A 144,179-nucleotide genomic window follows, 5' to 3' on the forward strand; every position below is an offset into this window, starting at 1 on the left:
TCTTTCTCCTAGTACCTGTGAACCATACCATTCCCTAAACCATTTAGGCCCTTCTCCTAGTACCAGTGAACCAACCATTCCCTAACCCATTTCGTCCCTTCTACTAGTACCATTCCCTAACCCTTTTCGTCCCTTTCCTAGTACCAGTGAACCAAACCATTCCCTAACCCATTTTGTCTCTTCTCCTATTACAAGCAAACCAAACCATTCCTTAACCCTTTCTTCCCTTCTTCTAGTACCAGTGAACAAAACCATTCCATAACCCATTTCATCCCTTCTCCTAGTACCAGTGAACTAAACCATTCCATAACGCATTGCGTCCCTACTCGAATACCAGTGAACCAAACCATTCCCTAACCCATTGCGTCCTTTCTGCTGGTTCCAGTGAACCAAACCATTCCCCTAACCCATTTCGTCCTTTCTCCTAGTGCCAGTGAACCACACCATTCCCTAACCCATTTTGTCCCTTCTCCTAGTACCAGTGAACCAAACCATTCCTTAACCCATTTCTTCCCTTCTCTTAGTACCAGTGAACCAAACCATTCCCTAACCCATTGCGTCCCTTCTCCTAGTACCAGTGAACCAAACCATTCCCTAACCCATTTCAGTCCTTTCTCCTAGTGCCAGTGAACCACACCATTCCCTAACCCATTTTGTCCCTTCTCCTAGTACCAGTGAACCAAACCATTCCTTAACCCATTTCTTCCCTTCTCATAGTACCAGTGAACCAAACCATTCCCAAACCCATTTCGTCCTTTCTCCTAGTACCATTGAACCAAACCATTCCGTAACCCATTTCGTCCCTTCTCCTAGTACCAGTTCACAAAACTATTCCCATTTCGTCCCTTCTTCTAGTACCAGTGAACCAAACAGTTCCCTAACCCATTTCTTCCCTTCTCCTAGTACCAGTGACCCATACCATTACCTAACCCATTTCGTCCTTTCTCCTAGCACCAGTGTACCAAACCGTTCCCTAACCCATTTATTCCCTTCTCCTAGTACCAGTGAACCAAACCGATCCCTAACCCATTGCGTCCCTTCTAGTACCAGTGAACCATACCATTACCTAACACATTTCATCCCTTCTCCTAGTACCAGTGAACCAAACAATTTATGTAACCCACTGCGTCCCTTCTCCTAGTATCAGTGAACCAAACCATTCCCTAACCCATTTCATCCTTTCTCCTAGTACCAGTGAACAAAAACCATTCCCTAACCCATTTCGTTCCTTCTCCTAGTATCAGTGAACCAACCACTCCGTAACCCATTTCGTCCCTTCTCCTAGTACCAGTGAAACATACCATTCTCTAACCCATTTTGGCCCTTCTCCTTGTACCAGTGAACCAAACCATTCATTAAGCCATTGGGTCCCTTCTCCTAGTACGAGTGAACCAACCATTCCCTAACCCATTTCGTCCCTTCTCCTAGTACCATTCCCTAACCCCTTTTTGTCCCTTTCCTAGTACCAGTGAACCAAACCATTCCCTAACCCATTTCATCCCTTCTCCTAGTACCAGTGAACCAAACCATTCCTTAACCCAAATGCGTCCCTTCTCTTAGTACCAGTGAGCCAACCATTCCCTAACACATTGCGTCCTTTCTGCTGGTTCCAGTGAACCAAACCATTCCCTAACCCATTTTGTCCTTTCTCCTAGTGCCAGTGAACCACACCATTCCCTAACCCATTTTGTCCCTTCTCCTAGTACCAGTGAACCAAACCATTCCTTAATCCATTTCATCCCTTCTCCTAGTACCAGTGAACCAAACCATTCTTTAACCCAAATGTGTCCCTTCTTTTAGTACCAGTGAGCCAACCATTCCCTAACACATCTCTTCCCTTCTCCTAGTACCAGTGAACAAAACCATTCCATTACCCATTTCGGCCCTTCTCCTAGTACCAGTGAACCAAACCATTCCTTAACCCATTGGGTCCCTTCCCTAGAACCAGTGAACCAACCATTCCCCTAACCCATTTCGGCCCTTCTCCTAGTACAAGTGAACCAAACCATTCCCTAAACCTTTTCGTCCCTTTCCTAGTACCAGTGACCAAAACATTCCCTAACCCATTGCGTCCCTACTCCTAGTATCAGTGAACCAAACCATACCCTAACCCATTTCATCCCTTCTCCTATTATCAGTGAACCAAACCATTCCCTAACCCATTTTGTCACTTCTCCTAGTACCAGTGAACCAAACCGTTCCCCTAAACCATTACGTCCCTTCTCCTAGTACCAGTGAACCAAACCATTCCCTAACCCATTTCTTCCTTTCTCCTAGTACCAGTGAACATAACCATTCCCTAACACATTTCTTCCCTTCTCCTAGTACCAGTGAACAAAACCATTCCATAACCCATTTCTTCCCTTCTCCTAGTACCAGTGAACAAAACCATTCCATAACCCATTGCGTCCCTTCTCCTAGTACCAGTGAACCAAACCATTCCCTAACCCATTTCGTCCCTTCTCCTAGTACCAGTGAACCAAACCATTCCCTAACCCATTTCGTCCCTTCTCCTAGTACCAGTGAACAAAACCATTCCCTAACCCATTTCGGTCCCTTCTCCTAGTACCAGTGAAACAAACTGGTTCCCCTAACCCATTTCGTCCCTTCTCCTAGTACCAGTGAACAAAACCATACCCTAACCCATTGTGTACCTTCTCCTAGTACCAGTGAACCAAACCGTTCCTTAACCCATTTCTTCCCTTCTCCTAGTATCAGTGAACCAACCCATTCCCTAACCCATTTCATTCTTTCTCCTAGTACCAGTGAACAAAACCATTCCCTAACACATTTTGTCCCTTCTCCTAGTACCTGTGAACCATACAATTCCCTAACACATTTTGGCCCTTCTCCTAGTACCAGTGAACCAAACCATTCCCTAACCCATTAAGTCCTTTCTCCTAGTACAAGTGAACCAAACCATTCCCTAACCCATTTTCGTCCCTTCTCCTAGTACAAGTGAACCAACCCATTCCCTAACCCTTTTCGTCCCTTTCCTAGTACCAGTGAACCAAACCATTCCCTAACCCATTTCGTCCCTACTCCTAGTATCAGTGAACCAAACCTTACCCTAACCCATTTCATCCCTTCTCCTAGTACCAGTGAACCAACCATTCCCTAACCCATTTCGTCCTTCTACTAGTACCATTCCCTAACCCTTTTCGTCCCTTTCCTAGTACCAGTGAACCAAACCATTCCCTAACCCATTTTGTCTCTTCTCCTATTACAAGCAAACCAAACCATTCCTTAACCCATTTCTTCCCTTCTCCTAGTACCAGTGAACAAAACCATTCCATAACCCATTTCATCCCTTCTCCTAGTACCAGTGAACCAAACCATTCCATAACGCATTGCGTCCCTACTCCGAATACCAGTGAACCAAACCATTCCCTAACCCATTGCGTCCTTTCTGCTGGTTCCAGTGAACCAAACCATTCCCTAACCCATTTCGTCCTTTCTCCTAGTGCCAGTGAACCACACCATTCCCTAACCCATTTTGTCCCTTCTCCTAGAATAATAGTGAAGACATCAAAACTATGAAATAACACATATGGAATCATGTAGTAACCAAAAAACAAATCAAAATATGTTTTATATTTGAGATTCTTCAAAGTAGCCACCCTTTGCCTTGATGACAGCTTTGCACACTCTTGCCATTCTCTCAACCAGCTTCATGAGGAATGCTTTTCCAACAGTCTTGAAGGAGTTTCTACATATGCTGAGCACTTGTTGGCTGCTTTTCCTTCACTCTGCGGTCCAACTCATCCCAAACTATCTCAATTGGGTTAGGTTGGGTGATTGTGGAGGCCAGGTCATCTGATGCAGCACTCCATCATCCTTCTTGGTCAAATAGCCCTTATACAGCCTAGAGGTGTGTTTCGGGTCATTGTCCTGTTGAAAAACAAATGATAGTCCCACTAAGCACAAACCAGATGGGATGGCGTATCGCTGCAGAATGCTGTGGTAGCCATGCTGGTTTAGTGTGCCTTGAATTCTAAATAAATCACAGATAGTGTCACCAGCAAAGCACCCCCACACCATCACACCTCCTCCACCTTGCTTGATGGTGGGAACCACACATGCGGCGATGATCCGTTCACCTACTCTGCGTCTCACAAAGACGAGGGAAACTGCCGACCCCTCACGCCCCCCAGGGGGTGCGCCCCACAGTTTGGGAACCACTGCTATACTGAAACAGAGCAGCGTCCGTCCACTGTAATACAAGGGAGCCTTGAACGATAGAACAAGGAGGGAGGGAGGGAAGGAGGGGAGAGAGCAGAACAAAACCTTTATCCCTCGCTTCTAGCTCCCTCCGTTCTCAGCATTCCTCTCTTTACGCCCTTTTGTGCCTTGGTGGAGCAGTGGCATAAGTATTAGCAGCACTACTCCCTCCATCCTTCTGGTCCTCTGCTGCTGCTGCTGTGTGTTTGTGTGTGTGTTATTCTCACACCTCTCTCTCTATGCCCCTCCCCCCTCCCTTCCTGCGGCTGCTCCAGGTTCAGGTTGATTCTCAAGGTCTGTCGTAGCTAGCATGGTTCTGTTTGTGGGACTCAATAATTAGCTTGTTTATTTCGTTTGGAGGAAAAAAAACTGGGTTTTCATTGCATTGATAGCGGATTTATTCTTCCCCTCATTATCACAATTTGTAACATAAGGTTGGCGTGCTGCTGATGTCGTAATGTAAAGGGGAAACATTTCTCTGTCTTGTTAGAAACAAAGCATAATGAAACGCTGACTACATTTAACTGATCTTGACATAAAATGTGTGTGTGTGTGCGCCAGATTGTCTATTTCAGTTGGATTAGGTAGCAAAAACAACATCATATACTATACATTAAACAAGACGTTCATATATTTGATGTGTTTCGGTTAATTATTTGAGCTCTTTTCCTCTGTAATACTGACATAAAGAAGACACATTAAAGATCAAGAGTATGGTGCCTAACTGAAATGTAGAGCGGGTGATTTTCATTTCCTTTTTAGAGTTTAATTGCTTTGAATAATAGAAGAAGAAAAATTCTAAAGTCATCTCACAAAAGGATGAGTGGCAGCACTGAAAATATTTTAAATTAAGGAGAAAAAAGCACTTATTTAAAAAAAAGCACATTTTCACTTTAACAGAAAGAGTGAACCAAACCATTCCCTAACCCATTTGTCCCTTCTCCTAGTAACAGTGAACCAAACCATTCCCTTACCCAATTGTCCCTTCTCCTAGTACCAGTGAACCAAACCATTCCCTAACCCATTTCGTCCCTTCTCCTAGTACCAGTGAACCAAACCAATCCCTAACCCATTTGTCCCTTCTCATAGTACCAGTGAACCAAACCATTCCCTAACCCATTTCGTCCCTTCTCCTAGTACCAGTGAACCAAACCATTCCTTAACCCATTTCTTCCCTTCTCCTAGTACCATTAACCAAACCATTCCCTAACCCATTTCGTCCCTTCTCCTAGTACCAGTGAACCAAACCATTCCTTAACCCATTTTGTCCCTTCTCCTAGTACCAGTGAACCAAACCATTCCCTAACCCATTTTGTCCCTTCTCCTAGTACCAGTGAACCAAACCATTCCTTAACCCATTTTGTCCCTTCTCCTAGTACCAGTGAACCAAACCATTCCCTAACCCATTTCGTCCCTTCTCCTAGTACCAGTGAACAAAACCATACCCTAACCCATTGTCTCCCTTCTCCTACTATCAGTGAACAAAATCATTCCCTAACCCATTTCTTCCCTTCTCCTAGTACCAGTGACCCATACCATTACCTAACCCATTTCGTCCCTTCTCCTAGTACCAGTGAACCAAACCGTTCCCTAAACCATTTCTTCCCTTCTCCTAGTACCAGTGAACCATACCATTACCTAACCCATTTTGTCCCTTCTCCTAGTACCAGTGAACAAAACTGTTCCCTAACCCATTGCGTCCCTTCTCCTAGTACCAGTGAACCATACCATTACCTAACCCATTTTGTCCCTTCTCCTAGTACCAGTGAACAAAACGATTCCTTAACCCATTTTGTCCCTTCTCCTAGTACCAGTGAACCAAACCATTCCCTAACCCATTTCGTCCCTACTCCTAGTATCAGTGAACCAAACCTTACCCTAACCCATTTCATCCCTTCTCCTAGTACCAGTGAACCAACCATTCCCTAACCCATTTCGTCCCTTCTACTAGTACCATTCCCTAACCCTTTTCGTCCCTTTCCTAGTACCAGTGAACCAAACCATTCCCTAACCCATTTTGTCTCTTCTCCTATTACAAGCAAACCAAACCATTCCTTAACCCATTTCTTCCCTTCTCCTAGTACCAGTGAACAAAACCATTCCATAACCCATTTCATCCCTTCTCCTAGTACCAGTGAACCAAACCATTACATAACGCATTGCGTCCCTACTCCGAATACCAGTGAACCAAACCATTCCCTAACCCATTGCGTCCTTTCTGCTGGTTCCAGTGAACCAAACCATTCCCTAACCCATTTCGTCCTTTCTCCTAGTGCCAGTGAACCACACCATTCCCTAACCCATTTTGTCCCTTCTCCTAGAATAATAGTGAAGACATCAAAACTATGAAATAACACATATGGAATCATGTAGTAACCAAAAAACAAATCAAAATATGTTTTATATTTGAGATTCTTCAAAGTAGCCACCCTTTGCCTTGATGACAGCTTTGCACACTCTTGCCATTCTCTCAACCAGCTTCATGAGGAATGCTTTTCCAACAGTCTTGAAGGAGTTTCTACATATGCTGAGCACTTGTTGGCTGCTTTTCCTTCACTCTGCGGTCCAACTCATCCCAAACTATCTCAATTGGGTTAGGTTGGGTGATTGTGGAGGCCAGGTCATCTGATGCAGCACTCCATCATCCTTCTTGGTCAAATAGCCCTTATACAGCCTAGAGGTGTGTTTCGGGTCATTGTCCTGTTGAAAAACAAATGATAGTCCCACTAAGCACAAACCAGATGGGATGGCGTATCGCTGCAGAATGCTGTGGTAGCCATGCTGGTTTAGTGTGCCTTGAATTCTAAATAAATCACAGACAGTGTCACCAGCAAAGCACCCCCACACCATCACACCTCCTCCACCTTGCTTGATGGTGGGAACCACACATGCGGCGATGATCCGTTTCACCTACTCTGCGTCTCACAAAGACGAGGGAAACTGCCGACCCCTCACGCCCCCAGGGTGCGCCCCTACAGTTTGGGAACCACTGCTATACTGAAACAGAGCAGCGTCCGTCCACTGTAATACAAGGGAGCCTTGAACGATAGAACAAGGAGGGAGGGAGGGAAGGAGGGGAGAGAGCAGAACAAAACCTTTATCCTCGCTTCTAGCTCCCTCCGTTCTCAGCATTCCTCTCTTTACGCCCTTTTGTGCCTTGGTGGAGCAGTGGCATAAGTATTAGCAGCACTACTCCCTCCATCCTTCTGGTCCTCTGCTGCTGCTGCTGTGTGTTTGTGTGTGTGTTATTCTCACACTCTCTCTCTATGCCCCTCCCCCTCCCTTCCTGCGGCTGCTCCAGGTTCAGGTTGATTCTCAAGGTCTGTCGTAGCTAGCATGGTTCTGTTTGTGGGACTCAATAATTAGCTTGTTTATTTCGTTTGGAGGAAAAAAAACTGGGTTTTCATTGCATTGATAGCGGATTTATTCTTCCCCTCATTATCACAATTTGTAACATAAGGTTGGCGTGCTGCTGATGTCGTAATGTAAAGGGGAAACATTTCTCTGTCTTGTTAGAAACAAAGCATAATGAAACGCTGACTACATTTAACTGATCTTGACATAAAATGTGTGTGTGTGTGCGCCAGATTGTCTATTTCAGTTGGATTAGGTAGCAAAAACAACATCATATACTATACATTAAACAAGACGTTCATATATTTGATGTGTTTCGGTTAATTATTTGAGCTCTTTTCCTCTGTAATACTGACATAAAGAAGACACATTAAAGATCAAGAGTATGGTGCCTAACTGAAATGTAGAGCGGGTGATTTTCATTTCCTTTTTAGAGTTTAATTGCTTTGAATAATAGAAGAAGAAAAATTCTAAAGTCAACTCACAAAAGGATGAGTGGCAGCACTGAAAATATTTTAAATTAAGGAGAAAAAAGCACTTATTTAAAAAAAAGCACGTTTTCACTTTAACAGAAAGAGTGAACCAAACCATTCCCTAACCCATTTGTCCCTTCTCCTAGTAACAGTGAACCAAACCATTCCCTTACCCAATTGTCCCTTCTCCTAGTACCAGTGAACCAAACCATTCCCTAACCCATTTCGTCCCTTCTCCTAGTACCAGTGAACCAAACCATTCCCTAACCCATTTGTCCCTTCTCATAGTACCAGTGAACCAAACCATTCCCTAACCCATTTCGTCCCTTCTCCTAGTACAGTGAACCAAACCATTCCCTAACCCATTTCGTCCCTTCTCCTAGTACCAGTGAACCAAACCATTCCTTAACCCATTTCTTCCCTTCTCCTAGTACCATTAACCAAACCATTCCCTAACCCATTTCGTCCCTTCTCCTAGTACCAGTGAACCAAACCATTCCCTAACCCATTTTGTCCCTTCTCCTAGTACCAGTGAACCAAACCATTCCCTAACCCATTTTGTCCCTTCTCCTAGTACCAGTGAACCAAACCATTCCTTAACCCATTTTGTCCCTTCTCCTAGTACCAGTGAACCAAACCATTCCCTAACCCATTTCGTCCCTTCTCCTAGTACCAGTGAACAAAACCATACCCTAACCCATTGTCTCCCTTCTCCTACTATCAGTGAACAAAATCATTCCCTAACCCATTTCTTCCCTTCTCCTAGTACCAGTGACCCATACCATTACCTAACCCATTTCGTTCCTTCTCCTAGTACCAGTGAACCAAACCGTTCCCTAAACCATTTCTTCCCTTCTCCTAGTACCAGTGAACCATACCATTACCTAACCCATTTTGTCCCTTCTCCTAGTACCAGTGAACAAAACTGTTCCCTAACCCATTGCGTCCCTTCTCCTAGTACCAGTGAACCATACCATTACCTAACCCATTTTGTCCCTTCTCCTAGTACCAGTGAACAAAACGATTCCTTAACCCATTTTGTCCCTTCTCCTAGTACCAGTGAACCAAACCATTCCCTAACCCATTTCGTCCCTTCTCCTAGTACCAGTGAACAAAACCATACCCTAACCCATTGTGTCCCTTCTCCTAGTATCAGTGAACCAAATCATTCCCTAACCCATTTCTTCCCTTATCCTAGTAACAGTGACCCATACCATTACCTAACCCATTTTGTCCCTTCTCCTAGTACCAGTGAACCAAACTGTTCCCTAACCCATTGCGTCCCTTCTCCTAGTAACAGTGAACCAAACTGTTCCCTAACCCATTGCGTCCCTTCTCCTAGTACCAGTGAACCATACCATTACCTAACCCACTGCGTCCCTTCTCCTAGTATCAGTGAACCAAACCATTCCCTAACCAATTTCATCCTTTCTCCTAGTACCAGTGAACCAAACAGTTCCCTAACCCATTGTGTCCCTTCTCCTAGTACCAGTGAACCAAACAATTCCCTAACCCATTTCATCCTTTCTCCTAGTACCAGTGAACCAAACTGTTCCCTAACCCATTGCGTCCCTTCTCCTAGTACCAGTGAACCAAACCATTCCCTAACCCATTTCGTCCCTTCTCCTAAAATCAGTGAACCATACCATTCCCTAACCCATTTTGGCCCTTCTCCTAGTACCAGTGAACCAAACCATTCCTTAACCCATTGGGTCCCTTATCCTAGTACCAGTGAACCAACCATTCCCTAACCCATTTCGTCCCTTCTCCTAGTACCATTCCCTAATCCTTTTCGTCCCTTCTCCTAGTACCAGTGAACCAACCATTCCCTAACCCATTTCGTCCCTTCTCCTAGTACCAGTGAACCAAACCGTTCCCTAACCCATTTCGTTCCTTCTCCTAGTACCATTCCCTAACCCTTTTCGTCACTCTCCTAGTAGCAGTGAACCAAACCATTCCCTAACCCATGTCGTCCCTTCTCCTAGTACCAGTGAACAAAACCATTCCCTAACCCATTTCAACCGTTCTCTTAGTACCAGTGAACCAAACCTTTCCCTAACCCATTTCGTTCCTTCTCCTAGTACCATTCCCTAACCCTTTTCGTCACTTTCCTAGTACCAGTGAGCCAAACCATTCCCTAACCCATGTCGTCCCTTCTCCTAGTACCAGTGAACCAAACAATTCCCTAACCCATTTCGTCCCTTCTCCTAGTACCAGTGAACCAAACCGTTCCCTAACCCATTTCGTTCCTTCACCTAGTACCATTCCCTAACCCTTTTCGTCCCGTCTCCTAGTACCAGTGAACCAAACCATTCCCTAACACATTTCTTCCCTTCTCCTAGTACCAGTGAACAAAACCATTAAATAACCCATTGCGTCCCTTCTCCTAGTACCAGTGAACCAAACCATTCCCTAACCCATTTCGTCCCTTCTCCTAGTACCAGTGAACCAAACCATTCCCTAACCCATTTCGTCCCTTCTCCTAGTACCAGTGAACCAAACCATTCCCTAACCCATTTCGTCCCTTCTCCTAGTACCAGTGAACCAAACCATTCCTTAACCCATTTCGTCCCTTCTCCTAGTACCAGTGAAACAAACCATTACCTAACCCATTTCGTCCCTTCTCCTAGTACCAGTGAACAAAACCATTCCATAACCCATTGTGTCCCTTCTCCTAGTACCAGTGAACCAAACCGTTCCCTAACACATTGCGTCCCTTCTCCTAGTACCAGTGAACAAAACCATTCCCTAACACATTGCGTCCCTTCTCCTAGTACCAGTGAACAAAACCATTCCCTAACCCATTTCAACCCTTCTCCTAGTACCAGTGAACAAAACCATACCCTAACCCATTGTGTACCTTCTCCTAGTACCAGTGAACCAAACCGTTCCTTAACCCATTTCTTCCCTTCTCCTAGTACCAGTGAACCAAACCGTTCCCTAACCCATTTCGTTCCTTCTCCTAGTACCATTCCCTAACCCTTTTCGTCACTTTCCTAGTACCAGTGAACCAAACCATTCCCTAACCCATGTCGTCCCTTCTCCTAGTACCAGTGAACAAAACCATTCCCTAACCCATTTCAACCCTTCTCTTAGTACCAGTGAACCAAACCGTTCCCTAACCCATTTCGTTCCTTCTCCTAGTACCATTCCCTAACCCTTTTTGTCACTTTCCTAGTACCAGTGAGCCAAACCATTCCCTAACCCATGTCGTCCCTTCTGCTAGTACCAGTGAACCAAACCATTCCCTAACCCATTTCGTCCCTTCTCCTAGTACCAGTGAACCAAACCGTTCCCTAACCCATTTAGTTCCTTCTCCTAGTACCATTCCCTAACCCTTTTCGTCCCTTCTCCTAGTACCAGTGAACCAAACCATTCTGTAACACATTTCTTCCCTTCTCCTAGTACCAGTGAACAAAACCATTCCATAACCCATTGCGTCCCTTCTCCTAGTACCAGTGAACCAAACCATTCCCTAACCCATTTCGTCCCTTCTCCTAGTACCAGTGAACCAAACCATTCCCTAACCCATTTCGTCCCTTCTCCTAGTACCAGTGAACAAAACCATTCCCTAACCCATTTCGTCCCTTCTCCTAGTACCAGTGAAACAAACCATTACCTAACCCATTTCGTCCCTTCTCCTAGTACCAGTGAACAAAACCATTCCATAACCCATTGTGTCCCTTCTCCTAGTACCAGTGAACCAAACCATTCCCTAATGCACTGCGTCCCTTCTCCTAGTATCAGTGAACCAACCCATTCCCTAACCCATTTCATTCTTTCTCCTAGTACCAGTGAACAAAAACCATTCCCTAACACATTTTGGCCCTTCTCCTAGTACCAGTGAACCAAACCATTCCTTAACCTATTAGGTCCCTTCTCCAAGTACCATTGAACCAAACCATTCCCTAACCAATTTCGTCCCTTCTACTAGTACCATTCCCTAACCCTTTTCGTCCCTTTCCTGGTACCAGTGAACCAAACCATTCCTTAACCAATTTTGTCTCTTCTCCTATTACAAGCAAACCAAACCATTCCTTAACCAATTTCTTCCCTTCTCCTAGTACCAGTGAACAAAACCATTCCATAACCCATTTCATCCCTTCTCCTAGTACCAGTGAACCAATCCATTCCATAACGCATTGCGTCCCTACTCCGAATACCAGTGAACCAAACCATTCCCTAACCCATTGCGTCCTTTCTGCTGGTTCCAGTGAACCAAACCATTTCCTAACCCATTTCGTCCTTTCTCCTAGTGCCAGTGAACCACACCATTCCCTAACCCATTTTGTCCCTTCTCCTAGTACCAGTGAACCAAACCATTCCTTAACCCATTTCTTCCCTTCTCTTAGTACCAGTGAACCAAACCATTCCCTAACCCATTGCGTCCCTTCTCCTAGTACCAGTGAACCAAACCATTCCCTAACCCATTTCGTCCTTTCTCCTAGTGCCAGTGAACCACACCATTCCCTAACCCATTTTGTCCCTTCTCCTAGTACCAGTGAACCAAACCATTCCTCAACCCATTTCTTCCCTTCTCATAGTACCAGTGAACCAAACCATTCCCAAACCCATTTCGTCCTTTCTCCTAGTACCATTGAACCAAACCATTCCGTAACCCATTTCGTCCCTTCTCCTAGTACCAGTTCACCAAACTATTCCCATTTCGTCCCTTCTTCTAGTACCAGTGAACCAAACAGTTCCCTAACCCATTTCTTCTCTTCTTCTAGTACCAGTGACCCATACCATTACCTAACCCATTTCGTCCTTTCTCCTAGCACCAGTGTACCAAACCGTTCCCTAACCCATTTATTCCCTTCTCCTAGTACCAGTGAACCAAACCGATCCCTAACCCATTGCGTCCCTTCTAGTACCAGTGAACCATACCATTACCTAACCCATTTCATCCCTTCTCCTAGTACCAGTGAACCAAACAATTTCTGTAACCCACTGCGTCCCTTCTCCTAGTATCAGTGAACCAAACCATTCCCTAACCCGTTTCATCCTTTCTCCTAGTACCAGTGAACAAAAACCATTCCCTAACCAATTTCGTTCCTTCTCCTAGTATCAGTGAACCAACCACTCCGTAACCCATTTCGTCCCTTCTCCTAGTACCAGTGAAACATACCATTCCCTAACCCATTTTGGCCCTTCTCCTTGTACCAGTGAACCAAACCATTCCTTAAGCCATTGGGTCCCTTCTCCTAGTACCAGTGAACCAACCATTCCCTAACCCATTTCGTCCCTTCTCCTAGTACCATTCCCTAACCCTTTTCGTCCCTTTCCTAGTACCAGTGAACCAAACCATTCCCTAACCCATTTCATCCCTTCTCCTAGTACCAGTGAACCAAACCATTCCTTAACCCAAATACGTCCCTTCTCTTAGTACCAGTGAGCCAACCATTCCCTAACACATTGCGTCCTTTCTGCTGGTTCCAGTGAACCAAACCATTCCCTAACCCATTTCGTCCTTTCTCCTAGTGCCAGTGAACCACACCATTCCCTAACCCATTTTGTCCCTTCTCCTAGTACCAATGAACCAAACCATTCTTTAACCCAAATGCATCCCTTCTTTTACTACCAGTGAGCCAACCATTCCCTAACACATCTCTTCCCTTCTCCTAGTACCAGTGAACAAAACCATTCCATAACCCATTTCGGCCCTTCTCCTAGTACCAGTGAACCAAACCATTCCTTAACCCATTCGGTCCCTTCCCCTAGAACCAGTGAACCAACCATTCCCTAACCCATTTCGGCCCTTCTCCCAGTACAAGTGAACCAAACCATTCCCTAAACCTTTTCGTCCCTTTCCTAGTACCAGTGACCAAAACATTCCCTAACCCATTGCGTCCCTACTCCTAGTATCAGTGAACCAAACCATACCCTAACCCATTTCATCCCTTCTCCTATTATCAGTGAACCAAACCATTCCCTAACCCATTTCGTCACTTCTCCTAGTACCAGTGAACCAAACCGTTCCCTAAACCATTGCGTCCCTTTTCCTAGTACCAGTGAACCAAACCATTCCCTAACCCATTTCTTCCGTTCTCCTAGTACCAGTGAACCAAACCATTCCCTAACCCATTTCTTCCCTTCTCCCAGTAAGAGTGAACCAAACCATTCCCTAACCCATTGTGTCCATTCTCCTAGTACCAGTGAACAAAACCATTCCCTAACCCATTTTCTCTCTTCTCCTATTACAAGCAAACCAAACCATTCCTTAACCCATTTCTTTCCTTCTCCTAGTACCAGTGAACAAAACCATTCCATAACCCATTTCATCCCTTCTCCTAGTACCAGTGAACCAAACCATTCCATAACACATTGCGTCCCTGCTCCGAATACCAGTGAACCAAACCATTCCCTAACCCATTGCGTCCTTTCTGCTGGTTCCAGTGAACCAAACCATTCCCTAACCCATTTCGTCCTTTCTCCTAGTGCCAGTGAACCACACCATTCCCTAACCCATTTTGTCCCTTCTCCTAGTACCAATGAACCAAACCATTCCCTAACCCATTTCTTCCCTTCTCTTAATACCAGTGAACCAAACCATTCCCTAACCCATTGCGTCCCTTCTCCTAGTGCAAGTGAACCAAACCATTCCGTAACCCATTTCGTCCCTTCTCCTAGTACCAGTTCACCAAACTATTCCCATTTCGTCCCTTCTCCTAGTACCAGTGATCCAAACCGTTCCCTAACCCATTTCTTCCCTTCTCCTAGTACCAGTGACCCATACCATTACCTAACCCATTTCGTCCTTTCTCCTAGCACCAGTGTACCAAACCATTCCCTAACCCATTTCGTCCCTTCTCCTAGTACCAGTGAACCAAACCGATCCCTAACCCATTGCGTCCCATCTAGTACCAGTGAACCATACCATTACCTAACCCATTTCGTCCCTTCTCCTAGTACCAGTGAACCAAACAATTTCTGTAACCCACTGCGTCCCTTCTCCTAGTATCAGTGAACCAAACCATTCCCTAACCCATTTCATCCTTTCTCCTAGTACCAGTGAACAAAAACCATTCCCTAACCCATTTCGTTCCTTCTCCTAGTATCAGTGAACCAACCACTCCGTAACCCATTTCGTCCCTTCTCCTAGTACCAGTGAAACATACCATTCCCTAACCCATTTTGGCCCTTCTCCTTGTACCAGTGACCCAAACCATTCCTTAAGCCATTGAGTCCCTTCTCCTAGTACCAGTGAACCAACCATTCCCTAACCCATTTCGTCCCTTCTCCTAGTACCATTCCCTAACCCTTTTCGTCCCTTTCCTAGTACCAGTGAACCAAACCATTCCCTAACCCATTTCATCCCTTCTCCTAGTACCAGTGAACCAAACCATTCCTTAACCCAAATGCGTCCCTTCTCTTAGTACCAGTGAGCCAACCATTCCCTAACACATTTCTTCCCTTCTCCTAGTACCAGTGAACAAAACCACTCTATAACCCATTGGGTCCCTTCTCCTAGAACCAGTGAACCAACCATTCCCTAACCCATTTCGTCCCTTCTCCTAGTACAAGTGAACAAAACCATTCCCTAACCCTTTTCGTCCCTTTCCTAGTACCAGTGAACCAAACCATTCCCTAACCCATTTCGTCCCTACTCCTAGTATCAGTGAACCAAACCTTACCCTAACCCATTTCATCCCTTCTCCTATTATCAGTGAACCAAACCATTCCCTAACCCATTTCGTCCCTTCTCCTAGTACCAGTGAACCAAACCGTTCCCTAAACCATTGCGTCCCTTCTCCTAGTACCAGTGAACCAAACCATTCCCTAACCCATTTCTTCTGTTCTACTAGTGCCAGTGAACAAAACCATTCCCTAACCCATTTTGTCCCTTCTCCTATTACAAGCAAACCAAACCATTCCTTAACCCATTTCTTCCCTTCTCCTAGTACCAGTGAACAAAAATAATCCATAACCCATTTCATCCATTCTCCTAGTACCAGTGAACCAAACCATTCCATAACCCATTGCGTCCCTACTCCGAATACCAGTGAACCAAACCATTCCCTAACCCATTGCGTCCTTTCTGCTTGTACCTGTGAACCAAACCATTCCCTAACCCATTTCGTCCTTTCTCCTAGTGCCAGTGAACCATACCATTCCCTAACCCATTTTGTCCCTTCTCCTAGTACCAGTGAACCAAACCATTCCCTAACCCATTAAGTCCTTTCTGCTGGTACCAGTGAACCAAACCATTCCCTAACCCATTTAGTCCTTTCTCCTAGTGCCTGTGAACCATGCCATTCCCTAACCCATTTCGTCCCTTCTCCTAGTACCAGTGAACCAAACCATTCCCTAACCCATTTTGTCCCTTCTCCTAGTACCAGTGAACCAAACCATTCCTTAACCCATTTCTTCCCTTCTCTTACTACCAGTGAACCAAACCATTCCCAAACCCATTTCGTCCCTTCTCCTAGTACCAGTTAACCAAACTATTCCCATTTTGTCCCTTCTCCTAGTACCAGTGAAACAAACCGTTCCCTAACCCATTTCTTCCCTTCTCCTAGTACCAGTGACCCATACCATTACCTAACCCATTTCGTCCTTTCTCCTAGCACCAGTGTACCAAACCGTTCCCTAACCCATTTATTCCATTCTCCTAGTACCAGTGAACCATACCATTACCTAACCCATTTCGTTTCTTCTCCTAGTACCAGTGAACCAAACCGATCCCTAACCCATTGCGTCCCTTCTAGTACCAGTGAACCATACCATTACCTAACCCATTTCGTCCCTTCTCCTAGTACCAGTGAACCAAACAATTTCTGTAACCCACTGCGTCCCTTCTCCTAGTATCAGTGAACCAAACCGTTCCCTAACCCATTTATTCCATTCTCCTAGTACCAGTGAACCATACCATTACCTAACCCATTTCGTTCATTCTCCTAGTATCAGTGACCCAACCACTCCGTAACCCATTTCATCCCTTCTCCTAGTACCAGTGAACCAAACCATTCTTTAACCCAAATGCGTCCCTTCTTTTACTACCAGTGAGCCAACCATTCCCTAACACATCTCTTCCCTTCTCCTAGTACCAGTGAACAAAACCATTCCATAACCCATTTCGGCCCTTCTCCTAGTACCAGTGAACCAAACCATTCCTTAACCCATTGGGTCCCTTCCCCTAGAACCAGTGAACCAACCATTCCCTAACCCATTTCGGCCCTTCTCCTAGTACAAGTGAACCAAACCATTCCCTAAACCTTTTCGTCCCTTTCCTAGTACCAGTGACCAAAACATTCCCTAACCCATTGCATCCCTACTCCTAGTATCAGTGAACCAAACCATACCCTAACCCATTTCATCCCTTCTCCTAGTACCAGTGACCCATACCATTACCTAACCCATTTCGTCCTTTCTCCTAGCACCAGTGTACCAAACCGTTCCCTAACCCATTTCGTCCCTTCTCCTAGTACCAGTGAACCAAACCATTCCCTAACCCATTTCTTCCCTTCTCCTAGTAGCAGTGAACCAAACCATTCCCCAACCCATTGTGTCCCTTCTCCTAGTACCAGTGAACAAAACCATTCCCTAACCCATTTTGTCTCTTCTCCTATTACAAGCAAACCAAACCATTCCTTAACCCATTTCTTCCCTTCTCCTAGTACCAGTGAACAAAACCATTCCCTAACCCATTTCATCCCTTCTCCTAGTACCAGTGAACCAAACCATTCCATAACGCATTGCGTCCCTGCTCCGAATACCAGTGAACCAAACCATTCCCTAACACATTGCGTCCTTTCTGCTGGTTCCAGTGAACCAAACCATTCCCTAACCCATTTCGTCCTTTCTCCTTGTGCCAGTGAACCACACCATTCCGTAACCCATTTCGTCCCTTCTCCTAGTACCAGTTCACCAAACTATTCCCATTTCGTCCCTTCTCCTAGTACCAGTGAACCAAACCGTTCCCTAACCGATTCTTCCCTTCTCCGAATACCAGTGACCCATACCATTACCTAACCCATTTCGTCCTTTCTCCTAGCACCAGTGTACCAAACCGTTCCCTAACCCATTTCGTCCCTTCTCCTAGTACCAGTGAACCAAACCGATCCCTAACCCATTGCGTCCCATCTAGTACCAGTGAACCATACCATTACCTAACCCATTTCGTCCCTTCTCCTAGTACCAGTGAACCAAACAATTTATATAACCCATTGGGTCCCGTCTCCTAGAACCAGTGAACCAACCATTCCCTTACCCATTTCGTCCCTTCTCCTAGTACAAGTGAACCAAACCATTCCCTAACCCTTTTCGTCCCTTTCCTAGTACCAGTGAACCAAACCATTCCCTAACCCATTTCGTCCCTACTCCTAGTATCAGTGAACCAAACCTTACCCTAACCCATTTCATCCCTTCTCCTATTATCAGTGAACCAAACCATTCCCTAACCCATTTCGTCCCTTCTCCTAGTACCAGTGAACCAAACCGTTCCCTAAACCATTGCGTCCCTTCTCCTAGTACCAGTGAACCAAACCATTCCCTAACCCATTTCGTCCCTTCTCCTAGTACCAGTGAACCAAACCATTCCCTAACCCATTTTGTCCCTTCTCCTATTACAAGCAAACCAAACCATTCCTTAACCCATTTCTTCCCTTCTCCTAGTACCAGTGAACAAAAATATTCCATAACCCATTTCATCCATTCTCCTAGTACCAGTGAACCAAACCATTCCATAACCCATTGCGTCCCTACTCCGAATACCAGTAAACCAAACCATTCCCTAACCCATTGCGTCCTTTCTGCTTGTACCTGTGAACCAAACCATTCCCTAACCCATTTCGTCCTTTCTCCTAGTGCCAGTGAACCATACCATTCCCTAACCCATTTTGTCCCTTCTCCTAGTACCAGTGAACCAAACCATTCCCTAACCCATTAAGTCCTTTCTGCTGGTACCAGTGCACCTAACCATTCCCTAACCCATTTTTTCCCTTCTCTTTGTACCAGTGAACCATACCATTACCTAACCCATTTCGTCCCTTCTCCTAGTACCAGTGAACCAAACCTTTCCTTAACCCATTTCTTACCTTCTCTTAGTACCAGTGAACCAAACCATTCCCTAACCCATTGCATCCCTTCTCCTAGTACAAGTGAACCAAACCATTCCTTAACCCATTTCTTCCCTTCTCTTAGTACCAGTGAACCAAACCATTCCTTAATCCATTGTATCCTTTCTCTAGTACTGTGAACCAACCATTCCCAAACCCATTTCGTCTCTTCTCCTAGTACCAGTGAACCAAACCGTTCCCTAACTCATTGCATCCCTTCTCCTAGTACCAGTGAACCAAACCATTCCCTAACCCATTGTTTCCCTTCTCCTAGTATCAGTGAACCCAACCATTCCCTAACCCATTACATCCCCTCTCCTAGTACCAGTGAACCAATCCATTCCTTAACCCATTGCGTTTATTCTCTTAGTACCAGTGAACCAACCATTCCCTAACCAATTTCGTCCCTTCTCCTAGTACCAGTGAACCAAACCATTCCCTAACTCATTGCATCCCTTCTCCTAGTACCAGTGAATCAAACCATTCCCTAACCCATTGTGTCCCTTCTCCTAGTATCAGTGAACCAAACCATTCCCTAACCTATTTTTTCCCTTCTCCTAGTACCAGTGAACCATACCATTACCTAACCCATTTTGTCCCTTCACCTAGTACCAGTGAACCAAACCGTTCCCTAACCAATTTCTTCCCTTCTCCTAAAACCAGTGAATCATTCCATTACCTAACCCATTTCGTCCCATCTCCTAGTACCAGTGAACCAAACCGTTCCCTAACCCATTGCATCCCTTCTCCTAGTACCAGTGAACCAATCCATTCCTTAACCCACTGCGTTTATTCTCTTAGTACCAGTGAACCAACCATTCCTTAACCCATTTCGTCCCTTCTCCTAGTACTAGTGAACCGAACCGTTCCCTAACCCATTTCGTCCCTTCTCCTAGTACCAGTGAACCAACGATTCCCTAACCCATTTCTTCCCTTCTCCTAGTACCAGTGAACAAAACCATTCCCTAACCCATTTCGTCCCTTCTCCTAGTACCAGTGAACCAAACCGATCCCTAACCCATTGCGTCCCATCTAGTACCAGTGAACCATACCATTACCTAACCCATTTCGTCCCTTCTCCTAGTACCAGTGAACCAAACAATTTCTGTAACCCACTCATCCCTTCTCCTAGTACCAGTGAACCAAACCATTCCCTAACCCATTTCATCCTTTCTCCTAGTACCAGTGAACAAAAACCATTCCCTAACCCATTTCGTTCCTTCTCCTAGTATCAGTGAACCAACCACTCCGTAACCCATTTCGTCCCTTCTCCTAGTACCAGTGAAACATACCATTCCCTAACCCATTTTGGCCCTTCTCCTTGTACCAGTGACCCGAACCATTCCTTAAGCCATTGAGTCCCTTCTCCTAGTACCAGTGAACCAAACAATTTCTGTAACCCACTGCGTCCCTTCTCCTAGTATCAGTGAACCAAACCATTCCCTAACCCATTTCATCCTTTCTCCTAGTACCAGTGAACAAAAACCATTCCCTAACCCATTTCGTTCCTTCTCCTAGTATCAGTGAACCAACCACTCCGTAACCCATTTCGTCCCTTCTCCTAGTACCAGTGAAACATACCATTCCCTAACCCATTTTGGCCCTTCTCCTTGTACCAGTGACCCAAACCATTCCCTAACCCATTTCGTCCCTTCTCCTAGTACCATTCCCTAACCCTTTTCGTCCCTTTCCTAGTACCAGTGAACCAAACCATTCCCTAACCCATTTCATCCCTTCTCCTAGTACCAGTGAACCAAACCATTCCTTAACCCAAATGCGTCCCTTCTCTTAGTACCAGTGAGCCAACCATTCCCTAACCCATTTCTTCCCTTCTCCTAGTACCAGTGAACAAAACCACTCTCTAACCCATTGGTCCCTTCTCCTAGAACCAGTGAACCAACCATTCCCTAACCCATTTCGTCCCTTCTCCTAGTACAAGTGAACAAAACCGTTCCCTAACCCATTTCGTCCCTTCTCCTAGTACCAGTGAACCAAACCGTTCCCTAACCCATTTCGTCCCTTCTCCTAGTACCAGTGAACCAAACCATTCCCTAACCCATTTCGTCCCTTCTCCTAGTACCAGTGAACAAAACCATTCCCTAACCCATTCTCGTCCCTTCTCCTAGTACCAGTGAACCAAACCGTTCCCTTAACCCATTGCGTCCCTTCTCCTAGTACCAGTGAACCAAACCATTCCCTAACCCATTTCTTCTGTTCTACTAGTGCCAGTGAACAAACCATTCCCTAACCCATTTCGTCCCTTCTCCTATTACAAGCAAACCAAACCATTCCTTAACCCATTTCTTCCCTTCTCCTAGTACCAGTGAACAAAAATAATCCATAACCCATTTCATCCATTCTCCTAGTACCAGTGAACCAAACCATTCCATAACCCATTTCGTCCCTTCTCCTAATACCAGTGAACCAAACCATTCCCTAACCCATTTCGTCCCTTTCTGCTTGTACCAGTGAACCAAACCATTCCCTAACCCATTTCGTCCCTTCTCCTAGTGCCAGTGAACCAAACCATTCCCTAACCCATTTTGTCCCTTCTCCTAGTACCAGTGAACCAAATCATTCCCTAACCCATTAAGTCCCTTCTGCTGGTACCAGTGAACCAAACCGTTCCCTAACCCATTTCGTCCCTTCTCCTAGTACCAGTGAACCAACCATTCCCTAACCCATTTCGTCCCTTCTCCTAGTACCAGTGAACCAAACCATTCCCTAACCCATTTTGTCCCTTCTCCTAGTACCAGTGAACCAAACCATTCCCTAACCCATTTCTTCCCTTCTCTTACTACCAGTGAACCAAACCGTTCCCTAACCCATTTCGTCCCTTCTCCTAGTACCAGTGAACCAAACCATTCCCTAACCCATTTCGTCCCTTCTCCTAGTACCAGTGAACCAAACCGTTCCCTAACCCATTTCGTCCCTTCTCCTAGTACCAGTGAACCAAACCATTCCCTAACCCATTTCGTCCCTTCTCCTAGTACCAGTGTACCAAACCGTTCCCTAACCCATTTCTTCCATTCTCCTAGTACCAGTGAACCAAACCATTCCTAACCCATTTCGTTCCTTCTCCTAGTACCAGTGAACCAAACCGATTCCCTAACCCATTGCGTCCCTTCTAGTACCAGTGAACCAAACCATTCCCTAACCCATTTCGTCCCTTCTCCTAGTACCAGTGAACCAAACAATTTCCGTAACCCATTCGTCCCTTCTCCTAGTACCAGTGAACCAAACCGTTCCCCTAACCCATTTCGTCCATTCTCCTAGTACCAGTGAACCAAACGATTCCCTAACCCATTTCGTCCTTCTCCTAGTATCAGTGAACCAAACCACTCCCTAACCCGTTTCGTCCCTTCTCCTAGTACCAGTGAACCAAACCGTTCCCTAACCCATTTCGTCCCTTCTCCTAGTACCAGTGAACCAACGATTCCCTAACCCATTTCTTCCCTTCTCCTAGTACCAGTGAACAAAACCGTTCCCTAACCCATTTCGTCCCTTCTCCTAGTACCAGTGAACCAACGATTCCCTAACCCATTTCTTCCCTTCTCCTAGTACCAGTGAACCAAACCATTCCCTAACCCATTTTGTCCCTTCTCCTAGTACCAGTGAACCAATCCATTCCTTAACCCATTGCGTTTATTCTCTTAGTACCAGTGAACCAACCATTCCTTAACCCTTTTCGTCCCTTCTCCTAGTACCAGTGAACCAAACCATTCCCTAACTCATTTCATCCCTTCTCCTAGTACCAGTGAACCAAACCATTCCCTAACTCATTTTGTCCCTTCTTCTAGTACCAGTGAACCAAACCATTCCCTAACCCATTTCATCCCTTCTCCTAGTACCATTAACCAAACCATTCCCTAACCCATTTCTTCCCTTCTCCTAGTACCAGTGAACCAAACCATTCCCTAACCCATTTATTTCCTTATCCTAGTACCAGTGAACCAAACCATTCCCTAACCCATTTCTTCCCTTTCTTCTCTTTCACTTTTCAGCTATACCAGTGAACTAAACCGCTCCCTTCACGTCCTTGAAATGTTATAATGTCACTTAGGCTACTCAATACTGCAATTCTTTAAAAAAAAACTTTTGTCTATTTTTAAAAGTGTGTGAGATTCAATGTCAGTGATTTTGAATGTTTCTATATAGATTGCGTCATCTGTGTGCTGCACAATGAATTTCCTAATTAGAGGATTCGTTTTCTAATCAAATAATTGTCTCTCCCCTTACAGAGTACCAGGGTGACTACTACGGAGGTGGAAACTACGAATTCTTCCCCCATGGCCCTCCCTCCTCTCAGGCTCAGTCTCCAGCAGAATCCCCCTACATCCATGGAGGGGCCATGGAGGGCTCTGTGTCAGCCCACCACCCCTCTGACGACAATAGGTTCACGGACATGATCTCCCACGCAGACACCCCCAGCCCAGAGCCCGGCCTGCCCAGCTCCCTGCAGCCTGTCCCTGGGGAGGCATACGGAGGGGGGCCCAGCCCACCCTTCTCCCTGGCTAGTAACTCCAGCTACAGTGCCCCCATGTCCCACCCCGGACAAGAGATGGGAGAGACCACCGTCTGGTAGACTAGAGGGGGGATGTCTGGGTCTGGGAATGGGATGAGGGTTTCGTTGGGAGGGAGGGTGAACTTCCCATTTTCGATTCAATCAACTCGGGAGATGAATTTGAAGACGTTATGTATCAGTAGTTCTGAATTAAAAATGCTGTTTATGTATTTGTTAATGGGGATTTTTCTATTCACGGATTGGGATTTTGAATTCACTTGCTGAATTGATGGAGTTGAAATGGAATTGTTCCCCCTAACTCTTATCCTTCACATACGTGATGGACTGAGGATGGAAGATGGGGCGGCTTTGCTGGAAAAATATCAACTTTGTTATACTATTCGCCGCCCTATTCAGCCCCGTCAGTAGAAATACACTCCCACCCACCTCTGGAAACAATGAACTGGGATTGGAAAAAGATAGACGCTTCGGCGGTTCCTCTTGCCCCCATATCCCCCCCACCCGAGAAGAGATCAAGGTATCCATTGATGGAGATTAAGGACACTTGATATTGCGGAGAGAGATAAAGAAAGAATACAAGCCAAAAGGGATGATTTATGTATTTTATTTTTTGGTTTCAAAACTGTCTTGTTTTTTTATTCTAGTCTACTGTTTCTTAAAGGCATAATGTTGTAGGCCTAACTGGTCAGTTCCTCTTCTGCATAACATATGTTTTACTGGTACACCAGTCTCCTATTGTAATATTGCTTCCAATACAATGCTCTAATACAGACAAATGCACTCGTTCAGTGTTTTAACTGTTTCTAAGCACAACCACCTTTGCTTTTAGCTTCAACACCAACAAGATAAACCATTCAGGGGCCTGTAGTGTAGAGCAGATATCTGCTTGACGACAGAGATGACAACAGTCAGTTAATGTGAAAGCAGGAGAGTCATTTGGGGTAGCCAGGTAAACATGTTAGATGTCAAAGACATTGTCATTGACAACATTTATGTGATCCCTTTGATAGCCTTTGAACAACTTTACTGCAGCTTTCATAAAGACCCATAATTACATACATTAATTATTCTGGAATTCTACACAATATACATGCACATACATTCCTTACCATTTTCATCATCAGTTCTAGTGAGGTGTTCCTGATAGATGGTCTCGCTGTTCTCGTATGGGATCTCTATATGGTTATTCAGAACACACACATACATAAGCCATGCATACACACACACCCACACCTACCCCTCTCTAATCAAGGCCCCCTCCATGCACATATCCCTCACGCCCATCCAGGCACCCCTGTCAGTCCCTCTCTTTTCCTCTCCTCTCCTTCTCCACTTCTCCTGATCTTCCCTTTGTTAGTGTCCCTTTTTTGAAAAGCATGTTTTAATGGAAATTATTTTCAAAAGAACATTGAAGCCATAATGGAGAACGTCCTTCAGCAGCTGAGGTCTCCTTCTTCAATAGACAGAGAACTGTAGGAGGAGCCAGACAACATCTGTGACTTGCTACCCATCTGTCTACCTGGCAGCCTGGCAACCATCCCCACCTAGTGGTCAGATAGGACAACTACAGAGAGGGGTTTCCATCAGCCGTGTGTCAAATAAAATAAAATATAATCTTATTTGTCACATGTGCCGAATACAACCTTACCGTGAAATGCTTACTTACAAGCCCTTAACCAACAATGCAGTTTTAAGAAAATAGAGTTAAGAAAATATTTACTAAATAAATTAAAGTAAAAAAATATTAAAAAATAAAGTAACACAATACAATAACAATAATGAGGCTATATAGAGGGGGTACCAGTACTGAGTCAATGTGCGGGGGTACAAGTTTGTCGAGGAGTGTGTGTGTGCGCGTGTGTGATGTGTGTGTGATTGTGTGTGTGTGTGTGCCTTAGGACTCGTCTTCAGGGACACATATGTAGGCATGCAGGCACACACACAGACACATACACACACAGACACACACACACAAACACACACACACACACACAGACACACACACAGCCAAAATGAAGGACGACCAATTAGCCACAAAATGACAAGTACACTGTCTGGGCAAACGACGAAGTAAATACCAACCACATACACACTGTTTGGATTTCAAACAATGTAATGCATACTATCTGTTATTACTTCTATCCTATTATTGCTCTCCATATTTATTGCGGTACAGTATATCTCCACAATGAGAGAGAGAGAGTATGTGTGTGTGTGGGTGTGTGTGTGTGTGCGTATTTACATGTGTAAGTGTGTGTGTGTGTGTGTGTGTGTGTGTGTGTGTGTGTGTGTGTGTGTGTGTGTGTGTGTGTGTGTGTGTTTGCGTGTGTAAGTTTGTGTGTGCGTGCATACGGTTAGAGGAAAATGGGTGGGGGGTATTGTTTCAATGTAAATAGTACTGATAATAATAAAACATCTCCTCTTGCACTACATTGGCGCTTGGTTTCTCAAACCTCTGTTTGATACAAAGAATGGAGTCACCCAACCCTTACTAACTGGTAGGAGAGGATTCTATGCTATTTGGGCAAGCAATAATAGCAGCTCAACCTTTTCCTTTATTACTAACACCTAGCCTATCATTTCGGATCAACACAAGTGCCTAGAGGGTAGGGGCTAGGGGGTAGTTTGTGGACGGGGCCATTGTCTTACCAGATTTATCATCAACCTACTTCTCTTCCACCTGCTCAGGGTAGAATTTGTCCCTAAGGTACAAGTCTAGGATCAGCTTACCCTCACCTGAACCATTATGGGGAAAACAACAAACTTGACTTCAGACCAGCATATAGAGGCTATTCCATCCCACTCCTAGTGAGGCTCCAGCCTTATCCCCCTCCCTCTTTTACACCTCTTTATCCCATCCTCCGGCTGCATCCCTCTCTCCATGGGCCCAGGTGGACTCAGGGTTGCTTAGGTCTGCAGTAATTTTCCCCCCGACTGGTTTTAATGTAAGGGGTAATGTGAGAGGAGACAGGCTCCGCACACACACGCACACCTCCCCCTGTGGGAGTCTGGAGCAAGCCGTGGTCTGCACGCACACACAAACGCACACACACACCACAGCGGTGGACGTGGTCCTCACCCACCACTGGTTCATCACCAGCATCCCTCTGATCCCTTGATTTATTCCTCCTTCTCTCCTGTTTACTCCCCTGAGCCTCTCCTCTCCTCTGCCCAAAACAGAGGCCTGTATCACTCCATCTCTCAGAGAGAGTGAGGGAGAGAAAGAGAGAGAGAGAGCAAGAGAGTAATAGAGAAGAGAGAGAGAGAGAGAGAGAGAGAGAGAGAGAGAGAGAGAGAGAGAGAGAGAGAGAGAGAGAGAGAGAAGAGAAGGAACCAGCTGATTCTATAGGAGCACCAACACAAACAGTGCTGTATATAAACACACACACACAGGCCAGGGGCTCAGAGGCTGACCTGCTACTGCCTGGAAACAAACACCTCGAATGACTTTCACCTTCTTTTCATCCAAACATCCCTTGTTTATCATGCACGCACGCACACAAACACACACACTCACACACACACACACGGCCGTTAACACATTGGTTATTTTGTAATTAATTTACTTGCTCTGCTGTTATGGGAAAGAGCAGAGGAGAGGAGGAGGCCTTGTGGAACTGCTATAAATCACCTGCTTGTTCCCCTCCCCAACTTTCCATCCCACCTATCCCCATTCCAGTGGAGGCTGGTGGGAGGAGCTATAGGAGGACGGGCTCATTGTAATGGCTGAAATGGAATAATGGAATAAATGGAACGGGTCAAACGTGTTTTCCATATGTTTGATGTGTTTGATACTGTTCCATTCCAGCCATTACAATGAGCCATTTCCTTTCCCTCTTCAGCCCCCCATGAGCACAGCTACACTGGGTTCCCAGTCCATAACCCCCCTCCCTTCATCACACACTGATGGATGTACTCCTATCCTACTCCCCCTCTTGTCATTGCTGCCTGGGGCGGGGAATTCATATTACCCTATGAAGAGGACACATCATTAAGAGTCTAAGCCTGGTGGGGGGTATTTGATTTGGAATTTTAAGACCCCTTTAGGTATAAAAACATATATATATATATATATAAATTATTTGATAAAACATTGAATTTGGCCTTACTGCTATTAGCCCATAGAAACGCATTGAATAACAGATTCATACATGGACAGGCCTCGTGTAGCTCAGTTGGAAGAGCATGGCGCTTGCAACGCCAGGGTTGTGGGTTCGATTCCCACGGGGGGCCAGTATGAAAAATAATTTTAAAATGTATGCACTAACTGTAAAGTCTCTCTGGATAAGAGCGTCTGCTAAATGACTGAAATGGAAAAACAAATGGTCAAAAAATAAATCAAAAGGAAGTTTGTTTTGATGTGTGTGTCCTATATCTGAGAGATATAAGAAAGATCAGGAAATATTGTTTGTTTTTTTTAACCAATATTTAACACTTTTTGGGGGCACTAAACTACTTCCATATTTACTTCAATTCATTTTTTAAACTGGTACCTGCTACCTTCAGATGCTGCAACCTGGTCTCAGAGCATTTCGTATTATTCTGTACGTAGCATAAATATGAGATACACTCCATAGAGCCCCACAGTGGAGGTGCCATAATACCCATAAAACCTAGCGGTCAAACAGGGAAATGGTTCCAATAGTTCTTCTACAATTAATTTTTCCCATAGGGGATTTTTAGAAACACTTAAAATATGTCTGTGTTTCGTATAAGCTTAGCCTGGTGTGACGTTTTGGAAAATATATTGATAAAAGTCACCTTGTCCGAAAGAGATTTACACGGTTATCAAAACGTCACAACAGGGTAAGCCTACACAAAACACAGCCCTTATTTTAAGTGTTTCTAAAATCCCCTATGGGAAAAATTAATGGTGGAAAAAAGATTGGAACCATTTCCCTGTTTGATCTCTAGGTTTTATGGGTATTATGTGGTACTCGATTTAGTATGATATGTTACCATACCAAATGTAACATGTCAATCTAATTTCATATCCCGGAATTACGTTTCCTATGTTACATCTAGTCTATGATACCAGGCTGTCAGAAGAGGCTTGTGGGCGTCCTAGAGCAAAACTGACATTTACGTGTTCGTGAGAGTCTTATCTTTCCACTGCGGGGTCATAATTGTTTGTAGGCTAAACGGTTCGGACAATACAGACGTTTTCGTGAGAAGACCGATTTTCCGGATGTCTCCTGGTCTGACAAACACCGCTGTAGCTCTTCCACTCGCTGCAGATGCGGAAGGCTGACATCGGTGCACGCGGTGGACTAACACCAGATAATTGTTTATTATGATAATTAGATTTCCGCAGGTGCGCGAACGTCGACTCTAGGGGTGTTACTCAGACACACACACACGAACGTGCACACAAGTGTCCCTGAAACACAAATACGTGTAAACAAACAAACACTACTTCCTTATACACAGACAAAATGTAGTGCCTTCAGTTCCTCCTGGAGGCCAAAGAAAACAGAGACACATCTCAGTAAACGTTTGAGTCTGTCCCTGAGAGAGAAGACAATACACTGGATTCCATTGTCATATCACACCAGCCATTCAGGGAGAGGCCATAAGGTCACCACATACCTTACAGGCTCAACTCAATTAACAGAATGTTGCACTGGCAAAAAGTATTTATTAGAGTCAAATAGTCGACTATGAACAGTAAACATTTCAAACAGTAATATTATTTGTCTTTTATACAAGATTCACTGGAGAATGTCAGAAGAACCATGAACCTGAATGGATATACTGCATATAACATACACTGCTCAAAAAAATAAAGGGAACACTTAAACAACACAATGTAACTCCAAGTCTATCACACTTCTGTAAAATCAAACTGTCCACTTAGGAAGCAACACTGATTGACAATACATTTCACATGCTGTTGTGCAAATGGAATAGACAACAGGTGGAAATTATAGGCAATTAGCAAGACACCCCCAATAAAGGACTGGTTTTGCAGGTGGTGACCACAGACCACTTCTCAGTTCCTATGCTTCCTGGCTGATGTTTTGGTCACTTTTGAATGCTGGCGGTGCTTTCACTCTAGTGGTAGCATGAGACGGAGTCTACAACCCACACAAGTGGCTCAGGTAGTGCAGCTCATCCAGGATGGCACATCAATGCGAGCTGTGGCAAGAAGGTTTGCTGTGTCTGTCAGCGTAGTGTCCAGAGCATGGAGGCGCTACCAGGAGACAGGCCAGTACATCAGAAGACGTGGAGGAGGCCGTAGGAGGGCAACAACCCAGCAGCAGGACTGCTACCTCCGCCTTTGTGCAAGGAGGAGCAGGAGGAGCACTGCCAGAGCCTTGCAAAATGACCTCCAGCAGGCCACAAATGTGCATGTGTCTGCTCAAACGGTCAGAAACAGACTCCATGAGGGTGGTATGAGGGCCCGACGTCCACAGGTGGGGGTTGTGCTTACAGCCCAACACCGTGCAGGACGTTTGGCATTTGCCAGAGAACACCAAGATTGGCAAATTCGCCACTGTCGCCCTGTGCTCTTCACAGATGAAAGCAGGTTCACACTGAGCACATGTGACAGACGTGACAGAGTCTGGAGACGCCGTGGAGAACGTTCTGCTGCCTGCAACATCCTCCAGCATGACCGGTTTGGCGGTGGGTCAGTCATGGTGTGGGGTGGCATTTCTTTGGGGGGCCGCACAGCCCTCCATGTGCTCGCCAGAGGTAGCCTGACTGCCATTAGGTACCGAGATGAGAACCTCAGACCCCTTGTGAGACCATATGCTGGTGCGGTTGGCCCTGGGTTCCTCCCAATGCAAGACAATGCTAGATCTCATGTGGCTGGAGTGTGTCAGCAGTTCCTGCAAGAGGAAGGCATTGATGCTATGGACTGGCCCGCCCATTCCCCAGACCTGAATCCAATTGAGCACATCTGGGACATCATGTCTCGCTCCATCCACCAACGCCACGTTGCACCACAGACTGTCCAGGAGTTGGCGGATGCTTTAGTCCAGGTCTGGGAGGAGATGCCTCAGGAGACCATCCGCCACCTCATCAGGAGCATGCCCAGGCGTTGTAGGGAGGTCATACAGGCACGTGGAGGCCACACACACTACTGAGCCTCATTTTGACTTGTTTTAAGGACATTACATCAAAGTTGGATCAGCCTGTAGTGTGGTTTTCCACTTTAATTTTGAGGGTGACTCCAAATCCAGACCTCCATGGGTTGATAAATTTGATTTCCATTGATAATTTGTGTGATTTTGTTGTCAGCACATTCAACTATGTAAAGAAAAAAAGTATTTAATAAGATTATTTCATTCATTCAGATCTAGGATGTGTTATTTTAGTGTTCCCTTTATTTTTTTGAGCGGTGTATATATTCAGTATTTACAGACAGGGAGATAGAAAGGAAGAGGACACCTTTAGAATACCAGTGGTATCAATAACAGAATGTATGAATTGAGCCAATGCTATACAATGAGACATTGTTAAGTCCCAGAGAAGTGACCTGTGCGGTGCTTTGCTCTGTCTCTTCCCAGCTGTAGCATCACAGTAGACAGAACATCTCAAAGCCCACCACTCCACCATATTTTACTCACCATCTCCTAGGTATACGCATGACACAGTAGACTGTATTGTGTTGGGTTTCATTATGGTGGACAGAGAAAATAACACACAGCAGCTTGTAGAGTTCTAGTGTTCTTTTTTATTTTGACAACATTTTGGGACAAGCATGTGCAGCATTAACTTCTGCCTCTTTCACACTCTTTCTCCTCATGGGTATCAGGCAGAATACAACAGCAGTCTATATTGTGTTGGACAGGAGAGGCAACAGAATTGGCTGTACTCTAGTAACTCTCGCTAAGCCAAAGGAAATGACAACAAAAGACCCAGTATTGTGTTGGATTTCAGCATGGTAGACAAAGAAGACAACCAACACACCTTGTATAGAGGTCCCAAAAGTGTTCTTTTTTTATTGTGACAAGATAGTATGAAAATGTTTGGTTCCACAAGTGCTGTAATGGTGAGCAATTCAGACAACTCCTCTATGCATGTTCATGGTATAAAAACAACAATCACAAAACATAAGTATAAAATAGTATTTGCAGATGGCACCCCTTTTATAAGACAGAATGGTTTAAATCCTATCTAAAGTATGAGCCCATGGTACTGATCTAGGAACAGTTTCTGTCGACCCATATCCTCAACCCAACCATTATACGCCAACATATCCCAACGGACTATGGACCAGTTCTAAGAGGCACTTCTCCCAGCCTTTTGGCAGGCCAAAAATCGACACTAGTGACCATGAGGTAAGCATTAGTGGTCACACTGATTCTGAATCTCAATACTGTATCTTGAACAAGGTTCCTCCTCTACTCATCTGACGTGGAAGCATAGGAGAGGTGAAAGCAACATGGTGGACTAGGTACATACTTTCACTAAAACAACTCTCTTATATTAATTTACCTTAATTCAACCGAGGAGGAGGAGAGGAGATGAATTAGCCGTTAATGTAGATGAAGGAAAGAAGACGAGGAGAGGAAACATCTTAAGACTTGTGAGGTGCCCCATCAGTCAGCCCTCCTTTCTGTGGGGTCTAGTTGGTGGTAGTTGGGGTGATCTGTGAGGAGGAGCTGCTGCTTCCAGAACTCTTGGTCGTCTTCTGCCCCCTGGTGGCGCTGGGCTGGCGTGGCACCCTCTGGCTGGAACCCTCTCTGCTCTTCTCCCCGTGGCCCGCACCCGCTTTACTACGCACTGCAAACACAAAGAGAAGGGTGAGAAGGATGGTTGGCAGTGTGTGTGTAGCTGTCATGCAAGGCGAAGTGGCTGTGTTTGGGGCAGGATAAGAACATGCAGATGAGCATGTTCAGATGAGAGACCAATGAGACACTTATGAGAGCATGACGGACAGCGATGAAGATGGAACACTTTATTCAGTCTAGACTTAGTTACCTCTTCCTAATTCGCCCTATGGGGAAAATCCCTCCCCCTCAACCTGGTGAATCAAATTGAAAACCATGCAATCACAAAAGTTTTTGTCAAATATAGGGCTACAGTTTACATGAGCTGAGAAAACACAAAAACACAAAAAAAGCAAGACGAGGTTAACGAACAAACGCACATACACTCAGAGTCCAGTTTATTAGGTACACCTATCTAGTACCAGGTCGGACCCCCCTTTGCCTCCAGAACAGCCTGAATTTCTCGGGGCATGGAAAAGTTGCTGAATTGGTATCAAGGGACCTAACGTGTGCCAGGAAAACATTCCCCACACCATTACACCACCAGCCTGTACCGTTGACACCAGGCAGGACGGGGCCATGGACTCATGCTGCTTACGCCAAATCCTGACTCTGCCATTAGCATGACACAACAGGAACCGGGATTCGTCAGACCAGGCAATGTTTTTCCACTCCTCAGTTGTCTGGTGTTGGTGATCACGTGCCCACTGTAGCTGCTTCTTCTTGTTTTTAGCTGATAGGAGTGGAGCCCGGTGTGGTCGTCTGCTGCAATAGCCCATCCGTGAAAGGGCAGACAAGTTGTGCGTTCCAAGATGCCGTTCTGCACACCACTGTTGTACTGCGCCATTATTTGCCTATTTTGGCCCGCCTGTTAGCTTTCACAATTCTTGCCATTCTCCTTCGACCTCTCATCAACTATCTGTTTTCGCCCACAAGACTGCCATTGACTGAATGTTTTTTGTTTGTCGCACCATTCTCGGTAAACCCTAGACACTGTCGTGTGTGAAATGCCCAGGAGGCCGGCCTGGCACCGACGATCATACCACGCTCAAAGTTGCTTAAGTCACTTGTTTTAGCCATTCTAACATTCAAATCAAACAGTAACTGAATGCCTCGATGCCTGTCTGCCTGCTTTATATAGCATGCCACGGCCACGTGACTCACTGTATGCAGGAACGAACCATTTATGTGAACGGGGTTGGTGTACCTAATAAACTGTCCCACTGAGTATACCTGAGTCCACACGCAAACAAACTGTGAAGCTCCTACACACTCTACAAGTAAACTCAGTGCACAAGGTGAAGACATTGAAGTACTGGAGCCAGACAGGCAAACAAACAGAGAAGTTGAAGAGTTTCTGAAGAGAGATGGAGGGATAGAGTGAAGAAAAGGAGGAGTGAGTGAAAAAGGGACCTTGAGAGTGAGGAGAGCAGGTGTCGTAGACCATCTTAGAGTTGACCCTGGTGGGCCTGGGGTCAGCAGAGGAGGAGGTGGAGGAGGAGGTGGGGGGAGGCGCAGGGGGCTTAGAGCTCTTAGGGCCAGACACAACAGAGTCCTCTTCTTCAGCAGAGAGATACATACGCACACAGAGGGTTTGTGCGTACACACCAGTAACACATGTACAGAAGAATAGGAGGAGTTAGAGCGCAAACTGAAATACACAGGTAACATTGTAAAGTTTGTGTTTGACTGGAGGCCAATGTATGCTATTCTCTTCTCCATTAATTTCAATTCAGCTGGCTGGCCAAGGCCACAATGGAGTGAAGTGTATTAGTTAGTGAGGGGTGTAGGAGACATTGGAAGATTAGGTGTAGAGGCTCAGTTGGGGAAGTGAAAGGGGGGAATATCTTGTCTGAGCAGGATACAGGGGTTTAAGCAGAAGGCTGCAAAGCAAGCAAAGCAGACAGAAAGAGATCAATATATTATATTCCACCTAAATAATACAAACAATCATTCTCTGTCTGTCCTTACCCAACAGACAGACATACAGGTAGTGTTATGGTAGAGAGTCTCACGTGGCTATCCTTCCAAATCTTGTCTTGTTGACTAAACTAGTGGAAGTCTGGAGAACTTTAGTATTGGTTTTTGCTGGCATTCAATGCTCACATTTGATTGGCTTTGAGTAGAAATGACATTTCCCCTCAGGAGAGGTATTTCGTTTGTTTTGTTTGTGTCTCGCTTTTCCTACTGTGTCGGACAACATTTTAGTAGGCTATACGGCGTTAGTTTTGTTGAAGCACCACCCATGCTAAATATTGAATTGGTTTGATAAGTGACACTAGTTTCCATCTTGACTCCACCACTTTCCACCCTTTTTTATCGTCTTCATAAAGGGAACTTCCCAAGGCTTTCTAACAGAACGTGAGAAGCCTGCACTTCCAAGGCTATAGAAACATTAACCCTCTTCTCTGTCTGTCCCTAACCGAGAGACATACTGTTATGGTAGAGGAAACAATGAGCTGTATACTCTGGCTGGGCTACCAGTGAGAAAGCAGTATTGTTGTGGAACAGGAAACCACAACCCCTCTTCTCTAGCTCTCTCACCCCCTGATCCAGACCCTACTGACCTCTGGGTTCTGTAGGAGCTGAGGAGGCTGTGGTGGTAGTGGTGGTGTTGGGGTAGGAGGCTGTGGAGGAGTCTCCCATGGAGGTTTCAGCTATCCTCTGGCCAGCACACATGGCCTTCAGTGTCTGGAACACAGCCAGTGGAGCCACGTTCATCTTCAACAGGTCCACAATGATCCTACAGGAGGAGAGGACAGGGATTAAACTAAGAGTACAGTGTACACTCGCGCTCTCACAGGCACGCACGCACACACACACACACACACACACACACACACACACACACACACACACACACACACAGTCTGTCTGTCTGTCAGTCAGTCAGTGTATTGGCCTGATCAATGCATTAGCCAGAGTATAGGTCTGTAGTATAAGATGGGTTAAAAATACCAGCTCAGAATAATGTTGTTGGCCAGACAGAAAGACGGGATTGTGATGAGGAAAGGAAGCCAAGTTAGACTATTGAGATGCTCCCTCTCAGACGTACTTGAAGACCTCCTGGTCCATGGCAATGCCTGCGGCCTGCGTCAGCTCAAATAGCTCACTCTCCTCGGCGTTGAGGATCTTCTTCTTTTTCATGGCATACTTGGTGACGTTGCCGCTGACCGTCACGCCCATGGCGGGGGAGTCTGGGGCCGTGGGGAGGGGCCCGGGGGCAGACTGCTGCTGAGAGTAAGACATGATGGGTCACAGTCACCTGGAGCTCTGGAGGACAGGAGAACAGTATGAGGGAATCTCATTAGCTATTCAATCAGAAAATGTGAATGTAATAAATTTGCTCCATTGTTTACATTTTCTTGATGGGCCCACTCATTGGTGGTATGCACGTCTCTAGTATCATACAACATTTCAATGTAATTTTAGCAACTTTAGCTAGCTAGCAATCTGTTTGTTTGGCAAGAATTGTGAATGTGGCTACGAAACGTAGCTAAAGTAGCTATCTAACATAGGGCGCCGAGCATCCACTCATAGGAATGAGAATGCGCGGTGTCCGCTTGCCAAGTATCTCAACTTTGATAACACTATTGCACATGAAAAGCTTCTTACCTCGACGCTATGTGGGGTAGACGTTATTGAATGAATGTGGTACTTATTTAGTGGGAATACTCAGGCTGTTTGCTTTGGCGGTTGTCATTCGTGTTGTTCAAAACATAGGCGCGGAATATCAACGTCACGGTTATATTAAAAAAGGAAAGTGCGTAAGTGTTGCAGCAAAAACGCAAGATGGCGCTAAAATCTAAAAACCGTGGAAACGATGCAAACTGACTCTTCCATGTCCATATAAGGGGTCATGAATAGTCGCCAGTTTCATTGTAGTTCTTTTTATATAACCGAAACGTATTTTCTATTTCTTATCGATCCAACACAAGATAAGCACCAAAGTTACATTTTATAGTTCTATTTTGTTGGTGGTCTACAGATATTCCGCATATGCATTTTCGACTCCACGCTTTAGCCGTGTGAATGGTTTAGTCCTAGTTCTAGGATGGCTGCTGCTGTGGGTGTAAACAAGCAGGGGACCGCAGCAACGATGGACGTCTGTGTCCGGCACGGCAGAGGGGCCACAAGTAGCACAGTGAAGGTTGGTTGAATATTTCAACGTCTAAATAAGCATATAAACAACGTTTGGAGGGGATAGGTCGTTTGCTCAAACTACCGACAAGGGCGCTCGGATCGGGGGAACTCTCAATTCTGCCTTTTTGTCTTCGCCGAATTCGGATGCTGCTGTTTTGCGGCCGGGGCGTCAACGCAGTGTCAAACGATCGGCCTGCATTTTTTGTTTGTCTGCGTAGACAATAGACATGCAATCCAAAAAACCCAGATGGTGATTCTGTCTGTAATCAAGTGCCATGATCACAGCTTTTTGTATCAACCATGTAACTGCTTGGGCTTGGATGCATATTAGCAGCATAGCGTGCTAACGTTAACGCGCTAGCTATAGTATAGCTAATTACTGTTGATGCCCAGTCTAACGTTTGTTAACTTGCTACTGGCTTGGTACTTCTTTGTGTAGAACATTCTGAGTGTGCAATCGGAACAGTCAGTAGTTAGGTACTGTTGATTCAGGAATCACCCTCGTAAAAGGACATTTAACACCGTCATAAAATTGTGCCGTTTTGCACGACAACGTCAATGCAATTGAGATTTCGCACGCAGGCTAGTGTTGGCGCACTAGCTAACTACGCACTTTAATAACAAACCCTTATGTGTAACCGGTGTGTCTTTTCATCAACACTACACTACAGTAACCAAAGTAGTTCCATGAGAAGCAATATGAATTTGCCTACGGGAAACATGACACACTCTAGCCTAATGCAGCTTGTCATCATAGCTTAAGTTTTGACATGGACAATAAGGTAATCCATATTCTTAATCTCAGTCCATGCAGAAATTCAATATTGAAATGATATGCAATGACAAGGGGTCCATCTAAGTAAACTCAACCTATGTGTGTGGTTGACTCGACCTGTATGTGTGTTGTCCCCAGGTGTTGGAGTGTGGGGTGTGTGAGGATGTATTCTCTCTCCAGGGGGACAAGGTCCCCCGGCTGCTGCTCTGCGGTCACACAGTCTGTCATGACTGTCTGACCCGGCTGCCCCTGCATGGTAGAGCCATCCGCTGCCCCTTCGACAGACAGGTCACAGAGCTGGGTGAGTCCGTAGGGTTTAGTTCCTATACAGGCCTATTGTGTTCCTGTGTCAGTGAGCGTGATTTTTTTTTGTGTCATTTAGCAGACGCTCTTATCCAGAGCGACTTACAGGAGCAATTAGGGTTATGTGCCTTGCTCAAGGGCACATCGACAGATTTTTCACCTAGTCGGCTCAGGGATTAGCACCAGCAACTTTTTTTACTGGCACAACGCAATTGGTTACTGGCACAACGCTCTTAACCACTAAGCTACCTGCCGCCCATGTAACATCCATCACAATATAAGGTCTAACGTCTCACTTGTTTACTTGTAAGTTTTCAGTCTATCGCCTCTGGGAAATGTGTGAATGATTTGATGATGAATTAATGCTTTTTATTGACTCATTCTCTGTCTCTCTCTCACTCTGTCCCTCTTAGGGGACTCTGGTGTGTGGGGTCTGAAGAAGAACTTTGCCCTGCTGGAGCTTCTGGAGAGGCTGCAGAATGGAGCGTCCAGCCAGTCGAGCATGGTAGAGGACGCCCTCACAGGCATAGGAGAGGTAGGCAATAGTTACCCCCACCCTGGGTTCCCATCTTGAGGTAGGCAGTAGTTACCCCCACCCTGGGTTCCCATCTTGAGGTAGGCAGTAGTTACCCCCACCCTGGGTTCCCATCTTGAGGTAGGCAGTAGTTACCCCCACCCTGGGTTCCCATCTTGAGGTAGGCAGTAGTTACCCCCACCCTGAGTTCCCATCTTGAGGTAGGCAATAGTTACCCCCACCCTGGGTTCCCATCTTGAGGTAGGCAGTAGTTACCCCCACCCTGAGTTCCCATCTTGAGGTAGGCAATAGTTACCCCCACCCTGGGTTCCCATCTTGAGGTAGGCAGTAGTTACCCCCACCCTAGGTTCCCATCTTGAGGTAGGCAGTAGTTACCCCCACCCTGGGTTCCCATCTTGAGGTAGGCAGTAGTTACCCCCACCCTGGGTTCCCATCTTGAGGTAGGCAATAGTTACCCCCACCCTAGGTTCCCATCTTGAGGTAGGCAGTAGTTACCCCCACCCTGGGTTCCCATCTTGAGGTAGGCAATAGTTACCCCCACCCTGGGTTCCCATCTTGAGGTAGGCAATAGTTACCCCCACCCTAGGTTCCCATCTTGAGGTAGGCAGTAGTTACCCCCACCCTGGGTTCCCATCTTGAGGTAGGCAGTAGTTACCCCCACCCTGGGTTCCCATCTTGAGGTAGGCAATAGTTACCCCCACCCTGGGTTCCCATCTTGAGGTAGGCTATAGTTACCCCCACCCTGGGTTCCAATCTTTCATCTGCAGTTATCTGAAAACACAGTGAGGATAGGTGAAAGCTATATGGGAATTTGCTTTGATCTGCCTAGTTCTTTCACATACATCCTTCCAATTGTCAATGACACCTAATGACAACGACACATGAAATGTAACACTATCATATGTCCTCCCCCTCCCCTCCAGTCTATAATCCGCTGTGACGAGGACGAGAGCCACACGGCGTCTATGTATTGCACGGTGTGTGCCACCCACCTGTGTGCCGACTGCTCCCAGCTCACCCACTCCACCCGCACCCTGGCCAAGCACCGGCAGGTACCCCTGGCAGACAAGCCCCACGAGAAGACGCTGTGCCCGCAGCACCAGGTCCACGCCATCGAGTTCGTCTGTCAGGAGGAGCTCTGCCAGCCTGGGCCGCTCATGTGCTGCGTGTGCAAAGAGTACGGCAAGCACCAGGGACACAAGGTACGGAAGGCAGAGGAAGATGAGTCAGCTGGGAGTAGCCTATTGGTTGCTGTATTTATTGACTGACTGAGGTCAAGCTCTGAAGCAACATTCCTAGCAACACTAGAGACAACAAGCAACTCAGAATAGCTAAATTAATGGTCACTTGTAATGGTACTGGTTGGTAGTTCAGCTGGTATGATTTAGGGCCGTGACGATACCAGTATCGCAATATTTTTTCCAAGGCAAAAATGAAAATACAAAGCAGACCAAACTCTTTGGTCCTTTAAAAACCTGCTGTATGTAAAATATTGAATGCTATACTGTAGCTTGGGAATAAATAAATGTGACTCTGGATGACAACATAATTATGTTTGTTTTCAATATTAGGGCTGTTTTCCTAAAGAAGTTAAATCCGCTTCGTGTTTTGTTTCCTTGCCACGATACTAATGAGGATCGCGATACTGGTATCGTCCCGGCCCTACTATGATTGCATAAATTTCTCCTTGCTGATTGCTTCCTTCCTGTAGCATGCAGTTCTGGAGGCAGAAGCCAATCAGATCCGTGCCTCTATCCTGGACATGGCCCACTGTATCCGGACGTTCACAGAGGAGGTGTCGGAGTATTCCAGGAAGCTGGTTGGGATCGTGCAGCAGATCGAGGGAGGAGAACGGATAGTGGAGGACAGCATCGGCATGGCACACACTGAACATGTAATAACAGCTGGCTGTGGATAATGACCTTTTGCATAATATACAACAGATGAACTTTAGAAATGAAAGTGGATAGATAGGAGATAGATGCAGTTGAGGTATAATCGCTGTAAAGCTGTTACTGTATTTACAAATTACGATAGCTACATCTCAATGTCCTGGGAAACGTCATTGTATTTCCTTCCAAAAAGTCATAACATTGCTTATGGTTTATCATGTATTTATATTTCAGGATGCTGTGTGTAATCTGTGTATTCCTGATGGACTCAGTCGTCTGTGGGTGTTCCCCAGGTCCCAGGCACGGCAGAGAGTGCACGGTCCTGCGTACGGGCGTACTTCGCTGATCTCCACGAGACGCTGTGCAGACAGGAGGAGATGGCGCTCAGCGTAGTGGACGCCCACGTCAGGGAAAGGCTCATCTGGCTCCGGCAACAGCAGGAAGACATGACCGTCCTGCTGTCCCAGGTCTCCACAGCCTGCCTGCACTGCGAGAAGACACTGCAGCAGGTAGGAGCCAAAATGGGCCACCGGTGGGCATAGCATCTCTAGAGCACACCGTAGGAACGCAATCTCTGCTTGCACTGGATGGTCCTGTCATTTTCAATAAGAACCACCATTGTCTTCCCAAGGTCTTTTGTATGGTCTGAAATCAGGCAGGAAAATCACATTGGCAAATTGAATTGTAAGTCATGACTGATGTCTTCCTTGTCTCTCTCTGTAGGATGACTGCAGAGTGGTCCTGGCCAAGCAGGAGATCAACAGACTGTTGGAGACTCTACAGAAACAGCAGCAGCAGTTCACTGAGCTGGCTGACCACATCCAGCTAGATGCTGGTATCCCCGTCACATTCACCAAGGTACAGCACTCTGCTCTACTCTGTAGGAATACAAAACTTGATACACTCTCCATTGAAAAATAATTAGTAACTTCATTTAGACTACATTGTTTTCTCTGTTCCAGGACAACCGGGTCCACATCGGCCCTAAAATGGAGATCCGGGTGGTAACCCTGGGATTGGATGGTGCCGGGAAAACCACCATCCTTTTCAAGCTGAAACAGGATGAGTTTATGCAGCCCATCCCTACCATAGGTAAACCCACAACAGTGTCTGTCATGTAGGCAAGTGTCAAATTGTACATTTTTACATTAAAATGTACCTTAATTGTATTGACACTAGCCACTCATCCTCTTCATCTGTAGGTTTTAATGTAGAGACAGTGGAGTATAAGAATCTCAAGTTCACCATCTGGGACGTTGGTGGGAAACATAAGCTACGGCCTCTCTGGAAGCACTATTACCTGAACACACAAGGTATCTGTTGACCTCTTTCTTTCATATTACCTGCTTCCTTTACATGTACTGTACACTGAGTATACCAAACATTAGGAACACTTTCCTGCTATTGAGTTGCCCTCAGAACAGCCTCAATTCGTCGGGGCATAGATTCTACAAGGTGTCGAAAGTGTTCCACAGGGATGCTGGCCCATGTTGACTCCGATGCTTCTCACAGTTTTTGTCTTGCCCATTCACCCTCTGAATATCGCACATACACAATCCATGTCTGTTGTCTCAAGGCTAAAAAAATCCTTCTTTAACCTGTCTCCTCCCCTTCATCTACACTGATTGAAGTGGATTTAACAAGTGACATCAATAACGGATCATAGCGTTCACCTGGATTCACCTGGTTAGTCTGTCATGGAAAGAGCAGGTGTTCCTAATGTTTTGTACACTCATATATCAATAACTATGACAAATCTACTGATTTTGAAAAGAGAGAATTTGAAAATGTTATACAGAGACAATTTGAGTGAATAGGGCCCTGACTTATTTTTTCTGTCTCCTCTTGCTCTCCAGCGGTGGTGTTTGTGATTGACAGCTGTCACAGGGACAGGCTGATGGAGGCCCACAGTGAACTGGCCAAACTGCTGACAGAGAAGGAGCTGAGAGACGCCCTGCTGCTCATCTTCACCAACAAACAGGTATACACACATACACAGCCCCCTGGTCCAAGAAACAGGTATACACACGCACATTGATTGATTAGTCCAGGGGTTTAGAGTGTTGGGCCAGTAACCCCTGAGCTTGCTAGGTGAAAAATATGTCTATGAGCAAGGCACTTAACCCTAATTGTTCCTGTAAGTCGCTCTGGATAAGAGCGTCTGCTAAATGACTAAAATGTAAAAATGTTGATTGGCTGATTAACTCATTGATTCCTCTATCCTCACCTGCAGGATGTCCCTGGGGCTGTGTCGGTGGAGGAGATGACAGAGCTGCTGAGTCTCCACAAGCTGTGCTGTGGGAGGAGCTGGCACATCCAGGGATGTGACGCCCGCAGTGGCACGGGGCTCCACGAGGGCCTGGACTGGCTGTCCCGACAGCTGGTGGCTGCAGGCGTACTGGACGTGGCCTAGACTTCCCCTTGCTGCAGACTGCAGGGGGCACTGGACGTGGCCTAGACTTCCCCTTGCTGCAGACTGCAGGGGGCACTGGACGTGGCCTAGACTTCCCCTTGCTGCAGACTGCAGGGGGCACTGGACGTGGCCTAGACTTCCCCGATGACTGACTTGTTACCAAGTCTCAGTCCCTTACCATATATCCCAGAACGATCCCCTTAACCCATCCACACCATAGAGACCTGTCCGCCATAGACCTACACCAGTCACGCCTACCTAAACTTTTTACCTGATGATTGGCTTATGATAGACCCAGTCCTACCCCATACCCTAAAGACCAGTCCTACCAAAGTCTCATCCCATAACCTACACCCTAGTTCCACCTCAGTCCTACCCCAAATCCCATACCTTTCACCCCATACTAAGGCCCTAGCCCTACATCCCATACCCCTGTTCTACCTACCACACCCACCCCTAACCTGCAGATAAGCTTCTAACCCACAGCCAGTGAATCCATCATTAGTCGTAATACTTTGTGCTCTGCTCTGTCGTGGCTAAAGGTTATGCTAATAAACAGGGCCAGGTTATAGGGATTCCCTCAAGCTTACTAAACGAACCTGTTTATAAGACTACACATTCCCATATCGCCTCAATGCAGATCGTATGAGATTAATTTCATGGCGAAACTCCATGTTGTTGCAGATTTTTTCATTGGTACCAATGCACTTGACTTGTGATGATTTCATGTAATGCAGCATCAGGTCTTAAAATGACATCGGTAGTGGGCTGAGTTCAGCTATTATTGACGTTGGTTAAATAGTGCAGTTGAGCGAAAAAGCTATTTATGTTGGGTGGGTAGGGGGATAAACTTCAAGTTGATTGAAACTGACTTGGCTGAGATATTGTAGTAGCCGTGGTGGGAAACATCTAAACAGTGTTATAATATGAAGTCTTACTCCCACCTGTTTTGTGGAGTGTCATGCAGAATGCATTGGATGACCTTTTCTGCCGCTTCAATACATCTGGGTTGTGCTCAGGAGGGTGCAACGTTTGACCCTTCATGTTGCAGATAGATGTATAGAGTAGACATGATTCCTTCATCTAATTGACAGAGGATGATCTACACACTATATTTCTATCTGAATGTTGTGCCCTACAGAAAAACCCCCAGATGAAGTCATATCTGCTGTTGACTATAGGACTCCTGGTTTGTCTTCGGTTTTAGCCCATCTGTCTGGAGTGCTGATTGTTACATACTACATTAACGTTACCCACATGTTGATGTGAAACTTAGTCAAAACATTAACCAAACACCTTTCAACTCCTCTGTTATTGTATGGAGGAACCATCCTTTGGTTTGAATTAACTTTCCTCATTGCTATGTAATGTACTACTACTTGTATCTATGTAAAAAAAAAAAAATGTGCATGTGTGAAGAAGCCTTTCCCTCTGTTAAAGGATCTCTCGATTTGTGAAATCTTCCGTTTTTGAAACATTTAGAAAGGCAGTGCACATCCACACATGTTACCTGTGAATTTAATGGCTTTTGTAAATCATTCATAATTAATGTGATGCTATTAAATAAAAAACTGACGAATGTCTGGATGTTGTTGCTGATATGGTTTGACCCATTCAGAAAAGTTGCAGCTAGATACCTAAAATGATTCTATATTCTGTCAGTAGACTCCCTTGCCAGTCTAAAATGAAGGAAAGGCATGCCTGATCTACACAGTACATTTCTATCTGAACGTTCTGTAATGAATGTTAATAAGACACTTGTTTATTCAAGGTACAGCTCTGTTGACAAACATGTTACTAAGCAACCAACAAATTCTTCATTTCTCACATCCAAGAGAAAATGCCACAGAGATGGCAAGATGCATTCTTGAATAATCCAACACTTTTTACTTTGTAAAAATGGAACGTAATAATAGTACACAACATACTGGTGAGATGGAAATGTGACTACTTGATGGTGATGTTGATGATGCTTATGTCTTCGTAAGGTTTGTCTGTTTTAGGGTTGACTTTGAGGTTGGAGATCCGCTGAACCACCTCCATTCCTTTGGCACTCCTCCCAAACACTGTGTGTTTGTTGTCTAGCCAGGGCTAAAAAGACAAGTAGGGAATGCTGTTCAAATAAACCTAAACGAACATCTTTGTACATAATGCAGAAATATACATTGGTACAATACTTGACGAAACAGGCAAAGATATTACTTCAACTGAAGGAATACAGAGAAAGTAAAATATCAGACTTCACAGAGAGAGTGAGCCCTTAGTTACCGTAGGCACGACGGTGATGAAGAACTGTGATCCGTTGGTTCCGGGGCCTCCGTTGGCCATACTGAGGGTGTAGGGCCGGTCGTGTCTCAGTGTGGCATGGAACTCATCCTCAAACTCCCCTCCCCAGATACTCTCCCCTCCCATGCCCGTCCCTGTAGGGTCCCCTGTCTGGATCATGAAGCCCTGGGTGGAGAGGAAAGACTACACAGTCAAAACATAGTCCATCACATCTCATGATTAAGTTCCTACTACCAAGTCAAAACAATGAGCAGTGATTAAATATCCTACCTTGATGACGCGGTGGAATATGTGGCCATTGAAATAACCGTTCCTGCTGTGAACACAGAAGTTCTCCACCGTTTTGGGACACCTGAGATACACAAAGTAGTCCATAAACATAAGTAGAATTGTCCCATAAAATGTATCATAATTGCAAAACTGTATAGGTTCTGAGGAAAGTTAACAGACAGAACCCTTGGCATTGCAAATGGGAAGGAAGCCCTCTGAGGGAAGTCCTCTAAAACAACAGAGGGTGACCTACTCGACAGGGAACAGTTTGATGTGGATGTCTCCCATGGTGGTGTGGATGATGGCGCTGTCTGACACCCTCTTGGGCCCCTCTGCCTGGGTAGCAGCCATCACCTCCTCCTTAGACGGCTTCTCGTTGAACACATCTCTGTCTGACTCGGCACTTTTAGTGTCCTCCGGCTCCCTCTTGGAGAACTACAAAGAGAAAATAAGTGAAAGTGACAAATGCTGAGGAAATGATATAATGCGGGTGAAAATATGGCCAAGAATGAAGCAATAAGGCACGGGGGTGTGGTATATGGCCAATATACCACAGGTAAGGGCTGTTCTTAGGCACGACGCATCGCGGAGCACCTGGACACAGCCCTTAGCCGTGGTATATTGGCCATATATCACAAACCCACGAGGAGCCTCATTGCTATTATAAACTGGTTACCAATGTAATTAGAGCAGTAAAAATAAATGTTTTGCATACCCGTGGTATACGGTCTGATCTACCACGGCTTTCAGCCAATCAGCATTCAGGGCTCGAACCACCCAGTTTAAAATAGCAAATAAATAGCAGCACTGCAAGGAAGCAACAGTAATATACCATTTCTCTTTTAGGGGCTACAATTGCCCTGCAGGGACAAATAAAGTTGACTGAATTTTCACCATGTAGAAGCGGTTCTTCTTGAAGGCAGTGCAGAAGATGGTGGGGTCTGGCATTGTGCTCTGCAGGGCCGGGTTGTCTGATGCCTTCATCTCGATGGTGGGAGCTGTGTTGCATGCCTTGGCAACCCCCTGGAACAGGCTCAGCTTCACCACACGAATGTTCTCCAGCTTCCCCAGGATACGCACACACCTGAACACATACACGGGTGGGAAATAAAAACATCTTAGACTAATCACTTTCACAAGACAAAGGGGTTTCATGAATTAGGTTTTTTTGGTGCAGGGCTGGTACAAAAAAAGCCTGCTCTCCCTGTACCTCTCCATGGCTGACAACCACTGCGTTTTTAGAGGATATTACTGTCTGTGAAGTCCATTTTGACCATTTAAACACTACCTGTTGGTCTCCACATTGATGACTTTGATGCCCAGCATGGTTCCGTAGAGGACAAAGTGACCCGTCTCGTCAAAGATGATGTTGGTCAGCCTGATTCCATCCACCTTCTCCAGTTCCCTCTCCACCGCCATCCTCCGACCAAATTCCATGTCTGGCAGCTGTTGCTTCATTTGCTGCAGCTCTGTGAACTTCTACAGGACCAGGTCAGAGATGGGCCATGATGAAAGAAATGATCACAATGCACTGGGAAATGTGGGAAACTGTGAATACTAGGCTACCAATTTGTCAGTATCGTGTGATAAACGATTATAAGACGTAGCACGGTTTTTTAATAGCAATATGAAATAAAGTAAAGACCCGATTCTGAAAGTTGGAAACTTACCGATAACGACTCATCAAACACCCTCATCAGTTTGCCCGTCAGGAAGCGGAAGATCCTGACTTTCCTGTCGGTTGCGATGGTAGCCATCTTCTTCCCGTCGTGGGAGAAGGCCAGGCTTGTGGGGTAGGTTTTGTTTTTGGCAAACTCATAAAGGTCTGTGTCAGTCTTATACTGCCAGTCCACGTGCCTGGGAAATTTGAACTCGCTGGGGAGGCCGGTCCAATACTCCAGCATTCCAGCCTTGTCTGCGGAGACGATGACCCTGTATCTAGGGTTGAGGCGGATCTGGGACAGCGGAGAGGAGTGCATCTTGTCGAAGGTGTGGAGTTTCTCGTTGCTTCCCCGTCCATCATAGACGAAGATCTTCCCAGTGGATTTCTCTGAGCAGGCCACGCAGCAGATGGCGTCGCCTGGGTTGTAGATCCACTCACACTGGCCAGGGTGGAAACTACACAACACACAGAGCAGAGGAATGGCAGATCAACTAGGAATAAAATGTGTCATAACTCTATGACACTCATGGTTCTTTTGGAGAGAGATGGGATATCTTTTGGTTAAGGCAACAAGCTAAACTGCTAGACGTTTCACCTTTAAAAACAATAAGCAAAAGATGCAAACTCACCCCAGCTTGAGCATGTTGATCATGTCAAAGTTGACCACATCAAACACTTTCATGGCCTGGTCGTCCCCAACAGAACACAATAGAGCTCCATCAGCACTGACAGAAATACACTCTATCACTCCTGTAACACATAGAACAAGTATGACAACAGTGAATTCAAGCCCTGAAATTACATTTCAGTCAGTCTAAAGCCCAGTCTGAGGTTGTATTAAGATACAGAGGCATTATTCGTACCCAGATGACTGCGGAAGTGTTTGACAAACTCTACCCCCTCATCTTCTTTCTTTTTCCAGAACTTCACATGGCCATCCTGACTGGCTGTGATGATGAAATCTGTCCTGGAAATGAAAAGAATACTAGAGTTTAAGAGGCAGACTGATCACCATTGGCATGTGTAACATTTTACATCCAGAAAAACACAAATCAATGAACCAGGAAGTAAACAAATCAGCACGTTAAAGTGTCTCGTACGGGACCAAGAGGGTACCACTGCCTCAGTCAAAATTGGCAATATCGTAAAATCTCATGAAAACCCAAATTCAAGGTTAGGCTTAAGGTTAGCAGTGTGGTTAAGGTTACTGTTAAAGTTAGGTTTAAAATCAGATTTTAAGAAGATACATAACTTTGGGGGTTTATAACTTTGTGGCTGTGGTAACTAGTGATGACCGACAAAGAGCCATATACCTGTAGTTAGAAAAAATGCAATAGCTAGTTATCTAACGTTACAGTACTTACTTGGAACAGACAATGTGCGTTATAACATCCCTATGCATGTAGCTCCTCTCGTACATGGCTGCCGATGGCAAGTTGTCCAAATACACACGTTCATACTCCAGCACTGTACAAAAACAAAACCACTATTGTTAAAAGCAAGCACAATTTGAGAGCAACACTATTTTCAGCTTCGTTCTGGGAAATTGTTTGAGCAATAGGCACTCTGGCTAGCTTAATAGCTAGGAGCACAGAAGTTAGCACACCTCCAGCATTGCACTAACATAGCTAGCTACGACAAGTTGTTTTGACTCGCTAGCTAGCTTTTCCATCATATACCTTTTCTCTTCTTGGTCTGTGTAGCCTCGCTTGGCATGGGTCCAACCCATTCCTCCTCTTCTCCAGCTTTTCCTTCACCCTGATTCTCGTCTAGTTTTCGTTTCAGATCTGCGTTCTCTGTGGTGGCCGCCATTGTTGCCGAATTCACTGTGTTCCCCTCGGCTTCCGTATCCGTTCACCGCGGGCTTGGAGAAAAACTCAATAGTTTAATACCGCTCCCTGCAGTACCGACGTGGAATTAAAGTACATGGCTCTGCATCGATCCTTTCTTTCATCTGCCTTTTCCATTCTGGTACCTTACTTAAAAGATCAACACTTGGAAAATAAAACGTTCAGACGGTTTGCTAATAAATCAGATAATCTACAAGCTTGTTATGTATAGAATACCTTTAATAACAAATTCCATCAATAACAAAAAAAAAAAAACATTCAGTGTTCACCAAAGTCAAAAAAGTAACAGTAAATGTGGGTCCATTGTTTCATTTGTAGCAGAGGCTATATTGACCAGACTTACGCATGGTCCTTGAATCTGTGAAACGCAAGGGCCAGATACACTCTGTGTCTGCACGTATTACTTTCCATAGGACATAAAACATAGAACAAAATATCAAATTAAAGTTTAAGAAAAGGGTATAACATCTTATGGTAAAGTGTGTCTAAATACAATTTAATGTCTTAGTTTGATTCCTCTGTAAAATGACAGGTGCAAATACTCAGTAAATCTGTCCCTAAATGTTCCATCTTCTCAATCAGTGTCAGATGACCTGCTGGAGCTGTCAGTTGAGGAAGATTCATGTTTCTTCTTCTGCTTCTTCTTGTGACAATCCTTCTTTTCCTTCTTGCCCTTTTTCTTGTGGCTTTTGTGTTTCTTTCTCTTCTTGCTCCCCTCTTCGTCACTCGATGAAAAGGACCTGCAGAAAATGACAACATCCACAGTTATTAAACATACAACATTTACGTCATTTAGCAGACGCTCTTATCCAGAGCGACTTACAAATAGGTGCATTCACCCTAAAGCCAGTGGGATAACACTTTACAATATCTTTTTTTTTTTTTTTTTTTTTAGGGGGGGGTAGAAGGATTACTTTATCCTATCCCAGGTATTCCTTAAAGAGGTGGGGTTTCAAATGTCTCCGGAAGGTGGTGAGTGACTCCGCTGTCCTGGCGTCGTGAGGGAGCTTGTTCCACCATTGGGGTGCCAGAGCAGCGAACAGTTTTGACTGGGCTGAGCGGGAACTATGCTTCCGCAGAGGAAGGGGAGCCAGCAGGCCAGAGGTGGATGAACGCAATGCCCTCGTTTGGATGTAGGGACTGATCAGAGCCTGAAGGTACAGAGGTGCCGATCCCCTCACAACACCACTGAGACTAAACATAATTATTTCTCATAGATACTGGAATTAAAAGACAATGTGACGTACCTCTTTCTTTCAGACTTTCTGTCTTTACTTTTCCTCCTCTTGTGTTTAACTTTCCTGGCGTCCTCATGGGAACCTACAGCAATCAGGACAAATACACAAAACCATTCAGACAAAAAAACACTTGAATAAAAGTGAGCACAACACAGGTGATGGAAGCCAAGGATTGATAAATAACTAGCAGGGACTAGGTCATATAATTGTGGTCCTCTGTAGCTCAGCTGGTAGAGCACGGCGCTTGTAACGCTAAGGTAGTGGGTTCGAACCCCGGGACCACCCATACACAAAAAAAAAATGTATGCACGCATGACTGTAAGTCGCTTTGGATAAAAGCGTCTGCTAAATGGCATATTATTATTATTATATAACTGTGTGTGTTATAACAGAGTAATGCAGCAGTGCTAAGTCTGTTATGACATAACTATTGTTCTGTTATTTGTGGAACAAGCTTCAAAATGTTCTTAAATTTGATGTTTTGGTGCATCTAGGACAATTCAGAAAGCTGATTGAGGACTTTAGTACGGATGAATGTGTTTGTTTTTTATGACTGTTTTTCTTTCTGCTTGCATTTTGTATTTATATTTTGATATATTTTGATAAATATATTTCAAGGCACATCTGTAAAATAGACTGTGGTCTCAGTATGACTCCCTGATAAAAGAAAGGTTAAATAAAATAAAACATTGTCTGTTGTACTGTATTGACCTTTTGAGTCTTTTCCTCCCCGGCCCAGCTTGTCGTTAGGCAGATCCTCCTGCTCGTCCTCCGTACTCTCTTCGCTGCTTGTACTGCTCACGTCCAGGACAATGTCTTTCCGGGGGTCCACACGCACAAAGTTACGGCACTCGAATGTCAGGTGGCCCGCTGATAAAATGACAAAGGTACAGAAGTGAGTAATGAAGGGAAGTACTTTAGAGAGAAGATGTATGTAGCACAGTATGATTATGACACACTCAGGGGTCAGGGGACAGCAAATAACATGCTGTAACTGTATTCACAAGGCTTGAATATGTAGAGTTAGAGACATGATATAAGCAATAAAGATCACTTACGATAACCACATTTCTTGCACCCAGCTCTGATGTCTTTATTGGGACCTGCAAATGAAGTGAGAAATCAAATAATTTAGAAATTGGACAACTTCTTCCTTTGTTGATGTGTAGCAAAAACGTAGGCCTGTATATTCCACGCCTTAAACAATCGGATTCCTTCTATGATTCACATGGAGACTAGCTATAACATAACACAACTGTTATCAAATGAATAGGGAAGCTGAACTGACATACACAAACTATTATCGAAATAACTTTAGCTAGCTATCTAAACATTGAGCACAATCATGCTAGCTAATCAGAGGTGCTAAGCTAGCTAACCTTGCAGTCCATTAGTTCCATAAAAAAGCAACTATTCGATAGTTAGGCTATAGCTAGCTACCTCCAATTGCCATTATAATATGAAAACCGATGAGTTTTAAGTTGGATCAAACATACCTGATGCAGCCATTATCACACTTTATTGACAAAAACCTTGTTGCGTTGATAAATTTCGAACCACAAAGTTCCCTGTGGGTCCTCTACAAAATAGCTCCGGTAGGAATCATCAACTGGTTAGTACCCTGTACCGTCTTTGGTAAAACCACATTTGGCTCAAAACTTGAGAAATAATCCTCGCTTACTATTATTTTTGACTCTCTTCTTTTTCATAAATCTTTCATAATGAGGGTTTTCTCGAGATAAATGTGCCAGCCTCCTTCTAGCTAACTTATGTTCTGTACAATGATTAAATGGGGTTGTTTACAATGTAACACACGGACCAAACCAAACATTTTAGGGGTGAATATGAAAATAATGATTCATCTATATTTTCACAGATTTGTCATATTTTCATACAAATATTCAATAATAGTTAGTTAATATTTGAAAAATATCACCCTCGAACTAATATTAGGGGAAAATGCTTCCAAGCATTGACTTGGCAAATACCCTTCACCCCCCCCACCCCATTGATTCGAGGTAAATAAAGCACCCATGTTTTAACAACATGGCGGTCGACAGTGATCTGGGTTAGCAACAAATGTAGACATTAATCTCTAATTTGCTAAATCTTTGCAAACCACTCAGTGGTGAATTCTCGAAAAAAAAGTACATTAGCTATCTATTCTACTGCAGAAAATACACAGATAACGGATTTTCGATTTCTAGTTGTTCGTTAATCTCAACGACAGAATGAGCAACATCTACATTCAAGAGCCTCCGTCAAACGGAAAGGTGAGCGCGAGCATGCTTGCCATAATTCCTGGCTGTAATTTGTTCCCCTGAAGACCCTATTATTATTTCATGAAGTACATTAATATCTCACGGTCACTACAATGGCTTGCATGATAAACTATGATCATACAGGACAAATTATCTTTGCCTGGAAACCCGACGTTGAATTGCATTGAATTCTACATTGGGCAGAAATGAGCGTTTGTATCAGGAAAGTTTACTCTTACGACCTCTACAAGCCAGAATGTTGAATAAAATGATATTTTAACTTACTTTACCCGTTGTCCGTGCGGTTGGTCCTTTTGGCAGTAGGGATGTGAGACAATATATCAACAGGAAAGTATAATTACATACATATTTCAAAGCGCTGGTAGTGCGTTCAGATTTCTATCACCTGAAGCAAATGCACAAGATAAAAATACATGCACGAGATGCATGCATGCGTACTTGCCGTGCACGTGTTTACATGGTTCTGCTAGAAATCTGAATGCACTACCAGCACTTTGAAAAGTTGATGTAATTGTACTTTCCTGTGGATATATTGTCTCACTCCTACCGCCAAAATGACTGCTGCACGGACAACCGGTAAAGTATGTTAAAATATCATTTTATTCAACATTCTGGCTTGTAGAGGTCGTGAGAGGAAACTTTCCTGATTCAAACACTCATTTCTGCCTGACATAGAATTCAATGCAATTCAATGTCAGGTTTCCAGGCAAGCATTCTCTATCATTCCACCTATGTTATGCCCACTCACTCAGTATGCACTGCAGAACTACCATTCTGTCAAGCCAGGCAGATTTTTTTGTGATGAAGTGGTGTAAATTGATATCCTTCTCCGCTTCAGGTTCTGATCAAGACCTCAGCTGGTGACATCGACATTGAGCTGTGGTCCAAAGAGGCTCCCAAGGCCGCCAGAAACTTTGTCCAGTTATGTCTGGAAGGTAAGGAGGACTGACTGATTATATCAAGCAGGTTAGAATGCAAAGTCAGTCAACAATACTGATGTACTTATTATATATTCTCATCATGTCACATTCCGCACCATCTTATTGCAAATATGTACTGTTCTCTTCCTCAGGCTACTATGATGGAACACCGTTTCATAGAGTGGTGCCAGAGTTCATTGTCCAAGGAGGAGATCCCACAGGCACCGGGACAGGGGGAGAGTCCATTTATGGACGGCCATTCAAGGTACGTTTTCACTGTCTCCATCACCTCATTATCTCTGATCATGTTCAACCCCCCCAAAAAGATAGACTAGACTAGACATAAACGGAATTCTTCTACTTGGAACCTTTGCCAGCTCACCCATACTACTGTTACTAACGATGAAACAGTGGGCCTGATTCTTGTTTTGCTGTTGGTTCTGTCCCCTGTTCTCAGGACGAGTTCCACTCCAGACTGCGCTTCAACAGACGAGGCCTGGTTGCCATGGCCAACGCAGGGCCCCATGACAACGGCAGCCAGTTCTTCTTCACCCTGGGCCGGGCAGATGAGCTCAACAACAAACACACCATCTTTGGAAAGGTAAAACGGCAAAAGAAGATCCATGCATCTTTACATCTTGTAAAGCTTTTAGTATGCAGCATTTGTAATCAGAGCCAACTCAATTCTAATTGCATCAAACATATATTCTAGAAGCCATCTTGTCCTGTAAATTCATCTTCCTTTCCTCAATGCAGGTGACAGGTGATACAGTGTACAACATGCTCAGGTTAGCAGAAGTGGAATGTGATCAGGAGGAAAGACCTTTAAATCCACACAAGATACGAACCACTGAGGTATGGCTTGTTATTTACATTTGACATTTTGGTCATTTAGCAGACGCTCTTATCCAGAGCGACTTACAGTTAGTGAGTGCATACATTTAAAAAAAAAAACGGTTTTTTCCATACTGGCCCCCCGTGGGAATCGAACCCACAACCCTGGCGTTGCAAGCGCCATGCTCTACCAACTGAGCTACACTGGGCCCATATGGGGTTATGGGTTTACATCACACAATAGTATTTTATCACTTTGACCATTCATTTGTTCCAATTCTGTCAGACTCTGTTTCCTTAAATCTTTGTAATGTTTCTCTGCAGGTGTTACATTCTCCCTTCGATGACATCATTCCACGTGAAACAAAAAAATCCAAAAAGGATGAAGACAAAAAAGAGGGAAAGAAATCTCAGTCCAAAGCAACAAAGTAGGTCATTCATTTACTACTATACACACTTTCTCTGCTACTCACACTCAATCTGTTGCTGACTTGGAAGCGTGGCACTGTAGTTATGAACGGTCGACCATACTTGTTTTGTCAGGAACTTTAGTCTGTTGTCATTCGGAGAGGAAGCTGAGGAGGACGAGGAAATGGTAACTCAAGTCAGCCAGGTAATTATAACATGAGCAGTGTTATTCTTATTCTGCACTTAAAATCAAGCTCGCCATCTTATGTATTATGTCACCCCGTCTGTGTCAGTCAGATATATACACACACACACGTTGTTTCTTTTCATCCAGACACTGAAAGGGAAAAGCAAAAGCAGTCATGACCTGCTGAAGGATGATCCACTGCTGAGCTCTGTCCCCGCAGTCAACAAGTCAGTACACTGAGACGCAGTACAGACACCTTGCTCTGCTGCCTCAACTTATCTTGTTTGGACAATGAATAAATTAATGAGTTAATATTTAATAAATATTTATCTGAATCTATTTGTCTTGTGTTCGAAGGAAAAAAGCCAAAGGTGCAGCTGGAGAAGCAGCAGAGGTATGCTCTTATTCCTTCATGTTGTCTGTTCAATGAAGACACCATGCATCACGTTATAATGCATTCCATTCCACTTGTTGGAAAACACCTTTGCTCTGAGTGTTCTCCATGCTTTCTCTCATCTCTCTCTCTCTCGTGTTCAGGGTGAGGATGATGAGGCTGCGGAGGGAGATGCGGATGGTGATGAAGAGGAGTATGACTCTGATGAGAGGCAGGAAATGAGGGAGAGGATCTCTAAGAAGCTGAAGAAGATGAAGGAGGAGGAGAAGAAGAAGAAGAGTACAGACCCCAGCGAGGAGGACAGAGGGAAGAGGGCCAACCGCAGGTAGATGACACTAAAATGATATACTATCCACTCCACAAAGCATAGCCTAAATGCCATTTACACACCTTTTTAATTTGGGGAATGTTGTTGACTCACGTTACGCTATAATAGCGTTGTTATCGTTTACGTCAGTGTTCAGCGTTTACTCCCCTCTTTTCCAATGCAGCTGTTTTATATTTTATAAAATCATTTAAGGCTAACAGTTAAGTACTTTACTAGCTAGGTTTCCATCCAATTTGCGACAGATGATTATGGACAAAAGAGCAAGATTATTTTTATTGGTCAAACTGTAGCCAAGCGTCGATGATCATGTCACCAGAATAAGACCCTCAATATTTATTGGAAAGGAGCATCAAGCTCATCACCTTGCACTTTCACCAGCCTGTGAAGTTCATCATAACTGACTTTATCTGTAACCTAATAAACTGCATGCTTTCTCAACGAGTCGTAGTGGGAGGACCACACAACATGTCATCGCGACTCCAAGTTTACTTCAATATAATGGTTATAATATCAATATTTCCACATAAAAGCGTTTCAACCGACATTTCTCGCATTATACATTTTACAGACGCAAAAAGATCCCACCTTGTCTAGCGTGTTTTGTCGACATTTGGAAAGTTTACCGAAACATTTTCTGTTAGGCCTGTCATTACATTTTTTTTATCCGACATGTACTTTGCTCGCATATAAAGGTTGTATGGAAACCTGGTTAGTGTAATAGATTTACATTAAAATGGGCAAAAATAGTTTTTTATGAAAAACTATTTCTCAAGCAAGAATTTTGCTAGGGCTGTCTGGGAGTTTTCTGTGGGAAAAGGAAAACGGAAAACTAGCTGTCATTGGCAGAGAGGTTTTGAACTTTTTGTTATTGGTCAGCAACTCCAGGAAATAACACTGATCAAATGTTTTCACACTTTTCCAGTGTTAGTTTCACACTTTTCCAGTGTTATACAATGATATAAAACACAGGAAAAACTGAATTTTGACTGCACTGGGCCTTCAACCACTATGTCTCTAAGAGACCTGACTAGGTGTCCAACAAGTGGTGCTATTGTACAAGAGAAAGTGAAGTAAAATCAGTGGTATGGTAGTTGTAATTCTGTAGACTGGCCAGGCGGAGGTGATGTTGTACTGCGTAGACCTATGGCATAGACAAGGGCGCCCAGTCTGACAGGTTGGTTCAGTTCACAAGGAAATCAGCGATAAAAGAGATATTTTCTAGCAAAAATAGGTCTCCTTCAATGAATCATGTGATAACCGTTATGATGCAGTACTACTGAATACATAGAAAAAGAATGAATATAACTAATCATTGACTTGAATGGGGAAGCCTGTTCTAGTCATTCTATTTCTATGACTGAACATACCAGAGGTCCTCTCCATAGAAATACAGCAGTGTGGTTCAGCAGCTTTGCAGTAATGGCATTGGCCGTCATTAATTCGATGGACAGGCTGTACAGTCGTGGCCAAAAGTTTTGAGAATGACACAAATATATATTTTCACAAAGTCTGCTGCCTCAGTATTTATGATGGCAATTTATATATACTCCAGAATGTTATGAAGAGTGATCAGATGAATTGCAATTAATTGCAAAGTCCCTCTTTGCCATGAAAATGAACTTAATCCCCCAAAAAACATTTCCACTGCATTTCAGCCCTGCCACAAAAGGACCAGCTGACATCATGTCAGTGATTCTCTCGTTAACACAGATGAGTGTTGACGAGGACAAGGCTAGAGATCACTCTGTCATGCTAATTGAGTTAGAATAACAGACTGGGTGCTTTTAAAAGGAGGGTGGTGCTTGAAATCATTGTTCTTCCTCTGTTAACCATGGTTACCTGCAAGGAAACACGTTCCGTCATCATTGCTTTGCACAAAAAGGGCTTCACAGGCAAGGATATTGCTGCTAGTAAGATTGCACCTAAATCAACCATTTATCGGATCATCAAGAACTTCAAGGAGAGAGGTTCAATTGTTGTGAAGAAGGCTTCAGGACGCCCAAGAAAGTCCAGCAAGCGCAAGGATCGTCTCCTAAAGTTGATTCAGCTGCGGGATCGGGGCACCACCAGTGCAGAGCTTGCTAAGGAATGGCAGCAGGCAGGTGTGAGTGCATCTGCACGCGCAATGAGGCGAAGACTTTTGGAGGATGGCCTGGTGTCAAGAAGGACAGCGAGGAAGCTACTTCTCTCCAGGAAAAACATCAGGGACAGACTGATATTCTGCAAAAGGTACAGGGATTGGACTGCTGAGGACTGGGGTAAAGTCATTTTCTCTGATGAATCCCCTTTCCGATTGTTTGGGGCATCCGGAAAAAAGCTTGTCCGGAGAAGACAAGGTGAGCGCTACCATCAGTCCTATGTCATGCCAACAGTAAAGCATCCTGAGACCATTCATGTGTGGGGTTGCTTCTCAGCCAAGGGAGTGGGCTCACTCACAATTTTGCCTAAGAACACAGCCATGAATAAAGAATGGTACCAACACATCCTCCGAGAGCAACTTCTCCCAACCATCCAAGAACAGTTTGGTGACAAACAATGCCTTTTCCAGCATGATGGAGCACCTTGCCATAAGGCAAAAGTGATAACTAAGTGGCTCGGGGAACAAAACATCGACATTTTGGGTCCATGGCCAGGAAACTCCCCAGACCTTAATCCCATTGAGAACTTGTGGTCAATCCTCAAGAGGCGGGTGGACAAACAAAAACCCACACATTCTGACAAACTCCAAGCATTGATTATGCAAGAATGGGCTGCCATCAGTCAGGATGTGGCCCATAAGTTAATTGACAGCATGCCAGGGCGGATTGCAGAGGTCTTGAAAAAGAAGGGTCAACACTGCAAATATAGACTCTTTGCATAAACTTAATGTAATTGTCAATAAAAGCCTTTGACACTTATGGAATGCTTGTAATTATACTTCAGTATACCATAGTAACATCTGACAAAAATATCTAAACACTGAAGCAGCAAACTTTGTGAAGACTAATACTTGTGTCATTCTCACAACTTTTGAGCACGACTGTACTGTAGGCTACATACCAACATTGATAACTCAACAATAACTCCTCACTCTCCACATTTTTGTCATTTAGCGGACGCTCCTATGCAGAGGGACACACAAGTAGCATTTGCTGCCCGAGAGTACTGAGAACCTCTGAACAGAGTGCGCACCGATTTTTAAATGTAGAATCTGTGAAAATGTCGGCAGTAAGAAGTCTACACCGGGTGATCCCTAAAAAACAGCGAGCTGAACGATCGGCAGATGAACTCTACATCCACATTTGGTGCGATGTGTGCGAGCCTTTACAGGTAGCTGCACTACTGTAGCTAAGTCCAAGATCATTACAATGACAAACACCATATCTGATTGAACACTGACTATCTGTTGTAAATGGGCGGCGCGCACAATTGGCCCAGCGTCGTCCAGGGTAGGGGAGGGATTTGGCCGGCAGGGGATGTAGCTCAGTTGGTAGAGCATGGCGTTTGCAACGCCAGGGTTGTGGGTTCGATAAAATAATGTATGCACTAACTGTAAGTCGCTCTGGATAAGAGCGTCTGCTAAATGACTAAAATGTAATGTATGTAAAAGTACACCTTCAGCATTTTAATGGCAGTGACCTTGAATAAATGAATGAATTAATCAGAGGGTTGGCGGTTCTGATGCTAGGGTGTTGATGAGGACTAGTGACACCCTCTCAGCCAAGCAGAACCCCCCCCAACCTCCCCCGCTGCTGCTGCTAACGCACACCTCGGGCCTCTGGCCCCACCTCAATGAACCTGGCCTGTCCACTGCAGCCAGTTCCTGCTAGGTGAAAGAGAAATGCTGGCACCCACACTACATGACTTACCCTGCTGTAGTAGAGGATGGGGGGGAGAGGGAGACCGAGAGGACTGACAGGGAAGACAGAGAGATAGAAGGGAGAGTCGGGTTGAGAAAACAGCTGTGACAGTTTTTGTAACCTAGATTGAAAAGATGCATCACAAACCTCTAGTCCGTTGTCCCAAATCAGTTACTGAGGGAATCCTGTGATCCATGTTTCTCAATGCCACTGTGCTGATTCCCATACACCACCAGCTTTATCAGAAACTCTGTTATCTAGCTGCGGGTTGTTTTGCCTCATATTAACCCCAATGGGATAAGGATTCGGCCCCGCCAGTCAGCTGTGTGTCTGCGGTTTTTGTGTGTGCATGCGTGTGCGTGCGTGTGACTGACAGGCAGGCCGACGCAAACAGACTATAGGATATTAAACACAAGCGTAGATTGTTTGTCTGTAGACCTGTACCCCAGCACCGTGGTTTGTGTTGGCACAGAATCAAAGAGGAGACTGGTAGGTACACTACACGGCCAGGACAAAGGGGCAATTGTTGTAGAGCAGATCTCCTCTCCTGTCTCTCTCTCTCTCCCCCTTTGTCCTGGCCGTGTAGTGTACCTTCCAGCCTCCTCTTTGATTCTGTGCCAACACAAACCACGGTGCTGGGGTACAGGTCTACAGACAAACAATCTACGCTTGTGTTTAATATCCTATAGTCTGTTTGCGTCGGCCTGCCTGTCAGTCACACGAACACACGCATTCTCCCACCGAGTTATTCCTTTATGCTCAATTGCAGGGGATCAAACTGAATGACAGTCCTGCCGCATGTGTGTGTGTGTGTGGTGTGAAAAATTAGGAATCTCGCTGAAAAACCAAAATATTTTTCACATCTACACAACGTCTTTACCATATTGCCAGGCAATTGTTTCCCGTAGTTGCCTAGTGACCAGACAACATTCCATTTACCTTATCAAGTGACGTAATCAGTCAGACGTGTGCGTTATTTTCACTATGATCGGATTGGAATTGAAGAGGGAACCGTAATTTGGTCCTGTCCATTTTTAAAGGAGAGATTAATAAACCTCTCAAGAAATACTCACACTGCTGGTGGGGTCTTTTTAATGTGAACTTAAAGAGCCTTTATCAAACCTTTACAACACAGGTATGTACATGTCACATAATTATCCATTATTGTATATCGACCTCATGATACAGCTATATACTGTATATCTATACAGTGCATTCGGAAAGTATTTAGACCCCTTCCCTTTTTCCACATTCTGTTACGTTACAGCCTTATTCTAAAATGGGTTAAATTAATTTTTTCGAAGGAATTGTCCGTAGCGCTCGGAGACAGGATTGTGTCGAGGCACAGATCTGGGGAAGGGTACCAAAACATGTCTGCAGCATTGAAGATCCCCCAAAAACACAATATTCTTAAATGGAAGAAGTTTGGAACCACCATGACTCTTCCTAGAGCTGCCCACCCAACCAAACTGAGCAATCGGGGGAGAAGGGCCTTGTCAGGGAGGTGACCAAGAACCCGATGGTCACTCTGACAGAGCTCCAGAGTTCCTCTGTGGAGATGGGAGAACCTTCCAGAAGGACGACCATCTCTGCAGCACTCCACCAATCAGGCCTTTATGGTAGAGTGGCCAGGCGGAATCCCCTCCTCAGGAAAAGGCACATGACAGCCCACTTGGAGTTTGCTAAAGGGCACCTAAAGGACTCTCAGGCCATGAGAAACAAGTTTCTCTGGTCTGATGAAACCAAGATTGAACTCTTTGGCCTGAATGCCAAGCGTCACGTCTGGAGGAACCCTGGAACTATCCCTGTGGTGAAGCATGGTGGTGGCAGCATCATGCTGTGGGGATGTTTTTCAGCGGCAGGGACTAGGAGACAAAGTACAGAGAGATCCTTGATGAAAACCTGCTCCAGAGCGCTCAGGACCTCAGACTGGGGCGACGGTTCACCTTCCAACAGGACAACGACCCTAAGCGCACAGCCAAGAAAACGCAGGAGTGGCTTCTGGACAAGTTAATGAATGTCCATGAGTGACCCAGCCAGAGCCCGGACTTGAACCCGATCGAACATCTCTGGAGAGACCTGAAAATAGCTGTGCAGCCAGCAACGCTACCCATCCAACCTGACAGAGCTTGAGAGGATTTGCAGAGAAGAATGGGAGAAACTCACCAAATACAGGTGTGCCAAGCTTGTAGCGTCATACCCAAGAAGACTCGAGGCTGTAATCACTGCCAAAGGTGCTTCAACAAAGTACTGAGTAAAGGGTCTGAATACTTATGTAATATTTCAGTTTTATTTTATATAAATTTTCAAAAATGTCTAAACCTGTTTTTGCTTTGTCATTATGGGGTATTGTGTGTAGATTGATGAGGGGGGGGGGACAATTTAATCCATTTTAGAATAAGGCTGTAACGTAACAAAATGTGGAAAAGGTCAAGGGGTCTGAATACTTTCCAAATGCACTGTACATCAATACCACTCACCTCCACAGCATTCACCAGAGAGAGAGATCTGAGCTCAACACCTCGTCACCATTCCTATTGATTAAGTCAGGTCTCAGTCTATATGAAGTGCCAGGGGCCTCTTTGAAGTGAGTCCCAAAAGCAGGGCATGTGGTAGCTGCCATTTTTGTTAAACCCGACGGGGCATGACTGGGGAAGGAAAACGCTTCCATATGGATCTATGTACACTATGTTGCTAACAAATAACCATGACCAGTCTTTTTCCAATCTTAGTCATGTTTTAACTGAGAAATGTCTTGGTTAGGGGCTTTAAGGTGCAGGACCTTTTGAGTCAGTCCTTGGGGTGGTCTGTCTCTGTGTGTGTGGTGGACTGTATCTCCCCCCATGCATGCTACCATGGACTTTTTGATACCGTAGTTGTACCAACTTGGCAATGGCTGCCTTCTTGACATACATTTCCCCTGTGTTTTTATTAGTGTTTGGGTCCCAAAGGTGCGTCATTGTGGTGGTCTGCAGTGTTTTAATGTGGCCAGAGCAGAGCTTTCTCCCTGGCTGTTAATGTGGCCAGAGCAGAGCTGGCTCCCTGGCTGTTAGGAAACTGCTGCAGTCCTCTGAGATGTTCAGCTGACCAGGAGTTGAACTGAACCAGGGTATTTTTGGAATGGGACCCACCGGTGAATAATTCACTTGAAGGTTTTTTTAAAGGAAAGTAAAACTTATAAAACGTCTGCTGATGTCCAGATGTTGTTGAATTCTTCCACTTTTGAAAGTTTATACTTTCTTCATATCTAGAAGTGTGCTGCTGTAAGGAAGGAAAGCTTTAGATTTGACTGGGTTTTTTGGAGGCTAAACCGGGTCTGGCCAACCCTCCTCCTGGAGCCAATATGCGACAGCTAGTCTTCCTGGGGTTCAACACATAACGAAAAATACATTATAGACAATAATACTTTACAATTTACATACAATTAAAAACATTAACATAGACGGTAGACTTATAGATATAGAAAAACTATTTATTTTTTGTGTGGAAATAATACAACTAAAGACACAGTTGTAGGACAGCTACTGTTTTTTTTTTTTTTAGGACAGCTACTGGGTCATCCTGGTGACCACTTTACAGCCAGCCAGCCAGCCAGCCAGCCAGCCAGCCAGCCAGCCAGCCAGCCAGCCAGCCAGCCAGCCAGTCAGCCAGCCAGCCAGTCAGCCAGCCAGTAAAAGGCCACATCTCAATCAAGCTCCAGGGTTAAAGAACAACAGTCATTACAGACTTTTATTCACACACAAAGATAGTCTACCATTGTTATTTCAGTAGACATTCCTTCAGCCCTGCAGACAATGGAACTCACACTTAAAGGGCAACTCAACCACTTTTCACCCTCATTTTCATTATCTCCAGCACAATACCAGTGTCTACATATTTTGTATATATAGTGTATGGGGACACCCCTTAAAATCAGTGGATTCAGCTATTTCAGCCACACCCGTTGCTGACAGGTATATAAAATTGAGCACACCGCCATGCAATCTCCATAGACAAACATTGGCAGTAGAATGGCCTTACTGAAGAGCACAGTGACTTTCAACATGGCACCATCATAGGGTGCCACCTTTCCAACAAGTCAGTAAGTCAAATTTCTGCCCTGCTAGAGCTGCCCCGGTCAACTGTAAGTGCTGTTATTGTGAAGTGGAAACGTCTAGGAGCAACAACGGCTCAGCCGCGAAGTGGTAGGCCACACAAGCTCACAGAACGGGACCGCCAAGTACTGAAGCGCGCAGCGCGTAAAAATCGTCTGTACTCACTACCGAGTTCCAAACTGCCTCTGGAAGCAACGTCCGCACAAGAACTGTTCGTCGTGAGCTTCGTGAAATGGGTTTCCATGGCCGAGCAGCCGCACACAAGCCTAAGATCACCATGCGCAACGCCAAGTGTCAGCTGGGGTGGTGTTAAGCTCACCGCCATTGGACTCTGGAGCAGTGGAAACGCGTTCTCTGGAGTGATTAATCACGCTTCACCGTCTGGCAGTCCGACGGACAAATCTGGGTTTGGCAGATGCCAGGAGAACGCTACCTGTCCCAATGCATAGTGCCAACTGTAAAGTTTGGTGGAGGAATAATGGTCTGGTGCTGTTTTTCATGGTTCAGGCTAGGCCCGTTAGTTCCAGTGAAGGGAAATCTTAATGCTACAGCGTACAATGACATTCTAGATGATTCTGTGCTTCCAACTTTGTGGCAACAGTTTTCCCTTTCCTGTTTCAGCATGACAATGCCCCCGTGCACAAAGCGAGGTCCATAAATAAATGGTTTGTCGAGATCGATGTAGAAGAACTTGACTGGCCTGCACAGAGCCCTGACCTCAACCCCATCGAACACCTTTGGGATGAATTGGAACGCAACTGCGACCCAGGCCTAATTGCCCAACCTCACTAATGCTCTTGTGGCTGAATGGAAGCAAGTCCCCACAGCAATGTTCCAACAGCTAGTGGAAAGCTTTCCCAGAAGAGTGGAGGCTGTTATAGCAGCAAAGGGGGGACCAATTCCATATTAATACCCATGATTTTGGAATGAGATGTTTGATGAGCAGGTGTCCACATACTTTTGGTCACTAACTGTAAGTCGCTCTGGATAAGAGCATCTGCTAAATGACTAAAATGTAAATGTAGTGTGTGAAAACGGCGTGTGTTGTAGAAAACAATCTAAAGTTAAGAAGTTATTCCTGACAACATCATCAAGTTAAACATTTAAACAGTGATTTTCAGACACTATGAGTTTCACAGTGATGTAGGGAGCAAGATAAAACCCTCCGTCTGGCTAGAAATTTGTTGCAGGTTTTCAAAATCACTGTTTTTCTTACTTTTAATCATACCCTGTGATGTCACAGAGAAACATTCTTTAGGCAGTTTTCACATGTAGACACTGTTATAGTGCTGGAGATGATGAAAATGAGGTTGAAAAGTGGTGGAGTTGCCCTTTAACTGGGACACAAGACACCAATTATCTAAGCCCAAGTGGCCTTACCCTTGACACACACACACCGGTGACACAGTGTGGCTAATTGGCTGCACCTGTCTGTTGTGATTGGTCATAACCCAGCGGTCTCTCAGCAAAAGGTCATGGGGGTCAGGAAGCACTGGAATCTGTTCTCTAGTTTGAGAACCACTAGAGGTAATCCAGTTCCTGACCCCCTCCTGACAGTCTGTCTGTCTACACATCTCTGCTGGCTTGACCTAGCATGTCTACCCAGCATGGGGCACTCTCTCTCTCTCTGCCTGTCTCTCGCTCTCTGTCTCTGTCTCTCTCTCAGGAAACCGATTTGTGTGTTTAGGACTCTTTATGTGTTTGATGGACTGAATGGAATGAAGACCCTGTGGGGAATTTAGCCAACTTGGTACGTGAGGGATCCACATTGTTTCTTTCCTTCTCTGTACAGTCATGCAGATTCCTGCCTGTGCTGCTGCTGGTGCTGTGGTAAGATCCCTCCTCTCAGTCTCACTGTACTGCTTGGCTGTGAACCAAGCCATGAAGCGTCCACCTCCAACCCCCATGAGGGGAGTCAGTCAGTCCACCCAGACACCTTGTTATTCCAGCACATTCATCCAAATCTCTATGGCAGTCATAGTAGTGGGTTTTAATTTGGCTAGATTCCAGCCCTGGCCTGGTGCTTCAGTCTAGTCCAGAGACAGACAGACAAAGGGTTTAGATGTTGTCATCCCACTCTCTATGGTATACCAGAGGCCTGGTTTAGACTGCTGCTCTGAGGCAGTGGAATCCCTCTCGCTCTGTCTGTCTAAGCTGAGGGTTCCTTCAGGCTGCTGGAGGGTTAAACGCTGCCGGCTGGGCCCTCTGATGCAGCAGAGGGTGAGAGAGAGCAGCTGGCTGGGCCGTAGCCAGTCACTTTGTGTGCTTTCTTTATGAAAAGTAAATCATCCACAGCACCCTAGGTTTCGCCTATTTGATTTGTCTGAATGAGCGGCAATCGCTGGCAGCCCCTGAGAGGCTAAGAGCCGGCCGACCCAGCGGAGAGGAGTGACAAGGACCTGTTCCTGCTTCACTCTCCTCAGAAAAGAGGAGAAGAGAGGGAGGAAGTTTAAGTTTAATGTATATAGGCTAGTCCTAGCCATATGTCTAACTGGCTGGCTGGCTGTCTGTCTGACCACATCTGATCTCCTCTTTCACTCCTCCACCTCTTCTCTCCTTCTCTCTCTCTCTTCCTTCTTCTCCTCACTCCTCCTCCTTACGGTGTTGTGGGATGACAGTCCCAGGTGCTGAATGGCTGGCATTGTGCTCCAGTTGAGATGGTGGGATGAAGGAGGGGTGGAGTGGAGGAGGAGAGGATGGGTGGATGTCTGTCTCTCGACTCTCTCCCCCCTGGCTGATGGAGGGAGGGGCAGGCAGTCGGAGAGAGTCAGCACACTCTGGCGTCTCTTCAAAGCCTGCTAACACAAGGCCACTATATTCACTACCATGTAATTCAATGAAGTGTTATTCTTCATCTGGCTGAATGAATACCCACTGAGACCTCACATTGGGCTGGCTGAAACTAGGGCACACCTTGTGATGGTTCTGTTATTTTTAACTGTACACCTCCACTCAGGCTCACTCTCAATCATTAGCTGAGGGATATACTACAAAGCAGGATCAATGAGTTAGCAAGCTAACTTTGATTAACATTCAGATTTTTGTTTTGTTTCTGGTTCATTCATTAACTTAGACTTAAATGTTGGTTGTTTGTTGAAACAATTGAATCAATCCATGCCCATTTTAAGCATATATTCCTTAATGTGAAGTTATTTCGGAACATTGAAGCAAGTTAGCTGTCTAACTCATTGATCCTGCTTTGTAGTATACCCCTCTGGTCAATTTCTGAGGCCGTTTGTGACAGTTTGCCACTTCTTGAAATACAATTTTGCATAATTACTGCACTATATACGCCTTTATATATAGCTAGTCTAGGTTACATGACTACTTCTCGTAAAGTAATAATATAATAATAATAATATGCCATTTAGTAGACGCTTTTATCCAAAGCGACTTACAGTCATGCGTGCATACATTTTTACGTATGGGTGGTCCCGGGGATCGAACCCACTACCCTGGCGTTACAAGCGCCATGCTCTACCAATTGAGCTACAGAATAAAGTAATATAGAATTAACCCTTTCCACTGACAGAACCTGTCATCCCATATACGGGTTGAAAATGGCAGATTCTGTCATTGATAAGCACCTAAATTGGAACGCAGTGGCTGTATATTAACACGCTATAGCCTACATGATATAAGGTTCTCTGCTTCACAGCCTGTATGAGTTTTAACTGACGTGACGTCAGGTTCTCCTCTTCACAGCTTGTAATGGTTTTAACTGACGTGACGTCAGGTTCTCCTCTTCACAGCTTGTAATGGTTTTAACTGACGTGACGTCAGGTTCTCCTCTTCACAGCTTGTAATGGTTTTAACTGACGTGACGTCAGGTTCTCCTCTTCACAGCTTGTAATGGTTTTAACTGACATGACGTCAGGTTCTCCTCTTCACAGCTTGTAATGGTTTTAACTGACATGACGTCAGGTTCTCCTCTTCACAGCTTGTAATGGTTTTAACTGACATGACGTCAGGTTCTCCTCTTCACAGCTTGTAATGGTTTTAACTGACATGACGTCAGTTTCTCCTCTTCACAGCTTGTAATGGTTTTAACTGACATGACGTCAGGTTCTCCTCTTCACAGCCTGTATGGGTTTTAACTGACAGTCGTTATAAACTTGAGCACTACATGCGACAAGAAGATACCCCCATCCCTCCCGCTAAATTGCGTAGACACTGGTTACCACAGCCACAAAGTCATAAACCCCGCCTATTTCCATGTGATTTTGTGATTTTAACCCAAACCTTAACCACACTGCTAACCTTATGCCTAACCCTAACCTTAAATTAACAAATTAACATTTGTTTTCATAAATGTTTACGACATTGCCAATTTTGACTTTTGGCTGTGCTATCAACTGGAAACCCTCAAATTGGGCTACTTTTGCTGTTGTCGGAGTGAAGACAATGCTGTAAATCAAGAGAAGTCTGTGTTCTGAAAGATGAGATGTTGAGGATTATAATAAATACTGCTTTGATGTCATACAAGCAAACCACACACCCATGCGTCAAAATGTGCACTTCATATTTCCATATTTGAAAACTCATGTCATTTACAGTATCAACGTTTATGATCGCTATGTTTGATCCACAGTTACAAGGATAACATGCGTTATACCCTGGGTTGTCCTGAACAGAATGAGCTTATGTTTGTCTTATTGTGAAGTAAATTAGCCGCGGAACACGCAGTTGAATGCACTCATGACTCAATTTTTTATGAGCACCAAAATTACAATCTGTTTGTCTGAAGTGCCTTTTGAAAGCCTAACACTGTATGATCATATTTTATAACTTAGCTAGCCACGTTGGCAATAGAATACGTTTTCAAATTATGCCCGCCTGACCCAGATTGCGATTTATAATGGAATGTTTTTGTATTGCTACAAGAGGGCTTTCTTCATTTCCTCAATGGCAAATGTTCTAAAATAAGTAGAAATGTAACAACTATTTTGGTCCCCACACCTTATTGGATTTAAGGTGGTCTAGAGTTTATTTCCCTCTAGTTGCACAGGTGACATGCTGGTAGAAATTAGGTAAAACAGATTTCAGTTTTCCTGTATTAAAATCACTGGCCACTAGGCGCGCTGCCTCTGGATGAGCATTTTCTTGTTGGATTATGGCCCTATATAGCTTGTTGAGTGCGGTCTTAGTGCCAGCATCGGTTTGTGGCGGTAAATTGACAGCTACGAAAAATATAGATAAACTCTCTTGGTAAATAGTATGGTCTACAGCTTATCATGAGGTATTCTAACTCAGGCGAGCAGAACCCTGAGACTTCCTTAATATTAGAGATCGCGCACCAGCTGTTGTTAACAAAGATGCACACACCCCCGCCCTTGAGTTTACGAGACATTCTGTCCTGCCGATGCATAGAAAAAACTGCAAGATTTACATGAACCATGTCCTCGTTCAGCCACAACTCTGTGATGCATAGGATATTACAGTTCTTCAGGTCACGTTGATAGGATCGTATCGAACTGAGCTTTTCTAGTTTGTTCTTCACTCGTCGCCGTAGTTACATCAGGCTGCCCCTACGTTGGCCTCTGTATCGTTGTCTTTTCCTCTTCCAAGTGTCGGGGATTAGGGCCGGGTGAGCAGTATGTCCTGCTCGGCCGAGTCATTTAAGTGGAATTCTTCATCCAAATTGAGGTTAGTGATCGCTCTTCTGATGTCGAGAAGCTCAACAATGGCGGAAACATTATGTACAAAAAAGGTTCAGATCAATGCATAAAAACACAAAATAGCGTAATGGTCAGGAGCCCGTAAAACGGCGGCATAGAATAGAGTCATGAGTGCATTCAAGTGTGTGTTCCGCGCCATTCTCGAAATCAGAAGTTGGTGGAGAGCACCCCTCAATCATTGAAGAATTAGTGCAGTTTACTGCTGAAGAGTGGGACACATTGCCAGAAAGGTGCAGCAAGCTCATTAATGGCTACAAGAAGCATTTGGTGGCAGTTATCTTGGTCAAAGGTTGTGCAAACAAGTACTAGCTCCGGGGTGCCAATCATTTTGACCATTCCATTTGTCTTAAGTTTAAAATTTCAAAAATAAAGTTGACAAAAATATAATTGGTTCTGCAATGTTCAAAATCCAATAACAAGGAGTGGAGCCCAAAAGTTTGTTTTGAATTTCAATTTATTTTTGAAGAAATAAGGAATTATTTGGCTGCAGCTGTAGTTCTTCTGTTAGAAACATTTCAATTTGGCCCTATCCATATAGGCCAATTTCCACGATTCTAAGTGGTTAAAGTGCTTTCACATCGTCTACTTTTATCTAATGACTCTCTCAATGCAGGTGGCTGCCAAGTCAACTAGTCTGGTCAAGAATAGTGTTTTTCGACTTCATCGATACTGTCATCTACAGGCAGGCGGATGGAGTCAGGCAGTGTAGGTAGTTTACCTGTGTGTTGCAGAGAGAAACAAACGAATGTCTCCAGTGTCAGTGTAGCAGTGTTGTAGGGCTTTGTGTGGAATGTGCTGAGCCCCCAGGATTGAATGAACAGGTGTTGCTGGCTGGGTCTCTTCCCTCCCGTCGTTCCCCTCCTCTCTGGCCTCTCTCCCGCCGTCGTTCCCCCTCTCCTTTATTGGCACGGGGGGCTGCCAGCCACGCCATGGTTTGGCTGTTGCCTTGGAGATGTCTCTCTTGTTTTTCAAATGGCAGCATGTCAAGGCAAGCAGCAAATGATCGCTCCGTCAGAAGTGTCTCCCTCCCAGTAGAATAAATAGCCTATGGTCTGTCTCCATACAGATCTTTGTGCTGATAAAGCAGAGCTTGTGTAGTTACCGTATCAACAGCTAGCAGGCCCAGAGTTGTTTTGCCAGTTAAGATGATGCCATCAAGTTGTGGTACCTCCTCCCTATGAACTGGACATGACTAAGTCCTTGACTACAAAACAATGCATTTGGATTAATTATTACATTTTTCTACATGGTTAACATGATCAGCAAACATTATGCTGTTCATTGAACTTAGTCTCCTGATCCCCATATTTTAAGATGGACTGAAGTTTCTTCATCTTGAGCCAATGTGACCTGACCTTACCCAGTGCCCTAACTCCTTATGTCTGAGTCCACTCAGCCCGGCTCTCCAAAACAAGCTCTTCCAGGAAATGAGCCTGCCAGCCCGTCTCTGACACACTGAGACACAGAGAGATGGTTGTGAAACACACTGAGACGTGGCACTGGGCAGGCGACTGTTTTCAGATACCTCCAACAGAGATCCAGGCTGCTCCTGTCTGCCACCTCCGCTCTGAGGACCCGCTCTGGAGCCAGCTCTGACAGTCTCTCTGCTGGATGGATAGAGGAAACATACCAACACCATGCTAAGCTGTGTCTGAGTCTCACAGACCTCAAATACCTCCTCTACCTGAGACCCAATAGAGGAAAAACATACCAACACCAAGCGTGGCTGGCTGGCTGGCTGTTTGTCTAAGCCTCACGTGTACATCATAGACCTCCCATACCTGAGCCTCTAAAGAGGAGAAACAACATTAAACAAACCAACACCATGTCCAGCTGTATCTGGAACTCGCATACCTCATACACACTACCGTTCAAAAGTTTGGGGTCACTTAGACATTTCCTTGTTTTCCATGAAAACGTACATGAAATGAGTTTGAATAGGAAATATAGCAAAATGCATAGGAAATGTAGTCACTGACAAGGTTAGAAATAATGATTTTTAATATAAATAATAAATGTGTCCCTCAAACTTTGCTTTCGTCAAAGAATCCTCCATTTGCAGCAATTACAGCCTTGCAGACCTTTGGCATTCTAGTTGTCAATTTGTTCAGGTAATCTGAAGAGATTTCACCCCATGCTTCCTGAAGCACCTCCCACAAGTTGGATTGGCTTGATGGGCACTTCTTATGTACCATACGGTCAAGCTGCTCCCACAACAGCTCAATAGGGTTGAGATCCGGTGACTGTGCTGGCCACTCCATTATAGACAGAATACCAGCTGACTGCTTCTTCCCTAAATAGTTCTTGCATAGTTTGGAGCTGTGCTTTGTCCTGTTGTAGGAGGAAATTGGCTCAAATCAAGCGCCGTCCACAGGCATGGCGTTGCAAAATGGAGTGATAGCCTTCCTTCTTCAAGATCCCTTTTACCCTGTACAAATCTCCCACTTTACCACCACCAAAGCACCCCCAGACCATCACATTGCCTCCACCATGCTTGACAGATGGCATCAAGCACTACTCCAGCATCTTTTCATTTGGTCTGCGTCTCACAAATGTTCTTCTTTGTGATCTGAACACCTCAAACTTCGATTTGTCTGTCCATAACACTTTCTTCCAATCTTCCTCTGTCCAGTGTCTGTGTTCTTTTGCCCATCTTAAACTTTTCTTTTTATTGGCCAGTCTGAGATATGGCTTTTTCTTTGCAACTCTGCCTAGTAGGTCAGCATCCCGGAGTCGCCTCTTCACTGTTGACGTTGAGACGGGTGTTTTGCGGGTACTATTTAATGAAGCTGCCAGTTGAGGACCTGTGAGGAGTCTGTTTCTCAAACTAGACACTCTCTAATGTATTTGTCCTCTTGCTCAGTTGTGCACCGGGGCCTCCCACTCCTCTTTCTATTCTGGTAAGAGCCAGTTTGTGCTGTTCTGTGAAGGGAGTAGTACACAGCGTTGTACGAGATCTTCAGTTTCTTGGCAATTTCTCACATGGGAATAGCCTTCATTTCTCAGAACAAGAATAGACTGACGAGTTTCAGAAGAAAGTTCTTTGTTTCTGGCCATTTTGATCCTGTAATGCAGGGTTCTTCAATTCCGGTCCTGTAGGGCCGAAACACCTCTGTTTTTCATCCTCTCCTTCTAATCAGGGGCTAATTCAGACCAGGGACACCAGGTGAGTGCAATTAACTACCAGGTAGAAATAAAAAACAGAAGTGTTTCGGCCCTCCAGGACCGGAATTGAAGAACCCTGCTGTAATGGAACCCACAATTGCTGATGCTCCAGATACTCAACTAGTCTCAAGAAGGCCAGTTTTATTGCTTCTTTCATCAGCACAACAGTTTTCAACTGTGCTAACATAATTGCAAAAGGGTTTTCTAATGATCAATTAGCCTTTTAAAATGATAAACTTGGATTAGCAAACACAACGTGCCATTGGAACACAGGACTGATGGTTGCTGATAATGGGCCTCTGTACGCCTATGTAGATATTCCATAAAAATCAGCCGTTTCCAGCTACAATAGCCATTTACAACATTAACAATGTCTACACTGTATTTCTGTATTTTCTTGATGGACACATTTTTTTTATTTCTTTCAAAAACAAGGACATTTCTAAGTGGCCACAAACTTTTGAACTGTAGTGTATATACCTCATATATATATATATATATATATATATATATCCCATACCTGAGCCTCTAAGGAGGGGAAATACCCCCACCATGCCTAGCTGTGTCTGGGCCACACGTCCAGTTTCTTATAGACTTCCCATACCTGAGACCCTACTTAAACACATTGGGGAAGAGCGACGACGGGGTCAAGTCAACCACCATAATACATTTTACGGAGGCCAACATATCAGACGCCACTAAGTTTGAGTGGTATACTACGAAGCAAGCTAGATCTCCTCAGTCTTTTCTAAAGCTAGCCAGCATCAGTTAGCTTCACATTCCAGGGCAGGCTTCATCCGTACGACGACGGTTGATATTGCTTGTCCATCTGCCGCTAACTCTAGCAGGCTTGTATTTTTTATTTTTTTATTTAACTAGGCAAGTCAATTAAGAACAAATTCTTATTTACAATGACGGCCTACCAAAAGGCAAAAGGCCTCCTGCGGGGACGGGGGATGGGATAAAATAAAAATATAGGACAAAACACACATGACAAGAGAGACACCACAACACTACATAAAGAGAGACCTAAGACAACAACATAGCATGGCAGCAACACATGACAACACCGCATGGTAGCAACACCACATGACAACAACATTGTAGCAACACAACATGGCAGCAGCACAACATGGTAGCAGCACAAAACATGGTATAAACATTATTGGGCACAGACACTGCGCGTTCATGTGGCTAGTCGAACGCCGAACTCTTCATTGAGACAATGCTGAAACATTGCCACATTTTCATTGGTGCCGAAATCAAAATGAAAGAAAAGTGAACTTGCATATTCAGCAGGCTGTGGTGTGAAATAGGCTTTTAGAAATGCCGTCTTTATTGTATTACTGATCAGTAATGATGTCTTTGGTGTGCTTTGGTGTATATCAATGCATGAGCCCCTATTTCCCACTCCTATCGCTCCTTCTTCTGAACTGCTTTTTACGTTGTGGCCATAGACATATAATCCATAGAAGGGTTTTGGAACCTCTAACCCTGGCAATTTGACTGTTAAACTCATGGGTACACTAGCAATGAATGCCAGTCTTGACTTGAATGTGAACCGCCATCTATGGATTAAATATCTATAGTTGGTTGCGGCTGTCAGTTTGCCTTTAGACATTTTCTAAATAGAATCGTGTGAAGAACATACAGTTTGGAAAACAAATGCTGTCATTACTAAATGTGTAATGGGAGAGGTATTTTAACATTATTTTACACACAAAGAAACCTTTGATTAATAAGATATTTAATCAAGTCGTCTTTCTCAAATGAAGGGGATGATGACCCAATCTTTGCGAAAGGGAGGGTATCTGATTTAATTGGTCCTCAACTCATTGCTGAGACTCTTCATTCAGGATGAATTGAGTTAGCCCTAAGTTAGCCTGCCCCGGAGCAGGTATGTTCTGAAGGATTCGTTGCCACAGAAATGTACCTGGCTAAAAGGTGAGCCACTTTCGTGGTACCAGTTATCCCGAGTTGAAGTCAGAGTTGACCAAAGTTACCTCGCTAACGCCTCAAACCTGATTGGTAGTATAGGGCTCTGGTCTGGACCTGGCAGCCTCTGCCTCAGCAGTCATGTTAAAGGGAACAGTATGAGGAGGAATATTGGCACAGGGAGCATACTTCCTCTTCAGTCTCTTTCTTTCTTTCTCTCAATCTTTCTCTCTCAATCTTTCTCCTTCCCTCCCTCCCTAGCTGGGGGTTTGGGCAACCAGCCAGCAGAGACCTCAGCTCACACCCATCATGTCTGGACCTGTCTTGGCCTCAATGGCCTGACTTTATCACTGTTGGAGGACTCCTCATTCAGGGTCAGAAAGGCTGGACAATCACACTTGATTGAACATTTGCAGTGTAAAAGAATGTGCACTCAGGCTCAGCACAGTAATTGCAGCATACTTGATTTATAGATCCAATACATACCACTGTTTGTGTCTTGAAGTCTGTTCCTTTCTATATGAGGTCTGAGTATTGTTGGCTAGTGTCATTTCAGGTGTGTAGCCTCCATCAAATAAAACATATTTGAGTTCATCTGAAGATAACAACCCTTGTTTTTTTATTACTGCAATTGCAATCTATGGAAATAAACGTAGGAAGCAAGTTATGATAAAGGGAGCAACTTAAATAGGGCAATTCTTATTTTCAAAGGGTATGACTATAGCCAGCCACAATTTAAAAACCAACCGAGGACATGTCTTTTTAACTGGGAACAAATTGGAGGCAGTTTGAGCACCAGTTTCCCCGTCTCAAGCACTTCATCAAGTTAATTTGGTCAACGGCCGCAGTAGGGATCAGTAACTTGTTACCCAGAGAGATATGGACTTTACTCTGCAGGAGTTTTATGGCGCTGTGTTGTACCCACTCAACCACAACATCCCTTCTAGTGGTGCCAGAACCCTGGCCTGCCTGGAAGGCCGTTTGAACACTCCTAATTAAGGCGCCACTCGATTTATTAGAGCAAAGCTAGTTTTAATGTACATATTTCAACCATTAAACTGTATAGAAGCGCTGCCTATGATCATTGTGTTTTATACTCGTTTTATGACAGCTCAGTGAACACACACACACATTCCATATGCTAATTATATTGTGAGAAGCTTAGAGTAGGTATCTTGGAACAATAAGTATTTGTCAAAACCCAGAACAGTGGATTGCTATTTATCCTATAGAAAGGTCTTGAAAAATAAATGGTCATTTAAACTATGACATTAGACCACATGCCAAAACCTAGTAACCTTGGATCTCTTCAGTCAGCCTGATTTGACTGGGTGACATCAGTAGTAATAGCTGCCACCTGTGGTATTGACCTGTTGATTTGTGGTATACATGACTGTGAACTCCTCTGCTCCATCCACAGCGACGAGCTTCGTCAAGAGTCTCGCCAGTTGAAGAAGGACCTACTGGCCATCAAAAAGAGAAGAGAGGACATCGCCAATCCTCCACAGAAGGAGGAGGAAGACGAGGGTATGTCACTACCTCAATTACTTTCAAATACCATGTACAGTGCCTTCAGAAAGTATTCACACCCCTTGACTTTTTCCACATTTTGTTGTGTTACAGCCTGAATTTAAAGTGGATTAAATTGAGATTTTGTGTCACTGGCTTACACAAAATACCCCATAACGTCAAAGTGGAATTGTGTTTTTAGAAATGTTTACAAACTAATTAAAAATGAAAAGCTGAAATGTCTTGAGTCAATAAGTATTCAAGCCCTTTGTTATGGCAAGCCAAAATAAGTTTAGGAGTAAAATGTGCTTAACAAGTCACATAATAAGTTGCATGGACTCCTCAGAGCTGTACACCACACATACAAGTATCTGTATGGTCTGTCAGTCAAGCAGTGAATTTCAAACACAAATTCAACCGCAAAGAGAGGTTTTTCAATGCTTCACAAAGAAGGGCACCTATTGGTAGATAGGTAAAAAACAAAACAAATAAAAGCAGACATTCAATATCCCTTTGAGCATGGTGAAGTTATTAATGACCCTTTGGATGGTGTATCAATACACCCAGTCACTACAAAGATACAGACGCCCTTCCTAACTCAGTTGCCGGAGAGAAAGGAAACCGCTCAGGGATTTCACCATGAGACCAATGCTGACTTTAAAACAGTTAGAGTTTAATGGCTGTGATAGGAGAACTGAGGATGAATCATTTTTTAAAAGATTTTAGTCATTTAGCAGACGATCTTATCCAGAGCGACTTATAGTTAGTGAGTGCATACATTTTCAATCAACAACATTGTAGTTACTCCACAATACTAACCTAAATGACAGAGTGAAAAGAAGGAAGTATCACGACTCAGGATAAGACCCAGATGCAGACAGTTCGAAATAGCAAAAGTTTATTTACAAAAACAGGGGGCAGGCAAACGACAGGTCAAGGGCAGGCAGAGGTTGGTAATCCAGAACAGTGTCACAAGGTACAGAACGGCAGGCAGGCTCAGGGTCAGGATACTGAAACTGGAAAACGGGCTAGAGCAAAACAGGAGTACGGGAAAAACACTGGTAGGCTTAACAAGACCAGACGAACTGGCAACAGATAAACAGAGAACACGGGTATAAATACACAGGGGATAATGGGGAATATGGGCGACACCTGGAGGAGGGTGGAGACAAGCACAAAGACAGGTGAAACAGATAAGCGTTTGACAGGAAGCCTGTACAGAATAAAAAATATTCCAAAACCTGCATCCTGTTTGCAATAATGCACTAAAGTAAAACTGCAAAGAAATTAACTTTATGTCCTGAATACAAAGCGTTATGTTTGGGGTAAATCCAATACAACACATTACTGAGTACCACTCTTCATATTTTCAAGCATGGTGTTGGCTGCATCATTTTATGGGTATGCTTGCCATTGGCAAGGACTAGGGAGTTTTTTTTTAGGATAAAAAAAAAACGGAATAGAGCTAAGCACAGGCAAAATCCTAGAGGAAAACCTGGTTCAGTCTGGTTTCCAACAGACACTGGGAGACAAATTCAACCTTCAGCATGATAACAACCTAAAAGACAAGGCCAAATCTACACTGGAGTTGCTTACCAAGACGACATTGAATGTTCCTGTATGGCCTAGTTACAGTTTTGACTTTCATCGGCTTGAAAATCTATGGCAAGACTTGAAAAATGTCTGTCTAGCAATGATCAACAACCAACTTGAAGATTGTTTTAATAATAATGTGCAAATATTTTACAATGCAGGTGTGCAATGCTCTTCGACTTACTCCGAAAGACTCACAGCTGTAATCGCTGCCAAAGGTGCTTCTACAAAGTATTGACTCTGGTGTGTGAATACTTATGTAAATTAGATATTTATTTATTTCATTTTCAATAAATGTGCAAAAATGTCTAAAAACATTCTTTCACTTTGTCATTATGGGGTATTGTGTGTAGATGGGTGAGGGGGAAAAAATCGATTTAATCTATTTTGAATTCAGGCTGTAACAAGAGAGTGGAATAAGTCGAGGAGTATACATACTTTCTGAAGGCACTGTAGGTACCACGTAATAAAGGGTTTGTAAATGGTTTCTAAAGGGTTTTATACATACTTTATATAGACTGTTAAAAAAAAGTACTTCTATACCCTTACTTCAGTGGAGGCTGCTGAGGGGAGGACAGCTCATAATAATGGCTGGAACGGAGCGAATGGAAACCATGTGTTTGATGTATTTGATACATTCCACTTATTCCACTCCAGCCATTACCACAAGCCCGTCCTCCCCAATTAAGGTGCCACCAACCTCCTGTGCCTTACTTACCCTTTATGCTCTTTATAAAGTGAAGTTTTACCCAACGTCATTTTCTCTGGGGTCGGTCGTCTTCAATCTCTCTTTGTGAGATAAGTCTCTAAGAGGGTGGTCTTCTCTGGGCCACATTCTCCTCTAATGGCTATGTACAGTGGGGAAAAAAAGTTATCCCACTTAAAAAGATGAGAGAGGCCTGTAATTTTCATCATAGGTACACGTCAACTATGACAGACAAATTGAGATTTTTTTTCTCCAGAAAATCACATTGTAGGATTTTTTATGAATTTATTTGCAAATTATGGTGGAAAATAAGTATTTGGTCACCTACAAACAAGCAAGATTTCTGGCTCTCACAGACCTGTAACTTCTTCTTTAAGAGGCTCCCCTGTCCTCCAATCGTTACCTGTATTAATGGCACCTGTTTGAACTTGTTATCAGTATAAAAGACACCTGTCCACAACCTCAAACAGTCACACTCCAAACTCCACTATGGCCAAGACCAAAGAGCTGTCAAAGGACACCAGAAACAAAATTGTAGACCTGCACCAGGCTGGGAAGACTGAATCTGCAATAGGTAAGCAGCTTGGTTTGAAGAAATCAACTGTGGGAGCAATTCTTAGGAAATGGAAGACATGCAAGACCACTGATAATCTCCCTCGATCTGGGGCTCCACGCAAGATCTCACCCCGTGGGGTCAAAATGATCACAAGAACGGTGAGCAAAAATCCCAGAACCACACGGGGGGACCTAGTGAATGACTTGCAGAGAGCTGGGACCAAAGTAACAAAGCCTACCATCAGTAACACACGACGCCGCCAGGGACTCAAATCCTGCAGTGCCAGACGTGTCCCCCTGCTTAAGCCAGTACATGTCCAGGCCCGTCTGAAGTTTGCTAGAGTGCATTTGGATGATCCAGAAGAGGATTGGGAGAATGTCATATGGTCAGATGAAACCAAAATAGAACATTTTGGTAAAAACTCAACTCGTCGTGTTTGGAGGACAAAGAATGCCGAGTTGCATCCAAAGAACACCATACCTACTGTGACGCATGGGGGTGGAAACATCATGCTTTGGGGCTGTTTTTCTGCAAAGGGACCAGGACGACTGATCCGTGTAAAGGAAAGAATGAATGGGGCCATGTATCGTGAGATTTTGAGTGAAAACCTCCTTCCATCAGCAAGGGCATTTGAAGATGAAACGTGGCTGGGTCTTTCAGCATGACAATGATCCCAAACACACCGCCCGGGCAACGAAGGAGTGGCTTCGTAAGAAGCATTTCAAGGTCCTGGAGTGGCCTAGCCAGTCTCCAGATCTCAACCCCATAGAAAATCTTTGGAGGGAGTTGAAAGTCCGTGTTGCCCAGCGACAGCCCCAAAACATCACTGCTCTAGAGGAGATCTGCATGGAGGAATGGGCCAAAATACCAGCAACAGTGTGTGAAAACCTTGTGAAGACTTACAGAAAACATTTGACCTGTGTCATTGCCAACAAAGGGTATATAACAAAGTATTGAGAAACTTTTGTTATTGACCAAATACTTATTTTCCACCATCATTTGCAAATAAATTCATAAAAAATCCTACAATGTGATTTTCTGGATTTTTTTTCTTCTCATTTTGTCTGTCATAGTTGACGTGTACCTATGATGAAAATTACAGGCCTCTCTCATCTTTTTAAGTGGGAGAACTTGCACAATTGGTGGCTGACTAAATACTTTTTTTCCCCACTGTATGTAAGCAGACAGTCCTCTTGTCTCTGACATTTAAGGCAGACACCGTCGTCCAGTTTCTTCTACCCAAGGCTCTGCATTTTTGTTTAACAAATTGCTGAGTTGCCTTCCCTTGAAAACCAAAGCCCTTGGCGCAGGTTGGTCACCAGCTTTGCCCAAAGTGATGGGGCAACAAAGTGGTTGTTTTTTCCGCCGTTATCACACAGGCATGTAGCCTCAGTTAATGCCGCCGGTCTCCTGAGTGTTTGTCGGTACACCCGGCGATGATGAAACCTATTTCTGGACAATTATCAAAACCTCATTGGCTCAGAGTTAAGTAAAGATGAGAAGGTCCAGATTGTGTGTAGGTTGTTTTGCAACTAAACAAATGGCCCATGGGGTCTTGTGGCATCTCACAACGAAACTACAAAACCTTCAGTTCTGCCTGCTGCTGTATCCAGGGTTATCCAGCCTAATGCTGTATCCAGGGTTATCCAGCCTAATGCTGTATAATAATATGCCATTTAGCAGACGCTTTTATCCAAAGCGACTTACAGTCATGCGTGCATACGTTTTTGTGTATGGGTGGTCCCGGGGATCGAACCCACTACCCTGGCGTTACAAGCGCCGTGCTCTACGAACTGAGCTACAGAGGACCACACGTGTATTCAGGGTTATCCAGCCTAATGCTCTAGCCAGGGTTATCCAGCCTAATGCAGTAGCCAGGGTTATCCAGCCTAATGCTGTAGCCAGGGGTTTTCCAGCCTAATGCTGTAGCCAGGGTTATCCAGCCTAATGCTGTAGCCAGGGTTATCCAGCCTAATGCTGTAGCCAGGGTTATCCATCCTAATGCTGTAGCCAGGGTTATCCAGCCTAATGCTCTAGCCAGGGTTATCCAACCTAATGCTGTAGCCAGGGGTTTTCCAGCCTAATGCTGTAGCCAGGGTTATCCAGCCTAATGCTGTAGCCAGGGTTATCCAGCCTAATGCTGTAGCCAGGGTTATCCAGCCTAATGCTGTAGCCAGGGTTATCCAGCCTAATGCTCTAGCCAGGGTTATCCAGCCTAATGCTCTAGCCAGGATTATCCAGGAGGCCTTAATGTGTGTCTCTGGCAGGGCAGCAGCCTCTTTTGAAGGTTCCTCTCATTACATGGATGTTTTGGATATGAGGCTTTATTCCGTAGGATGGAATGTGTAGAAGAGAAGTCATGGGCCAGTGGACTCTGCAGGGGGCTGGATGTCTGCTTAAACACTGTGAATCCTGAAACTCAGCTGAGGGAGAGGAATGCACTGTTGTGTGGTGTGGTGGGTTAGATACTGGAGGAGGTGGTTTAAGCTCATTCTCATCATTCTGGATGGATTGTGACTTTGGGTTTAAAGCAGTTTTTCCACGACCGAAATGCCACCGTATTTCCTATAAATTGCTCTGACTACTTTTGACCAGAACCCTATTTGGTCTGATCAGAACTAGTGCAGTGTATAGGGAATAAATAGGTTGCCATTTCGGACTCAGACTTTGTCTCCACTTTAACTTTGCTCTGACGAAGGCCTTGAGGCCGATACGTAAAGCTTAATAAAGAGCAGTGATACTATCAAGAGCAGTGATACTATCAAGAGCAGTGATACTATCAAGAGCAGTGATACTATCAAGAGCAGTGTGCGGGTTTCTTCTTTTTACTAATCTTATTCAATTGTTATCATGCGCCTGCAACAAAGGTGGCTCAGATGTGTGAGTGCCTTTTGAATTTCAAACTTTGCTGTTACAAAAAAAACTAAATCAATGTGACCCAGACAAGGTCAGTGAGTCTTGGTTTATTAATAAAACATGCCCTCTCTGCATGGTCAGGCAGGTTTATGCCCTACTTTCTCTAAGGATTAGTGTGGGCTCAGGAAAACCTTTTGACCCTTTAAACAGCATTGAATGGGGAGGCTGTTGTCTGTCACAGTCCTCGCATTGAATGCCCCAAGGGGGGCAAAGATCTGACCCCTCAGCCTAACCTCCGGGCAGCAGTCAACCGAAGAAGGCCAGATGCCGAAGAAGCCCAGATGCAGCTGTGCTGTGGTGGGTTTGACTGTAGTCTCTAGAGAAAGTACAGATAGAATCTGGTGAGTGAACTTGCTGACATGATGTTTCTGGAGAATCTGGTGAGTGAACTTGCTGACATGATGTTTCTGGAGAATCTGGTGAGTGAACTTGCTGACATGATGTTTCTGGACCATCATGACCTCACTGGTCTGCTATTAAGACAGACATCGCTTCCAAAACATACGTACATGGCCGTGCACTTACCCTGTCAACATTCCTCACATTCTTGTGGCAAAGAAAGGGGTATTGTTATTTTATACTTTCAATAGAGAGAGGACATTTGGAGAGGACCATTAGACCCAAAGACATTTTGAATTTCTGACTGTTGGCAGAAGACTGGTGTGTTTGCAAAGCCGTTTGCCCTCAAATGTTTTCAGAGCGGGTTTTGATCAGTTAAATTGTGATCGAACGGTTTGCTCAAGAACAACAACCAAAAATGTAGATAGTTTTTTCAGCTTGCCAAACACACTGTTGATGAACACACTGTTGATGAACATACTATTGATGAACACACACAAGAAGATGGAAGTGTTCTAGATTTCTCTGTCTTATTTTTTATGAGAATGAAATCTCAGAGGATGAAATTCTGGTCCTGCTTGCGCACATGTTGTGCTTGGACGGAATCCTCGCCGGCTGCATCCCAAATGGCACCCTATTCCCTATATAGTGCACTAGGGCACTGGTCAAAAGTAGTGAACCTATGTAGGGAATGGGTGCCGTTTGGGACGTACACCCCACCCCATATGCTGCTTGGCCAAGAATGGTCATGGACCGTTTGGAAGAGGGCATGTTCACCATGTACTCTGCAATCTCCAACAAAATACCAGGAAAAACAAAAGGGAGATCTGTCTATCTGAGCCAGTTAGGCTAATGCTAGTAGCAGATGAAAGCCTGGGCACTTATCCATAAATAGGAGTGATGCTATAGGATCAGTTTGTCCGTTCAGATCATCATTTATAAGATTAAATGGACAGGTGTGGTCCTGATCCTAGATCAGCAGTCCTACTCTGAGACACTTTGTGGATACGGGCCCTGAAGTTTAATCAGAGTTTGTAATTGTCAGAATATGTTAAAACCTGCTGTTTTCTTCTGACCCATTTCTAGCTTTAAGATTCCCGTTTTAGCTTATCACCTCAAATCACTCATGTAATTTATAATGAAAGATATTGTATATTAAATTAGATGTTAATACAATGTATTTGAAATTAGATAAAACCCTCATTACATGTATGTCATTGTCTTAAGTGTGAGTAGAGGCTACAGTGGGGGGGGGAAGTATTTAGTCAGCCACCAATTGTGCAAGTTCTCCCACTTAAAAAGATGAGAGAGGCCTGTAATTTTCATCATAGGTACACGTCAACTATGACAGACAAATGGAGATTTTTTTTCTCCAGAAAATCACATTGTAGGATTTTTAATGAATTAATTTGCAAATTATTGTGGAAAATAAGTATTTGGTCAATAACAAAAGTTTCTCAATACTTTGTTATATACCCTTTGTTGGCAATGACACAGGTCAAACGTTTTCTGTAAGTCTTCACAAGGTTTTCACACACTGTTGCTGGTATTTTGGCCCATTCCTCCATGCAGATCTCCTCTAGAGCAGTGATGTTTTGGGGCTGTCGCTGGGCAACACGGACTTTCAACTCCCTCCAAAGATTTTCTATGGGGTTGAGATCTGGAGACTGGCTAGGCCACTCCAGGACCTTGAAATGCTTCTTACGAAGCCACTGCTTCGTTGTCCGGGCGGTGTGTTTGGGATCATTGTCATGCTGAAAGACCCAGCCACGTTTCATCTTCAAAGCCCTTGCTGATGGAAGGAGGTTTTCACTCAAAATCTCACGATACATGGCCCCATTCATTCTTTCCTTTACACGGATCAGTCGTCCTGGTCCCTTTGCAGAAAAACAGCCCCAAAGCATGATGTTTCCACCCACGTCACAGTAGGTATGGTGTTCTTTGGATGCAACTCAGCATTCTTTGTCCTCCAAACACGACGAGTTGAGTTTTTACCAAAAAGTTATATTTTGGTTTCATCTGACCATATGACATTCTCCCAATCCTCTTCTGGATCATCCGAATGCACTCTAGCAAACTTCAGACGGGCCTGGACATGTACTGGCTTAAGCAGGGGGACACGTCTGGCACTGCAGGATTTGAGTCCCTGGCGGCGTAGTGTGTTACTTATGGTAGGCTTTGTTACTTTGGTCCCAGCTCTCTGCAGGTCATTCACTAGGTCCCCCCGTGTGGTTCTGGGATTTTTGCTCACCGTTCTTGTGATCATTTTGACCACACGGGGTGAGATCTTGCGTGGAGCCCCAGATCGAGGGAGATTATCAGTGGTCTTCCATTTCCTAATAATTGCTCCCACAGTTGATTTCTTCAAACCAAGCTGCTTACCTATTGCAGATTCAGTCTTCCCAGCCTGGTGCAGGTCTACAATTTTGTTTCTGGTGTCCTTTGACAGCTCTTTGGTCTTGGCCATAGTGGAGTTTGGAGTGTGACTGTTTGAGGTTGTGGACAGGTGTCTTTTATACTGATAACAAGTTCAAACAGGTGCCATTAATACAGGTAACGAGTGGAGGACAGAGGAGCCTCTTAAAGAAGTTACAGGTCTGTGAGAGCCAGAAATCTTGCTTGTTTGTAGGTGACCAAATACTTATTTTCCACCATAATTTGCAAATAAATTCATTAAAAATCCTACAATGTGATTATCTGGAGAAAAAAAATCTCCATTTGTCTGTCATAGTTGACGTGTACCTATGATGAAAATTACAGGCCTCATCTTTTTAAGTGGGAGAACTTGCACAATTGGTGGCTGACTAAATACTTTTTTTCCCCACTGTATTTTGACTGGCAACTGATCTGATCCAAGACACAAACTGATCTGATCCAAGACACAAACTGATCTGATCCCAGACACAAACTGATCTGATCCCAGACACAAACTGATCTCATCTGGTCCCCATGGATTTCCTATGTCCACACAGGCTACACACGTCTTTGCTCAGTCCCAAAAGCGAACTCATTCCTCCTCCATGCACTGGCAATAGCAGCAGCCACTACCCACTCTCTTGGCATGCGGCGTCATATTCAAATGAAAAAGCCAACTGCCTCCTCAGAATTCACCCAGCAGAGAGCTAAAAGAGACATTTGGTACCTTTTTGAGTTATTATTTTCGACCGACATATCTTCAATTTTCAAGACAAATTATAGCATGTTCCTCTAGTCTGGTTTTCTCTTTCTTGGCATAAGTGTTGGTTCTGAGAGCCAAAAATAAGAGCGACACTGTCCGTTTTATACCCACCCTCAATGGTGTGGCAACATTCTTTCGACCACTCTAAGTTATTTATACAGGTTATGCCTGTGTGCACAGTGTTTTATTTCAATGGCGCCTTGTCAGTCAAATTTTGGATGTGGAAGAAATTGATTAAAAAAGGCTGATCTTTGAAACGTCAATTGACTCATGATTCTATGTTGCCGTTAGGTTTCCGTCAGGTCACAGGTTTCTGCCTAGTCTTGAAAAGACGTTGATTGGTAAAGGAGAAAGAGCGGAGCCTCCTTCCCTAATGAAGAGGAGTCCGTCGTCCACAACAACCCCCTGTTGGCACAACATCAGGCCTGGGATTTGTAGCTCTCTCAGGTCCAGGGGACAGCTAAGGGAGGAATGTAGTTAGAATGGCCATCAAACTCAAATATAGTAGTTAGTGACAACATCTGGAGAGGGTGAAGTGTGTTCCTTGTGTAGCGCCCCGAGGGTGTCATCATTCAGCATCCTGCAAGTCCCGGGCTGCTGCGAGGGGGCAGAGCGCTAGGGGTGAACGGGAAAGATGGAAGGAGATCACTTCTTGCTCTCGTAAATCAAAGGGAAAGATTTGCACCTCGAACTGCAGAGCAGACTTCCGTATTGACTCCGGGGAAGAGGCTTGGACGGTGGAGCGCAAGAGAGAGTGGCCCCAGCCCAACACTTCACATGTCTCTGCTAGAGGATTCCGATGATTGGTCAGAATTTGAAGTAGTCATGGCCAAAATGCCTTGTGAAATAAGAGTAATTGCATGGTTTCCTGGACCTAAATGATAGCCATCCAACTCCAAATACCCCCTTGGACTTTTTTGTTACTCAATTAAGTTCCTCCTGAAGTGAACTGACAACCTTTCTGAAAACTGCCTATTCACTCTAAACACACTATATTATTACAGTTAGAATGATGGTAGTTATACTGTAGAAGTTGTAGTCACAGCATAAGAGTCTGTAGGCTCCAGTAATTAAGGCATGAGACCGGAACCAAAGTTATGACCGTTGTGTCAGTTGATTCTCCTCGTAACTATAGAACCCCTATATAATAAAAAAAACTTCTGGAGAGTAGGCTTATATTTGAATCATAGAGGTGGGTTTCTTTTTTGGTTTAAACAGTAAACATTGTTTCATTGCGGTCAGTAGTACAAATGTGCATTGTCGCAGTGTACTAACCCTGGGAACCCAGTAACCGGAGGAATTGAATCAGGCCCCATATCTTATCTGCAAGCCAAATAAGCTTACTTGTCACGTTGCTACAGATGTAGGATCTTAATTTGATACAGTTTGCTACAGCAGGAAAATAATCCTACAGCAACAGGAAATGTGAATTATTATGTGGATTATAATTAATGGACATTTTTGTAGGGGTTCAAAGTGGAATTTCAGAAGCCTTTTTAAACCTAAAATGCACTACAAGTAAAAAATGTATTGCGTTGCATGAAAGTTCCCCTGCAACAGGGTGATCAAATTAGATCCTACATCTGTATGTAAGCTAATTAACTAGTTAGCAATGATGCTATACTTGGGTAATAAGATAAGATAAGGTCATTTTGATGAATGAAAGATGTTGTCCAAGTTAGTTTGCCTAAGTGCTGTGGAGTCCTTTTAGTCTTATATCCAACTTAGTACTGCAGATTTATTGTTTGCATACATTTATTTTTAAGAGCAGAACTTCTGTTGCCGAAACGGTTTACAAATTCAACATTCATGACATTACATAAAAAAAAATACTCAAGACCAAAACCTCTCTCAATAGAGTTTACAAATGTCAGTTTGTGCCGTTTCAGTAGAGGAAGTGTTTACATTTCCCCCCACAAATAAATGACAAAATAATACATCTACATGTTGGGAACTTAGAGGCTGACCGTATGTTTAGAAAACACTGTTGTATGAACTCAGTGAAATTAGACGTTTCAGAAAACAAATGAATGGGCTGCGTCTGAAATGGCACCCTGTTCCCTATGAGGTGACTACTTTTGAGCAGGGCCCATAGAGCTCTGCTCAAAATTAGTTTACTATTTAGGAAATAGGGTGCCATTTCAGACACACCCATGCGGCAACTGCTTTAGAAGGAGTTGAGATTGTCTGGATGAATGTAGAGTTCAGCCTAGATGTCAGAATTTGAGAGAGGACACCGTGCACAGTACAGCCCGGCTTCACAGCACTTAAAAATTGTTTAGAGAATGAACAAGCAACATTTTGTTTATGGATCGGTTTGGTCAGACTCATTACTCCCTGGTATAGCAGGCCTATACGATTTTCTGGCCATGTAATTCAGGCCTATGCTTGGCTATACAAACCAAGTAGTTGAAGGTAAAGTACAGTTAAAGTGTTATGATCTAAAGAAGAGCTAGTTTTTAAAAATCTCTCTGAAGGATAGGCCTCAACCTGTGATCATGGGTTCTAAATACCATTTCTCACATCCTCGAATGATGATCGCATGCCAAACATACCAGCCTCTCTGACAGTGGCCCAGTGTTCCAGCCAGCAGCGTTCATACAGTACTACGGCTATAAATGACAAGCCCAGACGCAGGAGGTCTGTCCGCGACACATTACGTTGTTTGTTTTGTCCCCTCTGTGTGTCCTGTCCTGTCGGGGTCTAGGGTCGTTACCCGCTAGTCAGAATAACCATGACTCCAGTAGCCAGGTGACTGAGCCTGGCTGGCTGTCGTCTCAGTCTGTGACATCAGAGGGGTGTTGTGGAAAGAAGTGTGCCACTAGAACGTGTAGGCTCTTTCCTCACTGTCTGCCCCCGCTGTGACATCACTGCCTGGGCGTCTGATCGCCGAGATTAAAAGAAGCACATTAACACCTCAAGGCACCAAACATCAACATACATGCAGGTCCCCAACACACACACCCTCTCTCTCTCTCTCACTCTGTTTTTCTGTGTGCTCTTTCTCACATGCACTCTTTCCCTCATCTCACCCTCTCCTCCCTCCCCCTTCCCCTCTCTCTCCCTCTCATTCATTCATTCATTCATTATCACAGTAGAGTACCATTCACACAGAAGATCTAGATCACAACATTTTGAAAAATCTGCAGTATTTTGTGTACTGCCTCCATTCACAGTCGCACTGCCTTACTCCACACCAATTTGCCTATTTGGCCTCATTCATACCGATCAAGGGAAGGCCAGCCGTGCGTATGCTTGCCTTGCACATCACCTCTCCAGTCAATAGCATAACAAGTCAGCAAAGCTTTTACATTATTTCATGTCAGAAACTGTGAATTTCCATAAATATGTCAAAGCAAACATGAACCATTGAAAGAACAAAGAAGTTAGTTTCTTTCTCTCTGTCCAATCTGCAGTTGTTACATCCATTTTTGAACTTACACATTTATGATATGTACCCATTTTGATTTTGAGGAATATAAGTTAGTAATGCCTCATGAGCGTAGTTAACTTTTGATATCAAGGATGGTCAGTCCATGCAATCATTGCTTTGTCTATGAATCTATCCCCATTCCAGTATGAAAATGTATGCACTCACTAACTGTAAGTCGCTCTGGATAAGAGTGTCTGCTAAATGACTTAAATGTAAATGTGAATTCCTCAACCTTTTACCGAAACGGGCAGGGAGAATGCTTTGTCATTGTTTCAACTGCAGATGGCCCACTGTAGTTTATAGAATGCGTTGGAAGATTCTCCTTCACACCCAAGGCCTGCATGTGGAATTTGACTTAGTATGGGAACAGTGTTGGAACACTTTGACTCGTGATCTATTCACCCCACTTCATTCACCCCACAAAGATGACAATTTCTTCTCAGGTCTTACCTGGTTCCAGTCAATTTATGTTAGGTTTCACCAATTATCTCACATATGGTCCCCCTCCCTCTGTTTCTGCTTAGCTCTCAGCACTGTCTCTCTTACCGTGCCTTTAAGCTAAGTGATCAATTACGATAAGGATTAGCATTAAGATAAGAAGCTGAATAGGTCAGTTATGGACAAGATATAGTGGAGGGTTAGTGTATCGCGACCTCTCTGCTCCACCTACACAAGGGTTTCATGCCTTATAGCACCATGTAGCCTTGGTCCTGTCAGTCAGTCAGAGATGAGAGAGGACTGGGGATGATGGTTGTCCTGACACAGATTGACTTGCTCTCGTCGCATATGAACCGGTCTCACAACTTGACCTGCTCTTTTCCCTTTCATGTTGTGATTTTTACTGTTAGTCATTAACATGTTCTGTGTGATTTGTTAGTCATGTCTCGGGTGTGGGAAACGTTCCTCAGGGTTTCCTATCCATCTCCATAATGTCTTTCTCTTTTAATTCAATTTAAGAACTTTATTGGCATGGGAAACGTATCTCTCTCCCTTTGACTCGCTCGCTCTTTCTCAAATCAAATCAAATGTGCTTTACTGGTATGGGAAACATTTGTTTACATTGGCAAAGCAAGTGAAATAAACAAAACTCAGAAGAAAGTAATTTAACAACAACAAAAAACTATTAGAAATGAACAGTAAACATTGCACTCAAGGTTTCTCTCTCTCTCCTCTCTCATATATTCTGTGTGAGTACTCTCTCCTGTCTTCCCATGGCCACTTGGCCAGCCAACAGGCTTTATCCCTTACCTGTCATCAGCTGATACCTTGAAAGAGCAGGGCCAGAACCTGCTTCACTAGAGGCAGTACGCTCTGTCCTTAAGTTCATTTAGACTTCATCCAAATCTCAACTGACACTGTTTATGGATGCTTCGATGTTTATCTCTTTTAAGGGCACTACATTCAACAGAGTTTTGATGTTTATCTCTTTAAGGGCACTACATTCTACAGAGTTTTGATGTTTATCTCTTTAAGGGCACTACATTCTACAGAGTTTTGATGTTTATGTCTTTAAGGGCACTACATTCTACAGAGTGTTGATGTTTATCTCTTTAAGGGCACTACATTCAACAGAGTTTTGATGTGTTTTATTCTGTATCCTCTCTTGGCAAAGTACCAAGGTTCATTTCAGTGTGCAGACAGATACTGAATTGAAGTAGTAAGTAGACCTGCTACTGTGCTTTGCAAGCATCGTTGTGCTTGAATAATACAAGGTTATATCCACTTATTTGAGCCACTTGTTTTTCTCATTGAAACCCTCCTTGCCCAGAGGTATACTTTCCCTTCGCAGTCTCCATCCAGTCTCAAGGCTGAAGTTGAAGAATTCAGCCTAGTTTTTCCTCCTTTCTTTTTCATTGGGAACATTTACAATATGTTGGATGTGGCTGGCTCTGGCTCTGGCGCGGCACAGAGCAGAAAGAGAGGGGTTTCCTTGTTAAACTGGGAGCCCATCATTCATCCTGCTGGATCTGTTGGCCATGCAGCAGGCGCTGTAGTGGATAATTCCCTCAGATCACATCCATTCACTTTGTGTTTGTCACTGTGACCAGACGGGTTTCTGGCTGCGTCTGAAATCGCACCCTCTTCCCTATGTAGTGCACTACTTTTGATCAGGGCCCATAGGGCTTTGGTCAAAAGTAGTGCACTATATAGGGAATAAATAGTGTGCCATTTCAGACATACCTTCTGTCTTACTAATGATGAGGCAGAGCTTCAGATGATTTTTACATGTTGGTTGTTATTTCCTCTGCATTCTGTCCCAATTTAACTATTCTCCCAATTAACCAGGATACGCATGAATTAACTGTTTAATAACTAAATGTAGTAAGTTTCTGTAGAAGACAAGAAGCCAGACAGACAGCGGGGCTATGCCAGAGTATATCCAAGTTAACTAACTGACTATTAATTACTATGTTTTTAACTTCCTGTAGAGGAAAATAAGCCAGTGACTGCTAACTACTGTGTCCCTATAGAGGAAAAGAAGCCGGGTAGCGAGGCGGTGGCGGAATATCTGGAGGGCAAGAAGAAATATGAAGACCTGAAGAAACAGAAACTGAAGAAGGGATCCAGCAGAGAGGCACAGGTAACAGACAGGTGTCATTACTCAAAACTGAGCCATTCATATCCGGTGTCATTAACTCTCTACACTCAATCATTCAATGAGGTTAGTAGGAGCTTACTGTATATCAGGGTGTTGATTACGTTAATGATGATGTCTTTCAGTCAAATACATATAGATGACCTTGCACTGTCTATTTTCTTGATACGACCGGGGGTTGAGGTGAAAGATTTGTGTTAGTGACCCAATGATTTTTAACCTGATTGTCCCGTAGACGATGGCGCTGCTGGACCGTTTCAAGTCCAAGCTGTCTTCGGCCATCACTGAGACTTCCCAGGACCCTGAGGAGGACCCTGAGGAGCTGGCAGAGGACGACGACAAAGGATGGTACGTTGTGGTTACATTTTTTTATTGAACTTTTGTTTATCCCGATTTTAGTGCACTACTTTTGACGAGGGCCCATGCATCCTATTCCCTATATAGTGCACTGAATAGGGAGTAGGGTGCCATTGGGATGTAACCTACTACCAGTTCTAGTGGGCCAGCCAGAGCAGCCCATCCACCATCCATCCGCCCCCTGTCCTGTAACACATCTGTTATGTCTGTGTTAATGGCCAGTCATCACAACATAGGAACTGCTCCTTAATGACTTGACACACTGCTGAACTTTCTACAGTGAGTCAACACACTCTGACTGACTAACTGCTCTAGATTAGATAGATGTAGCGATGGTCTGGGTGCCAGCCTTCGCTTTGAGTTTCATTACTCTCAGAGAAACACAGACTGCCAGACAATTAAACAGGGGCATGTTGTTTCTCTCTCTTATTTAGATGTATTTTGTTTCCTCGTCATAGTAGGGGGGGGGTGTGTGTGTGTGTGTGTGTTAAGCTGTGTTGTAAAGGCCATTCCCATTCCTGAGCACAGCGCTACACTAACAGTGGATAACAAAGGAGCGGGGTGAATAATGCCCTGTCAGCTGCGGGGCTGAGCTCTGCATCACCGTCACCGCTCAGTACAACAGGCAAATATTAGGTCTAGTGGCTCTCATTACGCACCACTTAATACTGCTACTACCTAAAACTAAAAACAGGACTGGGAAGTTATCAGTGTTGTGTCTCTACCTAGGCCTATAGCAGGACTGAAGGGTTTGTCATTCCTAATGTGTGTTTTCACACAACACAACCTTGGGTTGCCACTGTGTAAGAAACTTGCATATACATAGAAAACACACTTGGATTGTAAGTATGTGGTCCTCTGTAGCTCAGCTGGTAGAGCACGGCGCTTGTAACGCCAAGGTAGTGGGTTCGATCCCCGGGACCACTCATACACAAAAAAAAAATGTATGCACGCATGACTGTAAGTCGCTTTGGATAAAAGCGTCTGCTAAATGGCATATTATATTATTATATTATAAGTATAGGATGTATAGGGACGTTTCTGTACAGGATGAGGATATAGAATGTGATGTACACTACAGTGAGGAGGACACATGCTGTTCAGGACTGTAGTCTGTTGGCTCACACCACTCCTTCTGTCAGACAAATCCGATTCATATGGAATTCTCCCCCAGCCGGTCACATTTATGGCCTATTTCTGTTAGGTTTTTCAATTTGATGTTTCTCCTCTCTGCTGGTGTGTGTGAGAGAGAGCGAGAGGGGCCTTGTGGAGCTGGTGTTGCTGAAAGTTAAAACACCAATACTTCAGATATAACAATGTATTGAAGACCATGACGACAGCAGTGTGTTTGCATAGCCTGGTGTCTCTGCCCAGACAGAGCAACCATCAGAAAATCAGCTGTGACCATAGAAATAGAATGAATAGAACGGGCGTCCCCATTCAAGTCAATAATGGGTGGATTGGCGGCCATTGCAAGTCTACCCATAGGAGCAAAGCAGGAAGTGTACCCATCAATCTGTGCTGTGATTTGTTGAATCAATTCAACTGACATTACAAAAAATACTTTCCATTGCATGAGCCACATCAGTTAGCAGGGCTCTGGTCAAAGGTAGTGCACTATCTAGGGAATAGGGTGTAATTTGGACCGTAGTCCTAGTCTAGAACAACACCCCGCCAGCCAGTAGAGTAGATGTCTGTGCCACTCTGAGAGCGCTGGTACAGGAACTACAGCGTTATTACAGGTCAGACTAACCAAGTCAAGTCAGGGGACTATAAACTATTCCATCTGTGTCTGGGTCTACAAACTCTACTTTATAGATCGCTCTGCTAACACACACACACACACCATTCTTATAACACACACACAGACACATACACAGGCTCGCAGACATAGATGTCAGTCTCTCCCTCTCTCAGAAGCCAGCCAGAGAGCCCCTCTCGCCCCACCTCTCCCTCTTTCCTCCCTCTTTTCAAAAAGTGAAAGAAAAACAAATAGTGGAAAGTCTTGTGGGGCTTCTGGGTAGAGAGTGGGTTTGATAAGCAGACTGTGGAGCTCTGAACGGTGGGAGGCCAGAGCCTGACACACACACATACATACATACATACATACATACATACATACATACATACATACATACATACATACATACATACATACATACATACACTGTTTTTGAGTAAGTCTGGGCGATGAGGCTGTGTGCCTGTCATCACTGAGGCTGCTAGATAAATGATGGTAGTGGTTAGCCTAACCCTAACCCTGGCACAGCAGGAGTCCTGTCTGCCAGAGTAGAGCCATGACATCCTAGATGAGCTGTTACTACTACTACTGCCCAGTTCAGATGAACACAGGAGGGGGACTGCAGAGCACACGCACACGCATAACGCTTCAACGAAGCAGACTAAAAGGCAGACACACACACACACACAGAGAAAAGCCAGCTGACAGAAATACACTCGTACTTAGCTTCGCACACAAACTCAAGACGCACACTCAGACACACTCCATCCAACACACATACAAGGAGGACAAACATTTGAATATGATCTTAGTGGCTGATTAAAGGGGTTCTGACAGCATACAGCACAACTCATATGGCAATACCCCCCCCAAATTAAATAACTACCTGTAATACCCCCCTACTCCCCAAATTAAATAACTACCTGTAATACCCCCCTACTCCCCAAAATTAAATAACTACCTGTAATACCCCCCACCCCCCCAAATTAAATAACTACCTGTAATACCCCCCACCCCCCCAAATTAAATAACTACCTGTAATACCCCCCACCCCCCAAATTAAATAACTACCTGTAATACCCCCACCCTCCCCAAATTAAATAACTACCTGTAATACCCCCTACCCCCCCCAAATTAAATAACTACCTGTAATACCCCCCTACCCCCCAAATTAAATAACTACCTGTAATACCCCCCTACCCCACCAAATTAAATAACTACCTGTAATACCCCCTACCCCCTCCCCAAATTAAATAACTACCTGTAATACCCCCACCCCCACCCCCCAAATTAAATAACTACCTGTAATACCCCCACACACCCCCAAATTAAATAACTACCTGTAATACCCCCCTACCCCCAAATTAAATAACTACCTGTAATACCCCCCCCCCCCAAATTAAATAACTACCTGTAATACCCCCCACCCACCCTCCCAAATAAAATAACTACCTGTTATACCCCCCACCCTCCCCAAATGAAATAACTACCTGTAATACCCCCCACCCACCCTCCCAAATAAAATAACTATCTGTAATAGTAGTACATCACTGTATTAATGCAAACCGTCAGAGATTGGGGCCTGAAGCTCTTCGTCTGGTTTGATTTGGTTTCCATCTCTCGTCTTCTGTGAATTGGTGAGAGCATCTTCCCTTTTTATCTTGTTTTTAATTAACCCGGGGTTGCAGCTCGGTGACCCCTGGGTAACGCAAGGCCTTCATCAGAACCCTCCAAACAGGTGTGTCGTGTCACTGTCGGAGCATTATGCATGTGGTGCAAATCCCTCTGCGCTGGGTAGATGTGTCTGCCTGATGGACACCGGTGACCTGCCCCTCTCCGCTGTCTTTACCTGTCTTTTATTTTATTTTTTATTTCACCTTTATTTAACCAGGTAAACCAGTTGAGAACAAGTTCTCATTTACAACTGCGACCTGGCCAAGATAAAGCAAAGCAGTGCGATAAAAACAACAACACAGAGTTACATATGGGGTAAAACAAAACAAAGTCAAAAATACAACAGAAATACATATATATACAGTGTGTGCAAATGTAGCAAGTTATGGAGGTAAGGCAATAAATAGGCTATAGTGCAAAATAATTACAATTAGTATTAACACTGGAATGATAGATGTGCAAGAGATGATGTGCAAATAGAGATACTGGGGTACAAATGAGCAAAATAAATAACAATATAGGGATGAGGTAGTTGGGCGGGCTAATTTCAGATGGGCTGTGTACAGGTGCAGTGATCGGTAAGGTGCTCTGACAACTGATGCTTAAAGTTAGTGAGGGAGATAAGTGTCTCCCTGTGGAGTTCCTGCTCTCGCTCCCTTCTGTAGCTATACGCTATTAGATTGATGTTAACTGTTTTGACTGACAGGCTTGGCCTATTAGGTAACGCGTTGGAGTTTTTCGGTCAGTGTGTTCTAAGAGAGTCAGGTTGATAGAGGTGAAATCATTAAGAAAGTTGCTTTTTTAAACCAAACCGACGGTTTGACTGACAGATGTTATAAGATACGTGTTCTCCAGAAGAAGAAAGTGATGTTGGGTGGATGATGTGTGAGGCTAGGGGAAACTAGGCCACTGTGAGTGATTAGACGGACTGACTAAGCAGAGGAAAACAAAGCTTGATGAACGCGACAGCTAAATCTATGTCTGTGTTATTGCTGTGGTTTCATTGATCTTCCTGAAAGGTGGCTGGCTGTTAACCAATCAGTCCCTGCTTTGGTCAAGACCTCTTTAAAAAAAAGAAAAAAAGAAGACATTTCAGTCCCTTTGCTTCTCTTCCATTTCCTTTCCTCTCTAACCCTGTGATCTTCTCTATCTCAAGGCCATCAGACTGTTAAACAGCCATCACTAGCACATTAGAGGCACATTAGAGGCTGCTGCCTATAGACATAGACATTCCCTTTCCTCTCTAACCCTGTGATCTTCTCTCTAAAATCTGTGTATAAAAAGTCTATAGAAGTATTTCTGTAAGCGGTGTCAATTGAAAGAAACATCATGCACAAAAACATACAATATTTGTTGGTCAGACGCTGCACTTGATGAATTTATGAAATTGTTGATAAAATGCCACCTGTTAAGAAACTGACTGTTAGAACTGTTAAGGCTCCATGGATTGATAAAGAATTGAACAACAGTATGGTTGAAAGAGATGGGGCAAAAGGAGTGGCTAATAAGTCTGGCTGCACATCTGACTGGCTGACTTACTGCAAATTGAGAAATTGTGACAAAACGAAGAAGAAACTGTATTATGAAGCCAAGATCAATGATATAAAGAATGATGGAAAAAATGTAATGTGTGTCCATGTATGCAGATGATTCAACCATATAAGCATCAGCAACCACAGCTAATGAAACCCTTAACCAAGAGTTGCAGTCTGTTTTGGAATGGGTGGCCAGTAATAAACTGGTCCTGAACATCTCTAAAACTAAGAGCATTATATTTTGGTACAAATCATACCGTAAGTTCTAAACCTCAGCTGAATCTGGTAATGAATGGTGTGGCTGTTGAATAAGTTGAGGAGGCTAAATTACTTGGGGAGAGGTCTGTCCGTAATAAAGGGATGATCTGCTTTTTTGACGCCACACTCCACAAAGTAAGATCTGCAGGCTCTAATTTGATCTTATCTTGATTATTGTCCAATCATATGGTCAAGTGCTGCAAAGATATACACTACCGTTCAAAAGTTTGGGGTCACTTAGAAATGTCCTTGTTTTCGAAAGATTTTTTTTTATTTTGTACATTAAAATAACATCCAATTGATCAGAAATACAGTGTAGACATTGTTAATGTTGTAAATGGCTATTGTAGCTGGAAACTGCAGATTTTTTATGGAATATCTACATAGGCGTACAGAGGCCCATTATCAGCAACCATCAGTCCTGTGTTCCAATGGCACGTTGTTCATTAGAAAACCCTTTTGCAATTATGTTAGTCCTGCTGAAAACTGTTGTGCTGATTAAAGAAGCAATAAAAATGCCTTCTTGAGACTAGTTGAGTATCTGAGCGTCAGCAATTGTGGGTTCGATTACAGGCTCAAAATGGCCAGAAACAAAGAACTTTCTTCTGAAACTCGTCAGTCTATTCTTGTTCTGAGAAATGAAGGCTATTCCATTCGAAAAATTGCCAAGAAACGGAAGATCTCGTACAACGCTGTGTACTACTCCCTTCACAGGACAGCGCAAACTGGCTCTAACCAGAATAGAAAGAGGAGTGGGAGGCCCTGGTGCACAACTGAGCAAGAGGACAAATACATTAGAGTGTCTAGTTTGAGAAAAAGACGCCTCACAGGTCCTCAACTGGCAGCTTCATCAAATAGTACCCACAACACCAATCTCAACGTCAACAGTGAAGAGGCGACTCCGGGATGCTGAACTTCTAGGCAGAGTTGCAAAGAAAAAGCCATATCTCAGACTGGCCAATAAAAAGAAAAGATTAAGATGGGCAAAAGAACACAGACACTGGACAGAGGAAGATTGGAAGAAAGTGTTATGGACAGACAAATCGAAGCTTGAGGTGTTCGGATCACAAAGACGAACATTTGTGAGACGCAGACCAAATGAAAAGATGCTGGAGTAGTGCTTGATGCCATCTGTCAAGCATGGTGGAGGCAATGTGATGGTCTGGGGGTGCTTTGGTGGTGGGAGATTTGTACAGGGTAAAATGGATCTTGACGAAGGAAGGCTATCATTCCATTTTGCAACGCCATGCCATACCCTGTGGACGGCGCTTGATTGGAGCCAATTTCCTCCTACAACAGGACAATGACCCAAAGCACAGCTCCAAACTATGCAAGAACTATTTAGGGAAGAAGCAGTCAGCTGGTATTCTGTCTCTAATGGAGTGGCCAGCACAGTCACCGGATCTCAACCCTATTGAGCTGTTGTGGGAGCAGCTTGACCGTATGGTACGTAAGAAGTGCCCATCAAGCCAATCCAACTTGTGGCAGGTGCTTGAGGAAGCATGGGGTGAAATCTCTTCAGATTACCTCAACAAATTGACAACTAGAATGCCAAAGGTCTGCAAGGCTGTAATTGCTGCAAATTGAGGATTATTTGACAAAAGCAAAGTTTGAAGGACACAATTATTATTTATATTAGAAATCATTATTTCTAACCTTGTCAATGACTACATTTCCTATGCATTTTGCTATATTTCCTATTCAAACTCATTTCATGTATGTTTTCATGGAAAACGAGGAAATTTCTAAGTGACCCCAAACTTTTGAACGGTAGTGTACCTAGTTATGCTGCAGCTGGCCCAGAACAGAGCTGCACGTATTGCTCTTCATTGTAATCAGAAGGATAATATTAATACTATGTATGCCAGTCTCTCTTGGCTAAGAGTTGAGGAAAGACTGACTGCGTCACTTCTTGTTTTTATAAGAAACATCAATATGTTGGAAATTCCTAATTGTTTGCCTAGTCAATTTACACACAGCACTGACACACACACTTACGCCACCAGGGGTCTTTTCACAGTCCCCAGGTCCAGAACAAATTCAAGGAAATGTACAGTATTATACAGAGCCATGAGTGCATGGAACTCCCTTCCATCTCATATAGGGCAAGTGAACCGCAAACCTGGTTTCAAAAAACAAATAAGACAACGGCACAACGCCTCTCCCCCATGTGACCTACTTTTTCTGTGTATGTACAGTATGTGTAACTGATAGATGCACACACAAACTACATGTTAATGTTTTTAAATGTATGTAAATGGTAAAGTATTTTGTCTGTAATGTATTTTTCGTTATGTGTTGGACCCCAGGAAGACTAGCTGTCACCATTCGTGTCGGCTAATGGCATCTTAATAAATTACATCAAAATCTCCTCTTCCATTACCTTCTCTCTTCTCTGCTCCTCTCTAACCCTTTCCTCCTGTATTCTAATCTATTTTCCTTTATTTACTAACCTCTGATCCTAAAGGATGGCAGTTCAGTTCCATCACGGCTGTCTGCTGTAAAGCTGGCTGTAAAGCTGGCTTCCTCAGATTCGGCCATTCTCCCTCTCTTTCTCTGCTGTGAAGGTGCTGCTTGCAGCCAGTCCCCAAAGGACAACAGGAAAGCCAATCATGCTTCCAAATGCATATCAGTCAACTTCCTTCTCTTGTTCCTATTCCTCTTCATCATCTACCCCCTCACCTTCCTCTTCATCCTCCTCCTGCTCCTCTTCCTCCCTAAGAGAACAGAACATTTCGACCCCATATTTTGTACGCGTTATTCTTGTTAAGCACACTTGTGTGATAAGCACACTGGTTACTGTGTTGCGCTGTGTAAAAGGTGTAGTCTATTCCTTTACAGCAATACAGTGCCTTCTCTAACCACCATGGCTCCTTGATGACATAACACCTGCTTCAGAGGAATGCCATTGTTTCTTAATTGATGATGAAGGGACCGATGGAGAGAGGGAAAGTTCCATATCACTAGGGAAATCAAAGACGCATCCCTTTTTGTTGTGATTATTGATGTTTATTGTGGACATTGGTGCTTGGTTTGATTGAATCTGCCTTTTTCTAATGTCTGTAGGGAAAGTTAGAATGGTATGAGTCAGTAGAAACCTGGCCATGTTTTTGCAACTTTCACCATGTTGGATCTGTGTGTAAAGGTCTCAGTAAAACAGGGTGTAGTCTGTTGGTAGTAAGTCGTTAACCTACTGGTATGTGATTTGCTGAGCTGTTCTTTCAACCTCCTCTCTCTCTCTCTCTCTGATTTAGGATGGCCCATGTTCTCCAGTTTGATGAGCAAACCAGAAAAGTCAAGGATGCCAACATGCAGGATGAAGACACGTTTGAGATCTATGATCCACGCAACCCTGTCAACAAACGGCGGAGAGAGGAGAGCAAGAAGATCATGATGGAGAAGAAAGCCAAGAAGTAATGGGTCAGGGGTTAGGCCTGGAGGTTAACCCCGGCCAAGTGACAGACCAGGCCTCACTCCTCTCTTCCACTCTAACCCACCACTTCAAAACAACTGTCTCTCCTTCCTGTTGAACTGAGTGAACTTTGAACCCTGGAATGCCATGAAGGACCAAAACAGCTGTTATTGAGAAGCTGTTGGCCTCCATTCACATCTGGACTGATGTAGCTAACACAGGGCTAACGTGACTCCAGCCCATCACGATAATCCCTGATAAAAGGGAAAATCACGTGACCTGACAGCTATAGCTAATGTAAAGCTCTCTGTCATCAAGACATAGAAGGATACTATCATTTTGAACTGGAATCTGAACCCACATTTCCAATAATGAATTTTTATCGTCCTACAGTAATGTATGTTTATGTTGTGATTGAGTGAGTATTGGAAAGTAAAGGTTGTGAAATGTTGAGAAATGACCAGGTACCCAGGTAAAGTAGTAAGGTTGATGGATGATGTTACAAGTCATTGATGTCAACATGTCTGATGAGCAATGTATTGAACATGTACTCATAATAAATTACCTTTCTCATAAGACGTAGATGCCTTTGATATTTGCAGCTGCATTTCTATTCCTCTCTGTGTTTGATTCTAGGAATCCTCCAACAGGGATTTCTGGTAATTTTAGGAAAGTTACAAGACTTTGCAGCCCTAACTACGGTGAGCAATGAGGGGAAAGGGAGGAGAGGCAGAAGCTGCTGCAGTAGTTTCCCCAAGACAATGACCTAAGGTCAGTTTAGCGTTGTTCCCCCTAATAGTTAAGATCAGTAATTGGAGAGGTAAGCTGATCCTGGATCTGTACCCAAGGCCAACTCTTCCTCAGATCTGATAAAACAATTGCTGAGTAGACAGAGACAGTCAGTGTTACTACACATGACTGGAATCATAAAAACAGCTCTCCAGCACAAGTTGTCAAAAGTGGTATTAAAGCTCTATTAAGTTCCTGACTCCGTCTTTATTTAAACCCCATATCTGCATCCCAAATGGCACCCTATTCCCTGTATAGTGCTCTACTTGTGACCAGGGACTATAGTGCATTACATGGGTTGTTCCACGAAATGGGGTGCCTTTTGGACCTGCAAACTTTTAAGAAATTAACTTTAAAATATATCTTCTTTCAATACTCAATTGCATGGAGGATACAGTGCATTCTGAAAATATTCAGACCCCTTGACTTTTTCAAAATGTTGTTACGTTACATCCTTATTCTAAAATGAATTAAATAAATAAAAATCGTTATCAATCTACACACAATACCCCCTAATAACAAAGCGAAAACAGGTTTAGACATTTTTACAAATGTATATATTTTTTACAACTGAAATATCACATTTACATAAATATTCAGACCCTTTACTCAGTACTTTGTTGAAGCACCTTTGGCAGCGATTACAGCCTTGAGTCTTCTTGGGTATGACGCTACAAGCTTGGCACACCTGTATTTGGGGAGTTTCTCCCATTCTTCTCTCCAGATCCTCTCAAGCTCTGTCAGGTTGGATGGGGAGTGTCGCTGCACAGATATTTTCAGGTCAAATTGTTTGCATAACAGGGTTTACCTTAAAATGAGGGACAGATGTAAATGCATCACTAATCACATGAGTATAAATAATCATCTTCAGAAATGACTATCAAAGCAGCACTTCACCTTTACAATGATGGTGAAACTTGGAGAAATTATGGGATTAAGTGGGTTGAAATCTTCCTAGAAATAACACAGGGTTGACTGAGGGACATGTCAAAATGCAGAATTTTGGCACTTTAGCAAGCCTTTATTCATATAAAAAATCGGATTTAGTTATTTATCAATGTGGCCTATATTAAAGTGTACTTCAGTTACTATAACCGGATTTTTAAATTCAATATTGGTGCACAATCTTACTTAAAATAGCACCCATTTCGTGGAATGACCTATATAGGGTGAAACTTGGGATGCACAATGAGTCCGTCTGTAGGGCTTCTTCTACTCTCTGTTCCAACCCTGTCAGCTAAAACAGTCAAGCAGATATGATCTGCCTTCACCCAGTCATTTCACAGTCATTTCATTATATTGACGCTAGTAACATATCATTTAGCTGTGGTGAAACGAGTGACAATCAAACCTCCTTGCTTCCCTTTTTATGTAGCGTTCCTTTCATTCTCCATCAACTGAGAGCCATAGGCTTCGGTCGAAAGTTGTGCACTAATATTATAGGGAATAGGATGGTTCCAGTCATAGTGTACAATATGGGGATTAGAATAGGGTGGTACTGGTCATAAGTAGTGCACTACACGGAGAATAGGGTGCCATTTGAGACTAGCCTGGCCTCTCTGCCTTCCTGTAGTAGTGGTTAGAGTAAATGATGTAGCTCTCTACCATGTGTGACCAGGAGCTGAGTTTGGCCGGCAGGCCGCCTTTTACTGCTCTTCTGGGTTCATGCTTAACTTCTCATATGGAACAGGAAGGAGAGTTAATGTTCCTCTATGAGCCTGGTCGGCCTGGCCCGCGCCTGAGCTGCCGCTGCTAATGTTAAACAGGGGAGAGGCACCATGCTTCCCTCAGACTACCTACTGTAGCCATGCCAATGGTGGTTTGCGACCCATTCCTTTTTGGCTTGTGCGTGGCTGATATCAATATTGGCTCTTGGCTAGAAACAATTTCTAAAAAGCTCTCAATATTGTGCAGAATAAAATAGACATCAAACAGTCAAGAAATTCAAAATAAGGAGCTAGCTATTAGCTTGATAGGTTTCTCTGCTGAAAATAAAAAGCAGCTTAGCTTTAACATACAGACTTCCTATAGTGGTGGTTGGAGAGAGTACAGAGGACAACACAATGTCACTCTCCAGTCCAGCAACACCAGCAGAATACTTAACATTCCCTGGCCTTGCTGTGCTGTGGCTAGCTCTGGCCATGATATACTGCTCATGGCTGCTGCTGTCTGTCTGTCTGTCTGTTCATCTGTGACTGCTGAGGATGAGAAGGTAATAACATTAATATGATCCTTCACCACTACCACCACCACTATATCCTCTGCCCTTGTCCAGACTGAGCTGTCTGTCTCTGTCTGTCTTTGTGTCTGGGCTACCGTAAGGCGGCTGGGAGGGATGGCTTCTATTACCATTCTCCTCTGTCTGTTATTTTACTCCTTGGTAGTGGGAGCTGTATGACACTACAGTCTACAGTAGACTCTAAAGGGCTGGATGACCCTACAGTAGACTCTAAAGGGCTGGATGACCCTACAGTAGACTCTAAAGGGCTGGGTGACACTACAGTCTACAGTAGACTACAGGGCTGGATGACACTACAGTCTACAGTAGACTACAGGGCTGGATGACACTACAGTCTACAGTAGACTCTACAGGGCTGGATGACACTACAGTCTACAGTAGACTACAGGGCTGGATGACACTACAGTCTACAGTAGACTCTACAGGGCTGGATGACACTACAGTCTACAGTAGACTACAGGGCTGGATGACACTACAGTCTACAGTAGACTACAGGGCTGGATGACACTACAGTCTACAGTAGACTCTACAGGGCTGGATGACACTACAGTCTACAGTAGACTACAGGGCTGGATGACACTACAGTCTACAGTAGACTCTACAGGGCTGGATGACACTACAGTCTACAGTAGACTCCAGGGCTGGATGACACTACAGTCTACAGTAGACTCTACAGGGCTGGATGACACTACAGTCTACAGTAGACTACAGGGCTGGATGACACTACAGTCTACAGTAGACTCTACAGGCCTTGTTTCTGATCTACCCTCACAGCACCCATTTGACATGATATGAAATACATCTTTCCTCCTGGTATGCTCTTGTCCCTGTACTGCTTTGTCATATGTTTAGACACCTGCAGTGCCGAGGCTCACATGGCCGGGAGATGTGAAGGTGTGGAGCAACACAGGACAGGCTGCTCTACTCTGCTGTCCACCAGGATGTGGAGTGGACCACGTGTCTGACCTCTAACCCCTAGACATGAGTCCTCACAGCCTGGCCAAGTCCCCTGTCCTCTGGTGACAAATCCCTACCTATAGAGCACGAGAGAAAGACAAAGCCACAAAAAGGCGGTTGGGTTAAGTGCGCCATCCATCCCCTTCTAATTGCACATGGACACAGGCACACACACAGCTCCTGCCCCCAGGGGAGCGAGCTGGCTGTATGGGGGCAGGAGCTGTGTGTGTGCCTGTGTCCATGTGCAATTAGAAGGGGATGGATGGCGCACTTAACCCAACCGCCTTTTTGTGGCTTTGTCTTTCTCTCGTGCTCTATAGGTAGGGATTTGTCACCAGAGCATGTCCAAAAGAAGTGTGTTGATATTGGGGTTATTAATGAGTTGGAGAGAGAGCTCAGAGGAGACAGAGGTGAGAGCGAGAGCTGAGGAGAAATGCCACTGTAGGTCTCTGTCACCTATTGTAAAACAGTATGACCTTGGTGCAACATCCAGCACTGTTCTTTCAATACCTCCCGAATTAAACTGTGATTATATTAACTGACTCTGATCAACGTGTACTGTGCTTTTACTACCCCTGTCTGTCTGGGTCTCTGTGACCATCTCTGTCACAATACCCTGTCCCTTACTACCTGAGCTGTGTGCCGAAAGTCTATGATCTAGTCATCTGAGTGTTTGTATTCTAATGGCCTCACGGTGAAAACAGAGGGGGTAGTTAAAGACAAACCGAGGCAGGCAAGGGCCACTGTTCTTTAATATGGTTAACCTGTATAAATGTTCTTGTGTCACAGATCATATTTCACTGCCACTTTATGAGATGTGTTTTTCAGCAGCCAAGTTTTAACTCCCTCTTCTTCTACCCTCTCTTCCTCCCTCTCTTCCTCTTCTTCTTCCCTCTCTTCCTCTTCTTCCTCCCTCTCTTCCTTTTCTTCCACCCTCTCTTCCTCCCTCTCTTCCTCTTCTTCCTCCCTCTCTTCCTCCCTCTCTTCCTCTTCTTCTTCCTTCTCTTCCTCTTCTTCCTCCCTCTCTTCCTCTCTCTCTTCCTCCCTCTCTTCCACTTCTTCCTCCCTCTCTTCCTCGTCTTCCTCCCTCTCTTCCTCTTCTTCCTCTTCTTCCTCCCTCTCTTCCTCTTCTTCCTCTTCTTCCTCCCTCTCTTCCTCCCTCTCTATCTCTTCTTCCCCTTCTTCTTCCTCTTCTTCCTCCCTCTATTCCTCTTCTTCCTCCCCTCTTTCCTCTTCTTCCTCCCTCTCTTCCTCCCTCTCTTCTTCTTCCTCTTCTTCTTCCTTCTCTTCCTGTTCTTCCTCCCCTCTTTCCTCTTCTCTTCATTCCAAATGTGCTTCTTGCATTACAGTGGAGCCAAGTGAGCGTGCGCCACTTGTAAAACTCCCTAGATGATGACATATTAGAAAACAGTCACTGGCTTCGTCTGCACGCCTGGCTGAAACCTATTGCTCTTGTGCTGCTTGTCCTTCCTCATCTTATAAGGCAAAAACAACTGCCTATTTCCTATATAGGGCACTACTTTTGACCAGAGCCCACTATTTCTTGTGGTGCACTACTTTTGACCAGAGCCCCTATTGTTATACACTACTTTTGATCAGACCACTTAAGGCTTAGTGGACTGCATGCACTATAAGGGGGATAGGGTTCATAGGGTGTCATTTGAGCCAGAGCCTCAGACACCTGGCTAAAGAAGTGCCACTGGAGGGGGATGTGTCAGGAGAGATGCCAACCAGGGGATGTGATCTAGCATAATATCCCCCTTCTGAAGGGGGGTACTGGAGCAGTAACACAAACACAGAGATTAATTCCCCCTGCAAGGTCTTGCAAGACACTGCATCCAAGAGAGGCCAGGCTGCCTCCACACGAAACCCCCCACAGCCAGAGGGATTGGACGAGACTGATCAGGAATGAAGACTATTTCTCCAAAATCTTAAATTAAAGCATAGAAAGGAACCAGTCAAAACAATAAATGAAGCCCAAGACTACAACCAAGACCAAGGTTAAACTCTTAAAAAGGAAACCTCTGAAATATTTTACCTCGGACTGAATGAACATTTTGCATTAAATTGCATGCCGGTAGGTTGTTATCTAACCCACCCGTTGGAGACTGTAAAAATATTTCCATTTAAGGTACTGTATGAATTTATTCATATTTCTGGGAGACGATTCTTGGAAAGGGGAAGTTTTATTTGAAATTACTACATTGGTGCTATAATATTAGTATGGTGTTGAACTCTGAAGGAAGTCTTCAGAAATGAGACCTGGCTGTTGGAATCTGAGAATGACTCTGGTCCCCAATGGAACAGGCCAAGTTTGGAACCCACAAGGAATCCTGCTCATTGAAAATGATGAGGACGCCTTCTTGTTCCGAGCTCCTAACAACAACTGAACATCTGATGAATTCATTGTATCATTGCATCGGTCGCACAATTGTGAGCATTAACAACATCAACCACTGTTGTGGACCATTGTGGAATATAGGCCTACAATTGCATGCAGGTTTGATTGAATAGAGATTGGATACTTGATGTGTTTCTACTGTGTGGGTGGTGGAGCCTGTAGAGCTGTGTTGCCTTACTGACTGACTGACACTACCTGACTGAATGAAGAACTTCACCAATGACTAGAGCCTCAGGACTCAGAGAAAACCTTTCACCTATAAAACTATCTGACTCCAGTCATGACACTGGCCTTCTATCTAACCTCTCAGGCCACCAACCACGCTAATAATCAATTATCTCTAAATACAGTATTGTATTTCTCTACTTTCTCCTACAGTATCTGTGTTTTCTGCACCGACTGTTCAGTTGATTGATACTGGAACAGATCTTCGCATTGGAACAAATATAAAACACAGGTAGGGGAGAGTTGGGTAAGTTGAGCCAAAGGGGTAAGTTGAGCCATCCTTTAATTAATTAATCATATTTTGAGCCAATGGCAAGTTGAGCAAAAAAAAGTGTTTTCTTCCCAGGCATAATGCAAGGCATTATTGCTGGGATATGAGGTAACAACAGGGCCTGGCCTATGTTAAAAGTGTTATAAAAAAGTACAAAGTGTTTGTTAGGCGTTAAGCCTGTTTTAAAAGATGCTTAAAATGATTAAAATACAAAAAATCAATTGTGATTGTGTTGAATTATGTATGGGGAAATAAAGATAGACATGGTTTTAAAAAGTTAGTGGAATATTTAATTGGAGGCGGCTTAACTTACCCTGTCCCACGGCATAACTTACCCCATACCCAGGGTAAGTTGTGCCAAGAGACCACTTTTTTTGGACAAGCTATGTTTTCAAAACTGTACTGTTTACATGAACTCTGATTATTTCCAGGGACACACAACATCCTGAAATACAGTACCAGTCAAAGGTTTGGACACACCTACTAATTCAAGGGTTTTTCTTTATTTTTACTATTTTCTACAATGTAGGATAATAGTGAAGACATCAAAACTATGAAATAACACATATGGAATCATGTAGTAACCAAAAAAGTGTTAAAGGGGATAAGTTCATTAGAGTTAACTGCACCTCAGATTGCAGCCCAAATAAATGCTTCACAGAGTTCAAGTAACAGACACATCTCAACATCAACTGTTCAGAGGAGACTGCGTGAATCAGGCCTTCATGGTCGAATTGCTGTAAAGAAACCACTACTAAAGGACACCAATAAAAAGAAGAGACTTGCTTGGGCCAAGAAACACGAGCAATAGACATTAGACCAGTGGAAATCTGTCCTTTGGTCTGATGAGTCCAAATTAGCGATTTTTGGTTCCAACCATCTTGTCTTTGTGAGACGCAGAGAAGGTGAACGGATGATCTCCGCATGTGTGGTTCCCACCATGAAGCTTGGAGGAGGAGGTGTGATGGTGTGGGGGTGCCTTGCTGGTGACACTGTCGGTGATTTGTTTAAAATTCAAGGCACACTTAACCAGCATGGCTACCACAGCATTCTGCAGCGATACGCCATCCCATCTGGTTTGGGCTTAGTGGGACTATCATTTGTTTTTCAACAGGACAATGACCCAAAACACACCTCCAGGCTGTGTAAGGGCTATTTGACCAAGAAGGAGAGTGATGGAGTGCTGCATCAGATGACCTGGCCTCCCCCGACCTCAACCCAATGAGTTGGACCGCAGAGTGAAGGAAATGCAGCCAACAAGTGCTCAGCATATGTGGGAAGTCCTTCAAGATTGTTGGAAAAGCATTCCAGGTGAAGCTGGTTGAAAGAATGCCAAGAGTGTGCAAAGCTGTCATCAAGGCAAAGGGTGGCTAATTGAAGAATCAAATATAAAATATATTTTGATTTGTTTAACACTTTTTTGTTTACTACATGATTCCATATGTGTTATTTCATAGTTTTGATGTCTTCACTATTATTCTACAATGGTCCTGGAGTGGCCTAGCCAGTCTCCAGATCTCAACCCCATAGAAAATCTTTGGAGGGAGTTGAAAGTCCGTGTTGCCCAGCGACAGCCCCAAAACATCACTGCTCTAGAGGAGATCTGCATGGAGGAATGGGCCAAAATACCAGCAACAGTGTGTGAAAACCTTGTGAAGACTTACAGAAAACGTTTGACCTGTGTCATTGCCAACAAAGGGTATATAACAAAGTATTGAGAAACTTTTGTTATTGACCAAATACTTATTTTCCACCATCATTTGCAAATAAATTCATTAAAAATCCTACAATGTGATTTTCTGGATTTTTTTTCTTCTCATTTTGTCTGTCATAGTTGACGTGTACCTATGATGAAAATTACAGGCCTCTCTCATCTTTTTAAGTGGGAGAACTTGCACAATTGGTGGCTGACTAAATACTTTTTTCCCCCACTGTATGTTGAAGAGGGAGGGGCTCAAGCTTCATCCCTGTCTCACCTCACGGCCCTGAGGAAAGAAATCTGTGTGTTTTTTGCCAATTTTAACAACACACTAGTTGTTTGTGTACAAGGATTTTATAATGTCGTATGCTTTCCATCAATTTATATTGCAGACCCTCATGCCAAATTGAGTCAAAAGCTTTTTTGAAATCAACAAAGCATGAGAAGACTTTGCTTTTGTTTTGTTTTGTTTGTCAATTAGGGTGTGCAGGGTGAATACGTGGTCTGTCGTACGGTAATTTGGTAAAAAGCCAATTTGACATTTGCTCAGGACATCGTTTTCACTGAGGAGGTGTAGGAGTCTGCTGTTAATGATAATGGGAGAGGATAAGGGGATAATGGGAGAGGAATTTCCTGAGGTTGCTGTTGACGCATATCCCCCAGTAGTTATTGGGGACGAATTTGTCTCAATTTTTGTGGATTGGGGTGATCAGTCCTTGGTTCCAAATATCAGGGAAGATGCCAGAGGATGATGTTAAAGAGTTTAAGTATAGCCAATTGGAATATGTGGTCTGTATATTTTATTATTTCATTTAGGATGCCATCAACACCACAGGCCTTTTTGGATTTGAGGGTTTGTATTTTGTCCTGTAGTTCATTCAATGTAAATGGAGTCCTGTGGGTTCTGGTGGTCTTTAATAGCTGATTCTAAGATTTGTAATTGATCATGTATATGTTTTTGCTGTTTGTTCTTTGTTATAGGGCCAAAAAGATTGGAAAAGTGGTTTATCCATACATCTCCATTTTGGATAGATAGCTCTTGTTGTTGTTGTTTGTTTAGTGTGTTCCAATTTTCCCAGAAGTGATTAGATTCAATAGATACTTCAATTACATTGAGCTGGTTTCTGACGTGCTGTTTCTTATTTTTCCTTAGTGTATTTCTGTACTGTGTTCGTGTTTCACCATAGTGAAGGCATAGACTCAGGTTCTTGGTCTCTGTGTTTTTGGTTGGATAGGTTTCTCAAATTCTTTCTTAGGTTTTTGCATTCTTCATCAAGCCATTTGTCATTGTTGTTAATTTTCTTAGGTTGTCTGTTTGAAGTGTTTATATTTGATAGGGAAGCATAAAGGTCAAATATACTGTTTAAGCTTTCTACTGCAAAGTTTACACCTTCACTATTGCAGTGAAGTTTTTTGTCCAGGAAGTTGTCTAAAAGTCTCTCTCTCTCTCTCAGTGTCCGACTGACTGTTCCCAGTCCAGATAAGAATCAAAGGAATGTAACCCTCCCAGCCCTGTGCTGTCCTGTACAGTGGACAAAGCCCCAGGTCAGGATATAAAAGAGATTGATGGTCAGGAAGCGAGTGGTTGCTTACCTGCTATTGGCTGTGACTGAACACACACCTTCATTTGTGCATGATAAACTGTTTTTTCCCCTCTCCACCACACATTTTTGGTCATGTTCATTCAGGCAGGTACGTCAAAGGAAAAGCTCTCTGTCTTCTGCCTCTTTCTTTCTCTCTCCCTCTCTTTCTCATGTTTTAGCGTTTTATTGGTGTTTTGCATAGTACCAATGTCTGTAGTCCTGCTGGGATACGAATACCTTTGTGAATTTCCTGAAAAATACATTTTCTGTTGTCCTCAAGACCTGATGTCTTTTCAAGACATGCCCAAACATCCTGCCACAGTCTTTCTGTCTCCACATCTAACGGAAGCAACAATCAAAAGGAGTCCAACTTTAAAAACAAGAGCAGACAATATCAACAAAGATGAGTTTGCCAGGTAGAGATAGTACCTGCCAATGTATTCCAGCTCCTGTGTATTTCATTTCCTTATTTACACCCACATGTTAGCAGCAGGTCCATTCCCATATCCACCCCTGGAATAGTTGGGAGATAGTATCAACCTCAGAGAGACAGTGAGAGACATTGATCCTTCACCTAAGTAGATACTCACATCTTACCTTTTTGTACAGCATGCCTGAAATGGGTGCAAATTTGCTTCATGGATTTTACCACCCTAAAAGAAAGATGACGGGACGGGTTGATTAAACTTAAATAAATACACACTCCCAGACATATCATCAGAATTGATATATTATAATTACGATTAATCAATCAGCATTAACCAGAAGGTTAACTTTTATCACACACACAGTCCACATGTTCCCCCATAAAATGTTGTGTTATTCCTCTAGTGTTATCTTTAATCACTTAATCAGTTGATTACACTTTTATGGCCTGGTATATGGACTCATTTACTATGTCTAAGTGACAGTATTAGCCAGAATTATATATAGAAGCTATATTTGGTTCTGTTTTTAGCCAGTAGCATCAGCCTCATTCAAAGGACACTGATAATGAAGATAAAAGTAGTAAAAGGAGGTTCCAAAGGAGGAACACGTTAGGATTCACTGGCTGTGTATGGTGTCACTGCAGTAGTTATTCTATTCATTTCATTCATTTACGTCATTTAGCAGACGCTCTTATCCAGAGCGACTTACAGTTAGTGCATACATTATTCTTTTAAATTTTCATACCCCATTGGAATCAAACCCACAACCCTGGCGTTGCAAACGCCATGCTCTACCAACTGAGCTACCTCCCTGCCGGCCATTCCCTCCCCTACCCTGGGCCAATTGTGCGCCGCCCCATTGGTCTCCCGGTTGCGGCCGGCTACAGCAGAGCCTGGATTCGAACCAGGATCTCTAGTGGCACAGCTAGCACTGCGATGCAGTGCCTTAGACCACTGCGCCACTTGGGAGACTAGCTTCTATGATGTCATTTAGTTATTCTATGATGTCATTTTGTCATCCGTTGATGTTCTGAGACTCCCAGGGTGGACGAAGACAACCTCAAACATATTCACTCAGCTACAGCTCTTAGACTAGACACAGATCAATCACAGCATAACAATGAAGCACTAACCCAGAGACAGCCATACCGCCTACTGTAACTGTACAGTACCCAGAGTGCCCACAGCCTCATCATCACCATTCATCCCCATTAGGCTGCTGTCTGTCATTAGCTGTGTAGAGGAGGAGGAGGAGGACGGCCTGTATAACTAATCTCTGATGGAGATTAAGATGTGATGGCCACTTGGCCAGGAGACAACATCCTTTTACTACTGTGGGGACTCAGAGTCCTTACTGCTGGCTTTAACACACACACACACACACACACACACGCACACAAACACACTCACTCACAGACATTGAGACACACACACACTATCTCATTCATCCTTGGGGCCGCTCAAGTACTCTCTCTTGGCACAGCTCCATGGGGCTAAGTGATTGGCTATTGATTCGCTGTGGACTTAATCTACTTACCTGCTTGCCTCTGCCTCTACATGGGGACAGGAGTCATGATGGGACTGGAGGCTTCTGGAAGCCTCTAAAGGTGACCTGCTGTACGGACAGCTAGGCCAGAGGAACCTGAGCAATCACTGAGAGATGAAGACTCAGTTTGGGGTCCAAACGTTGTCCTATTAAACACTTTGGAAGGATAATACCAGTGTGCAGATTCACTTTCTGTCCTACAGCTGAGAGACACAGTTATTTACAGTGGGGAGAACAAGTATTTGATACACTGCCGATTTTGCAGGTTTTCCTAATTACAAAGCATGTAGAGGTCTGTAATTTTTATCATAGGTACACTTCAACTGTGAGAGAGACGGAATCTAAAACAAAAATCCAGAAAATCACATTGTATGATTTTTAAGTAATTAATTTGCATTTTATTGCATGACATAAGTATTTGATCACCTACCAACCAGTAAGAATTCCTGCTCTCACAGACCTGTTAGTTTTTCTTTAAGAAGCCCTCCTGTTCTCCACTCATTACCTGTATTAACTGCACCTGTTTGAACTCGTTACCTGTATAAAAGACACCTGTCCACACACTCAATCAAACAGACTCCAACCTCTCCACAATGGCCAAGACCAGAGAGCTGTGTAAGGACATCAGGGATAACATTGTAGACCTGCACAAGGCTGGGATGGGCTACAGGACAATAGGCAAGCAGCTTGGTGCGAAGGCAACAACTGTTGGCGCAATTATTAGAAAATTGAAAAAGTTCAAGATGACGGTCAATCACCCTCGGTCTGGGGCTCCATGCAAGATCTCAGCTCGTGGGGCATCAATGATCATGAGGAAGGTGAGGGATCAGCCCAGAACTACATGGCAGGACCTGATCAATGACCTGAAGAGAGCTGGGACCACAGTCTCAAAGAAAACCATTAGTAACATACTACGCCGTCATGGATTAAAATCCTGCAGCGCACGCAAGGTCCCCCTGCTCAAGCCAGCGCATGTCCAGGCCCGTCTGAAGTTTGCCAATGACCATCTGGATGATCCAGAGGAGGAATGGGAGAAGGTCATGTGGTCTGATGAGACAAAAATAGAGCTTTCTGGTCTAAACTCCACTCGCCGTGTTTGGAGGAAGAAGAAGGATGAGTACAACCCCAAGAACACCATCCCAACCGTGAAGCATGGAGGTGGCAGCATCATTCTTTGGGGATGCTTTTCTGCAAAGGGGACAGGACGACTGCACCGTATTGAGGGGAGGATGGATGGGGCCATGTATCGCGAGATCTTGGCCAACAACCTCCTTCCCTCAGTAAGAGCATTGAAGATGGGTCGTGGCTGGGTCTTCCAGCATGACAATGACCCGAAACACACAGCCAGGGCAACTAAGGAGTGGCTCCGTAAGAAGCATCTCAAGGTCCTGGAGTGGCCTAGCCAGTCTCCAGACCTGAACCCAATAGAACATCTTTGGAGGGAGCTGAAAGTCTGTATTGCCCAGCGACAGCACCGAAACCTGAAGGATCTGGAGAAGGTATGTATGGAGGAGTGGGCCAAAATCCCTGCTGCAGTGTGTGCAAACCTGGTCAAGACCTACAGGAAACGTATGATCTCTGTAATTGCAAACAAAGGTTTCTCTACCAAATATTAAGTTCTGCTTTTCTGATGTATCAAATACTTATGTCATGCAATAAAATGCAAATTAATTACTTAAAAATCATACAATGTGATCTTCTGGATTTTTGTTTTAGATTCCGTCTCTCACAGTTGAAGTGTACCTATGATAAAAATGACAGACCTCTACATGCTTTGTAAGTAGGAAAACCTGCAAAATCGGCAGTGTATCAAATACTTGTTCTCCCCACTGTATGTTCTAAAGCTGAGAGACACAGTCGTTTCTGTTCTACAGCTGAGAGACACAGTTGTTTCTGTTCTACAGCTGAGAGACACAGTCGTTTCTGTTCTAAAGCTGAGACACACAGTTGTTTCTGTTCTAAAGCTGAGAGACACAGTCATTTCTGTTCTACAGCTGAGACACACAGTTGTTTCTGTTCTACAGCTGAGAGACACAGTTGTTTCTGTTCCAAAGCTGAGAGACACAGTTGTTTCTGTTCTAAAGCTGAGACACACAGTCATTTCTGTTCTACAGCTGAGAGACACAGTCATTTCTGTTCTACAGCTGAGAGACACAGTTGTTTCTGTTCTACAGCTGAGAGACACAGTTATTTCTGTTCTACAGCTGAGAGACACAGTTATTTCTGTTCTACAGCTGAGAGACACAGTCGTTTCTGTTCTACAGCTGAGAGACACAGTTGTTTCTGTTCTACAACTGAGAGACACAGTTGTTTCTGTTCTACAGCTGAGAGACACAGTTGTTTCTGTTCTACAGCTGAGAGACACAGTTGTTTCTGTTCTACAGCTGAGAGACACAGTCATTTCTGTTCTACAGCTGAGACAAACAGTTGTTTCTGTTCTACAGCTGAGAGACACAGTCGTTTCTGTTCTACAGCTGAGAGACACAGTTGTTTCTGTTCTACAGCTGAGAGACACAGTCGTTTATGTTCTAAAGCTGAGAGACACAGTCATTTCTGTTCTACAGCTGAGAGACACAGTTATTTCTGTTCTACAGCTGAGAGACACAGTCGTTTCTGTTCAGCAGTACTTTGTATCACTTGGATTATCCTATAGAATCACGGTTTCTACTTGTTACCACAGCCACAAAGTCAAAATTGGCTATTCATTCATGAATTTTGTATTAATTTTTTGGTCTTAATTGAAGGTTAGGGTTGGGCATAGGTTTAGCAGTGTGGTTAGGGTTAAGGCTAGAGTTAGGTTTAAAATTACATTTGAAGAAGATAATTTGTAGAAATAGGCGTGGTTTATGACTTTGTGGCTGTGGTACTATTGACGAACATAAATCCCTTATCAGATGTTTTCCATCCTTTGTTATTGCTGTGTGTTTAGATTTACCTACAGGTGGAGGGAATGTTGGAACATAACTAATGAAATTACAGCTAACGAAAATGTACGTTTACAAAATTCACAAATTCTACAGCACAACGGCAAAGTCATGTCCTCAGTGTAAAACTAGCAACGACTCAATAATCCATGCCTTCTGGGAATGCTATAAAGTCCAAAAGTAATGGCCGGAGTTAGAAAGTTGGCTATCAGAAGTATTACAATGTAAATGTACTTTTAATCTGTCTGTCTGCATATTTCAAGACATGGCATATGAGTTTGCAGTGAGATACCCGATGGGTTGGACGATACTTTTCTCGTAAATCATCTTGAAAAAACGTATAATCAACCAATCCTCCATCGTTAACACAATGGAAAGGTCAAATGCTTTATTATCTAAATGTTAAGTGCCGGGCAATGGAGAGAAACAAAATGGTGCAGTTTAGAATCCATGTGGAGGAGAGTGATGCGGGCGCTGGAGATGGGGGTGTGAGCAGTTGGGTCTGGGCAGGGGTGATGTTGTGGATGTTTGTGTGATGTACACTACCAGTCAAAAGTTTGGACACACCTACTCATTCAAGGGTTTTTCTTTATTCTTACTGTTTTTTACATTGTAGAATAATAGTGAAGACATCAAACTATGAAATAACAAATTTGGAATCATGTAGTAACCAAAAAAGTGTTAAACAAATCAAAATATATTTTATATTTGAGATTCTTCAAAGTAACCACCCTTTGCCTTGATGACAGCTTTTCACACTGTTGGCATTCTCTCAACCAGCTTCATGAGGTAGTCACCTGGAATGCATTTCAATTAACAGGTGTGCCTTCTTAAAAGTTAATTTGTGGAATGTATTTCCTTCTTAATGCGTTTGAGCCAATCAGTTGTGTTGTGACAAGGTAGGGTGGGTATACAGAAGATAGCCCTATTTGGTCAAAGACCAAGTCCATATAATGGCAAGAACAGCTCAAATAAGCAAAGAGAAATCATTACTTTAAGACATGAAGGTCAGTCAATACGGAACATTTCAAGAACTTTGAAAGTTTCTTCAAGTGCAGTCGCAAAAACCATCAAGCGCTATGATGAAACTGGCTCTCATGAGGACCGCCACAGGAATGGAAGACCCAGAGTTACCTCTGCTGCAGAGGATAAGTTCATTAGAGTTACCAGTCTCAGAAATTGCAGCCCAAATAAATGCTTCACAGAGTTCAAGTCACAGACACATCTCAACATCAATTGTTCAGAGGGGACTGTGTGAATCAGGCCTTCATGGTCGAATCCTGCAAAGAAACCACTAATAAAGGCCCTGTGTAGCTCAGTTGGTACAGCATGGCGCTTGCAACGCCAGGGTTGTGGGTTTCGATTCCCACGGGGGGCCAGTATGAAAAAATTAAAAAGAATGTATGCACTCACTAACTGTAAGTCGCTCTGGATAAGAGCGTCTGCTAAATGACTAAAATGTAAATGTAAAGAACACCAATAAGAAGAAGAGACCTGCTTGGGCCAAGAAACACGAGCAATGGCCATTAGACCGGTGGAAATGTGTCCTTTGATCTGGAGTCCAAATTGGAGATTTTTGGTTCCAACCGCCGTGTCTTTGTGAGACGCGGTGTGGGTGAACGGATGATCTCTGCATGTGTAGTTCCCACCGTAAAGCATGGAGGAGGAGGTGTTATGGTGTGGGGGTGCTTTGCTGGTGACACTGTCTGTGATTTATTTACAATTCAAGGCACACTTAACCAGCATGGCTACCACAGCATTCTGCAGCGATACACCATCCCATCTGGTTTGGGCTTAGTTGGACTATCATTCGTTTTTTAACAGGACAATGACCCAACACACCTCCAGGCTGTGTAAGGGCTATGTGACCAAGAAGGAGAGTGATGGAGTGCTGCATCAGTTGAGATGGTTTGGGATGAGTTGGATGGCAGAGTGAAGGAAAAGCAGCCAACAAGTGCTCAGCATATGTGGGAACTCCTTCAACATTGTTGGAAAAGCATTCCAGGTGAAGCTAGTTGAGAGAATTTTTTACATTTAAGTCATTTAGCAGACACTCTTATCCAGAGCATCTTACAGTTAGTGAGTGCATACATTTTTCATGAATGCCAAGAGTGTGAAAATCTGTCATCAAGGCAAAGGGTGGCTATTTGGAGAATCTCAAATATAAAATATATTTTGATTTGTTTAACACTTTTTTGGTTACTACATGATTCCATATGTGTTATTTCATAGTTTTGATGTCTTCACTATTATTCTACAATGTAGAAAATAGTAAAAATAAAGAAAAACCCTTGAATGAGTAGGTTTGTCCGAACTTTTGACTGGTACTGTATGTTGTCATTTGTATGTGTATATTTTGTACTATTCAAAAATCAATAATAATATTTTTTTTTTTTTAAGATTTACCTACAGGTGTTGACCCTAACAGTTCATGACATACTATAGAATAAAACTTCCAGGATGTGAGAGGGACGAGGTGGACAGATGTCCCCCCAGGAGCCCCACATCCCATCCTTTGATGTTCTGTACAGTAACTCAGTCTGGCTGGCGTCAGCTGTGGGAGAGAGCAGCGAACAGGGTTTAACCCAGGAGAGAACAGACCAGGTCAGGGTTTAACCCAGGAGAGAACAGACCAGGTCAGGGTTTAACCCAGGAGAGAACAGACCAGGTCAGGGTTTAACCCAGGAGAGAACAGACCAGGTCAGGGTTTAACCCAGGAGAGAACAGAACAGGTCTGGGTTTAACCCAGGAGAGAACAGACCAGGTCAGGGTTTAACCCAGGAGAGAACAGACCAGGTCAGGGTTTAACCCAGGAGAGAACAGACCAGGTCAGGGTTTAACCCAGGAGAGAACAGAACAGGTCAGGGTTTAACCCAGGAGAGAACAGAACAGGTCTGGGTTTAACCCAGGAGAGAACAGACCAGGTCAGGTTTGGACCACAGCAGATAGCAGGTGCTGCTGGAGCCGTGACCCACCCAAGCCAGGCCAACATTCCTTCTGGACCCAATACAGACACACACACACACACGCATACACACAAACACACATGCACACGCAGACACACACACATGCCTGCAGATACACACACATGCACGCACACACACACATGCACTGTCTCCTGTCTCCAACACCTTTTGTAGCTGTTAGTCGTGACATGGTTTGCTTAAATGGAATCGTGTCCAAAGCACTTCAGAATCTCATCGGCGACACCAGGAGTACTGCATATCTTTGGGTATGGTATAGTTTGATATGTGTTATTAGGGGAGAGTGAGGTAAGTTGAGCAATGTTTTACAGTCGGCATCACTCCGTCAAAAGAAATATAGTATTATTTTTAATAAGATATCTACATACTGTATATTTCAGGATGTGTGTCCCTAGTAATAATCCGAATTCATCTAAATTACAGTTTTGAAAACATAGCTTGTCCAATAAAAGTGGTCTCTTGGCACAATTTACACCTGTTGTGGGGTAAGTTGTGCCGCAGGACAGGGTAAGTTAAGCCGCCTACATATTTCTTTACTGAATTAAATATTACCACTACATTTAAAAAAACATCTATCTTTATTTCCCCATACACAATTCAACACAATCTTTTAATCATTTTAAGCATCTTTTAACACAGGCTTAACACCTAACACACTTTGTTCTTTTTTAAAACACTTTTAACATAGTCCAGGCCCTGTTGTTACCTCATATCCCAGAGATAATGCCTTGCATTATGCCTGGGAAGAAAACCCTTCAATTTGTTCAACTTGCCATTGGCTCAACTTACCCCATGGCCAATGGCTCAACTTACCCCAAGGCAAACATTTTGACTATATTAGCCCACACAGCTACAATGATGCACATTCATGCTAGGTTTAGGACCTCATTAAAGCTTATAGAGACCCCAACTGATGTATAGAACAATCTTAAAAGTTTATACTTTGGTTTAGATACAAGCATCATGAAACCTCTAATACAATAAAATTACAGTGGCTTGCGAAAGTATTCACCCCCCTTGTTATTTTTCCTATTTTATTGCCTGTCACGGATTCAGCCGAGGCTGCTCCTCCTCCTTGCTCGAGCAGGCTTCGGCGTTCGTCGTCGCCGGAGTACTAGCTGCTACCGATCTATGTTTCTGTGTTCTACTTGTTTTATCTTTATTGTTCACACCTGTTCCCATTATGTATTGATTTCTTCCCTATTTAACCCTCTGGCTCCCACTGTGTTTTGTGGGTGTTTGTTCATGTTTGGTTGTCGTCTGGTGAGCGGGTTTGTTCCTCCCTGCGTGGAGGTTATGTTATTTACGTTACCTACGAGTAAAGTACGTTGTCGATTAGCTCTGTGTCCTGCGCCTGACTTCGTCCTTCGTCCTTCTTGCCTGGTCTGTGAGTTTTGGTGGGCGGCCCTCTCTTGGCAGGTTTGTTGTGGTGACATATTCTTTAAATTTTTTTATAATGGATTTAATGGTGCTCCATGGGATGTTCAAAGTTTCGAATATTTTTTTAGAATCCAACCCTGATCTGTACTTCTCCACAACTTTGTCCCTGACCCTTTTGGAGAGCTCCTTGGTCTTCATGGTGCCGCTTGCTTGATGGTGCCCCTTGCTTAGTGGTGTTGCAGACTCTGGGGCCTTTCAGAACAGGTGACAGATCATGTGACACTTAGATTGCACACAGGTGGACTTTATTTAACTAACTATGTGACTTCTGAAGGTAATTGGTTGCACCAGATCTTATTTAGGGGCTTCATAGCAAAGGGGGTGAATACATATTTACGCACCACTTTTCCGTTATTTATTTTTAAAAAATTTGAAACAAGTATTTTTTTTTTTTTTTCACTTCACCAATTTGGACAATTTTGTGTATGTCCATTACATGAAATCCAAATAAAAATCAATTTAAATTACAGGTTGTAATGCAACAAAATAGGAAAAACAGCAAGGGAGATGAATACTTTTGCAAGGCACTGTAATTTGACTTGGTGACAATCCGTTTTTTGGACCTAACTTGCTTACCACTTTTTCCATGTGGTTTCTTCCTTCACAGACTCCATGAAATGATACCTCTGCCTAAATATTTTGTCAAATTATAAATGTTGTGTATGGTTTCCTAGAAACAATGGTGGCTCAACTTACCCCTTTGGCTCAACTTACCCCTTTGGCTCAACTTACCCCTTTGGCTCAACTTACCCCTTTGGCTCAACTTACCCCTTTGGCTCAACTTACCCCTTTGGTTCAACTTATTCCACTCTCCCCTATCACAGCTAGCTTTGATTGAGAGAAGCAAACCCACGCAGAAGACAACCAGACAGGGGGACAAAGGGGCAGGCAGTGAGGCTCTTGCTATCCTCTCTTCTCTGAAATAAGATGACATTTGTCCTCATGTTAATCCTCACCCCTCCAGTAGAAAAAAAAATAACATCCAGCAGCAACTTTATAATCCAGACCACTGGTGCTCTGGCCCACTGCCAGGTTAGGGTCTGGGTTTCTGTCAGGGTAGGATCTGGCTCTAGGATCTGGCTTTCCAGGCCTAGAGGTGAGGAGGATTAGAACCAGCCACTGCCACTGGTCTTTCTCCCAACCCTGGCAGGAAAGGACAGACAGCTTAAAGCAACAAATACCTTCTTGGAGTCCTTGAAGGAGAATCTAGGATGCACTTGTGGCTTGCCAGCAATGTGTGTGAAGAGGGGAGGATGGGTGTGTGCATGCATGTGTTTCTAAATGCCACAAGTGTTTATTAATGAGGGGAATGGCTTTTCTCACTGTCTATAATTGTCTGCCATGTACAGAGCAGAGGCGGGTCTGCAAGAGGATGTGTCTATGGTACACCTCTTTATCAGCAGTAGGAGCAGATCTCCCACAGATCCTGTCACTTCAGACAGCTAACATACTGGCAACCCACTTCAGCACATTCATTCTCACACACATGAACTATGTCACAGAGACTAATGTTATAGCCTTGACAACAGGCATAGACAAATAGAGAGAAGCCCCGTTTATACCTGGTTATAACATGTGTCTGTTGTCCTGATTTTGTCCACATTCTGATCAAGCCCAAATTTGTCAACAGGTGTAGACAATCAAAAGACACATTGCGATCTGTGATTAGATCTTCCTTGCCTCCTCCGGAGGTAGTCGATGACGCATCACCTTGTACGGATAGCCTTGAAGTCTAAATTAATCCTGACAACAAAAGCATATACATTTGGCCAACGTCACTGTGTTCCCTTGCTCTGAAAAAAAATCAAACTGGCCAGTTGAGGTAGTAATTATAGACAACGATACGTCTACAATTCCTCCAGAATTAAGATCATGGTCTTCATTAGAAACCAATAAGTGCCTACTGGCAGTGTGGTCGGATGCCACAGTCCAATCGAAATTTGATCATGCATATAGAAATAAAGATATTTATGAAGAGATACCTTCCGAGAGATGAGAGAAATGGTTCCCTGTTCCCACGTTCAATGTCAACGCAAAATCAAATATTTGAAAACGTACAGAAAGGCCAAGGACTGTATTAGCAGGAGAGGAAATGGGAGACCCCAATGGACATTTGATTCAAAGCTGGACGCGGTATTGAGGGACTATCCCACCACCCGCCCACCGTTCATTCTGGACAGTGCTGTGGCATTATTGAGGGAAAGCTGTTGAGTGCTTTATCAATACATTACATCCATGTAAATGAAATAAAATCTTATTTGTCACATGCGCCGAATACAACAGTTGTAGACTTTACCGGGAAATGCTTGCTAAATCTGGGGAAGGGTACCAAAAAATGTCTGCAGCATTGAAGGTCCCCAAGAACACAGTGGCCTCCATCATTCTAATTATCTCTCTCTCCTTACCCTCCCGGAGGACCTGAGCCCTAGGATCATGCCTCAGGACTACCTGGCCTGAAGACTCCTGGCTGTCCCCAGTCCACCTGGTCATACTGCTGCTCCAGTTTACACTGTTCTATGGAACCCTGACCTGTTCACTGGACGTGCTACCTTGTCCCGGACCTGATGTTTCGACTCTCTCTCTTTCTCTACCTCACCTGCTGTCTCGTCCTCTGAATGCTGGGCTATGAAAAGCCAACTGACATTTACTCCTGAGGTACTGACCTGTTGCACCCTCTACAACCATTGTGATTATTATTTTACACCCTGCTGGTCATCTATGAACGTTTGAACATCTTGAAGAACAATCTGGCCTTAATGGCCATGTACTCTTGTAATCTCCACCGGGCACAGCCAGAAGAGGACTGGCCACCTCTCAAAGCCTGGTTCCTCTCTAGGTTTCTTCCTAGGTTCCTGCCTTTCTAGGGAGTTTTTCCTAGCCACCGTGCTTCTACATCTGCATTGCTTGCTGTTTGTGGTTTTAGGCTGGGTTTCTGTATAGCACTTTGTGACATCTGCTGATGTAAAAAGGGCTTTATAAATACATTTGATTGATGGATTTGATTTGGAACAACCAAGACTCTTCCTAGAGCTGGCCTCCTGGCCAAACTGAGCAATCGGGGGAGAAGGGCATTGGTCAGGGAGGTGACCAAGAACCAGATGGTCACTCTGACAGATCTCTAGAGTTCCTCTGTGGAGATGGGAGAACCTTCCAGCAGGACAACCATCTCTGCAGAACTCCACCAATCATGCCTTTATGGCAGAGTGGCCAGACGGAAGCCACTCCTCATTAAAAGGCTCATGACAACCCGCTTGGAGCTTGCCAAAAAGCACCTAAAGACTCTCAGACCATGAGAAACAAGATTCTCTGGTCTGATGAAACCAAGATTGAACTCTTTGGCCTGAATGCCAAGTGTCACATCTGTAGGGATGTTTTTCAGCGGCAGGGACTGGATGACTAGTCAGGATCAAGGGAAAGATGAACAGAGCAAAGTACAGAGAGATCCTTGATGAAAACCTGCTCCAGAGCGCTCAGGACCTCAGACTTGGGCAAAGGTTCACATTCCATCAGGACAACGACCCTAAGCACACATCCAAGACAACGCAGAAGTGGCTTCGGGACAAGTATCTGAATTTACATTTTTTTACATTTTAGTCATTTAGCTCTTACAGTTAGTGAGTGCATACATTTTTTTTGAATGTCTTTGAGTGGCCCAGCCAGAGCCCAGACTTGACCCTGATCGAACATCTCTGGAGAGACCTGAAAATAGCTGTGCAGTGATGTTCCCCATCCAACCTGACAGAGCTTGAGCGGAACTGCAGAGAAGAATATGAGAAACTCCCCAAATACAGGTGTGCCAAGCTTGTAGCATCATACCAAAGAAGACTCAAAGCTGTAATCGCTGCCAAAGCTGCTTCAACATGGTTCATGGTTCATGAAGGGTCTCAATACTTATGTAAATGTGATATTTCAGTTTATTATTTTTAATACATTTGCAAACATTTCTAAAAACCTGTTTTTGCTTTGTCATTATGGGGTATTGTGTGTAGACTGATGAGGGAAAAAAACGATTTAATCGATTTTAGCATTAGGCTGTAGAAGTCAAGGGGAGGGAGATTATCAGTGGTCTTGTATGTCTTCCATTTCCTAATAATTGCTCCCACAGTTGATTTCTTCAAACCAAGCTGCTTACCTATTGCAGATTCAGTCTTCCCAGCCTGGTGCAGGTCTACAATTTTGTTTCTGGTGTCCTTTGACAGCTCTTTGGTCTTGGCCATAGTGGAGTTTGGAGTGTGACTGTTTGAGGTTGTGGACAGGTGTCTTTTATACTGATAACAAGTTCAAACAGGTGCCATTAATACAGGTAACGAGTGGAGGACAGAGGAGCCTCTTAAAGAAGAAGTTACAGGTCTGTGAGAGCCAGAAATCTTGCTTGTTTGTAGGTGACCAAATACTTATTTTCCACCATAATTTGCAAATAAATTCATTAAAAATCCTACAATGTGATTATCTGGAGAGAAAACAATCTCAATTTGTCTGTCATAGTTGACGTGTACCTATGATGAAAATTACAGGCCTCTCTCATCTTTTTAAGTGGGAGAACTTGCACAATTGGTGGCTGACTAAATACTTTTTTCCCCACTGTATAAACCAAGTGTTTCTACTGTATCAGGTAAGATTAACACTATACATACACTACTGAGTCCAGGAGAGGAACTTGGCAGGTGTGAGATAAGCATCTCGATACCATGCTGGAGTAGCACATAACGTTTAAGGAGTCCCAACAATCAATCTTGTCATGGATAGGCCTATATGTAGAGAATTTAGGGCTTGATTAAATACGCATCGGCAAGTTCAGGATTATAGCGCAATTGAAATGTAAAGGTAATTTCCGACCTAATCGACATATGGAGCGTTTACCATCAATGAAGTCTCCACTAACGTGGGAACATTGCCTTTACATTTCTATCACGATGTCGCGCAGATCTTCAATGCTACGGATTGAGTCATTTTTTGTTGTTGCCTGATGACGTATTCTATGTAGTTTTCTGTCATATTATTTTGTTCTGAAAAATAACAGATTTTTCTACATGCCGTTTCAGTGGTGGATCCCATTCATGCAAGCAGAGTCCTTTAGTAAACAACCCCAATATGGAGCTGTGGGACTGGGACAAAATTTCTGCCCTGGCATTTCAGCCACACCAGCCCACATCGGTCTCTGCTAAGCCTAGCATCCTTCCCGCAGCACTGCTACCAGAAGACCAGGGGACCACACTACCTGTGCTGGGCCCAGCAACATCCTAGTTGTGAATATATAAACACATTTATTAGATAAAGAAGAAAGATTACTGAAGAAATGCCTAATAGATGATCATTGGCTCATAATACCTTATGAAAGCCTACCTACTTATATTGCAAATATAAGCGCCTGGCTGTCATACATGTCCCCCCTATCCTAAGGGTTAATTACTATTACATATATAATATAGAGCCAAAATATCAATAAGCTCTCCCTCTCTCTCTCTCTCTCTCTCTCTCTCTCTCTCTCTCTCCCTCTCTCAATTCAATTCAATTCAATTTAAGGGCTTTATTGGCATGGGAAACGTATGTTAACATTGCCAAAGCAAGTGAAGTAGATAGTAAACAAAAGTGAAATAAACAATAAATATTAACAGTAAATATTACACTCAGAAGTTCCAAAATAATAAAGACATTTCAAATGTCAAAGTATGTATATATACAGTGTGGTAACAATGTGCAAATAGTTAAATTACAAATGGGAAAATAAATAAACATAAATATGGGTTGTATTTACAATGGTGTTTGTTCTTCACTGGTTGCCCTTTTCTTGTGTCAACAGGTCACAAATCTTGCTGCTGTGATGGCACACTGTGGTTTTTCACCCAATGTCACGCCCTGGCCTTGAGAGGCCTGTTGTCTTTAGTTGGTTTGGTCAGGGCGTGAGGATCTATGTTAGAATTTCTATGTTTAGGATCTAGATGTGTATTCTAGGTTTGGCCGAGTGTGATTCCCAATCAGAGGCAGCTGTCGCTCGTTGTCTCTGATTGGGGATCATACTTTAGTAGCCTGTTTGTCTACCGTTGTTGTGGGATCTTGTTCCTGTATAGGCTTGTATGTGTTTAGCCTGAGGACTTCACGTTACGGTGTTTCTTGTTTTGTTTATGTTTATTGAGTTTAATAAACATGTTCGCATACCACGCTGCACCTTGGTCTGACCCGTCTCTCAACGATCGTGACACCCAGTAGATAAGGGAGTTTATCAAAATTGGGTTTGTTTTCTAATTCTTTGTGGATCTCTGTAATCTGAGGGAAATATGTGTCTCTAATATGGTCATACATTTGGCAGGAGGTTAGGAAGTGCAGCTCAGTTTCCACCTCATTTTGTGGGCAGTGTACTCTCTTCTCTTGAGAGCCAGGTCTGCCTACGGTGGCCTTTCTCAATAGCAAGGCTATGCTCACTGAGTCTGTACATAGTCAAAGCTTTCCTTAAGTGTGGGTCAGTCACAGTGGTCAGGTATTCTGCCAATGTGTACTCTCTGTTTAGAGCCAAATAGCATTCTAGTTTGCTCAGTTTTTTTGTTAATTCTTTCCAATGTGTCAAGTAATTCTCTTTTTGTTTTCTCATGATTTGGTTGGGTCTAATTGTGTTGTTGTTGTTGTCTCTCTCTCTCTGTCTGTTTCCTCCCTACGTCCACTACACTTGACTGTTGCAGCTGAGATGTCTGTGCTGCTAAACCTAGCATCACTGGGACCAGAAGACCAGGGGACCACCCTGCCTGTGCTGGGCCCAGCTACCCCCTAGGGTAACACTTTATTTTAAGGGTCCATAATTTACTATTTATAAGGAATTTACAAACTGTTTGCTCACCATTAATTAATCATTAGTAAGCTAGTTATTCACACATGTATATATATTTCCTTAAACATCCTGTGTTTGTGTGCTTGTTCTTTTACCAGGTACAGCAGGAATGTCTACCAATGGCATGCCCATCTTTTTGTGAAAAATTACACTGGTCACTCAAAACATTCTAAAGTATTTCCAAAGTATAAATAGCACTCACTTTAGATTTGGGACTGAAAAATACTTTACTAATGATTAGTAAATGGTTTATTAGTATGGGAGTAATGATTAATACATGGTGAACACAGAATTTATAAATGCCTTATAAATGGTTTATTAGGGACCCCTAAAATAAAGTGTTACCCATCGTAGTTGTGAATGAATAAACACATATAGAAAATCACAGAATAAATGCCTTATTGGCTTATATAATACCATTTAACATCCTAACTACATATTTCAAATGAGTGCATTTCAAGTGTTCCCCCTGCCCACTTAGCTAAGTTTTTAAATATTAGGCTACATATAATTAAATAGAACCCAACAGGGTACCGTTTATTCATTCACAACTACGATGGGTAACACTTTGGAAAACAGAGAGAGAAAAGGAGCGAGAGAGACTGCCAGTTCCTTCATGTTTTGGCTGTATAATCCAGCAAATGGCTACACTAAGGAACTGGCAGTCTCTCTCTCTCTCTCTCTCTGTTTTCTTCTGTTGAATTCAACATACAGTGGGGGAAAAAAGTATTTAGTCAGCCACCAATTGTGCAAGTTCTCCCACTTAAAAAGATGAGAGAGGCCTGTAATTTTCATCATAGGTACATGTCAACTATGACAGACAAATTGAGGAGAAAAAAATCCAGAAAATCACATTGTAGGATTTTTAATGAATTTATTTGCAAATTATGGTGGAAAATAAGTATTTGGTCACCTACAAACAAGCAAGATTTCTGGCTCTCACAGACCTGTAACTTCTTCTTTAAGAGGCTCCTCTGTCCTCCACTCGTTACCTGTATTAATGGCACCTGTTTGAACTTGTTATCAGTATAAAAGACACCTGTCCACAACCTCAAACAGTCACACTCCAAACTCCACTATGGCCAAGACCAAAGAGCTGTCAAAGGACATCAGAAACTAAATTGTAGACCTGCACCAGGCTGGGAAGACTGAATCTGCAATAGGTAAGCAGCTTGGTTTGAAGAAATCAACTGTGGGAGCAATTATTAGGAAATGGAAGACATACAAGACCACTGATAATCTCCCTCGATCTGGGGCTCCACGCAAGATCTCACCCCGTGGGGTCAAAATGATCACAAGAACGGTGAGCAAAAATCCCAGAACCACACGGGGGGACCTAGTGAATGACCTGCAGAGAGCTGGGACCAAAGTAACAAAGCCTACCATCAGTAACACACTACGCCGCCAGGGACTCAAATCCTGCAGTTCCAGACGTGTCCCCCTGCTTAAGCCAGTGCATGTCCAGGCCCGTCTGAAGTTTGCTAGAGTGCATTTGGATGATCCAGAAGAGGATTGGGAGAATGTCATATGGTCAGATGAAACCAAAATATAACTTTTTGGTAAAAACTCAACTCGTCGTGTTTGGAGGACAAAGAATGCTGAGTTGCATCCAAAGAACACCATACCTACTGTGAAGCATGGGGGTGGAAACATCATGCTTTGGGGCTGTTTTTCTGCAAAGGGACCAGGACGACTGATCCGTGTAAAGGAAAGAATGAATGGGGCCATGTATCGTGAGATTTTGAGTGAAAACCTCCTTCCATCAGCAAGGGCATTGAAGATGAAACGTGGCTGGGTCTTTCAGCATGACAATGATCCCAAACACACCGCCCGGGCAACGAAGGAGTGGCTTCGTAAGAAGCATTTCAAGGTCCTGGAGTGGCCTAGCCAGTCTCCAGATCTCAACCCCATAGAAAATCTTTGGAGGGAGTTGAAAGTCCGTGTTGCCCAGCGACAGCCCCAAAACATCACTGCTCTAGAGGAGATCTGCATGGAGGAATCGGCCAAAATACCAGCAACAGTGTGTGAAAACCTTGTGAAGACTTACAGAAAACGTTTGACCTGTGTCATTGCCAACAAAGGATATATAACAAAGTATTGAGAAACTTTTGTTATTGAACAAATACTTATTTTCCACCATAATTTGCAAATAAATTCATAAAAAATCCTACAATGTGATTTTCTGGAATTTTCTTCCTCATTTTGTCTGTCATAGTTGACGTGTACCTATGATGAAAATTACAGGCCTCTCTCATCTTTTTAAGTGGGAGAACTTGCACAATTGGTGGCTGACTAAATACTTTTTTTCCCCACTGTACAACCTTCTGTGTTTGTCAAAGAACGATGCCGGGACTAGTTTATGTGGATGCGGACTGATTTCCAGCGTGTGCTTCATTTGACAGTGCCGCGTCCGAATTGACCTTTATTGTAATACATGATGACTTGTGTTTTTAGATTAGACTTTTGTTTAGTCATGTAGTTGCAGCGTACAGTGAAATACTTAAGCTCGGAGTTCCAACAGTGCAGGTGTGAATGAAACTATAAAATAAATAAATAATAAAGTTTAGTAAAAAGCACTGTATAATGTCTAGTAGATGGCTATTGCTTTACCTATGTGTTATAAAATCCATCCAATCTAAGGACTTGTTAGGCTATATTGCAAGTAGCCTAGTGTCTAAATGTTCCCCTGAATCCCCCTTCCCTAACTAGCCTACTACAGTAGATATTAAGTATATTCCATACAACATAGAGCCAAAATATTAGGCCTAACTGACAGCAGTAGGCTACATGATCTGTGTTTTCTTCCTACATCGATGGCACTACAGCAGCTGGTCTGTCATTTCTCACAGTCACAGACACAGCACTCGGACCAGCAGAACCACAAGTTTAGTAAATAAGTCAGTTAATTTTAGACATTATAGACATTTAGCAGGTCCCTTTTTTGGTCTCCAACTTTTTCAGCATCACCTTTCCGTTTTTCTGTTTTGACTGAGAGACTGACAGTCAGAGAGGGTGTCAAACTCTTTGATGATGTGTGTTTGACTTTGAATGTGAATTTGTGCCACCTCAGCTCAGCCAATCAGAAACCCATATTGGTAGGGGCAGGCCCACTGGTCAGCCAAATGCTCAATATAGATCATTATGTTTTTGTTTTGTTTTGTTGTCAATTTCGATCAGCCCACCCCAATAAAAGATGGTCCGGCCCTTCTGGCATTTGCCAGAATTGCCAGATGGCCAATCCGCCCATGCCCCTAACCTTCTAACCTAACCCTCTTAACATATTACCCATCCAGAACTGTACATACAATGTTATTTCAGCTTCATACAGGCTATATATGGTGTTTATAGTGATATATAGGCTAGTGATTTGAGGAATGTCATTGTTTCTGGTAGAGTGTCTGTGGACCTCAGCTGTCCTCTGTGTGTTGTGGCAGGCATGTAAACCGCCAACTCAGGACTGCCAGTTGGAGAGCAGCTTATGAATCCCTCAGCCTCTAACATCTCACCTTTTTTTCATCCTCTTCTCTTCATCACTCTCACCACTGTTACTCTTCTCCTCTCCTCTGTTCCCTCTCTTCTCCTCTCCTCTGTTCCCTCTCTCTCCTCCTCAGTATCAGGGTAATGTAATCACAGACCCCTGCAGTTGGCCAGGAGGACAGTAGCCTAGCCTGCTGCACACACACACACACACACACACACACACACACACACAGAGAGAGAGAGAGACATGCTCACACTAGACATAACAGCCCGTCTGCCTGCCTGTCTGTCTATCTGCCTGCCTGTCTGTGTAACAGGAGTCTGTGGATTATCATGAGGAGGAGCTGGTGTTACTGAGCCAAATGATGATGTAGATGGTGTTTGTTTAGACTTCCTTACCAAGGAGTCCCAGTGGGGATGGAGGAGGTAGGTAGCCAGACCAGGTCCCAGTGGGAATGGAGGAGGTAGGTAGCCAGACCAGACCAGGTCCCAGTGGGGATGGAGGAGGTAGGTAGCCAGACCAGACCAGGTCCCAGTGGGGATGGAGGAGGTAGGTAGCCAGACCAGACCAGGTCCCAGTGGGGATGGAGGAGGTAGGTAGCCAGACCAGACCAGGTCCCAGTGGGGATGGCGGTACTATAGCCAGACCAGACCAGGTCCCAGTGGGGATGGAGGAGGTAGGTAGCCAGACCAGACCAGGTCCCAGTGGGGATGGCGGAGGTAGTAGCCAGACCAGACCAGGTCCCAGTGGGGATGGCGGTACTATAGCCAGACCAGACCAGGTCCCAGTGGGGATGGAGGAGGTAGGTAGCCAGACCAGACCAGGTCCCAGTGGGGATGGGAAGGTAGCTATAGCCAGACCAGACCAGGTCCCAGTGGGGATGGAGGAGGTAGGTAGCCAGACCAGACCAGGTCCCAGTGGGGATGGCGGTACTATAGCCAGACCAGACCAGGTCCCAGTGGGGATGGAGGAGGTAGGTAGCCAGACCAGACCAGGTCCCAGTGGGGATGGAGGAGGTACTATAGCCAGACCAGACCAGGTCCCAGTGGGGATGGAGGAGGTAGGTAGCCAGACCAGACCAGGTCCCAGTGGGGATGGCGGTACTATAGCCAGACCAGACCAGGTCCCAGTGGGGATGGAGGAGGTAGGTAGCCAGACCAGACCAGGTCCCAGTGGGGATGGAGGAGGTAGGTAGCCAGACCAGACCAGGTCCCAGTGGGGATGGCGGTACTATAGCCAGACCAGACCAGGTCCCAGTGGGGATGGAGGAGGTAGGTAGCCAGACCAGACCAGGTCCCAGTGGGGATTGAGGAGGTACTGTAGCCAGACCAGACCAGGTCCCAGTGGGGATGGAGGAGGTACTGTAGCCAGATCAGACAGACTGAAGTGTGGACTTCCATCGCAACATTTCCTTAGTAACCCTCTGGAGAATTGGGAAATGTAGAACAATACCCTCTATAAGGTAGTGGTGGTCGCCACTGGATGGGCAAGTGACAAAGTCACTATATCGAGGTTAGGGTTAAGACATAAGGTTAGCAGTGTGGTTAAGGTTACTGTTAAGCTTAGTTGTAGGTTTAAAGTTAGATTTTAAGAAGAGCAATTGTAGAAATAGGTGGGGTTTATGACTTTGCCACTTGCCCAGATACTGACGGCCGGTAAGGGTGGCTAAGATTGGGTAGCCTTGCTCTGTGGTAGCCTACTGCAGTGAATAGACGCCCTTGTTCGTTGGTGTTAACAGGTATTCAGTATTCTGGTGTGCTGCCATTAGCTGTTGGAGCCTCAGGTTCCCAGTACTGGGGGAATAGACTGACCAGTATCACATTACGTATGGTGGCCAAAGCTTTTAACAGCCGGAGAATAAATAGCACCCTGCTTGAATCAGGGGTGTTAATAATGGACCAGAACAAAAATCTCCAACTAAGTCCACTAAGCTCCTTCAGTCTGTCCACTCTCTTTTAGAACCTCAGAAGAGTCTTAGAACGTACTTAGAGAAGGTCCTTAGATCTAAAATCTTGAAACACAAACACAAGAGTGTTGTTCAAACATTTCAGGAAAAAACAGAAGCCAGCTAACACAGAGTCTCTTCAGAAGCTGCTGTTTTTATTGTCCTAATGTATCTACGTTAAAACAGTTTGGTGAAGGGGCCTATTTCACTGCATTTCTTTTTCACTAGACTAACGTTCTGTTCGCATGCAGTGAACAAATCTAAAAGAAGTGACACATGGCAATAAATTAGCATATCATTTACAAAAAAATAAAAAATTTAACAGTGTACCAACATTAATACTGAATATAAAATATACATAACTAATCAAATAATGCTTATTGTTTTTCATTTCTCTCTTGCTCTTGAAGATACAGGGTAAAGCAGTGACATTCATAACATCTAAGTTCACAGCTATGAGTACCAGTTGGATTGAGCATCTTCTAGAGTGTCTCTGTCAGTCCGTCTGTCTGTCCGTCTGTCTGTAGGCCCCATGTCCCAATGCCAGTAAACTGTTACTTCAAGCCTCAGGATTTAACATAGAAACAGCTCTGGAAGAAGTACCAGCATGTTGAGTTCAATGCAGTTCAAATGCTTTAGCTTTCATCGTCCACTAACGTCCAAACGTCCTGGTTCAACATTTCATCACCAAAGATTAGATCACGGGCCTAACGTCCTTAGTTACACTGGAGGTGGCTACCAAAAAGTAGCAGCAGCAAAAAAAAAGTAGCATAGTCGTATGATTTGTGACTCCTTAATTGTCTTTCCCATTGGTCTTGGGGTTCCATCAAGTCCTACTGGTTTATCCTCCACAGCATGGCTCCATCTGGGCCTGGTCTGTCTGGTCCGCTTGGTCAGTTCCACACGGGTGACGGTCCCTTTTCACAACCCCAACCAACGCCAGAAGCAATGTCACTTGGGGAGGGTTTATATTAGAAGAATGTTTGACACAACTAGGAATAATACAGGATACAACTGAATGGAAGTCCATGTGTAGGGGTGAGGGGTTAGGGGTGGTAGTGGTGGGTTGGTACTACACCATCAATGAAAATTCCCAGTGTGAGGTAAGAAGATATAATTTTAAACAAACAACAACATTGTCAGCATTAACCAACATATAGATATTAATGTCTTATTGTTCATATTGCTCAGATCAGATCCAGCCTATAGTCACTGTATAGTAGTGGGAGTGAAAGCACCAATTATATAGCACCGTGGGCCTGGGAGAAGCCAGAGAGAAGCCAGGGAGAAGAGCCTGGGAGAAGAGCCTAGGAGAAGAGCCTGGGAGAAGAGCCTGGGAGAAGAGCCTAGGAGAAGAGCCAGGGTGAAGAGCCAGGGAGAAGGGCCAGGGAGAAGAGCCAGGGAGAAGGGCCAGGGAGAAGAGCCAGGGAGAAGAGCCAGGGAGAAGGGCCAGGGAGAAGCACCAGGGAGAAGAGCCAGGGAGAAGGGCCAGGGAGAAGAGCCAGGGTGAAGAGCCAGGGAGAAGAGCCAGGGAGAAGGGCCAGGGAGAAGAGCCAGGGAGAAGGGCCAGGGAGAAGAGCCAGGGTGAAGAGCCAGGGAGAAGAGCCAGGGAGAAGGGCCAGGGAGAAGAGCCAGGGAGAAGAGCCAGGGAGAAGAGCCAGGGAGAAGGGTCAGGGAGAAGAGCCAGGGAGAAGAGCCAGGGGGAAAAGCCTCCCACTTGAAGAAGAAACAAGGAGGAGTCAACAGAAACAAACAGCACTCCACCTGAATATTATTATTATTGAAGCACCATTGAGTTGCATAATATTACGTTATTTGCTGTTTGTTCTCTCTTTGTAGAGTAGAGTGGAAGAGGGGAGCAGAGAGGAGAGGGAGGGAGGGAGGGAGGGAGGGAGGGAGGGAGGAAGGGAGGGAGGGAGGAAAGGAGGGAGGGAGGAAAGGAGGGAGGGAGGGAAGGAAGGAAGGAAGGAAGGAAGGAAGGAAGGAAGGAAGGAAGGAAGGAAGGAAGGAAGGAAGGAAGGAAGGAAGGAAGGAAGGAAGGAAGGAAGGAAGGAAGGAAGGAAGGAAGGAAGGAAGGACGAGGAGAAGGGGGGTGACACTATCTGGAGGTAGTCTGTCTGTGGCAGATCGGATCTGTGTGGTCTGGCAACACATCATGGTCTGCTGGGAGGGACTGCTGGGAGTGTGTGTGTGTGCGTGCGTGCGTGCGTGTGTGTGTGTTTGCGTGCGTGTGTGTGTGTTCAGTACTGGCCCTTCACTTATCTCCAGTCACGGTGCTGGAGAGGCTGTGAGTTCTTCCCATGCTGATGAAATCTCTAAACTACAGAATATACTGTGAGAGGACTGATACAGAGATCCTCTGTGTTTGATAACAGTATAGTTCACTAATAATTCTCCAATGCATTTTGTTCACAAGAGGTGGAGTATCAGAACTACATGATAATAACAACAACAATATTAACAACTAAGGTCCTTCAAAGTCAATACAGTACTTCAATGCCAAACTGTGCAGTTTGCAATATTTATGATTATTCACAAATCCACAATTTTACATCAACCATGGGTCTCCTTTTTAAAGGTTCTGGCACAAAGTGAGCATTGTTCAAAACTAAGGCACCCCTCCTTTAGAAAAAAGAAACAAAACGAGAAAATAGGAAAATAAACTAACAGAACAGAAGAACAATTTACCGTACCTGACCTCCTCTGATAACATGAAAGTAGAAATAACACCTGACATTGCACCTTTTTTCCGGTTCCAGCACAGAACATTTTAGAACCATGCGCTCTGTCATCCCATTACCCTCCAGGCCTCCACTGACAATATGTGGCATAATCACAGACAGATTTAATACAATTGCTTGAAGGACACTACGGGTGATGCCATCTTGAACAGTTCATTCCAGTACTGGTGGGTTTGGTGATGTGTTTGGGTGTAATTTATGGAATATTCACACTGTCTGTCTTTCCATAGCACCATTACAACCCCCCTCCACTCTTCAGCTACACTCCCTCCTCCTTTCCCTCTCTCCTCCCCTCCAGTGGCTACTCCTTCCATCCATCCATCCCTGCAGTGCTTCTGCTCTATGTGTGATGTGTCCAGCACTTTGGATTCAAAAACAACAACAACAAACAACAACAACAAACAGATGACAAAATAATAAAAATAATATTAATTATTATTATTATAATAAAAATAACATCAGTAACAATAATCCTCTAAGGTTCCCACTTCACAGAAGTGACTAATAAATGTCTGTGTCAGCGTGTCCGCTGAGCAGTGGTTAGGTTTCCACGTTGATGATGGGGTTGGGGTTGGGGGGGAGGTGATGAACGGGTTAATCCCTCTTTTATTTTCGTCTCTCGTCCACAGTGTCCTCTAGTCCTTTTTCCTCCTTCTCTTCCACTGGTCTTGAGGTGTTTTTCACTCTGTCCTCTGCCTGTGTTTCTCTTTCTCCTCCAGTTCCCTCTGTTCCTCTCTTTAGTTCTCTCTCTCTCTCTCTGTGGGTCAGCGTCCTTGGCACGTCTTGCAGCACATCTGTCTGAAGTACGCGCGGCCGCAGAACTTGAACTTCAGCACCAGTGGGCAATATGCCACTTTGTTTACGTCTTTACATTCTGGAGAGAAAAATACAAAAGTTAAATAAAGGAAAGAAGAAGTGGAATGTCTATGAACCACCTGTGTGTGTGTGTGTGTGTGTGTGTGTGTGTGTGTGTGTGTTTGTTTGTGTGTGTGTGTGTGTTTGTGTGTGTGTGTTTGTGTGTGTGTGTGTGTGTATGTGTTTGTTTGTATGTGTTTGTATGTGTTTGTGTGTGTTTGTGTGTGTGTGTTTGTGTGTGTGTTTGTGTGTGTGTGTTGACGCGCGTGTCCATGTTGTAATATTGCTGTTCTGTTCAAATTAATTAAATGCATTCTAGACCAGTATTTCTCAACCTCCGGCCGGAGCAATGGCGCCAGTCCCACAGATAGTTGTCTGACACCTATTTAGTCAGTTCTCAGCTGTTAGTTTTAATATAAGCAGCCCTCCCAGCATGTCCCTGGAACAAAAAAAGGTTGAGAGAAACAGTTTCTGTTGTCTCTGAAAACGACCGGCCCATAATAAATCTTCCCTCCATGTCTCTGTGTAATGGTATGTTCCGTCTGATTGATGTAATGGTATGTTCCATCTGATTGACGTAATGGTATGTTGAAACGTTCCTGCCTCTCTCTCTCTCTCTCTCTCTCTCTCTCAATTCAAAGGGGTTTTATTGGCATGGGAAACACATGTTTACATTGCCAAAGCAAGTGAAATAAACAATCAACCAACATACACAACATCGACAGAAAACTATTAGAAAGTAAACATTACACTCACAAAGGTTTCAAAAAGATAAAGACATTTCAAGTGTTATATTATCAGCTGTGTACAGTTTTAGCAATGTGCAAATAGTTGTAGTATGAATAGTGGGGGAAGATGCATAAACAGATAAGTATTGGTGGTATTTACAATGTTGTTTGTGCTCCACTGGTTGCCCTTTTCTCATGGCAACGGACCACACATCTTGCTGTTGCGATTGCACATAGTGGTATTTCGCCTAAAAGATATGTGAGTTTATCAGTATTGGATTTGTTTTCAAATTCTTTGTGGGTCTGTGTAATCTGCAGGAAATATGTGTCTCTAAAATGGTCATACATTTGGCAGGAGGTTAGGAAGTGCAGCTCAGTTTCCACCTCATTTTGTGGACAGTGGGCACATATCCTGTCTTCTCTTGAGAGCCAGGTCTGCCTATGGCAACCTCGCTCAATAGCAAGGCTATGCTCACTGAGTCTGTACATAGTCAAGGATTTTAAATGTTTTGGGTTAGTCACAGTGGTCAGGTATTCTACCACTGTGTACTCTCTGTTTACGGCCAGATAGCATTCCAAGTTGCTCAGATTTTTGGTTGATTCTTTCCAGTGTGCCAAATACTTATCTTTTTGCTTTCTCACAATTTGGTTGGGTCTAATTGTGTTGCTGTCCTGGGGCTCTGTTGGGTCTGTTTGTTTTTGTGAACAGAGCCCCAGAACCAGCTGGCTGAGGGGACTCTTCTCTAGGTTAATCTCTCTGTAGGTGATGGCCAGAACCAGCTGGCTGAGGGGACTCTTCTCTAGGTTAATCTCTCTGTAGGTGAGGGCTTTGTGGTGGAAGGTGTGGGCATCGCTTCCTTTTAGGTGGCTGTAGAATTAAAAAGCTATTTTCTGGATATTGATAACTAATTATGCTCTGCATGCATTGTTTTGCGTTGTACAAAAAGTATATTTTTGCAGAATTCTACATGCAGTCTCAATTGGGTGTTTGTCCCATTTTGTGAATTCTTGGTTAGTGAGTGGACCCGGGACATCACAACCATGGAGGGCAATGGGTTCTATAACTGATTAAAGTATTTTTAGCCAGATCCTAATTGTGATGTCGAGTTTATGTTCCTTTTGATGTCCTAGAAGGCCCTTCTTGCCTTGTCTCTTAGATAGTTCACAGCCTTGTGGAAGTTACAGTGGGGAAAAAATGTATTTAGTCAGCCACCAATTGTGCAAGTTCTCCCACTTAAAAAGATGAGAGAGGCCTGTAATTTTCATCATAGGTACACGTCAACCATGACAGACAAAATTAGGAAAAAAAATCCAGAAAATCAATGAATTTATTTGCAAATTATGGTGGAAAATAAGTATTTGGTCAATAACAAAAGTTTCTCAATACTTTGTTATATACCCTTTGTTGGCAATGACACAGGTCAAACGTTTTCTGTAAGTCTTCACAAGGTTTTCACACACTGTTGCTGGTATTTTGGCCCATTCCTCCATGCAGATCTCCTCTAGAGCAGTGATGTTTTGGGGCTGTCGCTGGGCAACACGGACTTTCAACTCCCTCCAAAGATTTTGTATGGGGTTGAGATCTGGAGACTGGCTAGGCCACTGTTTGGGATCATTGTCATGCTGAAAGACCCAGCCACGTTTCATCTTCAATGCCCTTGCTGATGGAAGGAGGTTTTCACTCAAAATCTCACGATACATGGTCCCATTCATTATTTCCTTTACACAGATCAGTCGTCCTGGTCCCTTTGCAGAAAAACAGCCCCAAAGCATGATGTTTCCACCCCCCATGCTTCACAGTAGGTATGGTGTTCTTTGGATGCAACTCAGCATTCTTTGTCCTCCAAACACGACGAGTTGAGTTTTTACCAAAAAGTTCTATTTTGGTTTCATCTGACCATATGACATTCTCCCCAATCCTCTTCTGGATCATCCAAATGCACTCTAGCAAACTTCAGACGGGCCTGGACATGTACTGGCTTAAGCAGGGGGACACGTCTGGCACTGCAGGATTTGAGTCCCTGGCGGCGTAGTGTGTTACTGATGGTAGGCTTTGTTACTTTGGTCCCAGCTCTCTGCAGGTCATTCACTAGGTCCCCCGTGTGGTTCTGGGATTTTTGCTCACCGTTCTTGTGATCATTTTGACCCCACGGGGTGAGATCTTGCGTGGAGCCCCAGATCGAGGGAGATTATCAGTATGTCTTCCATTTCCTAATAATTGCTCCCACAGTTGATTTCTTCAAACCAAGCTGCTTACTTACCTATTGCAGATTCAGTCTTCCCAGCCTGGTGCAGGTCTACAATTTTGTTTCTGGTGTCCTTTGACAGCTCTTTGGTCTTGGCCATAGTGGAGTTTGGAGTGTGACTGTTTGAGGTTGTGGACAGGTGTCTTTTATACTGATAACAAGTTCAAACAGGTGCCATTAATACAGGTAACAAGTGGAGGACAGAGGAGCCTCTTAAAGAAGAAGTTACAGGTCTGTGAGAGCCAGAAATCTTGCTTGTTTGTAGGTGACCAAATACGTATTTTCCACCATAATTTGCAAATAAATTCATTAAAAATCCTACAATGTGATTTTCTGGATTTTTTTCTTCTCAATTTGTCTGTCATAGTTGACGTGTACCTATGATGAAAATTGCAGGCCTCTCTCATCTTTTTAAGTGGGAGAACTTGCACAATTGGTGGCTGACTAAACTTTTTTCCCCCACTGTACCTGTGGTGTTAATGTTTAGGCCGAGGTATGTATAATTGTTGGTGTGCTCTAGGGCAACAGGGTCTAGATAGATTTTGTATTTGTTGTCCTGGCAACTCTCTCTCTCTCTCTCTCTCTCTCTCTCTCTCTCTCTCTCTCTCTCTCTCTCTCTCTCTCTCTCGCTCTCTCTCTCTCTCTCTCTCTCTGTCTGTCTGTCTGTCTCTCTGTCTCTCTGTCTCTCTCGCTCTCTCTCTCTCTCTCTCTCTCTCTCTCTCTCGCGCTCTCTCTCTCTCGCGTTCCCTCTCTGTGTGTGCTACAGTGCCTTGCAAAAGTATTCCTCCCCCTTGGCGTTTTTCCTATTTTGTTGCATTACAACCTGTAATTTAAATGGATTTTTATTTGGATTTCATGTAATGGACATACACAAAATAGTCCAAATTGGTGAAGTGGAATGAAAAAAATTACTTCTTTCAAGAAATTCAAAAAAATGAATAACAGAAAAGTGGTGTGTGCATATGTATTCACCCCCTTTGCTATGAAGAACCTAAATATGATCTGGTGCAACCAATTACCTTCAGAAGTCACATAATTAGTTGAATAAAGTCCACCTGAGTGCAATCTAAGTGTCACATGATCTGTCACATAATCTCAGTATATATATACACCTGTTCTGAAAGGCCCCAGAGTCTGCAACACCACTAAGCAAGGGGCACCACCAAGCAAGCGGCACCATGAAGACCAACGAGCTCTCCAAACAGGTCAGGGACAAAGATGTGGAGAAGTACAGATCTTTGAACATCACACAGAGCACCATTAAATCCATTATTAAAAAATTGAAAGAATATGGCACCACAACAAACCTGCCAAGAGAGGGCCGCCCACCAAAGCTCAAGGACCAGGCAAGGAGGGCATTAATCAGAGAGGCAACAAAGACACCAAAGATAACCCTGAAGGAGCTGCAAAGCTCCACAGCGGAGATTGTATCTGTCCATAGGACCACTTTAAGCCGTACACTCCACAGAGCTGGGCTTTACGGAAGAGTGGACAGAAAAAAGCCATTGCTTAAAGAAAAAAATAAGCAAACACGTTTGGTGTTCGCCAAAAGGCATGTGGGAGACTCCCCAAACATATGGAAGAAGGCACTCTGGTCAGATGAGACAAAAATTGAGCTTTTTGGCCATCAAGGAAAACGCTATGTCTGGTGCAAACCCAACACCTCTCATCACCCCGAGAACACCATCCCCACAGTGAAGCATGGTGGTGGCAGCATCATGCTGTGGGGATGTCTTTCATTGGCAGGGACTGGGAAACTGGTCAGAATTGAAGGAATGATGGATGCCGCTAAATACAGGGAAATTCTTGAGGGAAACCTGTTTCAGTCTTCCAGAGATTTGAGACTGGACAATGATCCTAAGCAGGACAATGACCCTAAGCATACTGCTAAAGCAACACTTGAGTGGTTTAAGGGGAAACATTTAAATGTCTTGGAATGGCCTAGTCAAAGCCCAAACCTCAATCCAATTGAGAATCTGTGGTATGACTTAAAGATTGCTGTACACCAGCGGAACCCATCCAACTTGAATGAGCTGGAGCAGTTTTGCCTTGAAGAATGGGCAAAAATCCCAGTGGCTAGATGTGCCAAGCATACCCCAAAATACTTGCAGCTGTAATTGCTGCAAAAGGTGTCTCTACAAAGTATTGACTTAGTGAATAGTTATGCACGCTCAAGTTTTCTGTTTTTCTTTCTCTTATTTCTTGTTTGTTTCACCCAAAAAAAAAATTTTACATCTTCAAAGTGGTAGGCATGTTGTGTAAATCAAATGATACAAACCCCACAAAAATCCATTTTAATTCCAGGTTGTAAGACAACAAAATAGGAAAAATGCCAAGTGGGGTGAATACTTTCGCAAGCCACTGTATACGTTTACGTAAGGAGAACACACTATACCAAAGGAACGTCTGGAATTATCTCACTTCAAATGAGCGGTGCGCACTTTTCTATCAATCACTTTGGCCCTGTCTTCTGAGGACTATTATTTGTGTTTTCTAAGCTCTTACTGTTATCGGTTTGTGCAAGATCATCTTCTTTCTCTTCTGTCATACATTTTATTTATCAATTCAGGTTGGTCTCATTGAGGTAAGACTTATTTTGTAAGAAATACCCCCACTGCTGTCTGTCTGCCTGTCTCTCTGTCTGTACGGGACAATTAGCCTGAAGCTAATCCCATTAGCCATTAGCGTCTCCACACACCCTGCTTTGCCTAACGTTTCCATTCAGCTCCATCGACGTGTGGGCTGGGCCTGTCTCTATGCATCCTAACACACATCCATCATAGCAGGGAGAGGATGGAGGGTCCAGGCTGCTCTGACCAGCAGCCAGCTCAACCTCACTGGGAAGAACAATGTGGTGTGTTCTGTAAGAGTTGTGTCATCCCACCAGCTGAATGGAGCTGGGATGGAATTCTGGTATTGGGATGGCTGGATCATTGTGTGAGGGTTCTGTGTGTGCGTGTGCGTGTATGCTTGCACACGTTTCTGTACTCACCGTCTCCGTTGGCGATGGGCGTGGCGCCACACTTGCTCTCACACTGCTGCATGTTGGGGGGTCTGAGGGCCTCGGGACAGTCACTGGAGGGCTGACCTGTGTAGGAGAGACACTGCACTGTCCGCATCTGCTGGCCCAGCCCACACTGTGCCGAACACTATGGTGAAACACACACACACACAAACACTATTAACCACCCTGCACCAAAAACTGAACCACATAGACATTATTAACCACCCTGCACCAAAAACTGAACCACATAGACATTATTAATCACACTGCACCAAAAACTGAACCACATAGACATTATTAACCACCCTGCACCAAAAACTGAACCACATAGACATTATTAACCACCCTGCACCAAAAACTGAACCACATAGACATTATTAACCACCCTGCACCAAAAACTGAACCACATATACATTATTAATCACACTGCACCAAAAACTGAACCACATAGACATTATTAATCACACTGCACCAAAAACTGAACCACATAGACATTATTAATCACACTGCACCTAACACTGAACCACATTGACATTTTTAATCACACTGCACCAAACACTGAACCACATAGACATTATTAATCAAACTGCACCAAACACTGAACCACATAGACATTATTAACCGCCCTGCACCAAAAACTAAACCACATAGACATTATTAATCAAACTGCACCAAACACTGAACCACAGACATTATTAATCACACTGCACCAAACACTGAACCACATAGACATTATTAATCACACTGCACCAAACTCTGAACCACATATACATTATTAATCAAACTGCACCAAACACTGAACCACACACATTATTAATCACACTGCACCAAACACTGAACCACATAGACATTATTAATCACACTGCACCAAACACTGAACCACATAGACATTATTAATCACACTGCACCAAACACTGAACCACATAGACATTATTATTATTATTATTATTATTATTTTATTTTTTGGGGGGTAGATCAGCTTAATATTGCAGATAGATTTTAACTTCCATCAATGTAATTGTCTGCATCACTTCCAATCCCCCATGTTTTTTAAAAATATATACTCCCCTTTATTACTTTTCAACCCCGCCATCCTTTCCCTACTTGGGGTAAATTAGTGAACAACAATGCCCAGGCCTCTACTTCCAGCCTATTCTTACTATCTACACCTTATGGACACGATCAATTTTACAATAATTCTATTTTATTTGATTTTGCTCCTGAACTTCTTCTACTCTCAACCTCTCCGATCATTTTCATGATGTCCATCCGGTTTGCTTCTATATGCCATATCTTTATAACTGTGCTCTTTCCCAAAAGCTCCCAACATACAACCTATATACTTATTATGGACACAGTATGCTTACATTATTAGTTATCTTGTTATTATTTATTGTTATTTGTTATTAGTCCCATCCTTCAACTCCATTCAATACCTCCCATCTATATTTTAACACCATCCATATAGGATTTCTATTTGCCATATATATTTCAACCATACTGTGATGTTTTACAAAAGTTCTGAACCTTTCTATTCTCATTGCTTCTACAGATTGTGAATTAAAAAGAAACATTTTTGCTAAAAGTATGATTATATTATTGATCGATTGACTATGACTTGTCAGATCACCCAGTAATGCTATCTGCAAGGTTAGCTCCAGGTAAATATTGCAATCCTTTAGCCATTCCTGGACCTGTGTCCAAAAACAAGCTACAAATGGACAGAACCAAAACAAATGATCTAATGATTATGTCTCTTCACAGCAAAATCTGCAGAGCTGGGAAGATTGTATCCCCCATATAAATAACATTCTATTGGTAGCAAGAATTTTAATAATTTAAATTGAAAGATTCTAATTTTTGAATCCGGTGTTGTTTTGCGTGTCAGTTCATAAACACTATGCCATGGGATCGGCACGTCAAAAATCTCTTCCCAACTATTTTGCAATTTATATGGGACGGCTGTCAATCCTTTGGTCCTTAAGTGAAACTCAAATACTTTTTTATTTATCACAGTTTTCCTTAACCAATTATGTTCTTTAATGCAAGGCCGACAGACAAGTTCCTTACTTTCTCCCCCTTCCACTTTCCTCTTCCACTTTTGTGGTAAGGCTGCAATTATTTCGTTGTAATTTTGAGTAGAGCAGACATTTCCATATGTTTTTGTTAGCTGCATGTGCGACATAACTCATAGACATTATTACAGTTTTTTACGATTGTTTACACACTAAAATTAAAATTTCCACACAATTAGCAAAATTGTACTCCAATGAGCAAAACACCTCCACAGATTTGCACAACATTACACACAATGTCCGCCTCACCCTTTTTGCAAAACATTACACACAGTGATTTGTAAAACTCTACACACATTTTCACACCTTAGACACAGATAAGGATCGTGAGGTTACTTCCTTGTAATTACAAAGCACCGGATTGCCAATTACCACACTAATGAACGAATTGGATAAACACATCTACCAGGTGTGGAAGCACACATGTGCTAATTTGAAAACGCAGCACTCAGGTGTGCTATAAAAGGCAGCAGGTGAGTTCACCTGTCTTCAACAAAAATGGAAGGAGTTAGAAGAAGAAGAAGAGTGAGAATGAGAGGGGGAGCTCAAAGAGGAGATGAAGGCGGTAGAGGAAGAGGAGAAGGAGGTAGAGGAAGAGGCATAGGTAGAGGAGAAGAAGGTAGAGGAAGAGAAGGAGGTAGAGGAAGACACCTAGGTAGAGGAAGAGGTAGAGAAGGACTTGAAGAGTTGATAGAACCTGAACAAAGAAGACGAGGACCAAATTTGACTCGAGAAATCCGTGCAACACTTATTGACCATGTTATCAACCATGGACTGACACTGATGGAAGCTGGACAAAGAGTTCAACCAAATCTCAGCAGAAATACTGTTGCGTCAGTAATTCGGACATTTCATCGAGAAAACAGGTAAGCTAACCACACAGTATACATTGAAACTGAAGCTTGTATAATCAATATTGTTTACTGTGACATTTGACAGTAGGCTGCATATATATATATATATATATATATATTTATTTATTTTTATCTTATTTTGTTTTTACATAGGATTGAGGGTCGAGGACACCAAGGTGGAAGGGGCCCTATGTTTAGTCGTGCACAAGAGGCCGCCATTGTGAACATGGTTTTGGCCAATAATTGTATCAGGCTACGAGAAATCCAAGCCAATATCATCAATGATGACAATATTTTCAATAACATCCAACGAGTCTCTCTGTCAACATTAGGTCGAATCCTAAAGAAAAATCAAATAT

General features: G+C 43.9%; 7 protein-coding genes across 12 annotated transcripts in view; 3 read left to right on the top strand and 4 right to left on the bottom strand.

Moving 5' to 3' along the window:
• Positions 1 to 25,239, top strand: part of LOC121574161 (LIM/homeobox protein Lhx5-like) — a 58,802-nt gene extending 33,563 nt beyond the window's left edge. Inside the window, exon 5 of the mRNA XM_041886803.2 lies at positions 23,347 to 25,239. Within this exon, the coding sequence (XP_041742737.1) occupies positions 23,347 to 23,690 (344 nt within the window). The 3' untranslated portion in view covers positions 23,691 to 25,239. The remainder of the gene's footprint in view (positions 1 to 23,346) is intronic.
• Positions 25,240 to 31,291: 6,052 nt separating this feature from the next.
• mzt2b (mitotic spindle organizing protein 2B) lies at positions 31,292 to 36,079 on the bottom strand. 3 transcript variants are annotated; one of them, XM_041886801.2, is made up of 5 exons: positions 35,966 to 36,079; positions 35,406 to 35,623; positions 34,918 to 35,093; positions 33,764 to 33,907; positions 31,292 to 32,363 (listed from the first exon to the last, which is right to left on the bottom strand). In XM_041886801.2, the coding sequence occupies exons 2-5, from the start codon at positions 35,597 to 35,599 to the stop codon at positions 32,206 to 32,208; spliced, it is 672 nt and encodes a 223-aa protein (XP_041742735.2). In that variant the 5' UTR covers positions 35,600 to 35,623; positions 35,966 to 36,079; the 3' UTR covers positions 31,292 to 32,205. The 3 variants fall into 3 exon arrangements, with proteins under 3 accessions (XP_041742735.2, XP_041742733.2, XP_041742736.1); XM_041886799.2 differs by having other exon boundaries at positions 33,764 to 33,910; XM_041886802.2 differs by lacking the exon at positions 33,764 to 33,907.
• A 106-nt stretch (positions 36,080 to 36,185) lies between these two features.
• Positions 36,186 to 43,994, top strand: LOC121574159 (E3 ubiquitin-protein ligase TRIM23). 4 transcript variants are annotated; one of them, XM_041886795.2, is made up of 11 exons: positions 36,186 to 36,500; positions 37,407 to 37,569; positions 37,985 to 38,106; positions 39,030 to 39,308; positions 39,818 to 40,000; positions 40,271 to 40,507; positions 40,722 to 40,856; positions 40,937 to 41,090; positions 41,201 to 41,311; positions 41,855 to 41,979; positions 42,232 to 43,994. In XM_041886795.2, the coding sequence occupies exons 1-11, from the start codon at positions 36,405 to 36,407 to the stop codon at positions 42,409 to 42,411; spliced, it is 1,785 nt and encodes a 594-aa protein (XP_041742729.1). In that variant the 5' UTR covers positions 36,186 to 36,404; the 3' UTR covers positions 42,412 to 43,994. The 4 variants fall into 4 exon arrangements, with proteins under 4 accessions (XP_041742729.1, XP_041742731.1, XP_041742730.1 ...); XM_041886797.2 differs by having other exon boundaries at positions 40,961 to 41,090; XM_041886796.2 differs by having other exon boundaries at positions 40,292 to 40,507.
• A 157-nt stretch (positions 43,995 to 44,151) lies between these two features.
• LOC121574158 (peptidylprolyl isomerase domain and WD repeat-containing protein 1) lies at positions 44,152 to 48,479 on the bottom strand. The gene is made up of 11 exons (XM_041886794.2): positions 48,310 to 48,479; positions 47,995 to 48,097; positions 47,494 to 47,597; positions 47,260 to 47,380; positions 46,638 to 47,085; positions 46,256 to 46,446; positions 45,862 to 46,051; positions 45,221 to 45,402; positions 44,968 to 45,049; positions 44,680 to 44,862; positions 44,152 to 44,502 (listed from the first exon to the last, which is right to left on the bottom strand). Exons 1-11 carry the CDS (start codon positions 48,440 to 48,442, stop codon positions 44,359 to 44,361), a joined length of 1,881 nt encoding a protein of 626 aa, XP_041742728.1. The 5' UTR covers positions 48,443 to 48,479; the 3' UTR covers positions 44,152 to 44,358.
• A 490-nt stretch (positions 48,480 to 48,969) lies between these two features.
• srek1ip1 (SREK1-interacting protein 1) lies at positions 48,970 to 51,453 on the bottom strand. Its single transcript, XM_041887096.2, has 5 exons — positions 51,215 to 51,453; positions 50,777 to 50,821; positions 50,430 to 50,588; positions 49,728 to 49,800; positions 48,970 to 49,220 (listed from the first exon to the last, which is right to left on the bottom strand). Exons 1-5 carry the CDS (start codon positions 51,225 to 51,227, stop codon positions 49,055 to 49,057), a joined length of 456 nt encoding a protein of 151 aa, XP_041743030.1. The 5' UTR covers positions 51,228 to 51,453; the 3' UTR covers positions 48,970 to 49,054.
• A 306-nt stretch (positions 51,454 to 51,759) lies between these two features.
• Positions 51,760 to 100,169, top strand: cwc27 (CWC27 spliceosome associated cyclophilin). Its single transcript, XM_041886793.2, has 14 exons — positions 51,760 to 51,991; positions 52,839 to 52,935; positions 53,073 to 53,185; positions 53,378 to 53,521; positions 53,677 to 53,775; positions 54,079 to 54,182; positions 54,298 to 54,367; positions 54,497 to 54,576; positions 54,707 to 54,743; positions 54,887 to 55,068; positions 75,203 to 75,309; positions 90,484 to 90,593; positions 90,844 to 90,956; positions 99,428 to 100,169. The coding sequence occupies exons 1-14, from the start codon at positions 51,950 to 51,952 to the stop codon at positions 99,588 to 99,590; spliced, it is 1,461 nt and encodes a 486-aa protein (XP_041742727.1). The 5' UTR covers positions 51,760 to 51,949; the 3' UTR covers positions 99,591 to 100,169.
• Positions 100,170 to 133,824: 33,655 nt separating this feature from the next.
• The window catches only part of LOC121574156 (A disintegrin and metalloproteinase with thrombospondin motifs 6-like), a 144,628-nt gene continuing 134,273 nt past the window's right edge, over positions 133,825 to 144,179 (bottom strand). Inside the window, exons 24-25 of the mRNA XM_041886792.2 lie at positions 140,880 to 141,036; positions 133,825 to 134,932 (exon numbers count right to left, since the gene is read on the bottom strand). Coding sequence (XP_041742726.2) covers positions 134,823 to 134,932; positions 140,880 to 141,036 — 267 coding nt within the window. The 3' untranslated portion in view covers positions 133,825 to 134,822. The remainder of the gene's footprint in view (positions 134,933 to 140,879; positions 141,037 to 144,179) is intronic.

Source organism: Coregonus clupeaformis, chromosome 9, assembly GCF_020615455.1.
Source record: "Coregonus clupeaformis isolate EN_2021a chromosome 9, ASM2061545v1, whole genome shotgun sequence".
Classification (NCBI taxonomy): Eukaryota; Metazoa; Chordata; class Actinopteri; order Salmoniformes; family Salmonidae; genus Coregonus; species Coregonus clupeaformis.

Bases quoted from the DNA above. Each gene is read 5' to 3' on its own strand.
- srek1ip1 (XM_041887096.2), bottom strand. The intron at 50,589-50,776 runs GTAAGTGATCTT...TCATTTTATCAG, and splicing joins GTGCAAGAAATGTGGTTATC to CGGGCCACCTGACATTCGAG. The intron at 49,221-49,727 runs GTACGTCACATT...CATTTTCTGCAG, and splicing joins AGAAAGTCTGAAAGAAAGAG to GTCCTTTTCATCGAGTGACG.
- mzt2b (XM_041886799.2), bottom strand. From the start codon at position 35,599: ATGTCTTACTCTCAGCAGCAGTCTGCCCCCGGGCCCCTCCCCACGGCC. The intron at 33,911-34,917 runs GTCAGTAGGGTC...TCTCTGCTGAAG, and splicing joins AGCTCCTACAGAACCCAGAG to AAGAGGACTCTGTTGTGTCT. The intron at 32,364-33,763 runs GTCCCTTTTTCA...TTGTGTTTGCAG, and splicing joins CTGCTCTCCTCACTCTCAAG to TGCGTAGTAAAGCGGGTGCG.
- LOC121574159 (XM_041886795.2), top strand. From the start codon at position 36,405: ATGGCTGCTGCTGTGGGTGTAAACAAGCAGGGGACCGCAGCAACGATG. The intron at 37,570-37,984 runs GTGAGTCCGTAG...TGTCCCTCTTAG, and splicing joins CAGACAGGTCACAGAGCTGG to GGGACTCTGGTGTGTGGGGT. The intron at 40,508-40,721 runs GTAGGAGCCAAA...CTCTCTCTGTAG, and splicing joins GCGAGAAGACACTGCAGCAG to GATGACTGCAGAGTGGTCCT.
- cwc27 (XM_041886793.2), top strand. From the start codon at position 51,950: ATGAGCAACATCTACATTCAAGAGCCTCCGTCAAACGGAAAG. The intron at 53,776-54,078 runs GTATGGCTTGTT...GTTTCTCTGCAG, and splicing joins ACAAGATACGAACCACTGAG to GTGTTACATTCTCCCTTCGA. The intron at 90,594-90,843 runs GTAACAGACAGG...ATTGTCCCGTAG, and splicing joins GATCCAGCAGAGAGGCACAG to ACGATGGCGCTGCTGGACCG.
- LOC121574158 (XM_041886794.2), bottom strand. From the start codon at position 48,442: ATGGCGGCCACCACAGAGAACGCAGATCTGAAACGAAAACTAGACGAG. The intron at 47,086-47,259 runs GTGAGTTTGCAT...TGTGTTGTGTAG, and splicing joins ATCAACATGCTCAAGCTGGG to TTTCCACCCTGGCCAGTGTG. The intron at 44,863-44,967 runs GTAGGATATTTA...CTCTCCACCCAG, and splicing joins TATTCCACCGCGTCATCAAG to GGCTTCATGATCCAGACAGG.